Genomic DNA, 144,179 nt, shown 5'->3' on the forward strand with positions numbered 1-144,179 from the left:
GGCTCGCTGTTTGCAACAGGTGAGAGCTGAGGTAATTGTTACAGCAGCCCACACAGAAAGCCTAACAGTAATGGGCTGTCCTTTGACTCTGCCTGAAAGGAGTCATGGCAGGGTTTAATTACATTGGTTAGAAAGTGTTTCATGTTCGAGGTGAAACGCCCGAGCAAGTTTAAACAGTTTGAAGATCTTTGATCAGCATAATTTGCTGAAGTTAAAATGTCACTTGTTTTTGTAAAATTAAACACTGACACACCAGTGCATTGATACACAAACACACTAAACAAACAAACTAACTTCAATACTTTATTTAATGAATGTAACAGCCAAATTAAGTCAAGTGGAGTTTATTGTCATGTGCACAAGTACAGTGAGGTACAGATACAATGACAGCAGCGTCACAGGCACGGAGGTACAGACAGCACACATACTAAACATAAATTATACATGACAGTGAAGAGAGAGAGAGAGCGAGAGAGAGAGAGAAAAAAATGCATAAAATAAGACGGATACAGAGTGATGGAGAGTGGAAGGATACGTGATGAAATCTCCAAGTCTACATTGAGCCAGGGCTGAGTCCTGCTGCGGGGTTTCAACCTGAAAATGTTGACAATTCCTTTCCCCCGACAGATGCTGCTCGACCCGCTGAGTTCCTCCAGCAGATCGTTTGTTACATCCAGCCAGAGTTGACAACACAGGATGGGATCAAGCTAGAGAGGGTGCAGAAAAGATTCACAAAGGTGTCGCCTAGACTGGAGAGCTTGAGTTGTTGAGAGATATGGATAAGGATAAGCTGGGACAGTTTTCCTTGGAGCAAAGAGGTGACTTTTCTAAAACAATGAGGGGCATAGATAGGGCAGTTAGTCACTGTCTTTTTCCCAGGGTAGGGGAGTCTAAAATTTGAGGGCATAGATTTAAGGAGAGAGGGAAAAGAGGGCCAGAAGTGGTAGGGGCAGGTGAATTGCAACATTTAAACGACATGGATAGGAAAAGTTTATTGGCCAAATGCAGGCAAATGGAATTATCTTAGTCGACATGAAGAAGTCACACTGATGGGCCTGTTTCTGTGCTGTATAACTCCATGAATGGATCAATCCCTATGAATAGGAGACACAAGAGACTGCAGATGCTGGAATCAGGAGCAACAAACAATTGAGTTCCTCCAGCAGATTGCTCGTTGCTCTATGAAGAGAGACCCTGGAGATTCCAACCATGTGGGATTGAAAGAGTTCTCAATTACATGGAATAGGATGAGACAAGTGGCATTCAAACAAAAAAACAGATTCAGAGTAAGCTGAGGGTAATGACCAACAACCCTTATTTCTTTGTGATCCATGGGTCATGTTTGCACATTCCAACGCTGATAATTTAACAAGTGCCTTGAGTTTTGCCCAGGCCATTGGAATCAATGAAGTAAAATAACCAACAGATAAAAACTATAAAACTAAATCACTGGAATGTATTTTTAATCCCTGAGGTAGGCAATTGCTGTTCATTGTCAAATCCTTTGGAAGCTTTTGATCTGCTGTTGATTCATGTGAATATTTGCCCAGCCCTTCTTACTTAAGCCTCCAACACCCATGGGTGGGTCGGACATCAGCGGATGCTGCAAATCTGAAATAGCAGCAGAAATGCTGGAAACCCTCAGCAGGTCAGGCAGCGTATGTGGAAAGAGAAGCATGTTTCAGATTCAAAGACTGTTCGTCAGAACTGGGAAATTTCAAGTTGAGGAGGGGGTGGGGGGGGGGAAGGATAGACAAAGTGAATACCTCAGCAGATTGTTCCCATTCAGTGCTCCATCTATTCAGCCATGTTCTCCCACTATTCATGTTATTGGAAGAGAGTGTACGACTGTGGAGAGGTGCTAAATCCCACAGTGTACACACAATAGAATATAGAACAGTACAGCACAGGAACAGGGCCTTTGCGTCTAACACAAGGCCAAATTAAAGTAAATTTCTTCTGCCTGTACATGATCCACATCCCTCCATTCCCTGCACATTCACGCGTCTATCTAACAGCCTCTGAAACCACCACCACTCCGGCAGCCCCTTCCAGGCACCCACCACTCTCCGTGTAAAAAACTTGCTCCACACATCCCCTTTAATCTTTCCCCCTAAAATGCATATCCTTTAGTATTTGACATTTCTACCCCGAGGAAAAAGTATTCACCCTATCTATGCCTCCCGTCATTTTATAAGCTTCTATCAGGTCTCCCCTCAGCCTCCAACACTCCAGAGAAAACAACCCAAGTTTTCAACTTTAAGGTATCATCCTCATGTTCAAATCCCACTCCGGTCATCTGCTCCCTTCTTGCGTCAGCAACCTCTCCCAGCAGTACAACTCTCTGAGATTTCTGCACACACCGTTCCTCCACCACAGGCGGCTGCACGTTCAGCTTCCAGATTCTGAGCTCTGGAATCCTCTCCGAGAGAGTTTCTCCCACTCTTGCTCTGCCTGCAAAATGTTCCTTCAAATTCTTCCTGAGTGTAATGTTCACTTTGACATCAACAAATTGCACACATACAGCATTTAAAGCAGTAAAAAAATGTCCCAAGGTGCTTATCAAGAATATCACCAAATTAAATTTAACAGTGAGCTGCAAAAGAGACACTCAAAGTCAAGTTTATTGTCATGTGCACAAGTCCATGTGTGCACAGGTGCAATGAAAAACTTACTTGCAGCAGCATCACAGGCACATAGCATCAGATACACAACATTCACAAGAACAACATAAACATAAATTATACAAGAAAGGACACAATTAAAAAGCTCCATTGTAGTGTAAAGTGGTCATAGTGTTGCTATACCGAGGTAGTGATGAGGGTTGTGCCGGTTGGTTCATGATTGGGATAAGAGATAGCAGTAACTATAGGGCAGGTACGGTAGCGTAGCGGTTAGCATAACGCTACTACAGCGCCAGTGACCTGGGTTCAATACCGGCTGCTGTCTGTAAGGAGTTTGTATGTTCTCCCTGTGACTGCATGGGTTTCCTCTGGGTGCTCCGGTTTCCTCCCACATTCCAAAGACGTACGGGTTAGGAAGCTGTGGACGTGCTATGTTGGCGCTGGAAGTGTGGCGACACTTGAGGGCTGCCCCCAGAACACTCAACGCACAGGATGCATCTCACTGTGTGTTTCGATGTACATGTGACTAATAAAAATATCTTATTTAAAAGGAGAGACAGGGAGGTTTATTGTGGAGCTGGTGACACCTGGAGGTGTGAAAGAGCCTGAGGGGTGCAGACAGCATGAAAGTGAGTCAGGCTGGAGGAGGTGCTGGAGCCAGGGTGGGGTGAGGCCATGGGGGTGGGATGTGGGTGGTGGGGACCTTGAAGGTGAGTTGTCAACCCAAGTAGATCAGGGAGCCCAGGATGAATGGGACTGGGTGTAAGCCGGGAGGGGAGCAGCAAATGTAGCTTGCTTAAAGGGGGAGGCAGGAGGGAGGGTGGCCAGCTGGAATAGTCGGGTGACAGATTTGGGATGTGCACGTGAGCTGAGGCAGGAGGAAGGATGGGAACGTCACATGGATACCACACCAGAAGGTCCTCTCAGTCAAGTGAGAATGCCAAGACTGGAGCCACTCACGGTTGCCAGGGAGAAAAGGTTGGTATCTAGGGAAGGAATTAGTGGCGGGAAGGAAATGGGTATGAGGTTAAGGATTCTGACACCATTCAGTGTAATGAAGGCAACTCAGGATTTGCACGTGACCAGCTCAGGTTAATGACCACAGACGCCAGCCCATAATAATTGTGTTCAGTGGCTGCTCACTTCGGTATGGGGGGGAGGGGGGGCAATGTGGCAGTAGCAATGCCTGTTAACTGTACAAAGGACAAAATTCTGTGACTGGTGAAAAGCTGAAATAAAATCTGGAAACGTTCAGCAGGTCAGGTGTGGTGAGAGAATCTGAGTTAACACTTCAGGTCAATAACCTTTCGTCAGAACGGTTCTGACGAGAGGGCATCGCTCAAAACACTAGCCATTTGGCAGAGTATTTCCAGCACTTTCGGTTTTGATACCACTTCAAGAAAGCCGTTCCTGCTTGTGTTTCTTAAATGGCAGGGGATGGTGGGGCAGGAAGGGAGTGGGGGCACAGTGTCTGGAGCAAGTGCTGGTGGGGATTCCACAGTCAAAGCTGGTGGGAAACTGCAGAACAGTGTAACGGCATTGCAGAACAGTGTAACAGCATTGCAGCACAGTATAATGGCATTGCAGAACAATGTAACGGCATTGCAGAACAGTGTAATGGCATTGCAGAACAGTATAATGGCATTGCAGAACAATGTAACGGCATTGCAGAACAGTGTAATGGCATTGCAGAACAATGTAACGGCATTGCAGAACAGTGTAATGGCATTGCAGAACAGTGTAATGGCATTGCAGAACAATGTAATGGCATTGCAGAACAGTGTAATGACATTACAGAACAGTATAATGGCTTTGCAGAAAAGTGTAATGGCGTTGCAGAATAATGTAATGGCATTGCAGAACAATGTAACGGCATTGCAGAACAGTGTAACGGCATTGCAGAAGAGTGTAGTGGCCTTAGCAGGGTCCATGCAATATAAGAACAACGTCCCGCTGTGCAGGCGTATGGAAGACTTCTGTGTACTCTGAAAAGGCGGTGGTTAACCCTGGAGCTCAAGGCCAAGAGTCGAGACAAGAGGACCAAGACATAAAGCTACCAGATCATGATGGTCAAGGTCAGTGAATACACTTCCAAATCTTGCACCCTGGCCTGTTCAGTCTGAGCCACCAATCATCTCTTCAGATCAGGACTGCAATGGACATTCACCACAGTGTTGCAACAGGCTGCTCCCCCCTTTTCATCTCCTGAAGGAGCCCATTCGACCTGTTGAGTCCACACCAGCTCTATGGTTGGTCCCACTTTCCTGTCCTATCCCAATGGCCCTGTGAGTTCTGTACTATCAGATAACAATCCAGATCCCTTTCGATTGCTACAGTTGAACTTCAAGTCAAGTTGAGTTTATTGTCATGTGAACAAGTACGGCGAGGTACAGGTCCAATGAAAAACCTGCTTGCAGCAGCATCACAGGCAACTAGGTACAGGCAACACATAGAACGTAAATTATGCATAGATTATACAAGACAATGAAGAAAATCTGCGCAAAACAAGACACTAGTGTGAAAGAATCACAACCAGAGACAAGTCCACAGCAGTGCAAGAGGAGGCCTGTAGTGTTCCATTGCTGAGGTAGGGTTAGGGTTGTGCAAGTCGGTTCAGGAACCTGATGGTCACCTCCACTTCTACCCATGGCAGTGCAGCCCAGTCCCCAAACAATCTCTGTATGCACTATTGTTCTCCTTATTTAAGGAAGGTTGTGAACGTACCGGAGGATTTCAGAGAAGGTTTACTGGATTGACACCTACCATGGATGGGTTGTGGCGGCTCGGTTTGTATCTGCTGGAGTATGACTGAAACGTAAGATTCTCAGGGGTCCTGATGGGATGGCCAATGAACAGCAATCATGCCAGCAACACCCACATTCTTTCTGCAAATTAATAATGAACTTTCTAATTTGCAAACCACTTTAATGTAGCTAGCCCTGTTTTTATGCAAATTTTGAACATTTCCCTGCCATTCAAATTGGCTTCAGCAAACTTATAATCCCCCTTATTTATTTATTTACTAAATATTTATTTATTTATTAGTCACATGTACATCGAAACACACAACTAATTGCGTCTTTTTGCGTTAACAGCCAACACAGTCTGAGAATGTTCTGGGGGCAGCCTGCAAGTGTCGCCACACTTCTGGCACCAACATAGCATGCCCACAACTTCCTAACCCGTACGTCTTTTTTTTGGAATGTGGGAGGAAACTGGAGCACCCGGAGGAAACCCATGCGGTCACAGCGAGAACGTACAAACTCCTTACAGACAGCGGCTGGAATTGAAACCGGGTCGCTGGCGCTGTAATAGCGGTACGCTAACCGCTACACCTGTCAAAGCAAATAGCTTTTCATTGTGAAGCCAATCCTTGTGCTGTGTATCTCACCTCTGATGGTTACTTTCTTTCCTCAGGTTCAAGTTTATTGCCAGAGGCGTACACAGGATAGAAATGCCGTGAAAATGAGCATTTTTACAGCAGCAGCACTGTACATTACAAACATGACAGACACAAGTTAACATAAACTTAGATTAACATAAATGATACATAACTTACACACCAAAATAAATATAAAGACACTAGTCCAAGTTGAGAGAAAGGAAAAGAAATGGTCCAAGGTAGTGTTAGGGTTCTTCAGGTGGGTTCAAGAACCTGATGGCAGTGGGGAAGAAGCTGTTGTTGAACCTTGAGGTGTGGGTCTTTAGGCTCCTGTACCTCCTGCCTGATGGCAGCATCGAGAAGAGGGCACGGCCCAGATGGTGGAGGCCCCCGATGATCGATGTCGCCTTTTTGCAGCAGTGCCTCAGGGAGACGGTTTCAGTGGTGGGGAGGGATGTGCCCATGATGGACTGGCCGGTGTTCATTACTCTCTGCAGCCTCTTGGGTCTAGAGTTTAGAACACAGAACATAGAACACTACAGTACAGTACAAGCCCTTCAGCCCACAATGTTGTGCCAAAATTTTATCCTGCTCTAAGATCTATCTAACCCCTCCCTCCCACATAGCCCCCTATTTTTCTATCATTCATGTGTCTATCTCAGAGTCTCTTAAATGTCCCTAATGTATCTGCCCCCACAACCTCTGCCGGCAGTGTGTTCCACACACCCACCACTCTTACCCTGGTAAGAAAACTTACCCTGACATCCCCCTTATACCTTTCTCCAATCACCTTAAAATTATATCCCCTCGTGTTAGCCATTGTCGCCCTGGGAAAAAGTCTCTGACTGTCCACTCGATCTATGCCTTTTATCATCTTGTACACCTCTATCAAGTCCCCTCTTATCCTCCCTCTCTCGTCCCCTCTTATCCTCCCTCTCTCCAAAGAGAAAAGCCCTAGCTTGCTCATCCTATCCTCATAAGACAGTTTGTTGGAGTATTTGGTAACATGCCAAATCTCCTTAAGCTTTGAAGAAAGTAGAGGTTGCTGGTGCACCTTCTTTGTGATTATATCTACGCACTGGGCCCAGGACAGGTCATCCGAGACATTAACGCCCAGGAATTTGAAGGTGTAATCTCCCTCCACCTCCGACTCACCGATGAGAATTTGCAAGTAGTATCCTGCCTTCCCTTTTCTGAAGCAATGACTAGTTCCTTGGTTTGTTGGTGCTGGGCAAGATGTTGTTGTTGAGGCACCACTCAACCATGTGTTCTACCTCACTGCTGTACGCTGTCTCATCACCTGCTGGTGTTGTCAGCAAATTTGTAGATGGCATTGGAGCTGTGCTTAGCCATGCAGCCATGGGTGTAAAGAGGGTAGAGCAGGGGGCTAAGCATGCAGCCTTGAGGTGCACCTGTATTGATGGTCAATGAGGAGATGTCAGTCCTCGGCCTCCTCCACTGCCAGGAGAATTCCAAGAGCAAACTGGAGGAACAGCACCTCATTTTCCGTCTTGGAACCTTGCAGCCTGACGGCATGAACATTGAATTCTCCCACTTTAAGTAATCCCCACCCACCTTCCCCACAACTCACCCACCCCCCCACCATGCTTCATCTCTTCTTCCCTTTCCTAGCCTCTATTTTTCTACGTTTTTTTCCTTTCTCTCCTTACCTTTGACCCACCTCACAGTGGATCTGCTCTCCCCTCCTCCCCCGCACCTGCCCATCACTCTTACCTGCATCTACCTATCACCACCTTGTGCCCACTCCGCCTCCCCTCTTTTGTCCACCTATCACGGCTCTGCTTTTCCCTCCTATATATTGGGCTTCCGCTTTTCCTATCTTCAGTCCTGAAGAAAGGTCCTGACCCGAAACGTTGACCGCCTGCTTTTCTCCACGGATGCTGCCTGGCCTGCTGAGTTCCTCCAGCATCATCGTGTTTTTCATCCAGATTCCAGCATCTGCAGTCCTTTGTTTCTCTGTTACCAATCTGTACTTATTGAGGTCTGCCGGTGAGGAAGTCAAGGATTCAGTTGCAAAGGAAGGTACAGAGGCCCAGGAGCTTGGTGACGTCTGGAGGGGATGATTGTGTTGAATGCTGAGCTGTAGTCGATGAACTGCCTGACGTTTTCACTACTGTTGCTGTGGTCCAGAACTGAGTGGAGAGCCAGTGTTGTTGACCTGTTGTGGTTGCCTTGTTCTCTCTGGCAGGGTCTACACCTCACCGCTCTCTGGGACAGGGGTAGAGGTAGTGTAGGCGAAAAGCTGATGGGCAACAGGGAATAAGGAAAGCTGAAGCACAGTCAGGAAAGCAGTGAGGGACTGAAAACGAGGAGCAGGGGGAGGGTAATGATTCCGGGATAGGCCTCCTGACTTGTCCGGTGGGGAACTGAAATAGCCAGCTGCAGTTGCTAGAAATTGGAACTAAAACAGTTCTCGATCTAAATCATTAACTCCTTTCTCTCACCCCAGATGCCGTCTGGAGACATCAGGTGCAGGAATCTGGAGCAAATTAAAAATGAGCCTCTGGAGGAACTCAGGGGGTCAGGCGGCATCTGTGGAGGGAAATAGAATTTCGGGTTGATGTGAGAAACGGACAGCTGACATTTCACCTCTGGACTGAAGGGAGTAGAGGGGAGATAGCCGGTAATAGAGGCCTGAGGGGAGGTGGTGGGGCAAGAGGTAGCAAGTGATAGGTGTACCCAAGTGAGGAGAAGGACACGTGGCTGTGGTAGTGAGTCTGGGGTGAGACCGTGGTCGAAGAGCAGGAGAGCAGCAGAAACCCCAAGGGGGAGCGGTGAGGGAGGCCCTTGCAGAACTCCCGGCGAAGAGAGGAGGAAAACCTCTTCAAAGTGGGAATATCTTGAAGAGACTTCAGGGTAGAGTAGCAAACTGGAGACACAAGAGACTGCAGATGCTGGACTGTGGAGTAACAAATGACACAGATACCACCAGATGGGGGGAGCCTAATGTCTGTCTTACATCCCCAGGCAAATTTCTTGCCCTGATGGTAGGACTCTTGGCAGTGTGGAGGATCAGAGGGATCTTGGGGCTCCGAGTCCATAGGACGATCAAAGCGGCTGCGCAGGTTGACTCTGTGGTTAAGAAGGCATATGGTGTATTGTCCTTCATCAATCAGGGAATTGAACTTAGGAGTCGAGAGGTATTGTTGCAGCTATATAGACCCCCCTTGGAGTACTGTGCTCAATTCTGGTCGCCTCACTACAGGAAAGATGTGGAAGCCATAGCGAGGGTACTGAAGAGATTTACAAGGATGCTGCTTGGAATGTGGAGCATGCCTCATGAAAGCAGGCCGAGGGAACTCGGCCATTTCTCCTTGGAGAGACGGAGGATGAGGGGGGACCTGATAGAGGTGTATAAGATGATGAGAGGTATTGATTAGGTAGATAGTCAGAGGCTTTTTCCCAGGGCTGAAATGGTTGCCACAAGAGGACACAGGTTTAAGGTGCTGGGGAGTAGGTACAGGGGAGATGTCAGGGGTAAGTTTTTTACTCAGAGGGTGGTGAGTGCATGGAATGGGCTGCCAGTAACAGTGGTGGAGGCGGATACAATAGGTTCTTTCAAGAGACTGTTAGATAGGTACATGGAGCTGAATAAAATAGAGAGCTATGGGTAAGCCTAGTAATTTCTAGGGTAGGGACATGTTCGGCACAGCTTTGTGGGCTGAAGGGCCTGAACTGTGCTGTAGGTTTTCTATGTTCTATGTTCTATATCTATGCTAGAAATGATGACTGATTAAGTAAATGCAAGATGTGTATAAACAATCAGTTAGCTGATACCATCACCCCGTCTCACCTGGAGCCGGAAGTGGCTGAAATTAAACTCCTCTTTGGCCTTATTTTGCGTTGCAAATCAGAGAACACTCCATGCCAACACTGGGTATCTCTTTCCATCTCTTGAGACCTTTTATCTTCATGAACAAGGAACATTGCATGACTCTGGTTCAAGACTATTCATTTCGACCTAAAATGGAGCTGCATACAGACTGTACAATCAAGTTTATCATCAGCAGTCTGTTTAGAGGGTGGGGTGTTGGAAGAGATAATGTTAAATCCCAATGCTTTGTGTTGTAGGGTGTGGTTCCAAACTAAAACCAGAGGCTGTATAACACCTCATCTATTACCAGCTATCTTTTACTGATGTCAAAATTGGCAGTGGTTTTGCATTTTTGCAAGTTACAATGCATTCTTTGTTAACCGTGAGAGTCTGCCCAAGGTTTGAACCAGTTGAACAAGAAGGTCTTCGATTACATTCCAACTGTGGGTAGATGCAATGCAGTTCAGCACAGGCACCTGGCTGCCCTAAGCAGTCAAACACGAAAAAGTGCTGGAGGAACTCAGCAGGTCAGGCAGCATCCATGGAGGGAAATAGACAGTCTATGTTTTGGGCCGAGACCAGTAAGTTGCAGTAAGGACAAACCAAGACTCTTCTGTTGTGGCTGGGCTTCTGAATGGAAAAAGATTAAACCTGTAATAGAGTGCAGAAAAGATTTCCCAAGAATGTTGCCGGGACTCGAGGGACCAAGTATGGAGAGAGGTTAAGCAGACCAGGACTTTATTCATTGGAAGGTGGGAGGATGAGGGGTGATTTTATGGAGGTGTATAAAATCATGAGGGGCATAGATAGGGTGAATGCGCAGAGACTTTTTCCCAAGGTGGGAATCATGAACTAGCAGGCATGGGTTTAAGGAGAGAGGGAAGAGATTTAATAGGAACCTGAAGGGCAACATTTTCACCCAATCCATATATGGAATGAGCTGCTTGAATGAATCCCATGGTTAAAAAACTGCAATCAATTAGTTAAAAGACCAAAAGAAATAATCCCCCCATTTCTGAGTTACTGCTGACACACAGGAAGCTGGCATTCATGATGTGGAGGAGATCACGGTTGCTCCAGTGACATTCCAGGGCACAGCCTGAACAGTAGCAGGAAAAATCCTCGGGAAAGGTGGAAACCTCAGAACAGGAACCAAGGTCGGGCTGTGCTGAATTGTTTCACACGTGAACTTAGGATTTTCACCATCAGTGGATGTTACTCTACGATCGTTCACTCTATGAAAAGATTTCCTGACATCAGCCCCAACCTTATTTTTGGACAAACTGTCTTAACGATTTACGTCTGTAACCTTTCATTATCTTTCACCACTTCTGCTCATCGATCAAGCATCAATGCTGCTTCTCTACAGATGCTGCCTGACATGCTAAGAGTTCCCAACATTTATTTCAGGTCTCCAGCATCTGCAGGAATTTGGTTTGGCCAAGGTCACCTTGCCCCAGTTTGAATCTGTATCCCCTACTCTGCTCTATCCCTATCCCTTGTCTCTACTCCAACATTGTGCATTTTTGTTACATTCTTGGTTCACCTTTTTTGAAGAGTTTAACAACACCCATGAGACTGGTCCTTAACCGCAGAAAATTATTTTCACTCTGATCCCTGACACATGAGGTCAAGTCTTCACACTGACTTTCAGTTACAAAGCTTCCCTTGTTCGGAGGAATTTTTCTTTATTTACCTCATCAAACTTCTCCATCCAATCTCCCCTCCCTCTCCTACTCAATGAGGAACACCATTGACTTGCAACAAACAATCTGCTGGAGGAACTCAGCAGATCGAGCAGCATCTGTGGGGGGAGAGGAATTGTCGACATTTCGGGTTGAAACCCTGCACAAGGACCTGAAACGTCGACAATTCCTTCCATCCCCCACAGATGCTGCCTGACCCGCTGAGTTCCAGCATCTGCCGTCTCTTGTGCCTCCAACACCACTGACTTGTCTACCTGAGGTTTAAGGTGAGAGGTAGGATCTGAGGGGATCTGAGGTGGAATTTTTTCACTCAGAGAGTGGTTGCAGTCTGGAATGTGCTGCCTAAAGAGGTGGTGGAGGCAGACACTCTCACAATATTTAAGAAACATTGAGACAAGCACTCAAATCGCCAAGACATAGAAGGCTATGCAGCTGATGTGGGTAAATGGGATTTGTGTAGATCGATACAATGGGCACCATAGACATGATGGGTCGAAGGGTCTGTTTCTGTGCTGGCAACTCTATGACTTCCCTTAATATCTCAAGTCTTTCATCTCTTACGACACAATCGAAAATCTCGGCATGCTTCCCTTGCCCTGAATCCTTCCAAAAGTCTGACGTCTAGAATTGCCCATAGCTTGGCTTTTAATCAGAGTTTTATAAAGGTTTAAGTTACACTCTAAGCTAGATATCCAGTAGCTCCTGCTCATGTTAAGGATTCGCTCCGCACCCTCATTCCTCTCTGCTTCCGCACCATTTATCCTATGTTCTGCTTTGTTCCAAAGCATGTACATTTTTGTGTTAAATTTCACCTGCCATTTACCTTTTCATATAACCAACCATATCAGCGTTTTGCAGAAGTCTGTCACTGCCTTCCTCGACCATTATTCACTTGTGAGCTGAACATCACTTGTGAAATTTGAGATGGTGCCCTGCATACACAAAGGAGATGTGATAAGGAGCCTCAGCTGTGGTACAAACTTTGGGTGGTACCTCTACATATTTCCTTTGTCAGACAAATCTTCCTCTCTTTGTTTCTTACATTGGAGCCAGTTTTGTATCCATGCTCCATCTTGGCATCATAGAATCAGAGAGATGTACACTTCTATTAATGTTCATTATTCAATCTCTGGCTCTACTCCTTCCCCATCTCTGTCACTTATTCCAATCTGCCTATTGTAGCATCAACAACTCTCAAGAAACTTGACACCATCCAGGACAAAGCAGCCCACTTAATTAGCACCCTATCAATCACCCTGAACATCCATTTCCTCCACCACCGGTGCACAGAGGCTGCATTATTTACTCAATAAACTGCACTGTGGTTACTCGCCCAAGCTACTCTGACAGCACATCCCAAACCTGTGAACTCTACTACCAAGAAGGACAAGGTACTTTGATGGGTCCCCCAAGTCATACACTATCCCACCTTAAAAATATATCACTGGTCCTGGGTTTCAATTCTCAGTTCAACAGCACCGTAGGAGCACGTTCACCAGAAGGAGCGCAGTGGTTCAAGCAGCTCACCACCACCACCTTCTCAAGGGCAACAAGGGATGGGCAATAAATGCTCCCCTTCTCGACTGGTTCCCAGATCACCACACAAAAAAAAATGAATGAATAAGGGTTCCCGGCACTGTCTGTAAGGAGTTTGGATGTTCTCCCCATGTCTGCATGGGTTTCCTCTGGGTGCTCCGGTTTCCTCCCACATTCCAGAGACGTACGGATTAGGAAGTTGTGGGCATGCTATTTTGGCGCCAGAAGCGTGGCGACACCTGAGGGCTGCCCCCAGAACACTCGACGCAAAAGATGTATTTCACTGTGTGTTTCGATGTACCTGTGACTAATAAAGAAATCTTATCTTAAATTGGTTCTTTATGAAAGAACTTTTAAAAAGCTATATCCATGGCACCCACCATACCATTCACACGTGGGATGGTTTCCTGAGCAGACTGTCAAACTCGTCTGGCAGAATGCCCCATTACCAGAACTCACCAATAAGCACCAATACCTTTTGTGGTTGGCAGTGGCGGGGGTGTGTCCTCCCCGTCAGATCGTTCATCATAGAATCTCACCTCCAACATACTGCCCTTAGGACAACTGTGATCAGAATGAGACAATCACCCACCTCTTTATGTATTTGCAAAGAAAGTCCAGAAAAAGATGCAAAGGTCCTCGCTGAGGTTCATCCCAAGCAGTCATGTAACAGAGGACTCTCTGGTCAATGGGCTGTTCCCAGGGATTCATACCAAGACAAATATCAAGTGCCACTGGAAGATCATCTGTGCCTAAAGGCACTCTCTGGTCTGTCTGAAGCTTGTTGGTCTTCCAGCACAGCGAGATGTCCGTAAAGGAATGCTGCCAAATGGTAGCAGGGCCTTACACTACAGTCCTTTCCCATAGAGTCTTTGCATTGGCTGCACCGAGCTTCAATGCATCCCTCAGCACGTCCTCCTGCAGCCAACGCAAAGACTCTATGGGAAAGGACTGCAGTCTAAGGCCCTGCTACCATTGAACACTGAAGGGCTGGGTCCTGGGTAACAACCATCCCAAACACTTGAAGGGTGTTGGTTCAAAGAGGCCACAGGAGAGAGGCAGGTGCTTTGTACATCTAATGTATTAACGACGACACTATGAATGTATAAACTTGACAAACAATGAATGTAAAGAAAGCCATGTACTGTTTTGTTTTTCTTACATATATATATTATGAATAATATTTATTTCTGAAATATAACAAAAAATGTTAAGGCTCCCATCACCTGCTTTGGGACCAATGGTTTTAGACACGGCTGAAGAGGGTGTCCCCCCAGTAACGTTCAACATCACTCATTATCAGCCCCTTGCTGTCCTTGGGACCTGGTGTGACAACTCATAGAACCTGTAAAACCAGAGAGACTGGTTGGGTGAGAGGAGACAATTCTCATTTCCACCACTGACTGAGAAAAGTGGGGCCACTGTTTTTCATTGGACCAGTTGTTTTCTTCTCTGTGACTCTGGCCCCTAGAATAAGGGTGTGATGTGGGGCTGTGCATCTGCAGAACCTCACTGTGACAGGGCACTGGACAGAGAAAAGTCCTGGGGCAAAACCTTCTGTTGGAGTGGTTTCACACTGCCTGTGCCCCACAACCCTCCTCTCAGATACTTTAAATAACTGAATGTTCAACTTATGGTGTCAGGACAGTCACCAAGGCGCCTCCCAACACCAGCAGCTCTTCCTTTTATTGTGCTGCAGAGTATTCAAAATCCCTGAATTAAAAATTGACAGACTTGGTGTCAATTGGAATTGGTTTATTATTGTCACTTGCACCGAGGAACAGTGAAAAACATATCTTGCATACCATTCATACAGATCAATTCATTACAACAGTGCATTGAGGTAGTACAAGGCAAAACAACACAGGATGCAGAATAATGTGTTACAGTTACAGAGAAAGTGCATTGCAGGTAGACAATAAGGTGCAAGGTCATAACGAGTTAGATTGTGAGGTCAAGAGTCCATTTTATCATACTAGGGAACCATTCAATAGTCTTATAACAGCGGGATAGAAGCTGTCCTTGAGCCTGGTGGTACATGCTTTCAGGCTTTTGTATCTTTTGCCTGATGGGAGGGGGGAAAAGCGAGAATGTCCAGGGTGGGAGGGGTCTTTGATTACGTTGGCTGCTATACTGAGGCAGTGAGAAGTGTAGACAGAGTCCATGGAGGGGAGGTTGGTTTCCATGATGTGCTGAGCTGTGTCCACAACTCTCCGCAGTTTCTTGCGGTCACGGACAGAGCAGTTGCCATACCGTGATGCATCTGGATAGGATACTTTCTATGGTGCATCAATACAAGTTAGTGAGTGTCAAGGCGGACATGCCAAATTTCTTTAGCCTCCTGAAGTGCTGGTGAGCTTTCTTGGCCATGGTGTCTATGTGGTTGGACAATTCCTCCTACAGTTAAACAAACAACCTGCTGGAAGAACTCAGCAGGTCGAGTAGCAGCTGTGGGAGGAAAGGAATTGTCAACGTTTCAAGACAAAACCCTGCATCACTCCTGAAGCGTTTACCAAAATGTATTTTAAAGATATATTCATTTTTCAGGATTTATTAATTGTTCGAGATGCAGGATTTTGACACAAAACATCGTTTCTTCCCTCCACAGATGCTGCTCGACTCGCTGCGTTCCTCCAGCAGATTGTTTGTTGCTCCAGGTTCCAGGATTTTGCGCCTCCTACCATGGTTAACTCACCGTCCCCTCTCTGTAACTCACTCACCCTCCACCGTCCTCCACAAACCCGTCCAGCCCTCGCACTCACTCCTTTATCACCGCTGCATCTAAATCCTGGAACCCACCATGGCCTGACTTTCACCAGAAGGACTGCAGCAGTTTGAAAGGGTGGCTCACACACACCTTCCCTGGGGCAATCAGGGATGGGCAAAAAATGCTGGTCTTGGTGCCAACACCCACATCCCAAAGAAGGAATAAATTAACAACAGACACATTTTGGTAAATGCTTCATGACTGGTGTAAGGTTTCGACCTGAAACATCGACAATGTCTCCCCACCCCCACAGACCCTGCTCAGCCTGATGTTTTTCAAGCAGGTTCTTTGTTGCTCCAGATTCCATTATCTGCAGTTTCTTGTGTTTCCCCCTCTCCGTAACCTCTTCCAGTCCCTACACCCTCCCTCTCTGTAATCTCTCCCTCTCTCTGTAACCTTTTCCAGCCCCTACACCCTTCTGAACCATTTACAGCCTCACAGGCACCCTTATCTATTTCTTGTAGACCACCCCACTCTCCTTCCCCAGACCATTTATGACTGTACTTTTTGTTATCTTAGCCCTAATCAGGCATTTACTTTATAAAGCCCTCTTTCTCTACTTGAAGTCACGCCTTGAAATCTTCTCCCTGACACAGTTTCTAGTCACCTCTCCAGCTTTGGCTCACTGCCAACTTTGGTCTTTCATGTGAAGGGCTGGTGGAAGTTTTGTGGCATTACAGGTAGTATATATATGCAGATACAAATGAGGCAGCTTCAAAGCCTTGAACTTGTTTGGAGTCTTCACTGTGAACGCCACCCTCAGGCAGGTCTGCACTGAATTGTTTAGTGCTCAACGGGGCTGTTGCAACTCACAATATTGCAGACACGAGAGACTGCAGATGCTGCAGTCTGGAGCAACACACAAAATGCTGGAGGAACTCAATGAATCAGGCAGCATCTGTGGAGGGAAATGGACAGTTCAGATCCAGATGAAAGGTCTCGATCTGAAACATTTCCCTCCATAGATGCTGCCCGACCTGTTGATTTCCTCCACCATTTTGTGTGTTGCTCAGAATATTAATAGTTAGTTTATTATTGTCACATGTACTGAGATACAGTAAGAAGATTTAGTTTGTGTGTCATCCAGGCAGATCATAGAACATAACAGCACAGTACAGGCCCTTTGGCCCACAATGTTGTGCCAACATTCTATCCTGCTCCAAGATCTATCTAACCCTTCCCTCCCACATCACTTCCTGCCCCATTGTTTCTCTTTCCACTGATGCTGCCTGACTTGCTGAGCGTTTCCATCATTTTCTGATTTTATTTCAGATTTCCATCATCTGCAGGTTTTTTGCTTTTCATTTATGCTTCAGTTTTGGTCTTCCCTCAGTGTAGATTAAAGGCTGAGACGTTAGAGATTATTATTTTAACAGTGTGCAACATTCCGTACATAATGGATACACAAGAGTCCAGGAGAAGGGTCTGAACCCGAAATGTTGACTGTCCATTTCCCTCCATAGATGCTTTCTGACCCGCTGAGCTCCTCCAGCTTTTTGTGTGTCATTCCATACATAAGTACATCCAGGTAGTACAAAAGGAAAAATAACAGAATGCAGAATATAGTATCTCGGTTACAGAGAAAGTGCAATGCAGACAGACAAATAAAGTGCAAGGGCCACTACAAGGTAGAGTGGAAGATCAAGAATTCACCTTTATTGTCCAAGAGGTCCAGTCAACAGTCTGACAACGGCGGGGATAGAAACTGCTCCTGAGCCTGGTGGTACGTGCTCTCAAGCTTTTGTATCTTCTGCCCGACTGGGGGGGGGGGGGGGGGGAGAAGAGAGAATGAGCGGGGTGAGAGGGGTCCTTGATTACGTTGGCCTTAATGTATGAGATCCATTCAAGAGTCTGATAACAGCGGGATAGAAGCTGTCCTTGATGGATCAGTAATACAATCTCCTTGTGTGGTGCAGCACGTTAATACATCTCAGTCGGAGCCTGAGGGAATTGGACACAAGTGAAGAACAGGTCGTGTATTGTAGGTTGTGGGTGTGCCCCTTAAACTGTGGGTGTGCCTGACGTCTGAGCTAACCCTGCCTTCCTCCCTGCACTGTATAAGAGGGGGCGATCCGAAGACGCCGGTCGCTGAGCTCTCAGAACGAAGCTTAGATCTCGCACCGCACTGCTCTCCTCTCGACAACCGGCTGACCTGTTCCATTCGTTTGCGGCACCATGTCAAACATCCGTAGGTCAGGCTATTCCTTCAGTAGCACCAGCAGCATCGGTGGAGGTTCGGGGCGCTTGGTTGGCAAATCTTTGCAGCGCCCGACCTTCACTAGTCTGTCGATGCAGAGCTACGGCTCCCGGCCACAAGCCAGCATCTCCTCGCTGAGCTATCGGCGAGGGATTTCTGGCCTGGGTTCCGCAGCTGGGATCGGCTCAGGTCTTAGTTCCAGCTCGTTCTCCATCGTGTCTGGTGGCGGTGTGATCAACAATGAGAAAAATACCATGCAGAACCTCAACGACCGTCTCAGCAAGTACCTGGAGAAGGTCCGCTCGCTGGAAGTGTCCAACAAGGAACTAGAGATGCAAATTCGGGAGTTCTCTTCCGCCAAAACCATCGAAGGATTCGACTGGTCCGTTTACAACAGCACAGTCAGGCCTCTACAACAAAAGGTAGGACCGAATTATCACAGAGTGTCTGTTGACACCAGTGTGTCGAACAGGGCGAAGCTTATTATAGTTACATTTAGCCAGATACAGTGAAAATGCATCCAGACGGATCACTCCATACATAAGTACATTAAGGCAGTAAAAAGAGAACAGAATGCAGGACAAAGTGTTACAGTTACAGAGAAAGTGCAGTGCAGGTAGACAAATAAAGTGCAAGGGCCACAACAAGGTAGATTGGGAGATCAAGAGTTCATCTTTTAGATAAGATTTCTTTATTAGTCAAGTGTACATCAAAACACAGTGAAATGCATCTTCTGCATAGAGTGTTCTGGGGGCAGCCCACAAGTGTCGCCATGCTTCCGGCGCCAACATAGCATGCCCACAACTTCCTAATCCGTACGTCTTTGGAATGTGGGTGGAAACCAGAGCACCCAGAGGAAACCCACGCAGACACGTTATGGGAAGTCCATTCAAGAGTCTGATAACAGCAGGATAGAAGCTGTCCTTGAGCCTGGTGGTACGTGCTCTCAAGCTTTTGTATCTTCTGCCCAACTGGAGCGGGGAGAAGAGAGAATGTCGGGGGTGGGAGGGATCCTTGATTATGTTGGCTGCTTTCCCAAGGCAGCGTGTAGTTCTGTTTCCTGTTTCAGTCTGTGCGCATTTCCAAAGGAGCCAGGAGCCAGGCTGCTGGGTCGTGTTATACCCCCACCACTGCAGTCGGTAGATCCACCTGGGCAGCCAGGCACTTTGGGAGGCAGTGCACTCACAGATTTTTCCACTGGAAATGGAGGATTTTCTCTGCAGATGTTCCCCTCAACCTCTCCACCCTCTTGACACTGGTCCTTGCATTTCCCCCAGATTGTTAATGCCATTATGGACAATGCTCGTATCGCCCTGGAGACTGACAATGCCAAGCTGGCTGCTGAAGACTTCAGAAACAAGTAAGTGACCTCATTCCTTTTCTTTCAATCCCAGCCATGGCACTTCATGGACTGGGAATCCTTACGTAGGTCAGGGATAACTCTCGGGAATTCTGCCTCATCTTAACAATGATGGATGTAGCTAAAACACAAACTGCTGGAGGAACTCAGCAGGTCAGGCAGCATCTGTGGGGGGAAATGGACAATTGATGACCCTTCTTACCACCACTGATGCTGTTTGACCCTCTGAGTTCCTCCAGCAGTTTGGTTTTTTGCTCCAGATTCCAGCATCTGTAGCCTCTTGTGTTCCCAACCATAGATGTAGCTGGATTAAGGCAGGGACGGCACGACCAAGAAAGCTCACCAGCTTCTCTACTTCCTCGGGAGGCTAAAGAAATTCAGCATGTCTCCTTTGACCCTCACCAAATTTTATCATTCAACATAGAAAGCATCCTATCCAGATGCATCATCGCAACTGCTTTGCCCGTGACCTCAAGGAACTGCGGAGAGTTGTGGACACAGCTCAGCACATTGCAGAAACCAGCCTCCCCTCCATGGGCTCTGTCTACACTTCTCGCTGCTGTGGTATAGCAGCCAACAAAGACCCCACCCACCCCGGACATTCTCTCTTCTCCCCCCTCCCATCAGGCGGATGATACAAAAGCCTGAAAGCACATACCACCAGGCTCAAGGACAGCTTCTATCCCACTGTTATTAGACCATTGAACGGTTCCCTAGTACGATAAAATGGACTCTTGACCTCACAATCTACCCCATTATGACCTTGCACCTTATTGTCTGCCTGCACCGCACTTTCTCTGTAACTTTATTCTGCACTGTTATTGCTTTAACTTGTACTACCTCAATGCACTGTTGTAATGAAATGATCTGTATGGACAGTATGCAAGACAAGTTTTTCACTGTACCTCGGTACAAGTGACAATAATAAACCAATGTACCAATTTAAGAACATAATCTGGCTCAAGAGAAATTATAGTGAGATGTCCTGTTTGCTTGTCCAGACAGCTGTCATGAGCTATGATTAGAACAGGTGACCCAAAGCTCAGCAAGTATCTTTGAGTTTATTGTCACGGGCTTTCATACCTATGGTATAAATGCCTTGAAAATGAGCTTTTTGCAGCAGCAGCACAGTACGTTACAGACACGAAAAACACAAATTACATAAACTTAACTTAACGTGCATTATACATAACTTACACAACAGAATAAACTAGAATAAACATAAAACATTAGTGCAAGTTGTGGGAAATATCGTCCAATGTAGAATTAGGGTTTTTCAGGTGGGTTCAAGAACCTGACAGCAGTGGGGAAGAAGCTGTTGTTGAACCTTGGGGTGTGGGTCTTCAGGCTCCTGTACCTCCTGCCTGATGGCAGCATCGAGAAGAGGGTGTGGCCTGGATGGGTGGGGATCCCCTATGGTGTATGTCGCCTTCTTGAGACATCACCTCTTGTGGATGTCGTCGGCGGTGGGGAGAGCTGTACCCGTGATGGAACTGGCTGTGTCCACTACTGTCTGTAGCCTCTTGGAGTACCCATACCAGGCCGTGATGCAATTGGTTAGAATGCTTCCCACTCAATCCATGGAGGGAACTCAAGAATTAAAGGCCCAGACAAATTAAGACACAGTCACCAATGAAAGCTATGAAGACTGGGGTAAGCACCAAGCTGAGATCTTGCAGGGTTGTAGGTGAGGAATTGATTCCAGAGGCAAGGATGTCAGGAAAGCTGGGAAGAGAATGTACAATTCTCTGACCTCACGATCTACCTTGTTGTGACCTTGCACCTTATTGCACTACACTTTCTCTGTAGCTGTGACACTTTATTCTGTACTGTTAGTGTTTTTACCTGTACTACCTCAATGCACTCTGTACTAACTCAATGTAACTGCACTGTGTAATGAACTGACCTGTGCGATCGGTATGCAAGACAGGTTTTTCACTGTACCTCAGTACAAGTGACAATAATAAACCAATACCAATACCAATACCGATCAGTGCAATCCAGAGGAACAGAGAGTGGGACTTGCTGCCAATTCAGGATAAGGCAGTAGAGCTCAATGAGCACAGGCTCACTGAGATACCAGCTGGGGATTGGTTCAGAGGAAAGCAAGGGTTTCAGCAGTGGGACTGAGAAGGACTAGAACCATAGAACCATTGAACACTACAGAAAACAGGCCATTCGGCCCTTCTAGTCTGTGCCGAAACTTTATTCCACTAGTCCCATTGACCTGCAACCAGTCCATAACCCTCCAGACCTCTCCCATCCATGTATCTATCCAATATATTCTTAAAACTTGTGAGCCCGCATTTACCACGTCAGATGGCAGCTCATTCTACACTCTCACCACTCTCTGACTGAAGAAGTTACCCCTAATGTTCCCCCTAAATCTTTCCCCTTTCACCCTAAAGCCATGTCCTCTTGTACTTATCTCTCCTAATCTAGGTGGAAAGAGCCTACTCGCATTTACTCTGTCTATACCCCTCATAATTTCATAAACCTCTATCAAATCTCCCCTCATTCTTCTGTGCTCCAAGGAATAAAGTCCAAACCTGTTCAATCCACCTGACTAGGCTGGTCCCTGGTCTTGTGGTGATGTTTGTCCTCTCTGTTCCAGGTGGCAGACAGAACTGATGCTGAGGCAGTCCGTGGAGAATGATATTGATGGGCTTCACCAGCTGAAGGATACCTACCTGCAGCTACAAGGCAACCTGAATAGTGAAATCAGTGGGCTGGAGGACGAGATTTCCTTCCTGAAGAAGAATCACGATGAGGTGGGTGTCCTGTTGTAGCACTCTGGGATTTACAGTCACACCAGGAAGTATCGACCCTGCTGGGAGACCCCTCGCTCTCAGCAAATGAGTGTCTTCCAACCTTCAGAGAGCAGGGATACTGTTTATAACCTGCCCCAGCCAATGGGCAACTGAAGCCATCCAAATGGCTACTTGGTTTTTGCCCATTGTGGGAGTGAATGAAACAAGGAGTGATCCAAACCGGTGGCTGCGTCAGCCCAGAGCGCACGTCCTCGCTTCCAGACCATTCCCACTCCCTCACTCCCAGACCCTACTCCCTCACTCCCAGATCCTGCTCCCTCACTCCCTTACACCCTCACTCCGAGAACCTACTCCCTCACCCCTCGTCCCAACACTCTTCTCACTCACACACACACAGCTTCACTACCCCAGCCCATGCCCACTCCCTCACTCCTGTCCGTTCTCACTCCCTTACACCCTCACTCTGAGACCCTATTCACTCCCTCACCCTCTCACACCCTCACTCTGAGGCCATTCTCACTTCTCTCACTCCAAGCTTGTTCACACAGTTTCTAATATAGAAGCTCTGTCCCTTGTCTCAGACTCCCCGACAAGAAGGAACAGCATCTTTGCTGTCCGCCCCACAAGGTACCATTCACTGTTGAAAGCTTCAGGGAAAAGCCTCATCACTTTCTGCAGCCCGTGGACCGGAATCCCAGTTTGTGTAATCCCTCCCTGTAATGTGGCACTTGATGTGTGACTCCCTCTGTCAATGAACAATGGAACCTCCTGATGCAACAGCAGCACCACAGAAAAAAAGAAATGTTAGGTTGGAGAGTCTCCTCAGAACAAGTGGTCAGGCTGGTCAATGGCAAGGATGGGTCCTTATCCCAATGGGGGGAGGGGTTATACAATGACAGGGGAGGGGCTATACATAGAATATGGAGCATAGAGCATAGAACAGTACAGCACAGGAACAGGCCCTTCAGCTCATGATGTTGTGCCGAACTAATTAAACTAGTAGTTAAAAGCCTACTAAACTAATCCCTTCTGCCTACACAATGTCCATATCCCTCCATTCCCTGCACATTCATGTGCCTATCTCAGAGCCTCTTGAATGCCTCTATTGTATCTGCCTCCACCACCACCCCTGGCAGCGCATTCCAGGCACCCACCACTCTCTGTGTGAAAAAAACTTGCCCCACACATCTCCTTTGAACTTTCCCCCTCTCTCACCTTAAATGTATGGCCTTTAGTATTAAGCATTTCAACCCTGGGAAAAAGATACTACTCTATCTATGCCCCTCATAATCTTATAAACTTCTATCAGGTCTCCCCTCAGCCTCCGCTGCTCCAGAGAAAACAACCCAAGTTTGTCCAACCTCTCCTTATAGCACATGCCTTCTAATCCAGGCAGCATCCTGGTGAACCTCTTCTGTACCCTTTCTAAATCCTCTACATCCTTCCTATAATGGGGTGACCAGAACTGAATGCAATAATCCAGATGCGGCCTAACTAGAGTTTTGGAAAGCTGCAACATAACTTCCTGACTCGTGAACTCAGTGCCTCGACTAATGAAGGCAAGCATGCAATACGCCTTCTTTACCACCCTATCAACCCATGCAGCCATTTTCAGGGAGCTATGGACTTGGAACCCAAGATCCCTCTGTACGTCATCACTGTTAAGGGTCCTGCCATTAACTCTGTACTGTCCCTTTACGTGTGATCTCCTAAAGTGGAACACCTCACACTTGGCCAGGTCTATATCCCACTGTATCCTCTGGCAGTCTTCTACACTATCCCCAACGTCACCGATCTTTGTATTGTCCACCCATCCATATTTTCATCCAAGTCATTTATCTAAAACAGAAACAGCAGAGGTCTCAGTGCGGATCTCTGTGGAATGTCACTCGTCACAGATCTCTGGCCAGAATAAGTCCCGTCGACCACTTTTCTCTATCTTCTATGGGCAAGCTAATTCTGAATGCAAACAGCCAAGTCACCGTGGATCCCATGCATCTCAGTCTTCTGGATGAGCCTACCATGTGGGACCTTGTAAAACACCTTACTAAAGTCCATGTAGACAACATCCACAGCTCTACCTTCATCAATCACCCTCGTCACCTCCTCGAAAAGCTCAGTCAAATTAGTAATACACAACTTGCCCCGCACAAAGCCATGCTGGCTGTCCTGAATTAAGCCATGGCTCTGCAAATGTTCATAAATCCTATCCCTAAGGATCCTCCCTAGTAACTTCCCTACCACTGACGTGAGACTCACCGATCTATAGTTTCAGGATCATTCCTATTTCCCTTCTTGAATAATGGAACAACATTAGCTACTCACCAGTCATCTGGGACTTCACCTGTGGCTAGAGAGGACACGAAGATATTGGTCAAGGCCCCAGCAATCTCATCTCTTGCCTCTCTCAATAACCTGGGATATATCCCATCAGGGCCTGGGGACTTATCCACCTTAATGTTCCTCAAGAGAGCCAACAATATCTCTTCCTTAATCTCAAAATGCCCAAGCATATTAGCATGCTCCACACTGATCTCGTTATTCTCCATGTCCTTCTCCTAGATAAATACTGATGCAAAGTACTCATTTAGGACCTCACCCACATCCTCCTCCAAGCACACGTTCCCTCCTTTATCCTTGAGTGTTCCTACCATCTCCCTACTTATCCTCTTGCTCTTAATGTAGGTGTAGAGTGCCTTGGGATTCCTGGATCTCCTAATTCCCTTCTTGAGTCCTTTTCTAGCTTCTTTATAATCCTCAAATGATTTTTGCTTCCTAAACCTTCCATATACACTTCCTTTTCCTTCTTGACTAAATTCACCACCTCTCTCGTAATCCAAGGATCCCTTACCTTGGCATCCTTGTCCTTCCTCCTTACTGGAACATACCTGTCCTGTACTCTGTGCAGTTGGTCTTTAAACACCCTCCTCATGTCAGATGTGGATTTCCGAAAAAACAACTGTTCCCAATTAACTTTTCCTAGTTCCTGCCTAATGCTCTCATAGTTTGTCCTGCCCCAACTTAATACTCTCCCGCAAGGTCCATGCTTATGCACAGCTATCTTAAAACTTGTGGTCACTGTTTCCTAACTGTTCTCCCACAGAAAGGTCAGTCACCTGGTCAGGGTCATTTCCCAACAAGTCCAGTACGGCCTCTCTTCTAGTTGGACCACCTACAAACTGATTTAAGAAACCGCCTTAAGTGCCGCTACCGAAATCCTGCCTTGTCTAAACCTCTTGTACTAAGGAGGTTGCAGCCTATATCGGGGAAGTTAAAGTCACCCACAACAACCCTGTTCTTTTTGTTGTGACCAGTGTGGTCCCTGGGGCCAATGTTGGGTTTGTACAATGACAGGGTGGTGCCTCCTAGTGCCTGTAGTGAGGTGGTACAAAGACAGGGTGGTGCTCCCTCATATTAATGAAGTGGGGTGGAGTTCAGGCGAGGGGGTTTGTACAAGGGCTAGGTGCTGCCCCTAGTGCTGGGGTTTTATGATAACTGGTGCCAGTGGTGAGGGTTATGCGTGACTTGTGATTCAGGAAGTATGAATGCTGGGGGAGCAGGTTTCACAAGACACCAAGGTTGACCTGGTTCCATCCATTGACTTGACTTTAATCCTGATGTAACTTGTAGACTTCGGCCCCTATTTTTCTTGCAGTATTCAGCACACACAGCACTGTGACACCAATAAGGGTTATGAAACTCCTTTGTGCATTGCCAGTCACCAGTGGGTTGTACTGATCCAGCCTTCTGTTGCCTTGTATTTCAGGAACTGAAGATGTTGCGGCAGCAGAAGACCCAAGAGGTGCAGGTTGAGGTGGACTCAGCTCCAACCCCTGATCTGAATGCAGTCCTAGCAGAACTCAGGGAGAAGTACACTGTTCTTGCTGATCAGAACCAAGCAGAGATGGATAAGTGGTACAAGGAACAGGTAAGGATTGGACTGGCCATTAGCGGCAGCTCAAACCCTAGGACAATATGGGACTGGTTAATCTGAACATCGTTATGTGATACTGCTCGAGGGAGGGCAGTGGGCTGTGGAGGACGTGTTACATTGCTGGCCTATCCACGGTGATAGTTGGAGCTCCCTAACTGGGCAATTCCTCTGCAAACCACAGCATCGCCAATTTCCCCACACTCCCACATCCAGGATATGCTCTGAGTGAACCACAATAAAACCCTCAGAGAAATTCCACCCCAACTTTCTCAGTGGAACAAAACCCATCCAGGAGCCACATGGACCTAGTGTAATCAAGAAAAATATTTCCAACTGATGTGATCTCCACCCCAGGTCCCAGGACTAGACAGGCTCCCCATCAAAAGGAACATCAGCATTCCCAGTAACAGCTGGCAACACATTCTATGGGCATATGACTTTGGGCAAAGATCCAACAGCTCCAGTCTGTCCCCAGTGGTTAGAAACTCCCTTCTGTTGTATTGAACTAGAAAGCAACCCATCTCCATAGGCAGGCTATGCAAGCCTTTAATTACCTGATTCGACGTCTGTTGGGTCTTTCCTGTCCTGACTACTTGGAAGTAAATTGGCCAAAGTCCTTGAATCGTTGAGTAGTTTAAGTTCTTTTAAGTGGGAATCCTTTGTGAAACTCTATGGATGGTTTCTAAGGCCACTGTATCACCCACTCTTCAGGGAGTCTAGGACTGGGCACAGCATACAGTGCATCCAACAAGGGAGCTGTATAGCAACAGAATTGTGTTCTTTGATTTGTCAGCTGGTTCTGTTAATAACATAACACTATCACTTCAGAAAAGTGCTCTCCATTGGTCACCAGCCAGTGATCCATGCACCCTAACACTTGGATCTTTCTCCATCTCATTCAGACCTGTTCCCTACTGACTGTACTTGCATTCAGTGTTGGTCCCACCAATGTGCAGGTCACTGCATCTGCAGTGTGGCCCACTGTCCTAACATGTCAGAATCCTTTCTGCATTTGACTACTCTCTGATTTAGCAAGCTAACTCCCAGCGCTAAGTGAAGTGTAATGACTGATCCCAGAGAGCTCACCAGTAATTCACTGTGGGATTGGAACAAACTCCTACTCCAGAGTATCTGATTCTTCCTGATTCCATCTTGAAGCAGCCCAGTGTTAGTGTTCTCAGTCCTGGTAGACTGTAGACTTCCCTGATTCACTGGCTAAGTGGCTTCCTCAAGGAACTGGATCACGTTGTGTTTTAGGAAGTGGAGTCGAGTCCAATGGCTCCTTCCTTTTCCCAGTGATTAATTCCCTGGCACAGTGAAACCTCAGAAGGGTGGCACTCAGGCTGGAGACCTGTGGGACATCCTGAGGTTGTGGAAGTTACTAGATAAATGCAGTTTATTTTCCTCCAAAGCACTGCAATCCCTCATGGGCTCAGCTTGGACAATGAAGTCATACCAAGGAGTTTCTGCACATCTAGTGGCCCAGTAATTGTTCACTGACCTAACAGCCTCTGTTCTCTCAGACCTGCATGGAATTGAAGGACTCTATGTTTGAATTCTGAGTGTTTCTACAAAGCTCTCAATGAGATGCTTTGACCTCACTGCTGAAGGCAGTCAGTGCCAACAGTCCCATTGTGGATGGGTTTATGTTCTTGGTTACCATCTGGACAGCACCTTGTCAACTTGAGGTCAGCTGCCTCATGTCCATTCCCTCTAATCTCTCGCATTTTCTTTCAGCTGTCAATTAAAGAAGTAGAGATCGCTCAGAATGACCAGGCTATCTCCGGTGCTAAAGCCGAGCTGTCTCAGTATCGTCACCAATTGCAGGGTCTTGAAGCTGAATATAACGGCTTACTTGGAAATGTAAGTGACTTTTGCCAATACACAGTCCGCTTGTTTGAGTTGAATAGTTAACTAGAATTTTACTTTTGCGCTCAGGGTGTGAGCATCACTGATCCCTGCCCTGATGTCCCTTGTACTGAGTGGCTTGATGGGCTATTTCGGGGGCTGTTTGGTGTTGGTCTACTGACTGTGGGTTTGGGGTGATGCATTGTCCAGATTGGCAGATCTCCTTCCTAAAGGGTGTCAGAGAGGGAGGTTTCCCACAGCCTGGTCCATGGTAAGCAATGTTTGGCCCAGATTTAATCAATTCCTCAGCTGAGGTGGTGGGTCATGTGTCCAGGTGAGAATCCAGCATCGTAACCTTCATACTCCTAAAGCCCCTTCAATGTCCTTGCTGCTGAAACCGGTTCTGAGCAGCCCATTCAGACAGGCCATCAGACTGACTGAGGTGACCTTGTACTTTCAGGTGAACGCACTGAACAACACTCTGGATGAAACAGAGGCATCGTATGCCAGGGACCTTCAGAATTTACAGCTCAGAATCAGACAGCTGGAGGGTGAACTAGCAAGTGTCAGGAATGAACTGGTGCGCCACAACAACGAATACGATAGGCTCCTTAACATCAAGATGAAGCTGGAAGCTGAGATCAACCAGTACAAAGTTCTCCTGGCAGGTGGTAATCAAAGGTGAGCACAAGTGGGAGGTGGTCATCAAAGGGAGGCACAAGTGACTGCAGATGGGAGCACGAGGACCATCTAAGCCCTACTTTGTGAGCAAAGCATGTGGGTGAGCAGGACTTTGCTTCTCTCCTGCAGTCCCTACCCAGAACCCCACCCAAAACCTTCCACCTCTCTCAAACTGCCTACATTTGAAAACCGTGAATCTCTCTGGTTCAATATCTGTCGTCGGAGAACGATGTTGCACAATGAAAGTTCACTGACCTGAAATGTTGGCTGTTTCCCTCTCCTCCTTTGCTGAGAATCTCCAGAGGTGTGGATAGCCAGAATCTTTATCCCAGAGGAGAAATACTAGAGGGTGTAGCTTTAAGATGAGAGGGAGAAAGTCTGAAGGGGATGTGCAGGGGCAGATTTTCTGACACTGGTGCCTGGAATACACTGCTAGGGGTATTGGTGGAGGCAGATACGATAGAAGCATTTAAGAGGCTTTTAGAAAGGCACATGAATGTGCAGAAAATGGAGGGATATGGACCATGTGTGGGCAGAAGGGATTAGTTTAATTGGGTATTATTTTCACCAGACATCGTGGGCCTGTTCCTGTGCTGTACTGTTCCATGTTCTATGTAATTCTCTGGTTTTATCCCAACACTCATAACCTGCTGATTAACCTAGACTCCCCACTCCTCTGTGAATTCATAAACATAGTTGGGCCAAATGGCCTATCAGTTGCTGTTATAAATGATTCACTCTTCTGATTCTGTCCCCTTTCTCTTCAGAAATGCCATCATCTCCTCCTCAAAATCGAAACTTCATCTGTTCTGTGTTTGATCATCCTGAATCATGTTGGTGCTTCTCAAACTGATGCCCATTTCCTACCCAACTCTACATAGACTTCACCTTGCAGGACATCTGAGATGTCCTCCTTTTTCAGAAAGCGGGGTATTCCTCCAACTGCTATCGATGGAGCCCTCACCTATATCTCTTCTATTTCCCATTCTCCACAACTTCCACCATCTCCAACAAGATCCCACCACCTGGCACATCTTCCCCTCCCTTCCCCTCTCTGCTTTCTGCAGGGATGGTGCTCTCTATGACTCTCTTGTCCACTGGTCCCTCCCCACCGATGACCCTCCAGGCACTTGTCCCTGCAACTGCTCTAAGTGCTACACCTGTCCCTACACCTCCTCCCTCACCACCATTCAGGGCCCTAGACAACCCTTCCAGGTGAGGCAGTCCTTCATGTGAATCCATCAGTGACATTTATTGCATCCAGTGCTCCCGGTGCAGCCTCCTCTACATCAGGGAGACCCGAGGCAGATTGGGGGACCGCTTCGCCGAGCACCCTCGCTTTGTCTACCATACCAGCTGGGATCTCCCAGTGGCCAGCATTTTAATTCCGCTTCCCATTCCCACACCAACATGTCTGTCCACAGCCCCCTCTACTGCCAAGTTGATGCTAGACGCAGATTAGAAGAACTGCACCTCATATTCTGCCTTGGGAGTCTCCAACCTGACGGTATCAACATCTATTTCTCTAACTTCTGGTAACGACTCCCCTCTGACCCCCTTTTTATTCCTTATCCCACCAGCCTCCATCACCCCTTCTCTTCCCATCTCCTGCCCTCTCGATCTGCCCATCACCCACACACTCCCCCCTCTGGTTCCTCTCCCTGCCTCCTGCCCTTTATTCCATGGTCCACTGTCCTCTCCTATCAGATTCCATCTTCTTCAGTCCTTTGTTACTTCGACCTATCACCTCCCAGCTTCTTACATCATTCACACTCTCCCCCTCCAACATTTGCCTATCAACCCCCCAACCCGGATCCACCTAACACCCGCCAGCTCTTGCTCCATCCCTTCCCCCACCTCTCTATACCAGCTATCTCCCCTTTCTTTCTGGTCCTAATGAAGGGTCTTGACCCGAAATGTCGACTGTCCATTTCCCTCCATAGGTGCTTCCCGACCCACTGAGTTCCTCCAGTGCCCCTGTGTGTCGATCCACATGGAGTTCACCTCTTTCACAGCACCAGCCAATGTTGTGTATGTGTGTCCGCTCTCAATGCCTGCCCTCATTCACCTTAACTTCATTCACCTTAACCTCAGCTTGGTTGGACTATCTGCACACTTACCTCTGGGTTTCCTTGTAGCCTGAGCCTCATTCCCTGCCTCATCCAAAGGCACGGAGTCAGCTTCCATCTGCATTGGAGACACCCAGTCTAATTCACCACACTTCCCAGTCCTCCTGCTGCCTGTGTTACCACACTGGTTGTCCAACGTACAGTCGAGAGTGAGACTCGGTTTCCTCCATCAAACTCAAGGATCAAAGCCATTGACTCTCTGAGCACTTCTCACTCTCACCACCTCCACTGTCTTGCCCTATCACATATCTCTTGGGTCTCGCACACACCATCCCTTTTACATCACACCTTCTCATCTCTCACTCACACACACGGACACACACGGACACATACAGACACACACAATGCCACACAGACTATTACATTCATACAGTAACAACAATCATACACAATTGTACACACAGTCACATGTGAGCACCCACTATTATATGCAGACTCAAACACATAGATTCATACACGCACATACATACACATATACACACACACATATACACACATGCGGACATATACACGTACGTGTACAGACACGTATGTGCATTCGCACACATCCTCACGTCCACACATGAACTCACACCCAGTCTCACACACACTGTTGCATTCATACACAGTCACACATATTTGCATACAATTGTAGTCACACACATTCACACAGTCACACACATACACGGAATCACATACACACACATACATACACACACGTACAACTACAGTCAGCAACATGCACGGATTCGCTCTCTTTCACACACACACACACACACACACAAATACAGTCAGTGACACACACACACTCTTTTACACACATACATACACACACATAAACACACACAATCCATACAGGCAGTGACATACACACACATTCTTTTATATACATACACACACACACACACAAACTATGAAAAATCTGGGAATAAAGCTGCAAACCTGAAAAGATTCACTGGAACAATTCCAGGGATGAAGGACTTCAGCTCCAGGGTTGGCCTGGAGAAAATGGGCTCTTCCCCATGGAGGAAACAAGGTTTGAGAGGAGATCTTATCACGGGGACCACATCACCATGGGTTAAGAAAACGGTTGGAAGCTATTCCCGTTTACAGAGGGTTCAAAACCCAGGGTACTCAGGTTTAAATTTTTCAGCAAAAGATACAAAGGAGACGTGAGGAGAAACCTTTTTAAGTCAGAGAGCGGTGGCTGTGGAACTCACCGTCTGTGCAACAGTGGAAACTGTCTCTGCCCTCAGAGGGGAGTGGTTGGACATTTGTGGGAGAGTAATTTGCAAGGCCATGAGGCAATGGGACATGAGGTTGTTCTACCAGAACCCAGCGGATTTGATGGGCAGATTGGCCTTCTCCTGTGCTGCAACAGTCTGATGATTCTGTGAAATCAAGACCCAAGCTGGAGAATGTTTGGGGGAGGGGAGGGAGGCTATGTGGGCATCTGCTGGGGGAGGGGTGGGGGGGATAGGTGACAGAGGAAGGAGCAGCACAATGCAAGAGATCGACTTTAATGATTATCCTTTTTGTCCTCTAGCTTGACTTCTGGAAGCTCCTCATCAAAAGTTTCACAATCCTACTCCAGTAAGTTACTGAGTGCATTCAGGCTGACTAGTGTGAAGCATATTGTTTAACCCAGACCCAACAAACATCTGCCACGGACTATGGTGACTTGGATTATGGAAACACGAGACGGCAGATGCTGGAATCTGAAGCATCAAACAATCTGCTGGAGGAGCTCAGTGGGTCGAGCAGCATCTGTGGGAGGGAAATGGGCAGTCAACGTTTCGGGTTGAGACCCTTCTTCCGGTCTGAAGGATAGAGGGGAGATAACCAGTATAGAAAGGTGGAGGGAGGGGGGGGGAACAAGAGCTGGCAGGTGATAGATTGATCCTGGTGAGGGGAGTGATGGGCATGAGGTAGGGGGGGTGGTGGTTAAAATGGCTTCAGAAGCTTGGAGGTGATAGGTGGAAGTGACAAAGAGCTAAAGATGTTGGAATCTGATAGGAGAGGAAGGTGGACCATAGAATAAAGGCAGGGAGGTGGGGAGGGGAACCAGTGGGTGGAGTGTGTGGGCAGGTGGAGAGGGGTGGGGGAGGGGAAGGAGGGTGATGGGGGTTGGTGGATCGGGAGGAGAGAGAAAAGGGGACAGAGGGGGAGCAGTTACCAGGAGAATTCAAAGTTCATGCCATCGGGTCGTAGACTACCCAGGCGGAATGCGAGGTACTGTTCCTCTAGTTTGTGTTTGGTGTCCCCCTGGCAGTGGAAGGGACTGACGACAGATGACAGACATGTCCTGATGCAGGGCTCCGACTCCAAATGTCGACAGTTCCCTTACCTCTCCCCCCTACAGATGCTGCTCGACCCGCTGAGTTCCTCCAGCAGATTGTTTGTTGCTCCAGATTGCTTGTGACTTGGACGGCCTGACCTGACACACAAAGCATGAGAGCAGGAGGTGGGCACTGCTGGCCGCAGCTTCCGTGCCCAGCCTCTCTGAGAAGATGGCACTAACCTCTACCACTGGGAGATGATGTGCCCACAGAGGTAGCGGTTCCAGGTCTTTGATGTCATGGCCAGGATACGGCCAATGTCTGACATGTGTGAGTCCTTGGCAGTGATGGCATTGCCAAGCCTTGGTGCCCTTTCTCTGAGCTGGAGGGCTGGGGGGGTGGGAGAGAAGATGCTGTAGTGTTTCACTGGGCGAGAGATCAGTCTGTGATCCCTCTGACCAGGCTTCCTCATCCTTTAAAAGAATGTTATGAAATGTGCCATGGGGCATCTTCACAGTGCCTGGTTCAACCCTGGATTTTTCTCTCTGTTGCAGGCACGAGTCCAGCCTCCTCTGTGAGCACGTGAGTTGATCTGGTTTTATTCTGACTTTGACGCTCGCTTTGAGAGATCACAGTGCTAGGGCCAATACATCTCATCCAGAGAGAGCGAGAAACCCAAGTTGATCCAGTGGCCAATTTACCAATAAACAATCCCAGGGCAGGGAGAGCACAGGGTTGGTTCAGAGTAAAGCTCCCTCCACACTATCCCATCGCACACCTCTGAGGCCGACACAGCACTGAAATCAATGGAATTTTCCACATGAATGGAATCAATGGATGCAGGGAGTGAACAGGAAAGGGATTGAGTATAGCCATAGTTCAGTGAGTATTGGAGGGGTTGTACTGCCCGATCGAGCATTGGTCCTTATCTTCTACATCATACCATGGTGACTATATTTGATGTGGCTGTCTGAAGACAAACACTAACTTATTTTATCTTTTCTCTCTTTCTTACAGAACCAAAGTTGTCACAGGTAAGAAGCTTTGCTTCCTAGTCCCCGATAGCTCTGTTTGAAGGGATTCATGTTGTGAATGCAACTATGTTGAGCCCCGTGACCATTGGTCTGTGCTGAGTTGGGAGTGAATGGGAGATACCACACTGGGCTTTTAAGGTAGTTTCCAGGTTGAAGGTGGATGGAGCAGAACGACTTGCACTGGTGAACAAGTCCGCGGAGGGCATAACCTGAGCAACGAGGGTTTTCAGATGTTGATATTTCGCTTGTGAAACCTACAACATTTTTATATTCTTACTGGACAGTGAGTGGAAAGGTGAAAGTGTGACATCTGAAATCTCCGTTTATTTGGTGTCTTTACAGAACGTGTGACGACTCGGTACTGAAGAGAAAGACTGGCTCCAGGGTTCTCTCCCGAGGTCTGCCCTGGGACCCTGAACCAGTGACCCACACCTCCACTTGCTGCTGGGTCTTCTGTTGGAATCTCTGGGATGTGTGTTCTCTCGCCATGAGCTCCCCCTCTTCACGGCCTCTGCCCTTCGCTCTTCATGTCCTGATGCTCCCGTTGACTGTGGAATGATTCTTCAGCCACTCCCTTGCGACCGAATCGCACCACTTCAGAATGAAACACTCGGGTTGCCATGGAGACTCCCATCAGCTGCTCCACCTTCAGCTGATGCTTGTTACTTTAATGCCCACAACCCTACACACACCAGCACCCTCTCCACCAACCATGGTGGGTGCCAGTCCTTACAATGAGTGTCGACCCTTGTCCTGGGTGCTGGCCCCAGTGCTGGTGATAACCGGTCAGACCATCATCACCCTTGGGGTCAAACCACAGCCCAGACAGCTGGTCTGATCCACCACCTCACTGCTGGACCAACGTCCACAGCCATGGGGTCTCAATGGGTCCCAGAGTCACTCGTCATGGGGATGGGCTTCATGTCAGTGGGTGCCAGGACTTCCTTTCTGGAACCAGCTCTGGTGGGAGCCTCAAGAAGCTCTAATGTTCTTCATCTTTGTGCATGCTTGCTTTCTGTTCAAAGCCATCCAATAAATACTTTTTCTCAGCCCACTGAGTGGTGTGACTCAATTCATTGTCAGAAAGGAAATAGGGACCAAAGCAAATGCATTGAGTTTCAGACACGTCACAGAAGTCTATGCCAGTGCTTATGTCCAACATGTGTTCCCTCCAATTCCATGTTACTGTTGGAGAGGAAGTGATCAAGAGTATTGTTGTGGAATTTGCTAACATTGAGATAGTTGGGGAAGCAATGGTCAAGGAGACAGAAAGAGCCTACAAAGGATGTAGACAACATTGCCATGGGTCACACTGTGATTTCAGAGTCAAGTGAATGGGCAAAGTCTGGCAGAAGGAGTTTGGTGAGGAGACTGTGGGTTCATCCACTTTGGAGGGAAAATTGGAAGAGCATTATTTAAATGGAGAGAGGTTATTGAACTGCGGCCAGAGGGATCTAGAGTTCCTTGTACCTAACAAGCTAGGTAATAAGGAAGTGAAATGGAATGTTGGCCTTTATTGCAAGGGGATGTATAAATTTAGGGAAGGCTTGTTTCAACCATAGGGTGTTGGTGAGACCTCAAATGGAGCACTGTGTATAGTTCTGTATTCTATTGGACAGATATACTTGCAGTTCAGAGAAGGTCCAGTAGGTGGATTCCTAAGATGAATGAGTTGTCCTATGAGGAAAGGATGAGAAGAATGGGCCATTCTCAATGCAGTTTAGAAGGACGATAGGTGACCTTATTGAAACATAAGATCCTGTGGGGGATTGCAGGGTGGATGTTGAGAGGATGGTTCCTCTTGGGTGGTTGTGGTGGAGTCTGAAACTTGTAGGGGAGCATAATTTCAGAGTAAGGCGCAAAATACAAACTGCTGGAGGAACTCAGTGGGTCAGGCAGCATCTGTGGAGGGAAATGGACAGTCGACGTTTCGGGTCGAGACCCTTCATCTGGACTGACAGGGGAGCTAATCAGTATACAGAAGTGAGGGAAAGAGCTGGCAGGTGATGGGTGGATCCAAGTGAGGAGGGGAAATAGATGGAGGAGGGGAGAGTGGGGGTAGTGACAGAGGCTGGGAGGTGGAGGTGACAGAGGGCTGCAGGTGATGGGATCTGACAGGAGAGGAAGGTGGAGCGTGGAACCAAATAAGGGAAGTGGGGAGGGCAGATGGGAACAGTGGGGGAGGGGACTCAGTGGGAGGAGCGTGTTGGTGATGGGCAGATGGTGGGTGGGCGAGGGGGAAGAAACAGAGGCATGGGGTATGGGTGTGTGTAGGAGTTTGGGAGGACTCTTTCAATCCAGATGAAGGGTCTCAACCCGAAACGTCAACTGCCCATCTCCCTCCACAGATGCTGCTCGACCTGCTGAGTTCCTCCAGTGGTTTTTGCTGCAGGTTCCAGCATCTGCAGTCTCTGGCATCTCCTTTCAGAATAAGGTGTTGGCCACGTGAGATGGAGTGAGGGAGAACTTCTCTACCCCAGAAAGTTGTGGAGACCGAGTCATTGAATGTACTCATGGGCAGAGATTGAAAGGGTTTTGGATTTACGGGAGACAAAGGTTGTGGAGAAAAAACAGGAAAGTGGAGCTGAGGCCAAAATCAGAGCAGCCACAATCTTAATGAATAGCAGAGCAGTCTGAGGGGCTGACTCATGTTCTGATATTCTCCAACTCTGTCATGCTCGTCAACATGCCTTCCTTTCTCAAGTCAAGCCGGGTTTATTGTCACGTGCACAAGTACGGTGAGGTACATGTACAATGAAAAACTTGCTTGCAGCAGCATCACAGACGTATAGGTTCAGACAACACCCACAATATAAATTATACATAAATTATACAAGCCAGTGAAGAAGAAAAAAGCTGTACAAAACAAGACATCAGTGCAAAACAAAACCACAATCAGAGACAAGTCCAAGTGAAAGAGGTGGTCTCTGGCATTCCGTTGCTGAGGTAGGGTTAGGGTTGTGCAGGTCGGTTCTAGTACCTGATGTTTTTTCAGAAAGTAGCTGTTCCTGAACCTGGTGATGTGGAACTTCAGGCTTCTGTACCTCCTGTCTGACGGTAGCAGTGAGAAGAGGGCATGGCCCAGATGGTGGGGATCCTTGATGATGGGTGGCTCTTTCTTGAGGCATCACCTCCTGAAGATGATTTCAGTGGTGGGGAGGGCTGTGGCCATGAGGGACTGGGCTGAGTCCACAGCTCTTTGCAGCCTCTTGTGGTCCTGTGCATTGGAATTACTGTACCAGGCCATGGCCATGATGCAACCAGTCAAAATACTTCCAAAAGTACATCTGTAGAAGTTTGTTAGAGTGTTTGGTGACATGCCAAATCTCCTTAAGCTTCTGAGAAGGGTGCTGGCTCACCCTTCTTAGTGATTGCACCAATGTGCTGGGCCTAGGACAGGTCACCTGAGATATTAACGCCCAGGAATTTGAAGCTATTAACTCCCTCCACCCCTGACCCACCAATGACAACTGACACATAGTCTCCCAACTTCCCCTTTCTGAAGTCAATGAGTAGTTCCTTAGTTCCCCTGTATGTATTTAAATTTTATTCATAGAAGCCACCATCAGGCATCAAAAACACAGTGCTTAAAATACCACACAAGTCAATCACACTAGTTTTTGAAATAGCTTTTCATAGTACCTATATCTTAGTCAAATCAGTCAGGACCAACACAATATGTGATGAGGCTCTCCATACAGCAGGGCCACAGTGTTGTTTTGCATGGCAGAGTTTGACAGGTGACAGCAGCTTAGTTAAACAGAGAGGCTTGTATTTCTGTAGCAGCTGTCAGGATGTCCAAAGGACCAAAGCCAATGATGTAACTCCAAACTGACAGTGTGATCCATGGCAATGTTGCAATGAAGATATCACAGCAGTCAATATGTACACAGCCAGCTCACCCTATAGAACGTCATTAGTGACGTTTAAGTCTCTAACTCAATTGCGGTGTTCAAATAATTGCAGCTGAGATGTGGACAAGGACAAAGTTCCAAAATAAGATTTACTTCTATTAATCGCAGTAATTCTGTAGAAGTCTGCAAGTATAAATCACATATGGGGAATAATAAACTATACGAACATATTTTATAGTAAAACTTTGACATCATGATTCACATCAGTAACCATTGTTTTTCATCACATTTCCTTGATACACTGCTGTTCATTGGTCCTATCCCAGATCACGGGGTCTTCTGCAAAAAAGGGTTAATTTAGCTGGGAAGACAGTGAACCCCACAAGAGGCTGAATGGGGGGGGGGGGGGGAAGACAGAGCTCCCAGGAGCCACCAAGGTCAAGGCCGGAGTATGAGCAGGTCAAATAGTCCAAGAGAATGCTGTCAATGTCCAATATTGCTTGGTCAGTAATATCAACATTTAGGAAGGTCACCAGTGGTGACTAAAGGACAATGATGACCTGGAACGCCAGAGAAGATACCTCAGCCTTTCTTCAAAGCTGCAAGATGACATTTTCACCTCCGCCAGACGAGCAGATTCAGTTAAATGTCCAATGTGAAAGACTGAACATCCAACAGTGCAGTATAGCTCAATGTGAATGTTGTGTATCTGATGCTCTGTGCCTGTGACACTGCTGCAAGTAAGTTTTTCATTGCACTTGTGCATATGACAATAAACTTGACTTTGACTACTTCACTGGAAGGTCAGGAACATGATGAAATGCTTCTTGAGTGAGATGTGAATGAAGATCCTTCTGAACCAGATGTGGCTTTGCTGCCAACTGAACCACAATTGTAGCTTTAAAGCTGTTAGCCTATCTCGTATATCCAGGCTCAAGCACTGGCTCTGGCAAAATATGTAGAAATTCATACCCTGTTGGTCCTGCTAATCACACTGTATAGTACCATTAACTTATTGCACTCTCCCAAAAATTTATTCCGTTGTCTATAGTGCAATGATTTCAGAGGTAGAGCACATCGTACTGATAGTAAAATGTAGCTCATTTAGAGGAAGATCAATGCAATCTTCCCCACATATTTCTGAAATGTGTTGATCACTTTAACATATTTCCTTTACTGTTTTACCTCAGTGTTTGTGGATGCATTTACCAGTTTAGCTACATTTGCTCTTTTCTCAGCACTTCAGAATAATCTTCTATTCATAAACTCTTACATTGGTTTGAGCACATTCTGTTACGATCACTATTGTCTGGACGTCCCCCACTTTTGTCGGCTCTAGTTCTTTTCCCATGATGTGGTTGAGCAGTTCTGTTAAAGTTGGTCTACTTACACACAGACATTGTAAAGACTCCCCAGTTTAAGTAACCCAAATCACCCATAATTCTGCACATTTTTTTCTTAGATTCATATGCATTTCTTTGTTCCTTTTGGGAGTTATCATGAACAACAACTGAAACAATGATCTGATAAAGATGCTGTTTCTGCCAGCGATTGCTCTGCCCTGTTACCTCCGACGAATCCCTCCACTCCCTCATTTCTTAAACCCTTACTTTTATATACACACACATACTCTAAGATGCAAGAGTTATCTGTCAGCTCTGCCTTTGTGTCACTGTCACCTGGTTATCACTACTACACCTAATGCCTTGTTACAACTAATGTCACCTGACCTCAGTATTAAGAGCCATGAATGGTTCAAACTGGAAACACCGCTGGGGTGGTTGTTAGAACCCTCTGCCTAGCACACTGGCCACCATCTTCAGCACCAAAGCACGTCAAAGGCTGCTCGAGACCTTGTAGGTCTGGTCCAAGATGGAGTTTTGCTAATGGTGCCATGCAGTGAAACAAACTGGTGTTTTGACTCAGACAGTCCAGGGGCTCTGTCCTAGTAACTACCCCAGCCTACTTCAGCCTGTGGATGGTGATCCAAGCCCAAAGGATTGAGTACCCTTGCAAAAGTCAGTTGTACAGCACAGAAACATGCCCATTGGCCCAACTCATCTATGATAACTAAGATGCCCACCTAGGCTAGCATTTGGCCCATATCCCTCGAAGCCTTTCCTATCCATGTACGCACCCAAGTGCCTTTTAAATGTTATTGTACTTGCCTCAACCACTTCCTCTAGCAGCTCATTCCATAAACCCACCAACCTCTGTGCAAAGTTGCCCCTCAGGTTCCTTTTTAATTCCACCCCACCTTAAGCCTTTACCCTCTAGTTTTTGATTCCCTTTCGTGCAGAAGAGGACTGCATTCACCCAATGACCCTCACGAATTTTTTTTATATACAGTCTGCTACACTCCAATGAATAAAGTCTTAGCCTACCCAACCTCTCCCTATAATTCAGGCCCCTACTCTGGCAACATTCTCTTAAATCTTCTTTGCACTCTTTCCAGCTTAATCTACTTCCCTTAACAGGATGACCAAAACTGTACACAATACTCCAAGTGCAGCCCCAAGATCTTATACAACTGCAACAACCCAGCTCCTATACTCAATGCCCCCACTGATGAAGGCCAGTGTGCCAAATGCCTTCTTCACTACCTTGTATCTGATGGCACTTTCAAGGAATTATGTACTTTATTTCTAGCAGGAGTTGGCCATCTGGCCCATCGAGCCTGCTCCACCATTCAATAAGATCATAGCTGATCTGGCCATGGACTCAGATCCACCTACCTGCCTGCCTTTTCCCTATAACCCTTAATTCCCCTACTATGCAAAAATCTAGCTCGTCTTAAATATATTTAATGAGGTAGCCTCTACTGCTTCCCTTGCAGAGAATTCTACAGCTTCACTACTCTCTGGGAAAAGCAGTTTCTCTTCATCTCTCCTATATCTATTCCCCTGAATCTTGAGGCTATGTGTCCCCTAGTTCTAGTCTCACCTACCAGTGGAAACAACCTTCCTGCCTCTATCTTGTCTATCCCTTTCATAATTATGTTTCTATAAGATCCCCTCTCATTCTTCTGAATTCCAGTGAGCATAGTCCCATACAATCTCTCCTCATAGGTTAACCCCCTCATCTCCAGAATCAACCCGGTGAATCTCCTCTGCACCACCTCCAAAGCCAGTACATCTTCCCTCAAGTAAGGAGACCAGAACTGCAGGCAGTACTCCAGGTGCGGCCTCACCAGTACCCTGTACAGTTGTAGCATAACCTCCCTGCTCTTAAATTCAATCCCTTGAGCAACAAAGGTCAACATTCCATTTGCCTTCTTGATAACCTGTTGCACCTGCAAACCAACCTTTCGCGATTCATGCACAAGCACTCCCAAGTCCCTCTGCACAACAGCGTGCTGCAATCTTTCACCATTTAAATAATGATCTCCTAATTTTCCTTCCAAAGTGAATTACCTCACATTTACCAACATTGTACTCCATCTGCCAGACCATTACCCACTCACTTGATCAATCTCTGCGGACTCTCCGCAATTTGCTTTTCCACTCGTGTCATCAGCAAAATTAGATACGCTACACTCGGTCCCCTCTTCCAAATCATTAATGCATATAGTGAACAGTTGTGGGCCCAGCACCAATCTGTGGCACCCTGCTCACCAACCAGAGAAACACCCATTTATCCCAACTGCCTTCTATTGGTTAACCAATCCTCTGTCCATGCTGATACATTACCCCCAACTCCGTGCATCCTTATCTTGTGGATAAGTCTTACGCAGCACTTTATCGAATGTCTTCTGGAAATCCAAGTAAACAAAATCCGCCTGTTCCCCTCTATCCACTGCTCATTAAGGAAATGCAGTACATTTGTCAAACAGGACCTACCCTTCCTGAATCCGTGCTGTGTCTGCCGGATGGAACCACTTCCATTCAGATGTCTCACTATTTCTTCCTTAATGATGCTTCAAGCATTTTCCTGACTACAGGCATTTAGCTAACTGGCCTATAGTTACCCACCTTTTACCTACATCCTTTTTTTTTTGAAAAAACAGTATTGTGACATTAGCAGTCTTCCAATCTGCTGGAACCTTCCCAGAATCCAGAGAATTTTGGTAAATTATCACATATGCCTCTACTAGCAAACAACCCCCAGGACATCGATCCCAGTCCTGCCCAGGTGTAGACCATCTGGTTTGTATTGGTTCCACCTCCCCCAGAACCAGTTCCAATACCCCAGGAATCTGAAACCCTCCCTCCTGCACCACTGCTCAGGCCACATTCATCTTAACTATGCTGCTATTCCTACTGACTAGCACATGGCACAGGTAGTAATCTTGAGATTACCTTTGAAGTCCTACTTTTTAAAATCTCCCAGTTCCCTAAATTCAGCTTGTAGGACCTCATCCTGCTTCCTTCTTCCCCCACCCCCCCATCATTGGTACCTACATACACCATGACAACTGGCTGTTCACCCTCCCCTTCCAACGGGCCCTGCAGCTGCGGAGACATCCCTGACCCTTGCACCTGGGAGGCAACACACTGACTGGGAATTCTGTTTACATCCACAGAAGCTTCCCATCTCCTCCCCTTACCACAGAATCCCCTGCCACTTCCCTGCCCAGCAGAGCCACTCACTGTGCCACAATCCTGGCTCCTGCTGTCTTCCCCTGATGAGCCCCCTCCCCCCAACAGTATCTAAAGTGGTATATCTGCTTTGGAGGGAGGTGACTCCTGCACTTTCTTCCTACTACTCCGCCTGTTGGTCACCCATTCCCTAGCCACAGTCTGTCCTGTGTCTGCGTGGGTTTCCTCCAAGTGGTCCATTTTCCTTCCACATTCCAAAAAGTGTACAGGTTAGGAAGTTGTGGGCATGCTATGTTGGCGCTGGCCAGAGGTGTGGCAACACTTGCAGGCTGCCCCCAGAACATGACGCAAAAAAGATGCATTTCACTGTTTTCACATACAAGTGACTAATAAAGATATCTTAATCTCATCTTCAAACTGCAGTGTGACCAACTCACTAAACATGCTATCCACAACATTCTCAGCATTGCAGATGCACCAGGGTGAATCCATGTGTAGCTCCAGTGAAAGTCCTACCTTGCTTTGTTTTCCCCAAAGTGCAACACCTTGTACTTCTGGATTGAACACCATTTGCCATTTCTTGGTCCACTTACCTAGCAGATCAAGATCCCCTTGTAATTTTCATGAACTTGTCTACAATACCCATTTTAGTGTGATCCATGGGTTCAATGGAGTAATTACTCAGTTATGGTCAGAGCAGATATCATTTATTGACAGAGTTTGAACAGAAAGCAAGTATAAGAAGTGTGGAACTACAGAATGCCCCACAGCTCCCAGGGACCAACTCCCATGGTCTGGCCCCATGACCAGTCACTCCAGGACCCAGTGAGTCTCCACAGCTGTCAGGCACTGGTCCAGCTGTGAGATGGAGAACATCTGTTAGATCAGGACTGTGGCTGCTCAACTTGTGCTTGAGTGGATGGTGAGGTTAAGCTGTCCTCTGACAACTGAGAGAGGTCTGCTCCACAGGCAGGGCTCTACTTGGGACATGCCTACCATTTGTGGAATGGATGGGAATAGGTTTACCATCTCCATAGTAACAGTGCAATTGTTGGTAGCTCTATGAGCAGACTGACCAGCAACAAGAGCCATCACAGCTTCAGCACCCAGCATGGTCAGGTGGGTGGGACTGTCCCTTTCCCTTTCAATGAAAGGAAGGTGAGGACAGCAGATGAAGGCTAGCTGTCTGTGACAACCATGTTGGAAGCAATGTGATTGAAGGGAGCTGTAGGATAATTCAGTTCTGCCATCCACATTTTTTCCCAGAAGTGCTAGGTGAAGAGCAAAGGGGAGCAGGAAGGCCACATCCCAGGGATTCCAGCAGAAGCCACAGCAGCAAGCACGAGTTGTGGGGCCTTGATCCAGGGTCCCAGGAAGCCCTCAGGTGGAGTCTTCAATTCACAATCCTTTCTAGACAAACCAAACAATCCAGGTTAACTTTGCAGACTGGAGTTTTACAGCCCAGGACACCCCCTCCATTTCCTCCTCTGCCATAGTTCCCCTCCTCCTGGATTCAGACTGGTGACCTCCCAGCCCTCTTTAAATTGACCTCAGGACCAGCATTTATTGTCCCTCCCCAACTGACCCCAAACCAAGTTGTTTGCAGAGGCACCAAGGACAGTTTAGAGTCAACCTCATGGGATGGGTCTGGAGTGTCACAGCAGCTAGACTGGGGCAAGGAAGACCACATTTCTCTGCACAAGGAAATCAGTGAACTGGATGGGGCAAAATTATGCTTCATTTTGGATCACAAAATTAATGTTCCTAATAGTCTTTAGCACAAAGTGCTTTCCCTCCCCATGAAAGGAGTGATATCTGTGAATACAACTGGGTTACTTTAAAATGTGATCAGGATCCAAGTCTGACATTGTTTGGTCACTCCTTCAGATCTGCACTGGAGCCCAGGCATTTGTGCTCATCTCTGCAATGGGACAACATACAGCAGCTGAACCACAGCTTAGATGAATGGCAGAATCAGCACAAGGGGCTGAATGGCCATCTCCTGTTCCCCTGGTATTGCCTACAGACTGGAGCTCACTAAAGCAAATGCTGGATCAGTATGTCAGATGTTCCACCCAGAGTCACTTGGGAACACCTCCACCACCACCACCCCCTCCCACCCCCACACTGATCCATCTTGTTTTGATCAAAGTTGTGGTCAATGGAACAGTATCCACCATTCCTGGACATCACAAATAAAACTTAATATCCTGAAAGTACAAGGATCAAATGCAAGCCCCAACTGTATCCTCAGTGACAGTATATACTGACATCAGAATGAAAGTTTTTACCTCTGGTTTCAGTGGTCCTGAAACAGAACAAAGAATAGCAGAATCAGTAGGGATCTAGCACACAACCAATTAAGCACACATCCCAACACAGCAAACCCTGGAGTAGGCTGTAACCTGCATATCCCACAATCCCAACCCCCAGTGTAGACCTCAAATTTTTTTGGTAGAATGTCTAGAAAGTGGATTTCACCAATGCTTGCCCTAGTGCCAAATTCCAGTAGCCAACCAAAATTGGTCCACCTTTGCTGATGTGCTTGTGTCATTTAGTTGGGGCACAATCTGAGCTGTGTCTACAGGCAGCAGCTGCTTCCACATCCACACCCTCCCACAGGGAAACCAGCCAGGGCTGTTATAGAACTAAGGCAGCCAGGAGCCTGATCAAGTCTAGCAGAGCACTCCCTGACACCCCATGTCCATGCATGGGCACTGCCAGCTTTCAGCACTTCACATCCACAAAAGGGTAGTACTTGGAAATCAGTGTGGGGGGAGGGAAGAAAGAATAGAACTACAGCCACGTGGGAGCCTTTAAACCACTTAACCGTTGGCTGTATGATTTACTGCTACTGGAAAACACAGCTTGTCGGTCATGACTAGAAAGGCCCATCATGTGTTCTAATGATATCACCTAGATGAAATGACAGGGAGATACCAATATTAATACAAAGCATCCAACTTCCCAGTGGCTGGTAGTGGGTGCAAACAAACATTTGCAAAACATTGATTTCTCATATCTAACCCAATTCCTAGGCTTTGTAGTGTCAACCAGACAGTGTCCATGAAATGAAACCATGAAGGCATAAAACATAGCAAACCTCAAATTTAAGCAACTGAATTTAAAATCCATACATCACATTGTCCCCATCTTCAGTACTGGTCTCTTAGATTAGTTTGCAGACAACTTCCTATTGCATAAAATCAGCTTCATTCTGGATTCCATCACATCACCTCCATTAGGTTTGAGAAGATGTCAAGTTAAAGAGCAAATCTCAGACACCTGGTAATTTGTCAGTGCCAAGTAAGCCAATGGTATAGAGCTGCTTCTTGGGCTGGTCTTCACTCCATCCACATCCCTTACCAGCAAGAAACATTCTCCACACCCAGAGACAACTGTAGACTTGCTGGAAGGAACATTGACTGTTGCAGGAGGCAGCTGGCACTGGAGCTCATTCCAACATATCAGGGACAGGCTTTCATCCCCACCTCCCAGGGCCAAGAGCTAATGGCAATAGGTGCAACTTACGTGATGGTTGTCCGACTACCTCCTGTACCTAAAATTGGGCAGGAATAAAGAGACCAGTTAACCTTCAGTGAGTGAACTACAGTTCAAAGTGCAATAAAACTTGGCATCCAACTGATCAAACTAAATCTGCTGGAAGAACAGTGGATTGGGGAAGGGGGGTAGTCAGGGAAAAATGTGTGATGCTTTGGGTTAAAGCCCTGTATCAGGATTGAGTGGAGCGGGAAGATGGCCAGTATACAGAGTGGCGTGACAGGAGGTGGTGACTGGTGGTCTGATACAGGCAGGTTGTGTCAGGGAGAGGAGTGGAGGGTCGAGTTGGAGTCAGGGGCAGGTGGGTGACAGATGCAGAGGGATAAAACAAAGAACAAGGTGGATGGAGCAAGGGGAGGGTGAAGGTGCAGACGGCTGCTGGAACAAAGCTACCAGTGCCAGAATCTAAGGTGATAATGGGAACCATTAGGGAGGGTCAAATGGCAGCTGAACCAAAACCATTTAGGGGAGGGGTGGGTGATTGTGAAGGTGCACAGAGCCAGGAGGGGCTGAAGATAGGTGACAGGGGAAATGGGCAGAAACAGATGTCTGGCTCACTCATTAGTCCAGAATGTGAGGCAGAGGTCCAAGCTAGATGTGCAGGCAGAATTGGGAGGCTCAGACTGTGGCTGGGGTCTAGAAGAGTAGGAGTCCAGAACATGAGTGGGTTTGTAGACCAAGCTGGAGTCCAGTGCATGTACATTTACCACTCCCTTTAAATTTAGCTTCACTGGAAGATTATACAGTGCAACATGCAAAGGTGTTTAGTCATCAATAGAAGTAACATCCAATAGTGAAAAAATCAACTAGTCTGGAACCAAAGTCCAAAGGGTGTTGCACTCAGGGTGCAACACATCCTTCCCCCAAATCCAAGGACAGTCACTCCACAATGAGAAATGAAGGTAAAATGAGAGTCAAAGGTTGACAGTCACAGACAAACAGCAGCAAGACAAGCTGAACAATGAAATAATCCTGATCTCAAACTCAGTGACACTTAGGATAAACAGTATTCAAAGTTGTAAAGAAGTTGGAAAGAACAGCAAGAGGCAGAATCGTTCAGGACACGAGATGAAGAGGGATTCAGTCATGTCATAAGTGGAGGCCAAATTAGAGGTCTAGGGTGTGGGGGTCAAATACCAGGTCACAGAAACAAGGATCAAGGAGAGACAGGCACAAGGGACAGGGGAAGGAATGGTACAGAAGTGGAGCAGGACATTTCTCATCTACTGCTCAAGTGTTGTGCTGGATTGACAGCAAAAATTAATACTCCAATATGAAGCTTCCCCTTCATAACAAGAAAAATATAAATGGAAAACTTACCAGATGAGAAGCCAGAGGAAGATGATCCAATGGTAACCAGGCTGGGGGGGGAGGAAAAGAAAAACAAGTTCTAACAAAAACTGACAAATGGACATTCAGTGCATGTTGCTGAGAGGAGAGTGGGGCAAGATTCTGGCCACCACTATGGGAAGCATGTAATTGCATGGTACAGGATGCAGAGGACATGGGGTTAGGGTAAGGGGCAAGAGGTTGGAGGGGATCTGAGGAAGAAAGCAATTCACCGAGGGTAGTTGGAAATTGAAGTGTGCCTGAGGGGTGTTGGAAGCAGATGTACTCATTTAATTGTCCAAGTGAGGTGGTGAAATGTCAAGGTAATGCTGATTCCCAGTGAATGGAATCAGTACAGATGGGTACATGGTCCAGAACATGTCAACCAAAGGGCTCACTTCTGCACTGTATGACTAGGATTTTAAGAAACCCAAGGTTTCTGACAGGGACTACAACTCTGCCTGAACACTCATTGCTGGAAAGCAGGAATTTAAATCTCTTCATATTGAGGTTTTTAGAACATTGTGCATTTGCTCAAACTCAAGGTATTCTTGAGGTTTTTGGGGGGGGGGGGGGGGGGGGGGGGGGGTAGCAATGTGCCCAAACTGAGGGGTCCAAGGAATGAGAAGCAGCAACAATCTCCATGGTTGCTTATTAATCTTTAAACAGGAATAAAGATCAAGGAACTATGAACATGGATTTGTTGTTAAGGGAAGTTCCTGCCTGACTAAATTGACTGAAAGTTCACCTCAATCTACCTCATTATGCCCCTTGCACTTCATTTTCTAGCACTATTCTGCATTCCATTTTCCTTTTTACCATCTCAATGCACTTCTGTACGAGCTGTCTGGATAGTATGCAAATAAAAGATTGTATTGCAGTACATGGAAGAATTGCTTTATTGTCACAAGTAACAAAGATGGACATTTGGAGTACACATAATAAACCAGGTGCACATTAGCACAGCCTTTGACAAGCACCCACATTGTATGCTGGTCAAAGCAAAACCACAAAGTAACAAATTAGATCTAAAATTACTTTTCCACCACTGTGCCCAAGGTTTGGTTGAGGGGCTTTGTGAACAGAAGGCTGTTATCTAAGGAAAATGAGTCCAGCCAACCCAAGCTCTCCATCACTGTCCTGTTCCTTGCTGCATGTACATTAATGACTTGGATCCAAATATAGGGAATGCAGCAAAGTCTGCAGACAATTGGCTGTGGGATTGACAGTGAGGAGGAAAGTTTTGGACTGCAAGAGGTATGGATTGCCTGCTCAGTTGGACAAAAAGATGGTAGATGGAATTTAATCCGGAGAAAAGCAAGGTTACACAAATCAGAGGAAGCTGGGCGGTGTGCAGGAACAGATGCTTCGTAGTGCATGTCCACCAATCCTAAAAGGGAGCTGGGTACATTAGATAGTTTTTAAAAAATGATATTAGGATGTTCTGTTTATTAACCAAGACAATGCAAGCAGGGAGATTTGCCAGAACTGTGCACATCACTAGTTTAAGCTAGAGCATGAGTACTGTGCACAGCCTGGATCACCATGTTACAGGAAAAATACAGTCACTGGACAGGGGCAGAGATTTACCAGACATTCCCTGGATGGGAAAATAGTAGCCACAAGAGTGAATAGACTGGGTAATTTAAATTGGAACGAAGGGGCCCCAGGAAAAACTTAACAGATCTTTAAACGTGAGGAGCCTAGAACGCAAGTCAGACAGACCCATTGTCATATCTGCCTCCACCACTACCCCTGGCGGCTTGTTCCAGGCACTATCCCTGTTATGTCAGGTGGAAAGAAATGGGGCAAGGGCAGACATGGGAAATAGATGTGGATGAGGGCACCATTGATAAGTGGGGGGAACCCCCATATTCTGAAGGACATCTTGGATGTCCTGGAATGTGAAGTCTACGTAGAGCTGGGTAGGAAATGGGCATTAGTTTGAGAAGAACCAACATGGTTCAGGATGATCGAACAGAACAGATGAAGTTGAGATTGAGATGGTGGTAGTTCTGAAGAGAAAGGGGACAAACTCAAGAGTGAATCATTTATCACAGCAACAGAGGTCATTTCACCCAACTATGTTTATGGATTCAGAGAGCAACGAGTCTAGGTTAACCAGCAGGTTATGAGTGTTGGGTTAATACCAAAGAATTACATAGAACATGAAACAGTACAGCACAGGAACAGGCCCATGATGTCTGGTGAAAATACCCAAATAAACTAATCCCTTCTGCCCACACATGGTCCATATCCCTCCATTTCCTGCATATTCATGTGCCTATCTAAAAGTCTCAAGTGCAACTATCATATCTGCCTCCACCAATACCCCTAGCAGTGTATTCCAGGCACCAGTGTCAGAAAGTCTGCCCCTGCACATCCCATTCAAACTTTCTCCCTCTCATCTTAAAGCTACACCCTCTAGTATCTCTCCTCTGGAATAAAGATTCTGGCTATCCACACCTCTGGAGATTCTTGGCAAAGGAGGAGAGGGAAACAGCTAATGTTTCAGATCAGTGAACTTTCATTGTGCAACATCGTTCTCTTACGACAGATATTGAACCAGAGAGATTCACGGTTTTCAAACGTAGGCAGTTTGAGAGAGGTGGAAGGTTTTGTGTGGGGTTCTGGGTAGGGACTGCAGGAGAGAAGCAAAGTCCTGCTCACCCACACGCTTTGCTCACAAAGTAGGGCTTAGATGGTCCTCGTGCTCCCATCTGCAGTCACTTGTGCCTCCCTTTGATGACCACCTCCCACTTGTGCTCACCTTTGATTACCACCTGCCAGGAGAACTTTGTACTGGTTGATCTCAGCTTCCAGCTTCATCTTGATGTTAAGGAGCCTATCGTATTCGTTGTTGTGGCGCACCAGTTCATTCCTGACACTTGCTAGTTCACCCTCCAGCTGTCTGATTCTGAGCTGTAAATTCTGAAGGTCCCTGGCATACGATGCCTCTGTTTCATCCAGAGTGTTGTTCAGTGCGTTCACCTGAAAGTACAAGGTCACCTCAGTCAGTCTGATGGCCTGTCTGAATGGGCTGCTCAGAACCGGTTTCAGCAGCAAGGACATTGAAGGGGCTTTAGGAGTATGAAGGTTACGATGCTGGATTCTCATCCAGAGATATCACCCACCACCTCAGCTGAGGAATTGATTAAATCTGGGCCAAACATCGCTTACCATGGACCAGGCTGTGGGAAACCTCCCTCTCTGACACCCTTTAGGAAGGAGATCTGCCAATCTGGACAATGCATCACCCCAAACCCACAGTCAGTAGACCAACACCAAACAGCCCCCTGAAATAGCCCATCAAGCCACTCAGTACAAGGGACATCAGAGCAGGGATCAGTGATGCTCACACCCTGAGCGCAAAAGTAAAATTCTAGATAACTATTCAACTCAAACAAGCGAACTGTGTATTGGCAAAAGTCACTTACATTTCCAAGTAAGCCGTTATATTCAGCTTCAAGACCCTGCAATTGGTGACGATACTGAGACAGCTCGGCTTTAGCACCGGAGATAGCCTGGTCATTCTGAGCGATCTCTACTTCTTTAATCGACACCTGAAAGAAAATGAGAGAGATTACAGGGGATGGACACGAGGCAGCTGACCTCAAGTTGACAAGGTGCTGTCCAGATGGTAACCAAGAACATAAACCCATCCACAATGGGACTGTTGGCACTGACTGCCTTCAGCAGTGAGGTCAAAGCATCTCATTGAGAGCTTTGTAGAAACACTCAATTCAAACAGAGTCCTTCAATTCCATGCAGGTCTGAGAGAACAGAGGCTGTTAGGTCAGTGAACAATTACTGGGCCACTAGATGTGCAGAAACTCCTTGGTATGACTTCATTGTCCAAGCTGAGCCCATGAGGGATTGCAGTGCTTTGGAGGAAAATAAACTGCATTTATCTAGTAACTTCCACAACCTCAGGATGTCCCACAGGTCTCCAGCCTGAGTGCCACCCTTCTGAGGTTTCACTGTGCCAGGGAATTAATCACTGGGAAAAGGAAGGAGCCATTGGACTCGACTCCACTTCCTAAAACACAACGTGATCCAGTTCCTTGAGGAAGCCACTTAGCCAGTGAATCAGGGAAGTCTACAGTCTACCAGGACTGAGAACACTAACACTGGGCTGCTTCAAGATGGAATCAGGAAGAATCAGATACTCTGGAGTAGGAGTTTGTTCCAATCCCACAGTGAATTACTGGTGAGCTCTCTGGGATCAGTCATTACACTTCACTTAACACTGGGAGTTAGCTTGCTAAATCAGAGAGTAGTCAAATGCAGAAAGGATTCTGACATGTTAGGACAGTGGGCCACACTGCAGATGCAGTGACCTGCACATTGGTGGGACCAACACTGAATGCAAGTACAGTCAGTAGGGAACAGGACTGAAGGAGATGGAGAAAGATCCAAGTGTTAGGGTGCATGGATCACTGGCTGGTGACCAATGGAGAGCACTTTTCTGAAGTGATAGTGTTGTGTTATTAACAGAAACAGTTGACACAAATCACAGCTCCTTTGTTGGATGCACTGTATGCTGTGCCCAGTCCTAGACTCCCTGAATGGTGGGTGATACAGTGGCCTTAGAAACCATCCAGCAAGCTTCACAAATGAAGCCTGCTTAGAAGAACTTCAACTACTCAACAATTCAAAGATTTTGGCCAATTTACTTCTGAGTAGTCAAGACTTAAAGACCCAACAGCTGTAATCAGATAATTAAAAGTTTGAATAGGTTGACCACTGAGATGGGCTGCTTTCTAGTTTAATACACTGGATGGGAGCAAAGGAAGGGAGTTTCTAACCACTGAGCAGACTGGAGCTGTTGGATCTTTGCCCAAAGTCATATGCCCATAGAATGTGTTGCCAGCTGTTACTGGGAATGCTGATGTTGCTTTTGATGGGAAGCCTGTCTAGTCCTGTGACCTGGGGTGAAGATCACATCAACTGGAAATATTTTTTTTTATTAAAAAGATTGCTTTAGGTCCATGTGGCTCATGGATGGGTTTTGATCACTGAAGGTTGGGACAGAATCTCAGGATGTTTTTATTGTGGTTCACTCAGCGTTTCCTGGATGTGGGAGTGTGGGGAAATTGGCGATGCTGTGGTTTGCAGAGCAATTGTCCAGTTAGGGAGCTCAACTATCATTGGATAGGCCAGCAATGTAACATGTCTGCCACAACCCACTGCCTTCCCTCCAGCAGTATCACATAACGATGTGCAGATTAACCAGTCCTTTATTGCCCTGGAGTTTGAGCTGCTGCTGCTAATGGCTGGTCCAATCCTTACCTGTTCCCTGTACCACTTATCCATCTCTGCTTGGTTCTGATCAGCAAGAGCAGTGTACTTCTCCCTGAGTTCTGCTAGGATTGCAGTCAAGTCAGGGGTTGGAGCCGAGTCCACCTCAACCTGCACCTCTTGGGTCTTCTGCTGCCGCAACATCTTCAGTTCCTGAAACACAAGGCAATAGAAGGCTGGATCAGTACAACCCACTGGTGACTGGCAACGCACAAAGGAGCTCCATAACCCTTATTGGTGTCTCAGTGCTACGTGTGCTGAATACTGCAAGAAAAATAGAGGCCGAAGTCTACAAGTTACATCAGGATTAAAGTCAATGGATGGAACCAGGTCAACCTTGGTGTCTCGTGGAACCTGCTCCCCCAGCATTCATACTTCCTGAATCACAAGTCACGCATAACCCTCACCACTGGCACCAGTCATCATAAAACCCCAGCACTAGGGGCAGCACCTAGCCCTTGGTGACTGGCAATGCACATAGAATTTCCCTAGTCCTTATTGGTGTAATAATGCAGCATGTGCTGAATGCTGCAAGGAAGCTAGAGGCCACAGTATCAGAGGATTGGATGAAATATTCCTCCCTCCCCACCCCAATCTAAAAGTGCAGGTCTAAAACTCTGCCTGACAGGGCAGTTGAAGCAGAAACTCACTATTGCTGAAGTTTCCATGTGCCAGATCTTAATGAACAACATTAAACTGGAGAGGGTGCAAAAAAATTTACAAGGTTGTTACCAGGACTGGAGGGCTTAGATGAGAAGCTGGCACTTTCTCCCCCTGGAGAGTAGGAGAATGAGGGGTGATCTTGTAGGTATATAAAATCTGAGGGGCATGGGCAAGGTGAAGAGCCAAAGTGTTCTCCCTTTCCCACCCCAGGCTGAGGAGTCCAAAAGTAGAGGGAACAAGTTTAAAGTGAGAGGGGAATGTTTTAAATAGGGACCTGCAGGGCAACTTCCTGTGGAGTGGTGAGTATATGGAACAAGCTGCCTGAGGGAGCAGTGGAGGCAGCTAGATAGTGATATAGATTGGAAAGGTTTGGAGGGATATGGGCCAAACACAGGCAAATGGTACCAACTCAACTAGGCAACATGGTCAGCATGGACAAGTTGGGCCAAAAGGCCTGCTTTGTGCTATAGAGCTCTGACTACCTGAAAACACAACAGGGCGAAAGCTGGGAAATAAGAGTGCAAGAGGGCACGAGAATGCTTCATGGAGACAAGACTGCCAATGCTGGAATCTTGAACAATGCACAAGATGCTGGAGAACTCGAGTGGGTCAGGCAGTATCTATGGAGGGAAACAGACAGCATCAGGCTGATAGAGAAAGTGGACCCCACAGGGGAGTCCCCTGCTTGGAATGTGATGAGCTCAGATCATCCCAGTTTTATTTTCCCAGTGATTGAGCTGAAATCAGATGCTACAGTTTCCACAATGGCTGGGACTGTTTATAATCAGTTTCTCTGGTCGCCAAGCAGTGGTCCATTCCCTGGGTCCAAGGGTCTCCCAGCAGATAGATACCTCCCTCTGCTATTGCATGAAAGTGTACAACAGGACACTGGGACACCCACCTCATCATGGTTCTTCTTCAGGAAGGAAATCTCATCCTCCAGCCCAGTGATGTCATTGTTCAGGTTGCCTTGTAGCTGCAGGTACGTCTCCTTCAGCTGGTGAAGCCCATCAATATCATTCTCCACAGACTGCCTCAGCATCAGTTCTGACTGCCACCTGATCAGAGAGGACAGGGAAACAAGACATAACTGAGTGCCAAGCATGGATAATAGGGTAGGATACACTAGGCATTGACCTGGCAGTGGAGGGAGGAAGCTGAAGGGAAATGTGTTACCTACTTGTTTTGAAAGTCCTCAGCTGCCAGCTTGGCATTGTCAATCTCCAGAGCGATGCTGGAGTTCTGCAGGATCGCATCCAGTATCTGGGAGAGATGAAAAGGACCAAGGTCAGAGGAAGGTGGAAACCACCAACGTGCATTTCTATTAACCCTTTAATATAGGAAAACAATGCAAAGCACTCAGGATTGGCATTGAGACAAAGGCAGAAAGTTAGAGGAAGACAGTTTGATAGATCCAATTCCTTCATCCCAGATCCCTGGCCACTACCCTCCCTCACTGGTGCACATCCTCATCCCTCTGAGTGTAGGTGTTGCACTATTCCCTACTTTACAAAGGAGAAGTTCTGCCTCAACCCAACTCACTTTCTCCAAGTCAAAGGTGCAACCTTGTCAACACACATTCAAGTTGTAGGCCACAAAGACAGGTACATGGAACAAGTCTTATTCAGTCCTTCTCCAGCCCCCCCCCCCCCCCACTTCAGGGGATTGACTGCATTGGTGCTGCTTCCAACTTGAGCAGAACTTAAATTTCAATACCTTTCCTACCAATTTCCAATCTGCTCTCCATTCACATGATCCATCTGACTTTGCTCACCCTCTCCTCCATCTCAAGGAATGTTATGACTAATATCCATTAAAGATACCAGCATCTGCAGCCTCTTCTCTATTAAAGGTTAGATTCCACATACCTTGAACTCACCTCCTTCAAGGACTGTTTTCTTTCTGGTTTCTCCATCGTATCTGCTCAGAGGATGATAGTTTGATTTCCTTAACTGTGACTTGTCCTCCATTGTAGCTGACAGAGCTTTTAACCTCAGCTATTCCACATTTTGTTCTCACCTGTGCTCCTCCCAACTAGGAGGAGGTTTGCCTATCCTGCTTTCCATCTCACCAGCCTCCACATTTAAGGCATCATCTTCCATAATTTCCACTGCCAGATGTCTTCACTTCCCCTTTCAGCATTTTGAAGGGGCTGTTCCCTCTGCAATTCCTTGGTTCACTCTACCATTGCCACCAGGCACTCCTCAGTACCTTCAGGTGCAGAAGAGATGCAGCACTTGTCCTCATCCCACCATCCACATGCTAATATTCTCAAGTGGAGCAGTGATTCATTTGCATTTCTTCCAATCCAACATTTGAATTCAGTGCTTATTTCTGCACTGGAGAAGCCAAACAACATGGGTGATTACTATTACCCCCAGTCTACAAGGGCAATACAAACTTCTTGTTGCACACACAAAATGGAGGAACTCAGCACGTCAGGCAGCATCCATGGAGGGAAATGTCTCCATGAACTTCTTGTTGCTCATTATGAGCTCTCCAGACCACTGATCTGTTTTTGATCCCTTGTGTTCTAACAAACTCCAAGAGAAACAAAGGACTGCAGATGCTGGAATCTAGATGAAAAACAGGATGATGCTGGAGGAACTCAGCAGGCCAGGCAGCATCCGTGGAGAAAAGCAGGCGGTCAACGTTTTGGGTCAGGACCCTTCAGGACTGAAGATAGGAAAAGGGAGAGCCCAATATATAAGAGGGAAAAGCAAAGCAGTGATAGGTGGACAAAAGAGGGGAGGTGGGGTGGGCACAAGGTGGTGATAGGTAGATGCAGGTAAGAGTGATAGGCAGGTGGGGGGGGGAGGTGGGTCAAAGGCAAGGAGAGAAAGGGGGGTAGAAAAAAGATAGGCTAGGAAACAGAAGAGGCATGGTTGGGAGTGGTGTGGGTGGGGAGGGGGTGTGGGGATTACTTAAGATGGGAGAATTCAATGTTCATACCATTAGGCTGCAAGGTTCCAAGATGGAAATGAGGAAAATGACAAACTCCAACTTCCTCAGCACAAGTGACAGCACCTCATCTTCCAGCTGGACAACCCACAGAAGTCAAACTTCAGATAACCAGCCTTGCCTTTATCAAGCTGTAACTCAAGTTTCTCTACAGATGCTGCCAGACCTGCTGAGGATTTGCAACATTTTCTCTCATCTGATTTTCAGCAGCTTCAGTGTTTTAGTTTCAGCACTTTTCCCCTTTCTCCCTCACTCATCTCATTCCAGATGCATCCCCAGACATTAACAAGCCATCGCCACCTCTCCTGGCTGGAACCATTGTCTGCAATAGGGTGGGTGACATTCTCATGTTCACACTTCTTCCCTCCCCTTCTCTGCAAATCAAAACTTTGTTATCACAGAATGATATCAGCACAAGTGCTCATTCAACCCACATCATGATTTTAAAGCTCCATCAGATCTCCTTGCAACCTCTAACAGAACCACCGCAGCTATGCACGCAAATCAAGGTCCCTCAACCCTGGAATCATTCCAGCAGATCCCTTCTGCACTCTTGCCAACACCTTCAGATCTTTCCTGAAGTTGTGTCCAAACCAGCATTTCATGAATTCCTTGCTCTTGTACATTGCATCTTATGCAGGTGTCAGGAGGGAATTACCAACACCCATGCAAAAGGGAAGGGCCCAGGGTCATTCTTTTAAACTACTACTTCCCCACCCCATGCAAAATCTGCCCAAGTTTTTTTTAAACCCACACATTTCCTGTACACCACAGAACAGTGTTGTGTTCTCTAGTTTATATTGCCTCTACTCAATCTTCTTCATTTCCCATTTCTTAACATTAAATTTCACTTGCCACCCATTCCATCAGTCCAAGTAACTTTCTCACTCCCCAGAGAGTCTTACTATCCTCACACTCGTATTGCCTTTAAGTTTTGAGACATCAGAAATTTGGAAGTTGTGCCTTGTAACCCAAGTCACATGAAGGCAGTAGTAACAATCCATGGGGAACTCCACTGCACACCCTCCTCTCCAAAGAGTCTCACTACTAATTTATTCCACAGCCTTCAACCTTAATCACAAGCACATCAAATGTCTTTGGAACCAAATCTTATTAAAAGTCAGCTGGCTCCATTTTTCACTCCACAGATTCTGCCCAAGTATGGAGTGTTCTGTTTTTATTTCATATTTCCAGCATCTACAGCAATTTCAGATTTTCATGCCCACCTTTATTTCAGACTTTCAGCATCTGCTTTCCCTCAGTTGCACAGGTACAGATCTAATTCCTTCCTGACCCATGGCCACTGCTGCTTGGCACAGATATTGGGTCGGAGTGTGAAGTAGGACAGTGTAAAGCTACCCATTCAAATTTTATCCTTTCAAAATATTCAAATGGAGAGAAACCACAGGAAGCTGTAGCACAGAGTATGGGTTTCCTGCACAATACACAGGAAGCTACCACATGTGTAGCAGGTAATGGAGAAGGCTAAAAGGGCAATGGCCCTTGTTTCAAGAGGTTTGGAGTATAAAGGTAGGCGAGTGTTACTGCAACTGTACAAGGCCTATTAATGCTATATCTAGAATACTACAAGTAATTTATGTTCTATTAAAGGATGCATTTAATTGGAGGAACTCAGCAGGTTGAGCAGCATCTGTGGGGGAGAAGGAATTGTCAATGTTTCAGGTCAAAACTGATGAGGGGTTTCAATGCAAAATATTAACAATTTCTTCTCCCAACAGATGCTGCTCAACCCAGTTTCTCCAGCTGATTGCATTGCTCCAGATTCCAGCATCTGCAGTCTCATCTTATTTCATCATAAGCAGGTCTGTGAAGATTCAAATTATGGAGGGAAGGTTAAACAGATTGGGACCTTGCTCATTGGCGTTTATAAAGCACCAAGAGGCAATCTGATTCAGAATTTCTGTGGGGGGAATGTTGACAAAATGTTGAGGGGGGATGTCCCCTCATGGGGGGGAGGGGGGGGTCATCCAGAACCAGAGGGCAGGGTCTTAGAACAAGGGGTGTCTCCATTTAAGATCAAGGAAGAGTTTTTTCTTTGAGGGTCCCAAGTCTTTGAAACTTGCATCTGAGAAGTATGGGGAAAGTGTCAGGCTGAGGTAGGTAAGTATCAGATCAGAAGTGGAATTGCAGGTGTCAGGGAAATAGCAGGAAGGTGGACGAGGGAAGTTGGATCAGCCACAAGCCTATAGAATGGCAGAGCAGACTCGTGGTGAATGGCTGACTCCTGTTTCAACAACTTGTGGTCTAATTCCCTCCTGATCTCTCCTCACTGCCCCGCTACAAGGTCCAGTACGTCAGCCTGCCTCCATTACCCAGCCTTTGGATACGTGGATCAGAGAGACTTCAGTCATTGGACTGGCAAACAATTGCAGGGGGCAGAAACCTGTCCCAGATGGCCAGGTGCATCTTCCAGTAGGCAGCTGCAGTCCCTCCAATGCAGAATATCCCAAGGGGTGTCCACCCCAACAGGCACGTCTTTCTGCTCAACCTAGAGATCTCTCCTCCACCCACAGTAATACCACCCCCTCCTCAGAAGAACCTGGCAAGTGGGAGGGAGGGGGACTGGCTCCAGATCAATTGTACAACAAAGCCGCAGGAAGAGGGCAACAGGATGTTATCAGGGCTTCAATTACAAGGAGAGGCTGGGACTGTTTATCCTGGAGTGTAGGAGGCCAAGGGGTGACCTCAGGTTTATAAAATCGTGAGGTACATAGGATGGATGGTCAGTCTTTTTACCCAGGGTAGGAAAGTCCAAAACTAGAGGGCATGGATTTTAAGGAGGGGAAAGATTTAAAGAGGAATCAAGGGGCATCTTGCTTGTTGCACATGGATGGGAAAGGTTTAGATCACTATGGGCCAAACACAGGCAAATGGGTCCAGCTCAGGTGAACATCTTGGAGTTGGGCCATGCTGGACAACTGCATAACTAACAAAAGCCCGTCCAATGCTGCATCTCCTGAACCTCTCACGTCCCCATCTACTGCAGGACGGGCAACACTTCCTGCTCTAATATGGTAACGGGGCGTGAGCAACAAGGGAGTCAACGTTGGAGTCACTCACCTGCTTCTGGAGGGGTCTGACCCTCTGGTCGTATACCGACCAGTCAAAGCCTTTGACGACAGTGGTGGCTCCAAACTCGCGGATCTCCTTCTCCAGGTCCTTGCTGGACTGCTCCAACCGCTGCACCGTCGACAGGTAGTTGGCCAGGCGCTCGTTCAGGTTCTGCATGGTGTTCTTCTCGTCGCCGACCACGCCACCGCCCCTCATCATGAGGGAAGAGGCACTGCCGAAGCTGTAACCACCGCCGCCGCCACCAAAGCTCAAGCCACTGCCAAACCCAGCGGCCGAGCTGCGGCCACCGGAGCGCACGGAGTACGTGGTGCTGATGGACGACTGCCGCGGTGAGAAGTGAAGGCTCTGAGAATACCTAGGAGCCTGGGTAGAATAGCTCACCATACTGCGGGAGGAACGCATGGTGCAGGAGCAGACTTCACCGGAGACTACGAGAAAACTCACCAACTCACCGTCTCAGAACCCAAGCGGCCTCCCCACCCCTCCCTTTATATCATCGCCGGGACCTTGGCTCCTCCTCTCCTGATATCATTGGACCAAGTCCCGCAGGTGGGCGGGGCTCTCATGGCTTGGGGAGGAGTGGGAGGGCGCAGCGGGACCGTGCAGTAAGATCCAGGGATCCTGGTCCATCAAACACGGGAGGTTCCCTTTCGGGTGCAGTCAGTCATGAGGGAGGTTTAGAGGAATGTTGGACTTTATTACAAGGGTTGCGGGGTAAAAGTTTAGGAAGTTTTCATAAAGCGTTGTAGGACGGGGGTGAGACAGCACCTGGAAAACTGCATGAGGTTTTTTTGCCTGCGTGTTTAAGAAAATATGTGCTTGGAGTTACAAAAGCTTGAGAACACGTCCCTTCAGGCTCAAGGACGGCTTCTATCCCACTGTTATCAGACTCTTGAACGGACCTCCCATACTCTAAAAGATGAACTCTTGATCTCCCGATCTATCTCGTCGTGGCCCTTGCACTTTATTTGTCTACCTGCACTGCACTTTCTCTGTAACTGCAACACTATATTCTGCCTTCTGTTTTCTTTTTACTAGCTGGACAGAATGCAAAACAATAGCTTTTCACTGTATCTTGATACTTGTGACAAAAATATACCAATATCAATAAATATTTGCAGAGAAAGTTGGCTGAAGAATATTCAGATTCAGATAAGTTTATTGTCATATACACCAGGGTGCAATGAAGTTCCTTGCTCATGTTCACTGACCAGGGACATTTGGAATTTACAAGAACGAGAGATGATCTTTATTGAAACACATTAGATTTGGAATTAGCATAGTGAATCTCTTTTGGAGTGCTTCCATTGCCAGTATATCCCTTCTGAAATAAGGGGACCAAGCTCATGCATATACTCCAGGTGTGGCCTCACCAGTACCCGGTATAATTGCAACAATACTTCCCTGTTTCTCAACTCCAACCCTCTTACAATAAAGGCCAATATGCTATTTGCTTTCCTAACTACCTGCCAGTTAAGTTTTGCAGATGGTGCACAAGAGCACCTGGATCCCTCTGCACTTCACTCATCTGCAATCTATCTCCATTTAGATAATAGCCTACCTTTATCTTCCTCCTACCAAGGTGCATGACCTCACATTTTCCCACGTTAAACTCCATTTGCCAAGCTTTCACCCACTCACTTAACCTATCTCTACCCAGTTGCAATATCCTTATCACAATATGTTGTTCCGCCTATTGTTGGTGTCAATGTCAAACTTGGATGCCTTACACTCTGTTCCTCCTCCAGGTCATTAATATAAATCATAAAAAAGTTGAGGGACAAGATCTGATGCTTGGGGCACTATTCCTTATACCCTGAGAGAGACCCACTTATTCTTCTTTACATAACCGATCTTCAATACATATGAACACACTACCCCTAACACAATGTAAAAAAGAAATCTCATTCATTCCCTTTATAAAATAGCTATCAAAATTTACCCACATTTCAGATTCAGATTAGTTTATTGTCATGTACACCAGGCTGCTATGAAATTACTTGCATTTACCTGATTTCAGTCTTGTGCAACAAAAGAAGTTAGAACATAGAACATAGAACACAGCACAGTACAGGCTCTTCAGCCCACAATGTTGTGCTGACCTTATATCCTGCTCTAAGATCTATCTAACCCTTCCCTCCCACGTAGCCCTCCCTTTCTCCATCTTCTCTAAGTAATTTCTCTAAGTTGAAATTGTACATTCCATTCATTCTTTGTAAGTTTAATCAAATGTTTATTTAAGGGCAGCAAACAATTTGCTGGAGGAGGATTTGTGGGAGGAAATAAATTGTCGATGTTTATTAAAGGGCATTCTCTCCTCATGAGGTGAGTCCCACTCTGGAGACCTGAACACACATATCACAATTACAACATTTAAGACGATTTAGCCTTATACTTAAATGGGCAATGCATGGAAGGATACAGTCCTAATGCAGGCAAATGGGATGAGTGTAGTCGGGCAAAAAGTTTGGCATGGACGTGATTCTGTTTCTGTGCTGTTCGACTCTGTGACTAAGCTGACACTCCCAGTGCAGTATGTGGAAGTGCTGCACTGTTGGAAGCTCTACCTCTCAGGTGAGATGTTACACCAAGGCCAAACTGCATTCCTGCGTGGACATAAAATTCTCCAGGGTGTCATTTCACAGAACAGCAAGGTGGGTTTCTCTAGTGTCCTGGCCGGTGTTTACTGCCCTCTCAGCATCTCATCATCTGGGCACTGTTAGCTAGCTGTCTGCAGGAGGTGCAGTGCACAGGTTGGCAACATGTTCCTGCTTCTCAACAATGCACCTCAAAGTACGTCATTAGACATATGATCCGTTGGATACTTGGTGAGGTTGTGTGTGCACCTTCACCAAGTACAGACCTTTGGTATTAAATGTACCTGGATGGAGAGATGGATAAAAGACTGTAGGATGAAAGAGGGAGGGTGTGAGTTATGAACAATTGCACAAGCTATTTGGGCCGAATGGTCTGTTTCTGTATATTTCTAGGTTTTAACTTATCTGACTTCAGTTTAAAGAGCCCTGAGGCTGCACAGGTGGCAATTGTTTTAAATGGGTTGGGCGCACATTTCAGGATTGTTTGTACCTGCAGAATTTAGCTTTTTCCTAATGTTTGGGTTCTAGCAGACTGTGTCAGCAGAGTGTCAGTCAGCGAATCCAACACAAGGATTGTTTATCAGGAGGGATTATGTCATTGTGCTGGTGTCTGGTGAAAAACCCAAAGGTTGTGAGTTCAAATCCCACCTGCGGAACTTGAAAAATTAAGACTACATCTCTGTAGGCTCTTTCAGTCTCAGGATATTTACAACTGACAGGGTAGTATTGAGGACTAGACTAATGTCACATGCAAATAAAAACTGCAGTAAAGAGCTGGTGCCGACAATAGATGCCACTTAAAAACTCATCTTGATCAATCAAGAAGGAGGTCTCTTAGCCAGTTTGGCTTACACTCAAGTACCAGAGAAATGTAGCTCTTAACTGCCTTTTGAAATGATCTGGCAAATCACCTAGTCCACTGCTGGTCAGGAGTACACAGTGGACACTGGCTTTACCAGCTGAGGAAAAAGGAATTCTCTAACTTCGATATTGTCCTTAGTGAAAGAGACCTGTCAAGACAGCATGCCATTAATTCTGAAAGCCCTCTACAGTGATCTCGTAAGCCAGACTGCTATATAATCAATCAGAAACAACTAGGAGAGAGGAAGGTCTAAAGCAGAGAGGGAAAGAAGGAAGTGAGGGTGAGATTTGAGACACAGAGTTGGGGAGCTAACTATATAGCAATAGAGTGGAGATAGAAGAGACTGCAGATGCCAGAATCTGGAGCAAGAAACAAACTTCTGGAGGAACTCAGCAGGTCGAGCATCATCTAAATGGACAGTCAACGTTTCAGGTTGAGACCCTTCATCTGGGAAAGATAAGAGGGGAGATAGCCAGTGAGGGGGAGGGGGGGGGCAAGAGCTGGCAGGTGACAGGTGGATCCAGGTGAGGAGGGGAGATAGGCAGATGGAGGAGGGGAGGGTGGAGATAGTGACAGAGGCTTGGAGGTGAGAGGTGGAGGTGGCAAAGGGTTGCAGATGATGGAATCTGATAGGTGGAGCATAGAATCAAAAAAGAGAGGTGGGGTAGGCAAATTGGAACAGTGAGGGGAAGGCACCCAGTGGGAGGAGTTTGTGAGTGACGGGTAGTAAAGGGGAAAGAAACTGGGTGATAGGGGGCTGGTGGTGTGGGTTGGATGTGTGTAGGAGGACCGGTGATAGGGGACTGGGGGTGTGGGTTGGATGTGTGTAGGAGGACTTGAGTCGATCGGAAGGAGAAGGAAAGGGACAGAGGGGGAGCAAATTACCTGAAAGTTGAGAATTCATGGAGCTACAGAGTCTCTGGCACAAGGTGAACCTTGGCTCGGTTAGAAAGCCATGAATCACCAGCTCCTCATTGCTGAGTGTTACTGTTTAACCCCAGCAGCAACCTGAAGACAAGCTGTGTCCAAGCCTGCAGGTTACAGGAATGTGAAGCACAGCCAGCCCCTGAGCTAATGCAAGCACAAACAGAGCCCAGCTGCCCAGGCTCTGTCAGAACTCATGTACGTGTGGCAATCAAACTGTGATGCATTTCAATGTGCTGATTAGGGCTGTTCTACTATTTCATCACTTTCTTTCAGCCCCTGGATTAACGCAGAACAGGCTCCAAGCTAAGGTTTCATATACCATCTGAGCTCCTAATCTCCAGTACTGGAAGCTGAAATACCACACTAACCCTTCAAGGACGCGTCATTCCTCCAGTCTGGTTTAAGGACAGCTTCTGTCCCACTCTTATCAGACTCTTGAATGGACCTTTCATACACTAAAAGATGAACTCTTGATTTCCCAATCTACCTTGTCGTGGCCCTTGCACTTTATTTGTCTCTCTGCACTACACTTTCTCTGTAACTGTAACACTATATTCTGTATTCTGTTTTTCTTTTGTACTACCTCAATGTACTTACGTGTGGCATGATCTGTCTGGATGGCATGCAAACAAAGGCTTTTCACTGTATCTCGGTACATGTGACAATAATAAACCAATTCCCTTGTGCATCCCCACACTTCATTCACCCCTTTATTTAGGGGTTGGGGGGGGGGAGTTGCCTACAGCTGCCAAGACCCTGAGCTCCTGAAGTACCTCACCAAACCTCTCCACATCTTTACCTCACCTTTATGTTCCTTAAGTCTACCAATTTAACCGTACCTTCATGCACCATCACTAATTGGTATTGGTATTGGTTTATTATTGTCACTTGTACCGAGGTACAGTGAAAAACTTGTCTTGCATACCGTTCGTACAGATCAATTCATTACACAGTGCATTGAGGTAGCAGGGTAAAAACAATAACAGAATGCAGAGTAAAGTGTCACAGCTACAGGGAAGTGCATTGCAGGTAGGCAATAAGGTGCAAGGTCATTACAAGGTAGGTTGTGAGGTCAAGAGTCCATCTCATCGTATAAGGGAACCGTTCAATAGTCTTATCACAGTGGGATAGAATCCGTCCTTGAGCCTGGTGGTATGTGCCCTCAGGCTCCTGTATCTTCTGCCTGATGGGAGAGGGGAAAAGAGAGAATTTCCCGGGCGGGTGGGATCTACGATTTTGTTAGCTGCTTTGCCAAGGCAGTGAGAGGTATAGACAGAGTCCATGGAGGGGAGGCTGGTTTCCATGATGTGCTGAGCTGTGTCCACAACTCTCTGCAGTTTCTTGCAGTCCTGGGCAGAGCAGTTGCTATACCAAGCCGTGATGTATCCAGATAGGATGCTTTCTGTGGTGCATCGATAAAAGTCGGTGAGTGTCAAAGGGGACATACCAAATTTCTTTAGCCTCCTGAAGAAGTAGAGGCGCTCGTGAGCTTTCTTGGCCGTGGCATCTATGTAGTTGGACCAGGACAGGCTATTGGTGATGTTTACTCCTAGGAACTTGAAGCTCTCAACCCTCTCGACCTCAGCACCATTAATGTAGACAGGTGCATGTACGCTGCCCCCTTTCCTGAAGTCAATGACCAGCTCTTTTTTTTTGTGACACAGTGCCAAATTTCATCAAACAATGCTCCTATGAGCTGCCTCAAGATGCTTTACCACATTAAAGGTACGATATTAAAGTTATATCTCCAGTTATAACAGGAGATACCAACTTTCTGATGAGGTTACACTGTGACTCTACCCCCTCTCAGAGGTAGACATGAAAGATACAATGGCAAACCACTAAAACTCCAATAATCCACTATCCAATTATTTGGAGATCTCAATGGTTTGGCATCTGGATCACCAGTTTGCCACAATCCCATCCCCCTTACAGGGGCCACCAGTTCCCATGCTCCCTTCCAGTTCTTAGCCTCCTTTTCCAACTCACCAGAGCCTCAATTTCAGGGGTCCCTTTAAACTTACCTGGTTCACTGGAAAAACTATTCTACTATTGTGTAACGTCTAAGAAATGTGAATTAAAAGTATTAAGAGAAATAACATCCAATAGTCCAGAAAATCAAGTACGCCGGATAATCAGAGTTTTACTGCATGGTGAGGAAGAGCAGAGGTGTTCCTATGCTGTCCAAAGCCAGTATTTATCCCACAGACAACATCACTAAACACAGAAGCGCTGCTCTTTGTCACATTGTTGTTTGTGGGATCTTACTATGCATGCATTGGTAACTGCATCTCCTCTGTTGCAGCACTGAATACATTCAAAAGTTCTTTGGCAGCACAGTTCTCACAGCTCCAGAGTCCCAGGTTTGATCCTGACCACGGGTGCTGTCTGTGTAGAATTTCCATGTTCTCCCTGTGACTGTGTGGGTTTCCTCCAGAGTTCCAGTTTCCTCCCACATCCCAAAGATAAGGTTAGATAAGATCTCTTTATTAGTCACATGTACATCGAAACACAAAGTGAAATGCATCTTTTGCATAGAGTGTCCTGGGGGCAGCCCGCAAATGTCACCACGCTTCCGGCGCCAACATAGCATGCCCACAACTTCCTAACCCATACGTCTTTGGAAATGTGGGAGGAAACCGGAGCACCCAGAGGAAACCCACGCAGACACGGGGAGAATGTACAAACTCCTTACAGACAGCGGCCGGAATTGAACCCAGGTCGCTGGCGCTGTAACAGCGTTATGCTAACCGCTACACTACCGTGCCTGCGAGGTGGTGGGATAATTGGCCACTGTAAATTGCCCTAGTGGTAGATGAGTGGTAGAATCTGGGCGGAGTTGATGGGAATGTGGGGAGAATAAAAAAATAGGATTAATGTAGGATTAGTGTAAATGGGTGGTTGATGGTAGATATGGCTTTGATGGGCTGAAAAGCCTCTGAATCTATGACCCTAAATCCTACGAATTTAACCCATCCCAGCTCGATGCTCCTCAACCAAGTACTTGGGGGAGTGTGAGCACTGCCTTCAGTGTGGTCTCTGGTCACAGAGCCAATTGTCTGCACCCACCCCCTTCCCTACCACATGCTAGATCCTGCAGGTGGAGTGAGGCCGGGCAGGGACATCGGGCAGGCTTGTTGGAGATGGAGGGCAAATCATCCATTGCACAAGCCAAGACCCCTCCCACTCTCCTGAATGGAGGCACCGTCCAGCTGTTGAAGATGTTGATTAAGTGGCTGCCTCATGCAAGCCCTAATTGTCAAGTCAGGCAGCTCTCTGTAGCCACAACCAAGGCAATGGGAGAGGAGAAAAATGCACTGGGTGGGGCACGTAATGCTCCAGGACATGTCAGCTCAGGAACCCGCCAGATGGGAAACAGCAAACACTATTGTTCTCATAGAACTAACCAACTGAAAACTGACAGATAATGCATACCTTTTGAATGGGAGCCTCGGGCAGCAAGTCTATTTGAGAAGGATTTTTACCTCTGCTGGATACACACAGGAGACTTTTCAGGGACCTTATATACTTCAGTAATTATTTTATAGAGACTTAACCACTAAAAGAAAACATTATTTGTAGATGAGTTCATGGTAAATAGTAGGAGACCATTTGGCCCATTGAGTCTCTGCCAGCTATTTCCATATTTCCCATTATCCTGATCTGCAATCTGGTAAAATTTCCCAGCCTCTGATGGCCTTTCTGAATTTAAAAATCGATCAAACTCTAGTGAATGATTTTACCTGAGCTTTTGACTGGAATGCTCAGGCACAGTAGTGTAGCGGTTAGCGTAACGCTTTACAATGCCAGCGACCCGGGTTCAATTCTGGCCACTGTCTGTAAGGAGTTTGTATGTTCTCCCCGTGTCTGCGTGGGATTCCTCCAGGTGCCCTGGTTTCCTCCCACCTTCGGTTTAGGAAGCTGTGGGCATGCTATGTTGGTGCTGGAAGCATGGCGACACTTGCAGGCTGCCCCCAGAACACGCTACACAAAAGATGTGTAGTCTCGATGTACATGTGACTAATAAAGAAATCATCTCATCATCATCATCATCATCTCATGTAAGTTTGCTTGTGCATGTGTGTTTTGTGTGGACATTTATGCATGTATTTTTTCACTGTGTAAGTATATGTGTACATGGAGACAGAAGAGACTGCAGATGCTGGAAAATGGAGCAACGTAAGAGATGCTGCAGGAACTCAGTGGTCAGGTAGCATCAATGATGCTGCTACACGTATGTGTGTAAATGAGAAGTCCTGATGCACGGGTTTCGACCGAAAACGTCGACAATTCCTTTCCCCCACAGATGCTGCTCGACCCGCTGAGTTCCTCCGGCAGATTGGTTGTTGCTCCAGATTCCTACAATCTCCCATATCTCTAAATGAGGAGGTGTTGCCTCACACCCCCACTAGGCCTTGCTGGTCTTCTGCTGCCCTTAGTTGGGATTTAAGGAGAGGCTGTGGGATTGGTGGGAGTAGGAAGTGAGTTACAATCCTATTCTTGGACCTACTCTCTATTGCTGCTAAGCAGGGGTCTGAGTAATAAATTAACATGGACAGTGAATTGCTTAGCAAGCAGAAAAAAATCAGTAGAGAGATAACAAGTCATTTTCAAGTTGTCATGGTATAACAGGTGCAATGCCTCAGGTATCAGAGCCTGGATCTCAGCTTGGGGCATTCTGTATCAATGATTTACCTGCAGGAACTGAGTGTAATCTGTCCCAGATGGCAGGTGATGCAAAGATAGGTGGGCGAGCAGGTTTGGACGAAAATATAATGAATCAACCAAACAAAAAGATCAGTAAGTTGCCAAGAAAAGGGAGTGTAACAAGGGGAAATGTGAGGAAGGGGATCTGAGGGGTAAGTTTTTTACACAGAGGATGTTTGATGTCTACAGCGTGCCACCAGAGGAGGTAGTGGAATCACATACAATGACTATGTTTAACAGAAGATTAGATTATATAGAACATAGAACAGTACAGCGCAGGAACAGGCCCGTCGGCCCACGATGTTGTGCCGAACCAATTACATTAGCAATAAAATGCCCAACTAAACTAATCCCTTCTGCCTACACAATGTCTGTATCCTACCATTTCCCTCACATTCATGTGCCTATCTAAGAGCTTCTTGAATGCCCCTATCGTATCTGCCTCCACCACCACCCCAGGCAGCGCATTCCAGGCACCCACCGCTCTCTGTGTAACAAACTTGCCCCGCACATCTCCTTTGAACTTTCCCCCCTCACCTTAAATGCATGCCGTCTGGTATGAGACATTTCAATACCAAGGTATAGAAGGGTACGGGCAAATGGGATTAGTGTAGATGGCCAAAAGATCAGCATGGATGTGTGGGCCGATGGGGCCTATTTCTGTGCTGTACCACTCTGTGACTCTATGTACAGGAGCTCCTTGCGTTACCAATGACCTCACTTATGGAAATCCAACTTTACACAAACACTTTTAAAGCATTTTTTACAAAAGTAACAATAATAATAAAATGTTTCATGGTGTTCATTAATGACTGGATACAGTGTACATTGCATTAGTTTAATTATAGGTGGGGTATGCCACAGTGACATCCAGAGACACGGAGGAGGGGCAGCAATGTCCACATCGGAACGAGTGGGATTCCACACAAGGTGCCGCGGAAAAGGGAAAGTTATTGCCCATCGATGGTTGCCCTGATCCCACTGGGAATCCAGCTTGAGGTATGGTGTCATGTGAAGGCCCAAAACACTGGAGAGGCAGCAGATTCCCTTCATCAGAGCTGCTCAGTGAGACAGCAATTCATGTCAAGTTGGCCAGATTTATTTATCAAAGGTGTAATGTACATGTTTATATGTAAGTATGGGCCTGCATGTTCCTCGGTGTGTGTGTGTGTGGGTGTGTTTGTGTGTGTGCATGCATGTATGTGTGTGTTTGTATGTGTATCTGTGTGTGTGCACATGCATGTGAATGTGCATGTGTGCCCATGTGTGTGCCTGTGTGTGTGTGTGTGTGTGCGTGTGTGTGTGTGTGTGTACATTTGTACAGGTCTCCATACATGGGTGTTAATGTGTGTGTATGTTTATACTTGTACATATCTATGTGTGACTGCTTATGTGTATGTGTGTGTGTTCATATTTGTACATGCATGTATGTGTGGGTGCTTGTGTGTGTGAACTTTTGTGCATGTGTTTGTGTGTATCTGTCTGTATTTGTATGTGTCCATGCTTTTGTGTGTGTGTGTGTGTGTGCGCGTGTGTGTGTATGTATGTGTGTATGAGTGTGTGTGTGTGCGCGCACGCGTTTGTGTATGTATGTGTGTGTGTGTACGAGTGTGTGTGTGTGTCTGTGTGCGTGTACAGGTTTTTCCATGGTGACTGGCAAGCTGTTGGAGTACCACTCCCTCTGCAGAAGTCAACACGTTCAGGAGACAAACACAGAGAAAATTAACAGATTTTTTTCTGATTCTTATCAGCCCATCCTTGTGATGAGCGGATAGAACACACAGACTTGTTTGTGCGCCTTCTGATTCACCATGGGGATTGACTCACATACCAAACACAGGTGTGAAAGCAGCACACACCACCGTCCTGGAACCGAAGCACTGACAAGACAAGACAAGAGGCTCCGAGCAGCTGCACCCCACGTCCCACCCCACCTGGTCAGGCAAACAATCCAGAGATATACCTAAGTAGCACAATTTTGTATCCCCATCTCCATCAGATTCATAAAAGTTATGAATTTAGTAAGTACATCAAAGTTATTCATCAGTTCTTGCTCTAAGAGGCAAAACACTAGGTTGTCATGGCAAAGTTTATTTGCAGTTTTTTTGCCCCAGAGTGTTTCTGCTAAGCCTGTAACTCTGGTATGTGGGTAGGGAAATGTACATTTAGCGAGGGGCAGGGTAGAAGAGAGGGGCAGGGCAATCCATCTGGACATCTCCCCAAGCAGGTACCCCATGCCTTTTAGCAAAAGGTCTCTCCATAGGAACTGACCAATAGGCATCAGGAAGTAGCCAGGACAGTGGTGTCCTGTCTTTCCGATAGACTGGGAGTCTCACCCCACCATGAGCTTCCGTCGAGGGTACAGCAGGTGTGAGACCCTCGAGGGAGTGCACTACTGTGCAGAGGGTGTGGAGAGGAGGGTGGGGAATGAAGAAAGAGAGAGAGAGAGGAGCAAGAGAGAGGGAGGGAAATGAGAAGAGAGAGAGAGAAGGCGAAAGAGTGAGAGAGGGAGAGGGAGGGGAGAGAAGGGAGAGAGAGAAGGGGAGGGAAAGGGGAGAGAGAGAGTGAGGGGGAGAGAGAAAGAGAGAGAAATAGAAAGAGAAACAGAGGGGTGGGGTAAGAGGGAGACAGGGAGAGAGAGGCTTTGGTACCTGACCCGGTTGATCCTTAATAGTTCGATATCACAGGACTCTCTGTTCCAATGGCTACTCTCCAACAATGCAGACTGACTACCAACCAGGTGAGAGACCACAGGTCCACCTGAACCTGCCACCCTTCCAGCGGAAGGGGACCCAATGGCACAGCTGGTAGAGCTGCTGCCTTACAGCCCCAGCAAACCGGGTTCAATCCTGACCCCGGGTGCCATCTGTGTGGAGTTTGCACGTTCTCCCTGTGACCATGTGGGTTTCCTCTGGGTGCTCCAGTTTCCTCCCACACCCCAAAGACATGCAGATTAGATGTTTTAGATATCTTTATTAGTCACATGTACGTTGAAACACACAGTGAAATGCATCTTTTACGTGGAGTGTTCTGGGGGCAGCCCGCAAGTGTCGCCACGATTCGGGTGCCGACATAGCACGCCCACAACTTCCTAACCCGTATGTCTTTGGAATGTGGGAGGAAACCGGAGCACCCGAGGAAACCCACTCAGTCACGAGAAGAACATACAAACTCCTTACAGACAGCAGCCAGAATTGAACCTGGGTCGATGGTGCTGTAAAGTGTTACTCTAACCGCTACACTACTGTGCCTGCACCTCATGATGCACAAGTACATGTATGCACAGATTCAACAAACCAGCAGTTCAGAAGGGTGGCTGATCACCACCTTCCCAAGGGCAATCAGGAATGGACAATAAATGCTGACTTAGCCAGTGGCACCAAGATCCCAAAAGCTGAACAGAAAAATCTACCACCAATTCCAATGTACATTTACCAGTAACAGCTATCTTTGATGTTCTCTCCATCCTCTGTGAGCTTGGAGAAACCTTCCCCTCTCACCTTCCTACCTTCCCTCCCTTACGCTGTTCTTAATTCCAACAAGTCTTAAAGTAAACCTGTTCTGTTGGGTTTCACAAATGCAAATCAATTCTACCTTCCTACTTCCTCCTACCTCCAAATCACTACCAGGGTTACATTCAACAGCAGGCCAGCGTTGGGTCAAAACAGGCTACCTCATGTCCCTGGGGATGTCCTTCCACCTCCTGAAGACACAGTGCGTGTGGATAGAGCTGGAATTTGCTTGAGTATCTAGATTAGGAGACACCGCTCCTAACATTTGTGGACACAGCTCAGCACATCACGGAAACCAACCTCCCCTCCATGGACTCTGTCTACACTTCTCGCTGCCTTTGTAAAGCAGCCAGCATAATCAAAGACCCCACCCACTGTGGACATTCTCTCTTCTCCCCCCTCGCATCGGGCAGAAGATATAAAAACCTGGAAGCACGTACCACCAGGCTCAAGGACAGCTTCAATCCCGCTGTTATAAGACTATTGAATGGTCCCCTTGAACGATGATGGACTCTTGACCTCACAGTCTACCTCATCATAGTCTTGCACCTTATTGTCTGCCTGCACAGCACTTTCTCTGTATTCTGCATTCTGTTATTGCTTTTCCCTTGTACTACCTTAAAGTACTGATGATGAAGTGATCTATACAGATGACATGCAAAACAAAGTTTTTCACTGTACCTCGGTACATGTGACAATAATAAACCAATTTACCAATTTACAAGAGGCTGCAGATGCTGGAATATGTAGCAACAAACAAGATACTGGAGGAACTGAATGCATCAGGCAACATCTGTGGAGGGAAATGGACAGTCAACATTTTGGGTCCAGACACTGAGTCCAGATGAAGGGTCTCGCCCCAAAATGTTGACTGTCCATTTCCCTCCACGGATGCTGCCTGACCCGCTGAGTTCCTCCAACATCTTGGTTTTTGTCTGTGTTAGGAATTGACTATTACCTGGTGTGAACCATCTAGTACAGGCAGTTCTCAGATTAAAAAGGGATTCCTGAGAACTGTCCATCAGTCAGAAGTATCCACTTTCTATGGCTATACATATTGTAAGGCTCTACATTCATTTGCTATAATTCTTTTTTTCACTGAATAATCACCAGAACACTACCCATAATTAAATTAATGGGATATATACTGTATCCAATCATTAACAAATAAGATGAAACATTTTATTACTATTATTACTGACTTGAAAAATGCTTCAAAACAAAATGGAGAATTTGCTTAAACTTGGATTTGCATGAGTTAGGTCATTCATAACCTGGAGAACCTCTGTAAATTGGTTATTTCTTCCAGTCTTTTCTCAGTTAGGTTTACCAGCTTTTACTCCCTAATTTCACCCAGCCTTTTTGAAGGTAAATTGCTCCACCATTTACTTGTGAGTGCTTGCGCAGTGTCTGGACGTTCTGGACAAGTCCCCCGTTCTGCTCTGCATGTTTCTCTGATTGATGGGCCTTACTAAAGGACTACTCCCTGCACTTTAATGTGGTCTCGGCAGCTACGTGGAACGAACCTCGTCTGCATCTGGTGTTTGTAAATTGGAGGGTTATGTCATTATTGGATTTGCAAGCCAAATTACGCCAAGTCGAATCATGTCCTGATTCAATACAGACTGCAACAACAATCAAATGTGCAGAAGCAAAATCTGCAGAAACCCTTTGATTAAATTAAACATTATGTTTTAGCAAGGTCACACAAATAATTCTTCAGCAAGCAAACCACAATTTGAGTTCAGCGTTGAGAGGGTAAGATTATACTGCTGGTGTGAAGTGGTTTTCCTTCTCAGTAATAGAATAATACAGTACTACAATATAGAAGGAGGACATTTGGCCCATCAAGTCCATGCTAATCCCAGCACAGTGCTCCTAATTCCCCTTTCTTTCTTTCTTGTAATCGTACAACTTATGGTCTCTCACATGCCCGTCAATTTGCTTTTAATTCTCCACAATGGGGTCATTTTACAGTTGCCAACTAACCTGTAAGCGGTTTTGGGATGTGGAAGGGAACTGGAGCACCCGGAGGAAACCAATGTGGTCACAGGGAGAATGTGCAAACTTAACGCCCGAGGTCAGGATTGAACCTGGGTCCCTGGGGTTGCAAGGCAGCAGCACTAACTGCTGCGCCACCATGCCAGGCAGCTGGAAGGAGGTCATTTGACCTGTGGAGTCCAACAAGAGCCAACCAGCCAGTCTCATTCAATTCTTTCCCAATTACTTTTCTCTGTCAAGTTTCCGTCGAGTTCCCTCTTGAAAATAATGATGGAATTCCAGTGAATTTTCAGGCTTAATTCCAGGGTAAAGATGGCCTGAATCCGGATTCAATCCAGGACGCACTCCACAGGTGATCCCTCCCGCAAACACAATGGCAACAACTGTGAGGAGTTAATGAAGGTCACCATGGGTCCAACGGCCAATGTGCCAAGGTTTCACACCTCATCTAAAAGGCAGTATCTCTGATAACGGCTCTCCCTTGGTGCTGCATTGGAGGGACAAACCTTGATGGCTCCAGGCCGGCTCTTGAACGTGTCCTGCTGATCAAGAGGTGACAGCACTCCCAGCTAAGCTGCAGCTATAGCTCCCGGCCATTGGGTGGAACATAGAACAATACAGCACAGGTACAGGCCCTTCAACCCACAACGTCTTAGCCCAGCATGATGCAAAACTAAACTAATCCCTTCTGCCTGCACATAATCCATATCCCTCCATTCCTGTTCATTGCAATATTCATGTACCTATTTAAAAGCCTCTTGAACACCACCATCACATCTGCCTCCACCACCACCCCTGGCAGCCAGTTCCAGGCACCCACCATGTAAAAAACTCACCCCACTTCCACCCTCTCCACCCCACCCAACAAAGGCCAAGTTCCACCCGGCACTCGGAAACTGAAGGGTTAATCAGTTCAGTGACAAGTGCCAGTTTGAATGTTTTTTTTATCGTTACAATTCACTACTGTTGCGACTTGTTCAGTTTGATCTTCTGATTTGTGAATACACAGTGTGAATGCTTACACTCTGAATCAGAGGGTCTACACAGCTCATCAGGCCTGTACTGGTTCTTTGAATGAGTCTTGCTAGTGCCACTCCCTCCCTCCTTCCTCTCAGACTCACTGACCTTCCTCCTTTTAAAGTTTTTGTTCAATTCCCTTTTTGAAGATTCCCATTGAGTCTCCATCCGTTGTGGTCTCGTCACTGAGCTAGTACCCAGAGACCTGGACCAGTGGTTTGGAGACATGAGTACAGATCCCACATGGCAGTTGGGGAATTTACATGCAGTTAGTTAATTACATGGAACATGGAACAGTACAGCACAGGAACAGGCCATTCGGCCCACCATGTTGTGCTGAACTAATTAAACATAATTAAATGACTAACTAAACTAATCCCTTCTGTCTACACAGTGTCCATATCCCTCCATTCTCTGCACATTCACATGCCAACCTGAAAGCCTCTTAAGCGCCTCTATCATATCTGCCTCCACCACCACCCCTGGCAGCGCATTCCAGGCACCCACCACTCTCTGTGTAAAAAAACTTGCCCCACACATCTCCTTTGAACTTTCCCCCTCTCTCATCTTCAATGCATGCCCTCTAGTATTAGATATGTCAACCCTGTCAAAAAGATACCGGCTGTCTACTCTATCTACGCTTCTCAGAATTTTATAAACCTCAGTCAGATCTCCCCTCAGCCTCCGGTGCTCCAGTGAAAATGACCTAAGTTTGTCCAACCTCTCATTATAGCACATGCCCTCTAATCTGAGCAGCACCTGGGTGAACCTCTTCTGCATCCTCCCCAAAGCCTCCACATCTTTTCCCCTATTACAGTGCCAGCGATCAGGGTTCGATTCCCGTCGCTGTCTGTAAGGAGTTTGTACGTTCTCCCTTGTCTGCGTGGGTTTCCGCCGGGTGCTCCGGTTTCCTCCCACATTCTAAAGACATATGGGTAGGTTAATTTAGGGTTTAAAATGGGCTGCGTGGACTCGTTGGGCCGGAAGGGCCTGTTACCATGCTGTAAATAAAATTTTTTTAAAAATTAAAATTAAGCAGAGCTGACATTTCAAGTTCAAGTTTATTGTTAAGTTTAAGTGTATTGTCATGAGCATACTACCCAGGGTATAAATGCCATGAAAATTAGCTTTTTGCAGCAGCAGCACAGTACGTTACAAATATAAATTACATTAACTTAACATGAATTATACATAACTTACACGACACAATAAACAAAGATAAACTTAACATTAGTGGAATATAAAATGTAGTATCAGTAATGATGGCCAGAAATCTACTGACTGGGCATAAAACCAACCCAGTTCACTGAAGTACTTCAGGGATGCTGTACTTGCCTATATATACCAGATATATACCAGACCACTGCTCTGTGGCTGACTCTGCAGTGGTAGATAAAGCCACAATGTTGGATCAAACCACCGCGAGGTAGTTCAAGAGACTGGCTACCCACAACACCTCAGGAATAAGTTAGGGATTTGCAATAAATGCTGGTCTCATCAGCAACACCCAGATCCCACCAATAGTTACAACAAAAAGCAAGTTAATTCCTAATCCATGCAATCCACTGCATAAGTAACATCTCCAAACTGCTCCTCCACCTTTGTTTTCAACATGTCCTCTGGTTCTCAACTCTCCAAAGTCTCTTTAATTCTGATTAGCACTTAAAATTTACCCCTTGCATTCCAAGAAGGAGTGAGAGTGACAGAGAAAGACAGAGAGAGGAGAAAAAGAGGGAGGAGGGGGAGAGAGAGGGAGATGGGCAGAGACAAAGGGAAAGCCATAGAGAGACAGGCACACACACACACACACACACACACACACACAAACACACACACACAAACACACAGATACACACACACAAACACACACAAATACAGACATACACACACAGAAAGAGAGAATGAGAGATAAGAGAGGCTGAAAGTTGTGCAAATACAAAGAAAAAAGCAAGAGATGGAGAAAAAAATATCCAGAGATAAAGTGAGTAGAGAGACAGGAGGGACAGGCAGAGAGAGAAAGAAGGTGGTCACAGAAAGGACTGAGACAAAGAGACAAGCAGAGGGCAAGACTGAGAGACTGTGCAGATGTAATAAAACACAAGCAGAATAGTGTCCAATAACAAGGTGCAGTGTTGTATCAAAATTCTAAGATTAATTGTGGGTTTGTACTAAGTGTTTAGTCCAATTATATGCTTCAAGTCAGTAAGAGGGCCCTAGGTTAGTCTGTGCTGATGGAACCCCCTCCCTTGATATCAATTGGTGCCGATCTCGTTAGTTTAATGATATGTGGCTGGATACATTGATGTGTGGGGCATAATTCTAAGGTTGTGGAATTGCCTAAAGTGAAATATTTCAGGGTCCATTAGACACTGTCAATTAACATAATCTGTCAAAAGAGTATTAAACCATGAGCACAACATATAGTTTATCTGAGACACAAGAGATTCTGCAGATGCTGAAATCTGGAGCAACACACACAAAATGCTGGAGGAACTCAGCAGGTCAGGCAGCATCCGTGGAGGGAAATAAGCAGTCAACGTTTCGGGCCAAGACCCTTCATCAGGACTGGAAAGGAAGAGGGGAGAAGCCAGAATAAGGAGGTCGGGGGAGGGGGAGGAGCACACGCAGGCAGGGGATAGGTGAGTTCAGGTGAGAGAGGGAAGGTAGGAGGGTGGAGAGGGGAGATGTGAGGAGCTGAGAGGTGATAGGTAGGAGGCAAAGGGTTGAAGAAGAAGGAATCCGGTAGGAGAGGGCAGTGGTCCATGGAATAAAGGGAAGAAGGTGGGGGATAGATGGGCATGTCATGAGGGTGGGGGAAGGGGGAAAAGATGCGGGGAGGGGGCCATAGGAATGAGGGAAGACAAAGGAGAGGGCGAAAGGGGGGAGAAGAGGGGTGGGGTTACCAGAAGTTAGAGAAATTGATGCTGAGGCCATCAGGTTGGAGACTCCCAAGGTGGAATATGAGGTGTTGCTCCTCCAACCTGTGTCTGACCTCAACGTGGCAGTAGAGGAGGCCGTGGATAGACATGTCGGAATGGGAGTAGGATGTCGAATTGAAGTGGCTAGCCAATGGGAGGTCCTGCGGCAGACGGAGCGAAGGTGCTCGATGAGGCAGTCCCCTAATCTGCATCTTGTCTCACCGATGTACAGGAGGCCGCACCGGGAGCACCGGATGCAATAAATAACACCGACAGATTCACAGGTGAAGTGCTGCCTCACCTGGAAGGACTGTCTGGGGCCCTGAATGGTGGTGAGGGAGGAGGTGTAGGGGCAGGTGTAGGGGCAGTTGCAGGGACAAGTGCTAGGAGGGCCATCAGTGGAGAGGGACGAGTGGACAAGTTTACCTGCACCTGAGTCCCTTTGAGTTAAAGAACTATTCAGTGCACAGAATCCCAGAGCATTGACATGTAACCTCACATGCTGTAGTTTCTGCTCCTATTACAGGGAATCAAATGACAGGGAGAGCATATGTTAGATACAGAGCAAATGTGCCTCTGCACTGCCCCATGAGCTCATCCATGGTGTGACATGGTTTAAATTCAGAACAAAACTTCCACTGTGCCGCAGAGGAGCGTCTAAGGCAGAGTATTTAGTCGTCTCCAATCTGACGGCATGAATATCGATTTCTTTAATTCCGGTAACCACTCCCCTCTGTCTCCCTTTTTCCCCCCTTATTCCACCAACCCCCATCACCCCATCTCTTTCCTCTCCCCCACCCTCCATCTGCCCATCACCCACACATTCCCCCCTCTGGTTCCCGTCCCCACCTCCTCCCCTTTATTCCATGCTCCACTGTCCTCTTCAGCCCTTTGTTACTTCCACCTATCACGTTTTGGCTTCTCACTTCATTCCCAGTCTCCCCCCCACCTCCCCCAAACTGCCTATCACCCACCCACCCCCACCTGGATCCACCTATCACCTGTCAGCTCTTGCTCCACCCCTTCCCCCTACCTTTTCATACTGCCATCCTCCTCTCTTTCTTTCCAGTCCCAACCCGAAACGTTGACTGTCCATTTCCCTTCATAGATGCTCCCTGACCCACTGAGTTTCTCTGGTGCCTTTTGTATGTTGCTTGAGACTTCTACATGAATCACTGGAAGTTAACATACAGATTCAGCAAGAAACTAGAAAGGCAAACGACATGTTGTTCTTTATTGTAAGAGGACTGGAGGACAAGAGTAAAGACTTCTTGCTACAATTACACAGGGTTGTAGCGAGAATCCGACAACAATATTGTGTACAGGTCTGGTGTCCCTAGCTAAGGAAGGCTGTGATTGTGACAGAGGGAGTGCAGTGAAGGTTCACCTGCATGGTTCCTGGATTAGTAGGGCGTATCCTATGAGAAAACATTAAGCAGACCGCACCTATAATTTAAAAGAATGAGATGTAATCTCTTTGACAGGGCTTGACAGGCAAGGCGTACAGAATCAAGGATCACAGTCTCAAGATAAGGTGTCAGCCACTAAAGACTAAAATGAGAAGAAATGTCTTCACACATAGGGTGGGGAATCGTTGGAATTCTGCACCCGAGGCTTAGTTGCTGAGTATATTCAAAGCATTGACTGAAAGGTTTTTAAATATAAATTGAGGCATTTGGGGTTGGTGCAGAAGGTGGTGTTGTGGTAAAATGATCTTACTGAGTGGCAGGGCAGGTGTGAGGGGTCAATCGGCCTTTTGTTCCTTAGGTCTGGGGTGACAAGAGTCTTTGTTCAACATCTCATCCAACTACTGGCACTTTCCACAATACTACATGGGAGGAGGGAGATGGATTTGAAGCAGAGGGATTTGGGAGAGGTTACTGATCATTCAGAACTTTCACTTAGATGGATAAGGTGATTAATTAAACCCAGAGAGCTAAATTGGCTGAGGAAATTGCTACAAATTGAAACAGGCAACTTCCAACTCATTGGAGAAAACCTTATTGTGCAAGAGGCATGAGACTGCAGATGCTGTAACCTGGAGCTGAGTTACTCCAGCAGATTGCTTGTTACTTTTCGTGTAAGAGTTTTGGCATATGATATCTGGCAGGATGCAGAGGGCTGGGGCAGATTCAAAGAGTGATTCAAATGATTGGAAGGTCAACATCAGAAGCTGAACATTAACCTGGTGGAGGAAAGCACATTGAAGAGGATCCAAGATAAGGTCCTCAGCATGATGAAGAACGACAGAGGGTCATCACTGTGGAAGGAGGTGTCTGGTTACTATAGCAATCATAACTCTATGGGTATTATCTTTGAGTTAGAAAGGTGAGGGTTCAAATCTTACTCAGGAACGTTCTCCAGGGTGGTACAAACAGTGCCATACCGAGAGTGGGCTGGACAGTCCCACTGCTGGATTGAAATGTCCAACCAAGACCCTGCTGCTCTTCTAAACATCCCACCAGCAACATTTGGAGGAAGTATGAGGTTTCTCCTGATGTCCTAGCCAACCTTTATCCTACAACCAATGTCACTAAAGTATTACCTGTTTGTGGGAGCTCTCTGTGCATGTGTTGGTTGCTACACTTCCATACTTGTTCAACGTTTCCATTGGCTTTGATGCACTCAGAGATGCCCCGGGCAAAATGTCCCCACCTTTACCATTAGCTTCTCTAGTTAAGCCCTTGGTGCTCTTAGCTGTATCTTCCTTCCACTGCTGGTATCTCCACACTTTTGAGACACAGCTAGAAGCCCTTGGTGCCCTGGTTCAGAGAGCTGAAGGAGGAGCACTTCTTTCTTGGAACTCCAATGTAAGTTCAGATCATCTGGAGATGGTCTGGTGAGCACTGTCTCCTGGTCCAGAGAGTTTCTGGGCTTGGGTTCAAAATGGTCACCAAAACCCTTTCAATTGGAGCCATTCATCCACCATGAGAGCTCCAGATGTCTCAACAGACAGAGCCTGCATTTCATTCCGCCCAATGTGGAAAACCTGATGGTTTACAGAGACAGGGGATCATGGAGAAGATTCCTCCGGGTGCTCCGGTTTCCTCCCACGTTCCAAAGACGTACAGGTTAGGAGCTGTGGGCAATCTACGTTGGCGCCAGAAGAGTGGCCACACTTGCGGGCTGCCCCCAGCACATTCTCAGTACTGCAAAAAGACGCATTTCACTGTGTGTTTCGATGTTCGTGTGACTAATAAAGGTGCCTTATCTTATCTTCTCCCCATAACCCTTAACATCCTTACTAATTGAGAACTTCTGCCTTAAATACACCTAACGACTTGGCCTCCACTGCCCTCGAATTACACACATTCACCACCCTCTGGATGAAGAAATTCCTCCTCATCTTGTGCTTTAATCAATTTTCAGTTGCATAAAATTGAAGAAAACAACCTTATCCAATTGACTTGCCAGGCAGTTTGGTTGAAAAAGGTAAGTGGAGACACGAGAGACTGCAGATGCCAGAATCTGGAGCAACACACAAACTACTGGAGGAACTCAGCAGGTCAGGCAGCATCTGTGGAGGAAAATGGACAGAGTCTCGACCCGATACATCGAGGGGGGCCACACCATCCCCTTTACCTTATGGTCAACCTCAGTCCTAAGATTAACAACCCCCTGTGATCAAGGCATTTTTCTAACAACGAACTTTTGAGCACTAATACACCTGCTCACACTGAGATTTCCCCAGGCCATTCTCATAAGTGCACACGGAGAAGAGGATAATGGAGACACAAGAGACTGCAGATGCACCAGGGGGCAGTATAATTATTTGAATGGCAATACCTTCATGGTTGTGCCTGATGAAGTTGCCGTTGTGACCTGCTGGTGAAGTGAATAGCTGTTGGCTGTTCCTCATCTTGATAAAGTAAGTCAAGTACTTACCTTGGTAAATTGGTTTATTATGGTCACGTGTACTGAGGTACAGTGAAAAACTTTGTTTTGCATGCCATCCACACAGATCATTTCATCACATTGAGGTAGTACAAAGGAAAAGTAATAACACAATGTAGAATAAAGTGTCACAGTCACAGAGCAAGTGCAGTGCAGGCAGACAATAAGGTGCAAGGGCCACGATGAGGTAGATTGTGAGGTCAAGAGTCCATCTTATCGTACTAGGGGACAGTTCAATAGCAAGGTAGAAGCTGTCAGCTTGGTGGTACATTGTTTTTTTAAAAAACACACAAATCGCTGGAGGAACTCAGCGGGTCAGGCAGCATCTACGGAGGGAAATGGAAAGTCGACGTTTCGGGTCGAGACCCTGTCCATTTCCCTCCACAGATGCTGCTTGACCTGCTGAGTTCCACCAGTAGTTTGTGTGTTGCTCCAGATTCTGGTATCTGCAGTCTCTCGTGTCTCCACTTACCTTTTTCAATCAAACTGCCTGGCACGTCAATTGGATAAGGTCGTTTTCTTCAATTTTGTGCAACTGAAAATTGATCGAAGCACTATAATAGCATTGCCTACAAAAGCAGAAAAACGGAAAACACTGGAGATACTCAACAACCAAACAGGAACAACATGCTGGAACTGTGATCTGCAGAGGATTTCCAACGTTCCTTTTGATTTCGGGTTTCCTGTTCTGCATCCTACAGCTCCAACATGTTACTACTGTTGCTTTTGCCCTCCTGAAACCACCTTCTCCCTTCGTTCTCTATCTACATTCCACTTCAACAATGATCCACTGAACAGCATTATTAGTTTCCACAGCAGATGATCAAAGTCAGAATCAGAATCAGGTTTATTATCACTGACAACGTTGGAGGCAGCATAAAGATTAGCATGTATTATTTTATTTCAGAATCATTACAGCTAACAGCAACTGAGAGTCTTGGTGCCCTTTACAATAACTCCTTTGGTTTATAATGCCTCTCTTGGTGTGGTGGCTACAAACTGATTTACTGTCATACATCTCAATAAGGCCACCAGATCACCTCTTGCTCTGAAGTCTCCAGGCATTGAAGTTTATTCTCTAGGGCAGTACTGGACCAACAATCCAGAGTAAACTAACAGGAGCTTTTAAAAAAACTATGCATTTTACATTTTCTGTGAAGACTGTTCTAAAAATACAGGGAGAAAGAGGCTCTTCGACAGTTACCAATTGCTAAGTCGAGTCATGAAGTCATGAGCAATAGGTCAAGGGCGGGAGGTGTGTCATGAAGATGGGCATGTTGAATGGACCAATGATAGGGAGGTGCAGGGCACTTGGAACCGGGATAAAGGTCATGTGACAAAACATCTGGCAACATATGAAATCAGAGTTGGCAACCCCAACAGCTGGAAGTGCAGGAGAACTCGGTGCCTTGAAACAGAAGAACACCAAAATGTAAGTGTAAGAATTTCTCCACAATAAAACACTGATGACAATTATGGAAGTGGTGAGAGATAATTTAATCTTCCATCACCAGGTAGGGTCAGATTGCCTGCACTTCCACAACATATTCACAAATACCCTTGAGGGAGAAGGGCAAGGATTTGGTTAAAATTACCCCCAGCATTTTTCTGTTTTCTACAATGCAGCGGGTGTGGAGCTGAGTCACCTGCACCTCTCAACGTGACAGCTGAACAGTCCACACGCTTGCCTGAGCTAAATAAATTACAGGAGAATGGAAGCTGAGGCAGCAAGCAAACCCTAAGTCACAAAAGCAGCTGACTCAGCGGAATGGAGCAGAAACGAGACGTTTCCCATCAGAAGCAGCCAGTTAGATATACTTAAGCATCGGCAAGAAGAAGTCTGATTTCAGGAACCTGGGAAAGGAATCTTTCTCCATCAAACTATAAATTCTCTCCTGGGCCACCTGGAAGCAGGAACCGGTTGGATCAAACAGGTTCTTGGTAACAATTTCCCTGGTTAGCGAGTCAAGGTTGACCTGAAACAGAGGTGAAGGAAACATCAGAGCAGCTAGTGAGGACATTGCAGGTACTGGAACTTGTCTGGGTGAAAGACTTGAGTATCAGTGAGTGAATTTTAATGTAATGCACACTTAGTTTTTCTAAGATATGGTACCTTTATTAGTCACAAGTACATCGAAACACACAGTGAAATGCATCTTTTTGCGTAGAGTGTTCTGGGGGCAGCCCGCAAGTGTCACCACGCTTCCGGCGCCAACATAGCACGCCCACAACTTCCTAACCCGTACGTCTTTGGAATGTGGGAGGAAACCGGAGCACCCGGAGGAAACCCATGCAGACACGGGGAGAACGTACAAACTCCTTACAGACAACGGCCGGAATTGAACCCAGGTCGCTGGTGCTGTAATAGCATTACACTAACCGCTACACTACCGTACCATGACAGGGATTGAGACTTTTGGCATTGCATACACAAAAGCAGGCTGAAAATCCTGAAGATGGAACCTAGAAGCTGCCTCCAGAAATAGATGTGTTGTTCATCCTTTTGTTTTAGACGCTCTGAAGGCAAATTAACACTAAAGGTAAGGATTCAATTATTAGATATTCATCCAGAAGTGTCATCAACTGCCATTCCAACATTGTCCAAACCCTGGAAGAGTCAGACTCAGATGGACCTGCCCTATACATCCCAGTTTTAAGGTTCATAGAACATAGCACAGTACAGCAAGGGAACAAGCCTTTTGACCCACGATACCTGTGCCAAACACAGTTCCAAAGTAAACTAAATCTCTTCTACCTGTACACGATCCACATCCCTCCATTCCCCACATATTCCTGTGTCTACCTAACAGCCTCTTAAAGGCCACTATCATCTCTGCATCCACCACTGCCCCCTGGCAGCTCGTTCCAGGCACCTACCATTCTCTGTGTAAAAAACTTGCCCTGCCCGTCTCATTTAAACTTGAGAAACAAAGGACTGCAGATGCTGGAATCTAGATGACAAACACGATGATGCTGGAGGAACTCAGCAGGCCAGGCAGCATCTGTGGAGAAAAGCAGGCGGTCAACGTTTCGGGTCAGGACCCTTCTTCAGGACTGAAGATAGGAAAAGGGGAAGCCCAATATCTAGGAGGGAAAAGCAGAGCAGTGATAGGTGGACAAAAGAGGGGAGGCGGGGTGGGTACAAGGTGGTGATAGGTACTCCTCCAGTGCCAGGAGAATTCCAAGCGCAAACTGGAGGAACAGTACTTCATTTTCCGTCTTGGAAACTTGCAGCCTAACGGCAAGATTATTAAATTCTCCCACTTTAGGTAATCCCACCCGGCTTCCCCACAAACCCCACCACCACCATGCTGCTTCTTCCCTTTCCTAGCCCCCTTTTTTCCTCTTTCTTGCCTTTGACCCATCCCCTGGTGGATCTGCTCTCCCCTCCTCCCCCGCACCTGCCTCTCACTATCTCTTACCTGCATCTACCTATCACCACCGTGTCCAGCCGCCTCCCCCCTTTTGTCCACCTATCGCTGCTCTGCTTTTCCCCTTTCCTATTGGGCTTCTCCTTTTTCTATCTCCAGACCTGAAGAAAGGTCCTGACCCGAAACGTTGACCGCCTGCTTTTCTCCACGGATTCTGCCTGGCCTGCTGAGTTCCTCCAGCATCATCGTGTTTTGCATCTCGTTTAAACTTTCCCCCTTTCAATAAAAGGGGGAAACCTCACCTTAAAGCTATGCCTTTTAGTATTTGACATTCCTAACCTGGGACAGGATTCTGACTGTCTACCCTATCTATTCCTCTCTTAATTTTATATACTTCTGTCAGGTCTCCCCTCAGCCTCCGATGCTCCAAAGAAAACAACCTGTTTGTCCAACCTCCCTTTATAGCTCACACCCTCTAATCCAGGCAACATCCTGGTAAACCCCTTCTGCACCCTTTCCAAAGCCTCCACTTCCTCCATGTAATGGGGCAACACAATACTCCAAGTGCAGCCTAACCGAAGCTTTTTTTATTACAAAATAAACTTTATTCATCATAAAAAACAAACTGCATACAACAATAAAGCAGAGCAAACCTTTACATTGGTATACGGATCAGTCATTAGTGTTATTTTTTTAAACCCACAGCACCGATGCCACTTGTATGGCTCCCTGGGGTGACACCCCAATCCCATATTTACAATCTTTAAGGGGCTTCCTCGCCTGACCCCGCCCCTCCCTCTCCAGTGGCAGAAGAACCCTAAACTGTAGTCCTTCCCCACCGAGCCCTTGCACTGGCTGTTCCCAGCTTCAGTGCGTCCCTCAGCACATACTCCTGCAGCCTGGAATGTGCCAGTCGACAGCATTCCCCTACGGACATCTTGCAGTGCTAGGAGACCAACAAGTTTTGGGTCTCCGAGTTGATGACCTTCCAGCAGCAGTTGATGTCTGTCTGTGTGTGTGTCCTCGGGAACAGCCCATAGATCAGAGAATCCTCTGTTACGCAGCTGCTGGGGATGAACTGAAGTTTTATTCCCTCTGACGTTCCGATAAGAGCAGGGAAGCTATGCTGGAACTGCATGCAGCGTGCTGCAGAACTGGTCACCACATTACAATACGGGTAATTGATTTAAGATTTAAGATATCTTTATCAGTCACATGTACATCGAAACACACAGTGAAATGCACCTTTTGCGTAGAGTGTTCTGGGGGCAACCCGCAAGTGTCGCCACGCTTCCGGTGCCAACGTAGCATGCCCAAAACTTCCTAACCTGTACATCTTTGGAATGTGGGAGGAAACCAGAGCACCAGGAGGAAACCCACGCAGATTCAGGGAGAACATACAAACTCCTTACAGACAGCGGCCGAAATTGAACCCAGGTCGCTGGCGCTGTAATCGCGTTACGCTAACTGCTGCAATTGAGCTGAAGAGGGTGCAGAACATGTTGCTAGGAACAGAAATCTGTTGGAAGAGGAAGCATTGGAGAGGCTGGGGTCATTTTCTTTGGCAAAGAGGAAACTGAGGGGGGACTTAATATCATGATGAGGCTGGAGAAAGGAAATAGAAGGAACAGTTTCCCTTCGCAGAGGAGGCCGAGGTTGTAATTACTTGATAGAAAGATATGTACTGGTGGGTTTAGACCGAACTATTTTTCAACTGGCACAGCCACGAAGGGTTAAATGGCCCCATTCTCTGTTGTAAATATTCCAAAACATTCCTCATTCCTCAGTACTGGGAGCCATCAACGTACCTCAGGAATGGTGGTGTGGAAATCCTGAACAAGAGCACCAACAAGCTGAGTGTGAATGGCAGCATAAACTAGTGGGAAAGTGCACAGGGATGAGGTTGGACACAAGTACAAGCACACTGGGGTACAGGTGCACTGTGATTCCTGCATCCTGGAATATTAATGCATCTGAATTTGCAAACCCAAGTTGGAACAAGAGAGCGAGCCAGGGGAAGATTCCCAGGGAAAGGGAATCAAAGGCTTAAGGTGAGAGGGGAAAGATTTGAAAGGGACCCGAGGGGTAACTTGTTCACACAGAGGGTGGTCAGTATATGGAACGAGCTGCCAGAGGAAGTGGTTGAGGCAGGTACAATAACAACATTTAAAAGACACTTGGACAGCTGCGTGGATAGGAAAGGGTTAGACGGATGTGGTCAAACGCTAACAAATGGGAATAGCTTAGATGGGGATCTTGGTCAGTATGGACGAGTTGGGCCGAAGGGCCTGTTTCCGTGCTGTATGGAATTATCTGCCTGGATAGCATACAAACAAAAACTTTTCACTGTAGCAATAACATGTGACAATAATAAACCAATTACAAATGACCAATGACCAATTACTCTGTGAGACTTAGATGGCAATGCAGCAACCATGAGTATTGGTATTGGTATTGGTTTATTATTGTCACTTGGACCGAGGTACAGTGAAAAACTTGTCTTGCATACCGATCGTACAGATCAATTCATTACACAGTGCAGTTACATTGGGTTAGTACAGAGTGCATTGAGGTAGTACAGGTAAAAACAATAACGGTACAGAGTAAAGTGTCACAGCTACAGAGAAAGTGCAGTGCAATAAGGTGCAAGGTCACAACAAGGTAGATCGTGAGATCAGAGTCCATCTCATCGTATAAGGGAACCATTCAATAATCTTATCACAGTGGGATAGAAGCTGTCCTTGAGCCTGGTGGTATGTGCCCTCAGGCTCCTGTATCTGCTACCTGATGGAAGAGGAGAGAAGACAGGATGACCCGGGTGGGTAGGATTAGGGGCAGGCTGTGGGAGAAGATGAAGGCCACACAAAAATACAGAGGGGTCACATGATCACTAGTTCCTTCCCCCCGCCCCGCAGGAGCAGTGCCGATCGAAGTAACCTACCTCCTTCGGAGCCTGGACCTTGATAAATTCCTCATAGATCTTCTGGGCCTTGAGCGTGAGTTTGGGGACGGTCTTCGTGTCCCGGTAGTCCTCACAGGCCAGCCAGAAATTGATGTTCTCCTCACTGAACTCAGACCGCAGGAAGGCACGGAACGCAGACACGCCACCTGTAACGGCGGAACCACTCCTCTGTCAAATCGACCTGTCAGTGGAAGCTCCCCCACCCCCCGCCACCCTCAGCTCTCAATCAGTTGGCTTCACTTTCCTCCCGTGAATATGCTGTCCTCATCCTGGCCTGTGCTCCAGCCAGGCGTTAAGGGATCCCCTGGAGATGCTCCCTCAAACCCTCAAACCCTTCCACGTCATGATACCGTCTTCCCAACTCCACCCAATACGATACTGCTCCAGGTCAACTTCTTTGACCAAGCTGACAGCCATGTGATCTACTGTCCCGTTATATAACTCCCACTCAAGTCTAGCTTGGACGTTGCTGCAGCCTAGCGCCTGGGGACCAATGTGCTGAAGGTGCGAACAGAGACAGAGGGATGCCCCTCCTGCTGTTCAACCATTCAAACACACTGTGGCTGATCTTTTACTTCTGCACTTTCCTGTAGCACGGTAATGTAGCAGTTAGTGTAACGCTTTTACAGAACAAGTGACCCGGGTTCAATTCCGGCCACTGTCTGTAAGGAGTTTGTATGTTCTCTCCGTGTCTGCGTGGGTTTCCTCCGGGTGCTCCGGTTTCCTTCCACATTCCAAAGACGTACAGGTTAGGAAATTGTGGGCATGGCGGAAGCGTGGCGACACTTATGGGCTGCCCCCAGAACACTCTATGCAAAAGGTGCTTTTCACTGTGTGTTTCGATGTACATGTGACTAATAAAGAAATCTTATCTTACCTCTAACCCCCCTACCTCCTGAGTCAACAATAAGTTCCTTTACAGAAAGCATCCTATCTGGGTGCATCACGGCTTGGTACGGCAACTGCTCTGCCCAAGATTGCAAGAAACTGCAGAGAGTTATGAACACAGCCCAGCACATCATGAAAACCAGCCTCCCCTCCATTGACTTTACACTTCCCACTACCTCGGGAAAGCAGCCAACATAATCAAGAACCCCTCCTACCCCGGTCATTCCTTCTCCTCCCTCCTCCCATTGGGCAGATGATACAAAAGCTTGAGAACACATACTACCACACTCAAGGACAGCTTGTTATCAAACTCTTGAATGGACCTCTTATATAATAAAGATGATCCCTTGATCTTCCAATCTATCTCGTCATGACCTTTGCACCTTATAGTCTACCTGCACTGCACTTTCTCTGTAACTGTAACACTTTATTCTGCATTCTCTTTCCTTTGCACTACCCCCGACGTACTTATGTACTGAATGATCTGTCTCAATTACAGCCAAACAAAAGCTTTTCACTGCATGTGACAACAATAAACCAATTGCCAGTTCCTTTCCCAGTCCTCCTTAACCTTTTGTCCTGGAAAGAAAGCCTGACATTCCGTCAACGTCTCTCGGCACCTTCCCACAGTCTGATATCAATTAGCAGCAGGAGTAGGCCACTCGGCCCCTCAACCCTGTTCCGCCATTTAATAAGACCAATGCTGAGCTGATTGCAACCACATTCCCAGCTACTGCAACACCTTTCACCCCCTTCCCTTATCAAAGGACCTACCCAACACTGCCCCTCAGACTCTCACTACTTGGAAAAAGGTGAGGTTGATCCAGGGGATCGGGAAAATTGAAGGTCAGTCATGGGCTTCAGACAATGAGGGAATGATCAAACTGGCTGTACCCCAGGGAGAGTCAAGGGAGGGGGGAGAGGCAGGGGAGGAGGGAGAGAGGGTGTCACCAGGGAGGGTCAGGGGAGGGGTAAGAGGTGACCTCCACGGAAAGGCAGGGGAGGAGGGAGAGGTGTACCCGAGAGTCAGTGCCCTCAGGGGAGCAGACAAGGGTGTACCCCAGAGATGTGAGGGGAGGGGAGAGAGACTGTAGCCCAACTAGAGGCAGGGGAGGGGAGAGGGTGCCCCCCAGGGAGAGTCAGTGCCCTTTGGGGGAGGAGGGGGGCTCCAGAGGGAAGCATCTTTGAGAGGAGAGGGGGAGATCTCTGTGGCAGGGCTGAATGGTATGTGTGGATCATTTGGCAGCACTAGCTGGGGAAGTCAATGGATCGATGCTTACGTTTGGTGGCCAGGAGTTTCTCAAAGCCGATTCCTCCTTTCGATGTCCCCTCGGGGCCGGGTCTGGAGGAGAGCAGACAGCAGAGTGAGAACTGCCTGTGTTACCTTGTGCCACTTCACAGGTCAGAGTCAACGCTGACCAACCATTGGATGGCTCACAGTGCAGCGTCCCACCCTTGGAGTCGCTCTGTGACCAGGTGGCAACTGGGGGTACATCCCGGGCAGTAGGGGGCAGTCTCATCACACTGGGGCTGAATCCAAGAGTGAGTGTGTGTGTGTGAGTGAGTGTGAGGATGTCTGAGTGTGTGAGCAAGTATGCGAGTGTGTGAGTGAGTGTGAGAGTGTGCGCATGAGAGGATGAGAGGAGACATGATAGAGGTATACAAAATATTAAGAGGAATAGATAGAGTAGACAGCCAGTGCCTCTTTCCCAGGGCACCAATGCTCAATACAAGAGGGCATGGCTTTAAATTAATGGGTGGGAAGTTTAAGGGAGATATCAGAGGAAGGTTTTTTACCCAGAGAGTGGTTGGGGCATGGAATGCGCTGCCTGGGGCGGTGGTGGAGGCTGATACATTGATCAAATTCAAGAGATTACTAGATAAGCATATGGAGGAATTTAGAATAGGGGGATATGTGGGAGGAAGGGGTTAGATAGTGTTAGGCGAGGTTTAAAGGTCGGCACAACATTGTGGGCCGAAGGGCCTGTATTGTGCTGTATTGTTCCATGTTCTATGAGTGTGAGTGTGTGAGCGAGTGTGTGAGTGAGTATGAGAGTGTGAATGAGTGTGAGCAAGTGTAAGTTAGTGTGAGAGTGTGTGTGAACGAGTGTGAGTGTGAGAGTGTGTACACAAGTGTGTATGTGAGTGAGTGTGAGTGTGTGAGTGCAGTGTGAGTGCAAGTGTGTGTCAATTTGTGTGTGTAAGGGTGTGGGTGTGAGCAATTCATGGACGCTTTTACTCTCACCTGGTTGTTACGGTAACCTTTCCATGCTTTTCAGGAGAAACACGGTGACAGTCAGCAACAGCTTTCGGCTTGTGCAGGAACTGCCCCAGATGAACCTTCATCTCCTTTGCCCTTTAACAGAGAAGTGAAGAACCACCAGTGCGTTAGTGACCAGAGCACTGAAGTTCACTCAGTGTCCAGGCTCACAGATAACAAACACTCCAGTAGGTGAGGTGCCAGAGGGAGCTGTACCCTAGGGGAGTCCGTGTCTGCCAGCATTGTGGCAACTCCACCCTTTAGGGAGACCATAAGGAATAGAAGCTGGAGTTGACCATTTGTTTACACCATTCAGTAGGATGGTCTTTTAACTTGACACCACTCTCATGCATAAACATCTCTTCATTCCCCAAACATCTAATGCCCTATCACTGCCTCTGAATATTCTCAGCAACTGAACCTCCACAGCCCTCAGGTAGAGGATTCCAAAGATTCACCTTCCTCTAGGTGAAGAAATTTCTTTTCATCTCTGAACTCAATAACCGATTCCTTATTTTGAGATGATAAGACATAAGAGCAGAATTAGGCCATTCGGCCCATCGAGTCCGCTCCACCGTTCAGTCATGGCTGATTTTTTTCAATCCCATTCTCCTGCCTTCTCCCTGTAACCCTTAACCCCTTTACCAATGAAGAAGCTATCAATCTCTGCCTTAAATACACCCAGTGAGTTGGACTCCACAGCCCTCTGTGGCAACGAATAATTCACTACTCTCTGGCTGAAGAAATTCTCCGTTTTAAAAGGACGTCCCTTTATTCTGAGGCTGTGCTCTCGGATCCTAGACTATCCTACTGATGGAAACGTCCTCTCCACGTCTACTCTATCTAGGCCTTTCAGTATCCAAAGGGTTTCAATGGGATCCCCCCCCTCATCCTTCTGAACTTCCCTATTACTTCACCTATCTTTTACAAATACTGTGTGTAAGGAGCCTTTGGTTTTGTCTTTAACCACTTCCCCTGACTCTAATTGGAGGTCTTCTCTGACATTTGTATACACTGTCCCTTTCTGACAGACCCTGGTTTTAATTTCCCATTTCGCTACCCTGCACATTATTGTCCTTCGTCCTTAACTTCCCCTCCGGAAAAACGGCTCCCTTAAAATTTAGTTTAAAGCCTTATCTGCAGCCCGAGTAATTCCACTCGACAGGACACTGGTACCAGCTGGATTCAAATGAAGTCCATCCAAATGGAACAGCTCCCTCGTTCCCCAGTACTAGTGTCAGTGCCCAATGAATTAAAACCCATCTCCCACACTCATCTCTGAGCCACACCTCCTCTCTGATTTTACTGACTTTTTGCTAATTTTCACGGGGCTCAGGTAGTAATCCAGCAGTTATTTCCTTTGTGCTTCTGCTTTGTAATTTGGACTCTGGCTGCTCCTATCCCTTCAGCAGAACCTCCTGCTTTGACCTTTCTGTCATGGATTCTTACAGGGACCATGACAATTGATCTCTGCCCTTTCGCTGCATCCTCTGCCCTGTCCCTAACCTTAGCACCCGACAGTTAATGCATCCTTCAGAATGCACACTTACAGGTGCAGGGAGAAGTATCTGACCCTTCCCAACTGGACTCTATCTTTGCTACATTCCTTTTGCATTCTCACGACTATGCTCATACTTTAGGACAGAGTTCCCTTTTGCTTCCCCGTCAGAGATTATAACAAGGAGAAAAGAACAAGCTTGCAATAAAACAGGGAACCAAAGCAGTGGACAGCAAGATCCCACAATAGCCTATGTGTTAAACAAACAGATCATTTTTTTGAGTGGTACTGATCAAGGGGTAAATGTTGGCCAGGACACTGGAGAGAACAGCACCATGGGATCTTCGACTGAGGGTAAGCAAGCCTTTGACTGAATGCTGCACCTGAAAGATAGAACCACCATCAATGCAGCCTTCCACTAGTGCAGCTTTCCACCAGTGCAGCTCTCCACCAATGCAACCCTCAACCAAGGCAACCCTACACTAGCGCAACCGTCCACCAGTGCAACCCTCTACCAGTGCAGCTTATTCACCAATGCAACCATTCACCAATGCAGCTATCTGCCAGTGCAACACTCCACCAGGGCAACCCTCTACCAATGCAGCTTATCCACCAATGCAACTATTCACCAATGCAGCTATCTGCCAGTGCAACCCTCCACAGTTCAACCCTCTACCAATGCAGATTATTCAGCAATGCAGCTATCCACCAATGCAGCCACCACCAATGCAACCCTCCGTCAATGCAGTTCTGCATCGGCGCAATCTTCCACCAGTGCAGACCTTCGCTTGTGCGGCCCTCCACCAATGCAGCTTTCGCTAGCGCTGTTCTTGTCCAGCACGGCCGTCTGCCATTGCAGCCCACCACTGGACCCTCAGCCTACATTACATCACCAACCACACACCCCTAACTCAGCATCCTGCCGCCGCGTCCAACTGATGCTGTCCGCACTAACTGACCGACCCCAACAACCGCCTGCGCCAATTAATGCAAGGTGACTGAAGAGGTAACAGGGTGAGTCAAGTACCTCTCGAGGCAGGTGCTGGACAAGGCAGCAAAGCCCTTGCACATCTTGGAAAAACAATCAGTGGAAACTGTCTTCAACCTGCGATACTCTGTCAAGCTCTCTGTGTGGCTGGGGATCACTTCTCAGCAGTTAAAGATATATACACAACCCTGCCCTGATGGGGAGGGCAGTGCTCCTTGTTAATCAGTACCTCGACTCTTTCAAAGCAACCTGACATTTAGCAACAAAGCTTTAGCGGAGTGACAGGACCTCGGTGATACTCCCAGTGAAAGATGTCACGGTGTGGAGGCTTGAACGGTCACTGAGCAAGCTGTCATCGGCCCTATTCTCTGGTTTGTCCTCTATCCAACGGTGTCTTTTGTGTTTATTATAAGACTCTCTGTTCAACATCTTCGCAGACTCGTTCAACAACGAGCCCTGCTTTTGTAGAAACAACAGTGCCACGAGTCCTGGCTAATGAGGTTTAAGCCTTAACCCTTCAATGGAAGAAGTGTGAGGACCAAACGCCCGTGAGGGAGGATAGCCCACTGCCCTTAAAGTAGTGAAGCTTCTCAAGATCTTGTTGACAAGTGCCAGCAAAGTTATGTAGACACAAGAGACAGCAGATGCTGGAATCTGGAGCAAGAAAAGAGTGGCTGGAGGAACTCAGCAGGTCGAGCAGCATCTGTTGGGGGAAATGGACAGTCGACATTTCAAATTGAGATCTTGGTTCTGAACTGAAAGATAGCGCGAAGATAGCCAGTGTGTTTGACGGCACAAGATCACTGTTTATCAACACTATGACCGCTTTGATCACTTTGCACCAAAATGGACTTTGTTTTCTTGTAAAAATTGTGTTTAATTTATGTTTTTCTTGTGGATACTGCTTATCTGATGCTATGTGTCTGTGATGCTGCTGCAAGTAAGTTTTTCATTGCATCTGTGCACACATGGACTTGTGCAGATAACAATAAACTCGACTTTGACTTTGACTGTACAGGGACAGAATGAATGCCACCCCAGTGCAATTGGACATCAATGCAAGTTGCTGTTGGTGGGCTCATGTAAGGGGGAGGGTATCGTTATGGTTCCCCCCTACCTCTTGGTCCAAGCTGTCAGCAGCAGCCACCCCTCCAGACCCTTGAGCATTGAGGGACCGGAACAGGAGTACGTCCTCCAACCTGCTCCACTGTTCAACAGGACCATGGCTGATTTACTTCATGCCATTTTCATGCTCTATCCCCTATCGATCTCAGCTTTGACTCCACAGTCTTTCTGTGTAGAGAGTTCCAAAGATTCACTCCCCTCCGTGAAGAAATTTCTCCTCATTTCAGTCTAAATGATGGATTCTGACACTTTGATCCTGGACAGAGGAAACATTCTCCCCAAATTGCCCTGTCAAAACTTCTTGAGAATGTTTTACTTTTCAATAAGGTTACCGCTCATTCTTCTAAACACTAACGAATAAAGGACTGCTCAACCTCTACTCATACACTCGTGATCCCAGGAATCCATCTGGTGGATCTTTCTGTCTGTGGCAAGTATATCCTATCTCAGGTAAGGAAATCAAAATCACCCACTGTACTTACTCCAAGTGTGGTCTTACCAATGTCTTGGTGAGACGTCTTTACTCTTCCACTCAAATCCTCTTGTATTAAGGTGAAAATACCATTTACCTCCCTAATTGTGTGCTGCACCTTGTACGTCAGGTATCAGGAACGTGTATAAGGACAACCAGATCTTAGAGTCATAGAGTAATACAGCATGGAAACAGGCCCTTCGGCCCAGCTCGTCCATGCTAACCATGGTGCCCACCAAGCTAGTCCCATTAGCCCACGTTTGGCCAATATCCAAGGATGGATATCTTTTTGAACATCAACATTTCAGTTGCTCCCTCTCTCTAACCCCCTCCAGCCCACAAACCTCCTTCTCTCAAAAGCCCATCCACCTCTACAACTCCCCCCATTAGAACTCCCTCCAATCATGAACTCTCCCCATCTGTAACTCCCTCTGGCCCCAGAACCCTCCTTCTCTCTGTAACCTTCCAGCCCCACACTCTCCCCACCTGTAACCCCCTCTAGCCCCAGACCACCACTCCTCTCCATCTCCTCTTGACCAGTCTAGATTTTCATGGCTTCACCACCAGAAGCCAGTTATTCTGGTCACAAGACCTATTGAAGGAGTTGGTGGCAAGTCTTAGTTTGGATGAGGTACCGGTTAATCTCGGAAGGTGGAGAGCGAGGTTAATGGGACTGTCCTTGCTGCAGGGATGTGTTCTGGGCTCCGAGCAGTTCATAATAGAAATAAAGATCAAGACGTCATGGGAACTAGTCTATCTAACTTTGCTGACAGCAGTAACTTAGCTGGCTTTGTCAATGGTGTGGATGGGATCTTGGAATTACAAAGAGATGTTGACAGATGCAGTCAATTGATGAATGTTAGTGTTGGAAAATATGAAGCTACTTAGACCTTTCAAAGATCAGAATCAGAGGTTCAGTGAAGCCTGGAGTGGTGAGAATCCTGGCACTAAGATCATTAGTGATTAGCTGTTGAAAACATCCTGACTGGTTGCACCACGGTCTGGTACGGCAATTCAAATATGCAGGAACATAAGAAGCTGCAGAGAGTAGTGGACTCAGCCCAATACATCACGGGCACATCCCTCCCCACCATTGGTAGTGTCTACAGGAGGCGCTGCCTCAAGAAGGCAACATCCATCGTCAAAGATCCCCACCATCCGGGCCATGCCATCTTCTCACAGCTACCATTGGGCAGGAGGTACAGAAGCCTGAAGTCCCACACCACCAGGTTCAGGAACAGCTACTTCCCTTCAACCATTTGGTTCTTGAACCAACCGGCACAACCTGAATCACTAGAGTTTAGCAACACTATGACCACTTTGATCACTTTGTGCTAAACTGGACTTTTTTTTGCTCTAATTGTGTTCTCTTTTGTAAAAATTGTGTTTAATTTGTGCTTTTCTTGTGAGTGCTGCATATATGATACTATGTGCCTGTGATGCTGCCGCAAGTAAGTTTTTCATCGCACCTGTGCACACATGTAAGATAAGATCTCTTTATTAGTGACATGTACATCGAAACACACAGTGAAATGCATCTTTTGCTTAGTGTTCTGGGGGCAGCCCGCAAGTGTCGCCACGCTTCCAGCACCAACATAGCATGCCCACAACTTCCTAACACGTACGTCTTTGGAATGTGGGAGGAAACCGGAGCACCCGGAGGAAACCCACACAGACATGGGGAGAACGCACAAACTCCTTACAGACAGTGGCCAGAATTGAACCCAGGTCGCTGGCGCTGTAAAGTGTTACGCTAACCCCTACACTACCGTGCCTGCCTACCGTGTACTTGTGCACATGACAATAAACTCGACTTTGACTTTGATTTTAAAGAGTTTTTATTTCATTTATTCATCTGAGTGTCACTGGCATGGCCAGCAATTATTACCCATCCCTAAATGCCCTTAAACTGAGTGACTTGTCAAATTTTTCATTTCAGAGAGTCAACAAAAGTGGTGCATCTGTACTGAAATGTAACTATAATGGTGAATTAGATATCGTCCGTTATCTCAAGGAAACTGGACAGATTGCCACCATCTCCAGGTACTTCCTTAATGACTTTCCTTCTCTTATCAAATCAGAAATGGGGATGTTCTCTGATGACTCCCCTGAACTCCATCAGAGGACAGGCTTACAGGACCACGGCTGGCCAGCAGAGAGCGAAATTTTGATGTTCTGACAAAGGGTCTCAGATCTGAAACGTCAACTCTGCTTCTCTCTCCACAGACGCTGACTGACCTGCTGAGTGTTTCCAGCATTTTGTTTGATTTTAAATGTCAGATTTCCAGCATCTGCAGTTTTTTTTTACCTCTCTTATAGATGTCCAACGCTGGGGGAGAGACAAGAGTCAAAGTCAAAGTCAAGTTTATTGTCATATGCACAAGGACCTGTACTTTTTCCAGGGCAACAATGGCTAACACAAGGGGACATAATTTTAAGGTGATTGGAGGAAGGTATAAGGCGGATGTCAGGGGTAATTTTTTTACACAGAGAGTGGAGGGTGCATGGAACGCACTGCCTGCAGAAGTTGTGGGGGCAGAAATATTAGGTACATTTAAGAGACTCTTAAAGAGACACATGAATGATGGAGAAATGGAGGGCTATGTGGGAGGGAAGGTTTAGATAGATCTTAGAGCAGGATAAAATGTTGGCACAACATTGTGGGCTGAAGGGCCTGTATTGTGCTGTAGTGTTCTATGTTCTATGTTCAAGGACACCTTCTATCCTGCTGTTATAAGACTCTCGTACACTAAAAGATGAACTCTTGATCTCCCAATCTACCTCGTTGTGGTCTTTGCACCTTATTTGTCTGCCTGCACTGCACTTTCTCTGTAACCGTAACACTATATTCTGCATTGTTTTCCATTTTACTACCTTAATGTACCTGTATTTGGAATGATCTGTCTGGAAGGCACGCAAACAAAAGCTCTTCTCTGTATCTCGGTACATGTGACAATAATAAACCAATACCAAGCCATTTTTAATGAACTTTTTTAATTAAAACAGTTCCCTGCATCCTGTGTCTAGAATTGAAGGGAACTCGATGGGCTGAAGGGTCTCTTATTTCCTCTTCTTTTGGCTGCAGTCTCATCAAAAAGAACGAATGTGTCACAGAGAGTCACACAGCACGGAAACAGGCCATCTGGCCCACTGTGTCCATGCTGACCGGTGGGCAATCATCTGTACTAATGCGCTCAAACATTTCACTTGCAACCATCTCTCTTGCTACCCCTGGGAGGCGAAATGCAGGCTACAAATTCTCTCCCCCGATATGTGGTTGCTGATGCATAGTTGTAGTTTCCTGAGCGATAACAAAACGCAAGCAGAAAGCAGTCTGAGTGTGGCACCTCCTGCTCTGGATGCAGTCATTTTCCAGCAAACGTACCCCCTGCGGAAGCTCTCTGGAGGGCAGGAGCAGTCAGTGGGAGATGCTTGAGGTGGGGAAATGGCTGCCACGGTAGTCAAAGGCGCTCACTCCCCATTCACACCGTGCCCTGTGCTCTCACTGCCCATGGTTGGTCTGCAGGTCAGCACAAGCCTTGTGCCAAGTTTCTGTAAGTTTCTTGCTTATCTCTTTTCATCATCCTTCTCACAATGTGACCAGTGTTGCAGGGACTCAATTCATCATCCATGTTGGTCAGACTAGGGAGGGACTGCAAACTTCCTTGGTTGAAGGATGTTAAGTATGTTTTCACATTAATCTCTCATTGTTGCAGTCACTTGAGAGCACATACCACCAGGCACAAGGAGGTGATATAAAACTCTTGAACTGACCTCTTATACCATAAAGGTGCTCTCTTGATCTCCCAATCTACCTCGTCGTGGCCCTTGCACTTTATTTGCCCACCTGCACTGCACTTTCTCAGTAAAAATATACTCTGCATTCTGTTTTGAATTAGATCAGAATCAGGTTTATTATCACTGACATATGTCATGAAATTTGTTATTTTGTGGCAGCAGTACAGTCCAGACACAAAGATATAGAAATTACTATAAGTTACCAAAATAAATAAATAATGCAAAAAGGGAATGACAAGGTAGTGTTCATGGGCTCATGGACCATTCAGAAATCTGATGGCGGAGGCTCCTGTACCTCCTCCCCGATGGTAGTAACGTGAAGAAGGCATGTCCCGGGCGGTGAGGGTCCTTAATGATGGATGTCTTCTTTTTGAGCTACCTCAATGTACTTATGTATGGAGTGGTCTGTCTGGATGGCACCAGTCTCTGGGCCAGAAAGTGTTGCAGCTACGTGCTCCCAAGTCCCAGGTTGGTGTCGTTGATCCAACCCCTGACCCCCGACCCGTGGGTCGATGCCGTGTTTCTGCACTGTTCCAGACCAGGTATTCGGGCTGCTGTTGAAATGATGGATGGGACACAGTCCCAAGATGCCCAACAAACACAAGTTTTCTCATCTTTGCCTGAAAACCGCAAGAAAAGTTTAATTTCCTTCCCCTACTGATGAGGTCAGTGTGATGGAGAGATTATACAGAGTATAAAATCTGCCGCTTACAGTGTCAGTCGACACGGGAAAGGGTGAAGTGTGGAGAGAATGGGTCTCGGCAGCATCAGCAGCTGCCTGCCTCTTCTGGGTAAATATTAATTCTGGAATATTTCCCTTCCTGTCCCCGTTCCTCTCTTTTGCCACTGTTTCCCTCCCCTCCCCTCATCACCCACCCATTGCTTGTCTGTCTCTTTCCATCTCCCAGTCCCCTCCCTCTCTTCCCCAATGTATCTCCACCTCCCCCACCCCCTCCCTTCGTCCGTCCCTTTCCCTCCCCTTCCCTGACTCAGGGCCGGGAGGGGAGGTGGGGGCGCACGGCTGGAGGAGAGCGGGCAGCCGTGTCCCAGCTCAGACCCCGTATGAACGAGTACTTCTTGGGCTTTCCGACGGAGTGGGTGGATGAGGATGTGCATCACTCATTGCAGCTCCAGCATTTAAGTTGGCAAACTGATGTTTGATGGGGTCTGGAATCACGTCAGCACTGGGAGCGTTTGGTACCGCAGTCTGGAGTGAACGTTACTCTATATCTGAGCTGTGCTGTCCTTGCTTCGGGAGTGACTGATGGGGAAAGTGAAGAGGGAGCTTTACTCTTGCCCCAACTTGATTCTTAACATATGAGGAACATTTGATGTCTCTAGGCCTGCACTCAGTTCTGGAGGATGAGGGGGATCTCGTTGAAACCTACTGGATACTGAAAGTCCTGGATATAGTGGATGTGGAGAGGATGTTTTCATTAGTATGGGTGATAAACTTAGAGCATGGATCAGTACACGGAACTATGGTGTTGTGGCCATTGTAGAGACTTGGTTGAAAGAGGGACAGGACTGGATGCTTAATGTTCCAGGGTTTCGATGTTTTAGAAAAGATAGAAAGGGAGTAAAAAGATGGGGGGAGTTGCACTAATAATCAGGGGCAATATCACAGCTGCACTGAGAGGGGACATAATGCAGGGCTTGTCCACTGAGTCTGTACGGGTAGAACTCAAGAATAAGATATTTTAAGATATTTAAGGTATTTATTTATTAGTCACATGTACACCGAAACACACATTGAAATGCATCTTTTTGCGTTACTGAGAATGTGCTGGGGGCAGCCCGCAAGTGTCGCCACACTTCTGGCGCCAACATAGCATGCCCACAGCTTCCTAACCCGTACGTCTTTGGAATGTGGGAGAAAACCGGAGCACCCGGCGGAAACCCACGCAGACACGGGGAGAACGTACAAACTCCTTACAGACAGTGGCCGGGAATTGAACCCAGGTCGCTGGTGCTGCAGTGGCGGTACGCTAACCGCTACACTAAGGAAGGTGAAATCACTCTGATGGGATTATACTAAAGCCACCGGGACACAGAGGAACAGATGTGCAGGCAGATTAGGGAAAGGTGTAAAAATAACAGGGTTGTTGTAATGGTTGACTTTGACTTCCCTAAAATAGACTGGGACCTCCTTAGTGCAAGAGGTTTAGACAGGGCAGAAAATTATTAGGTGCATCCAGGAGGATTTTTTAAATCAGTGTGTAGATAGTCCAACGAGAGGAGGGCCCATACGGGACCTGTTGGGAAATGAGCCTGGCCAGGTGACTGACCTTTCAGTGGGAGAACAGTTAGGGAACAGTGACCACGACTCCTTAAGTTTTAAGATAAGGACAAGTATGGACCATGTGGGAGAGTATTACATTGGAACAGGGCAAATTACAAGAGCATTAGGCACAAACTAGGGAGAGTTAATTGGGAACAGCTGTTTTTGGGCAAGTCCACATCTGACATGTGCAGGGTGTTTAAAGACCAACTGCAGAGAGTACAGGAGAGGTATGTTCCAGTAAGAAGGAAGGACAAGGTTGGCAAGGTAAGGGAACCTTGGATGTCAAGAGAGGTGGTGAATTTAGTCAAGAAGAAAAGGTAAAGTTTAGGAAGTTAAAATCAAATGGAGCCCTTGAGGATTATAAAGAAGTTAGAAGAGAACTCAAGAAGGGAATTAGGAAAGTCAGGAGAGGCCATGAAAAGTCCTTGGCAAGTAGGATTAAAGAGAATCCCAAGGCATTCTAGATATACATCAAGAGCAAGTGGATAACTAGGGAGAGGGTAGAACCAGTCAAGTATAAAGGAGAGGATATGTGCTTGGAGGTGGATGATGTGGGCCAGGTCCTAAAGTATTTTACACCAGTTTTACCAAAGAGGACGATGTGGAGGATAGGGAGATCAGTGTGCAGCATGCTAATGTGTTAGGGCATTTCGAGATAGAGGAGGAGGTAGTGTTGGGTCTTTTAAAGAACATTAAGATGGATAAGTCCCCAGGCCCTGATGGGATATACCCCAAGTTCTTGAGAGAGGCAAGAGATGAGGTTGCTGGGGCCTTGACCAGGATCTTCATGCCCTTTCTAGCTGCAGTCGAGGTCCCAGAGGACTGGCGAGTAACTAATGTTGTTCCATTATTCAAGAAGGGAAACAGGGATAATCCTGGTATCTATAGACCGGTGAGTCTTATGTCAGTGGTAGGGAAGTTACAGCAGAGAATTCTTAGGGATAAGATTTATGAGCATTTGGAAAACCATAGCCTAATTAGGTACAGTCAGCATGGCTTTGTGCAGAGCAAGTCATGCCTTTCTAACAATTGAGCTTTTCGAGGAGGTGATGAGGGCGATTGATGAAGGTAGAGCTGTGGATGTTGTCTACATGGATTTTAGTGATGCGTTTGACAAGGTCCCTCATGGGAGGGTCATCCAGAAGATTAAGAAACGTGGGATCCACAGTGAATTGTCCAGTTGGATGGAGAATTGGCTTGCCCATAGAAGACAGAGAGTAGTGGTCGAGAGGACTTATTCTAGCTGGAGATCTGTGACTAGTGGTGTTCCTCAGGGATCTGTACTGGGACCTCTGCTGTTTGTCATGTAAATAAATGATCTGGATGAAAATGTAAATGGGTAAGTTAGTAAGTTCGCAGACGATCCAAAGTTTGGTGGTGTTGTGGATAGTGTAGATTTTCAAAGGATACAGCAGAATATTGATCAGTTGCAGATATGGGCAGCAAAATGGCAGATGGAGTTTAATCCAGCCAAGTGTGAGTTGTAGCACTTTGGGAGATCAAATGTAAAGGGACAGTACACTGTTAATGGCAGGACCCTTAACAGTGTTGATGTACAGAGGGATCTTAGAGTCCAAGTCCATAGCTTCCTGAAAGTGGCTGTACAAGTTGATCGGGTGGTAAACAAAGCATGTGGCATGCTTGCCTTTATTAGTTGATGCGTTGCGTTCAAGAGCCGGGAGGTTATGCTGCAGCTTTATAAATCTCTAATTAGGCTGCATCTGGAGTATTGCATTCAATTCTGGTCACCCCATTATAGGAAGGACGTGGAGGCTTTGAAGAGGGTGCAGAAGAGGTTTACCAGGATACTGCCTGGATTAAAGGGCAGGTACTATAAGGAGAGGTTGGACAAACTTGGGTTGTTTTCTCTGGAGCGGCAGAGGCTGAGGGGAGACCTGATAGTGGTTTATAACATTATGAGAGGCATAAATAGATAGATAGAGTAGGCAGCTGGTATTTTTTCCCCAGGGTCAAAAGGTCTAATACTAGAGGGTATGAGTTTAAGTGAGAGGGGGAATTTTCAAAGGAGATGTGCGGGCCAAGTTTTTTTACACAGAGAGTGGTGGGTGCCTGGAATGCACTGCCAGGGGTGGTGGTGGAGGCAGATACAATAGATGCTTAGATAGGCACATGAATGTGCAGAGAATGGAGGGATGTGGACATCATGTAGGCAGAAGGGATTAGTTTAGTTAGGCATTGAATTACTAGTTTAATTAATTTGGCACAATACTGTGGGCTGAAGGGCCTCCATGTGCTGTACTGTTCTATGTTCTAATAAGAGGGTCTGGGATCCGAGGGCACAGCCTTAGAATAAAGGGATATCTCTTAAAACCGGGACGAGGAGGAATTTCTTCAGCCAGAGGGTGGTGAATCTGTGGAATTCGTTGCCACAGAGGGCTGTGGAGGCCGTCATTGTGTGTATTTAAGGCAGAGATTGATGGGTTTTTGATTGGTATGGAGGTTAAGGGTTTCGGGGAGAATGGGATTAAGAAAATCAGCCATGATTGAATGGCGGAGCAGACTCGATGAGCCAAATGGCCTAACTCTGCTCCTATATCTTATGTTGGTATGGTGTTCTCCCTTTTCCATTTGGACATGCACAGAGTCCAGAAAAGGTGTTCATCATCCACCCTGTCGAGCGCCTTGGGGGAGAGGAAATCAATGGGCCAACTCTCTGGGGACGTTGGACCAGGTCTCAGACAAAATGGACGTTGTCCTGAATGGATCAGCCCTGCACATCCCAAGGATATACAGGGTTAATTCTCCTCTGTAAGTTACCCCTTAGTGGAGGGAAAGAGCAAAATAACCAAAGGGGAGCTGATGGGCATCAGAGGGAGAAAGTTGCCAGGATACTAGGAAATAAGGAGATGGGGCTGCTGGGATTGCTCTGCTGGAGTTGGCATGGACCTGATGGGCCAAATGGCCTCTGACTGGTACACAAGTCAGTAACAGGGCAACGACTGCCCTGTCCTGTGAGAGGGGCATCTTCCCGGTTGCCAGGTTTTCCCACATACTTCCCAGAAAGCCCTGAGGAACTTCAAGGTCAACTCGTCCTGCCCTGGAGACTGACTCCTCAAGAGCTGGTGGAGGACAGTGGTCAGTTCCACCAATGCCAGGGAGCATCCAAGTCAATGTTTGGAGGGTCCTCTCACAACCTGTGTGTGTGCATACTAGCTGGATGGGTCAGGAGAGGTCAGTGCCCATTAAATGTATGGACCAAGCCGCTTCTTCCCTCTGAATCCTTGACCGGACACAAAAGGCATCAAGGGGTATGGAGACACAGCAGGAAAATGGACCGAGATGGAGGATCAGCCCTAATCGTCATGGCTGACAGAGCAGGCTCGAAGGGCTGAATGGTCTCCTCCTATCTTCTATATTTCCATGTGCAGGAGAGGCTGTCATTGATCACATCTCCATGATCTGATGATGAAGCTCCCCATCATTTCTCCATCAGATAGAAGAGCAAGACACAGTCCAAATCATCCGGGACCCTGCAGATGTGTCTCAGGACGTTACGAGCTGCTGGTCCATCAGTGGTCCCTTCGTCTCCTTGTACCTTTGTCCCAGGACAGGCTCCTTTACAGCCCGACCCAGGCCGGACTCTCAATCCATGTCCCTCTCAGGGAATTCCATCCCAGACCCCTGCCTCTTGGGGTCTGGGCAGGGTTAGCCTGAACTGGAAGGGCTGAATGTCCTCATCCCCAGCCCAGGGCTGAGGGACATGAAACTCTGGAGTTTCACACCTTCCCCCAACACAGGGGCACCCTCCCCCTGCACCATGGGAGTGGTTAGGTTTGTCAGGGAGTTCCCAATCCCATGGGACAGGAGGTTCTCCCCCTCCCCTCCTCCACTCCACCGGGCCTTTGGACAAAGGTGACGGGTGGGAACAGGGGGTGGAGGGGCGGGTCACTTCCTCATCATTTGTTTCTGCACATAAATACTGAGATAATGTTGCCGACTCTTTGCAAGATTATTGAAATTCAATTCCAAATCTGCTCCCCGGGTGGTTCTAACTGTGAAGTTGCACCTCCTGCAGGCTGACAAACAAACGGCTGCTCCTTGATTCAGCCCCTGTTGTCCCCGTCCAGGACGTGTTCGATGGGACAGTGAAGAGGGAGCTTTACCTTGTATTGAACCCATGATGTCCCTGCCCAGGATGTGTTTGATGGGAAGGCACAGAGGGAACTATATCTAACCCATTAAATACTCTGTATTGTCACTGCTCAGGAGTTATTTGATGGGATAGTGTAGAGGGGGTTTCACGCTGTATTTAATGCTGCCCTGCTCTGTCTCTCTACACTTGCCTTGTGACACTCTGAATGGGATGATCAAATCTCTGCCCTGACTTAGTCATAGTTTCTGTACCAACTTCCAGAGGAACCTTCATCCGAGTAAATGTCGGGAATGATTATTTTTCTCACTCCGACAATTCCTCGGTTCAGTTAGCTTAGCGTAAAAAGAATTTAAACATCAAAGAGTTGAGGCAAGGACACAAGAATTGGAGGTTGCACGTTCTCCCTGTGACATGTTGGTTTCCTCCGGGTGCTCCAGTTCCGTCCCACATCCCAAAGACATGCCGGTCGGTAGGTTAATTGGCCGCTGTAACTTACCCCGACTGTCGGTATGTGGTAGGACAGAGCATGGGTCATAGGGAAATAGTTGGGATTGATGGGATTGCTCTGAGAGCCAGCACAGACTTGATGGGCTGAATTGCCTCCTTCAATGTCATGGAAAAATAAGAGTGAAGAAATATGAGAAAACTTCTGAATCTAGATCTCTTCCCCAGACTTGTGAAATGATGTTGCTTTGTCAGTGAGCATCGTTCATTGATATGTAGATAGATAACGGCTTCTCCAAGCGATGTTACTTGTGAAAGTGAACCACATATTTGCAAATTGATGCAAAAAGTAACAACATCTTATCTCACACTCTGAATACAGCACGCATCCCGATAAATAGTATTCCATGTAACCTCACTGAACTTCACCTCTTGTTTGACATTTAAGTCCAGGATGGTCTGAAGCAGAAAACGTTGCCTTGAAATTACTCTGTGGGATATTGGGAATGATGGAATTCCTACGCGGCACTTGGATGCACATTGGAAATAAACTGGTTAACAGCTTTGCTAAAATTACTGTCAAATTAATTTACATTTACATTTCATATTTATCAATGCTTTACATTCTCAGTTACTGTCCCAACTCACTGCCTATAAATTGTAACCAACTGTCTCCACCATTAAGGAGAAAGCAGGGGTTGCTATGGGAGCGGTTCCCATGGCAAAGAGGGAACCACAATATGGCGCCACTGGGAATAAATTGGGCTCCGCCAGAATTTGGAAGGAAGGACTTGGATTTCTTTTCACCTGGGAGAGTCACGGACAAGGGACGTAGTTACAAGAGAAATGACCGACAACAATATCCCCTTGTCCACTTCTCTCCCAGGTGAAAAGAATTCCAAGTCTTTCCTTCCAAGTTCCAGGGGAACCAAATTTACCCCCAATGGTGCCATATTGTGATGCACAGAAATTTCTTCTCTAAAGGGAGTTAATCCCTGGAGTTCTCTGCCCCCGAGGATGGTGGTGGTCGGATCATTAGATATATTTAAGGTGGAGCTAAGTAAATATTTGCAAAATCGAGGAATTGAGGGCTTTGGGGAACTGGTGCAGAAGAGGAGTTGAGGCCAGCATAGATCAGCCATGATCGTATTGAATTTTGACCTGGGGTGATTGAGTAAATTGTGATATTGGAAAATTGTCCATTGTGTTCTCTGGCAGGACGGATCATCAGGATCTTCATTGGTAACTCCCATTTTACACCATTGTCCAAGGGTCCGACTAACGTTGAATTTAATCGGGTTTAACTCTGTGACTGGAAGCTTCATCAATGATAATCCCCACCCCTGCTGGTCTCAACTAAGGTGGCAGGGGAGCAACAAGAAGCAGCCTTGGTAAAGCTGGGGGCATGTCACAGAAAATAATTAGTTCCTTTGTTGATGAGAAATAGGAGCAGGAGAAGGCCATCCGGCCCATCGAGCCTGCTCTGCCATTCAATGAGGTCATGGCTGATCTGGCCGTGGACTCTTCTCCACCTACCTGCCTTTTCCCCAGAACCCTTTATTCCCCTACTATGCAAAAAAGTTAGGAGGGTTGATGGTTGAGAGAAAATTGCACTTAAATTTGGAAATCTTAAACAGGTGATGTGGAGTCACCTGAGCTTTGGACGCCAGCGTCGGAAGTCAATAGCGGTGGCTGAATTTTGGTCAGTGAGTACAAAGCACAGACGCTCCTGTGTTCAGTGCCATTGATCCAAAGGCAGGTTTTGCACATCTCAGGAGGGGAGGTTATTGGCTTCAGTCATTCTGCCTCCCATGGTTAACGTCAGCGCTGGCTTTGTGTGGTATTGGGTTGTTGTATTTAGCTTTCAGGAGAGACGGAGAAAAACTGGGGGAACAAAAGTCTAACTGCTTCATTTTCTTTCTTCTAGTTATCTTGTGCTGCAGTGTTTGCAGAGTCGTTCTGTCCCAAAGTAAGAAATGTCCAGCAGGTTTTCAAGTCGATCCAAGTGACAAAAATAAATGTATCGGTGAGTGTTAAATCAGGTTTGGTTGAGGTTAAAGTGGGGGACTTTTCATGAATGTATATGTGTGTGTGTGTGTGTGTGTGTGTGTGTGTGTTTCTGTCTGTTGTGTGCATCTGTGTGGGTGTTTGTGTGTGTGTGTGTGTGTGTGTGTGTGTGTGTGTGTGTGTGTGTGTGTGTGTGTGTGTGTGTGCCTGTGTGTGTTTCTGTCTGTTGTGTGCATCTGTGTGTGTGTGTGTGTGTGTGTGTGCCTGTGTGTGTTTCTGTCTGTTGTGTGCATCTGTGTGTGTGTGTGTGTGTGTGTGTGTGTGTGTGTGTGTGTGTGTGTGTAAATGAGTCTGCATGTATACCTTTATATATGTGGTTTTCGAATGTGTCTGTTCACCTGTGTGTGTCTGTGTATAAATATGTGTACATAGTTTGTATATGAGATGAAGTTAAGAACTTTTCGAGTGGGATGGAGCCAGGGGGAGGGGAGGGTGAAGGTGGAGATGGCTGCTGGAGGGCGATAAGCAAGAACATCACGCTGCCAGTGCTGGATTCTGATGGAAGGACGGTGATAAGGCGGGAGATATGATTGTGAAGACTTTTCCCTCTTTCCACAGATATCGATGAATGTATAAACACTCCGTGTCAATCTCACAAACAGTGTTTCAATGCACTTGGTTCCTACTGGTGTCAATGCAAGAAGGGGTTTAAAACATTAGTCACCTGCTCTGGTCCCAACAGCATGAAAATCTGTGAAGGTAAGGACTTCAAATAATTTTGAAATGAAGAATAAATCTCAAGATCTGAATTATTATTTCTGTATGTATTAGAGACTGGGAAATAGATTTATCGAGCAGGCAGGGACTTAGGAACAGGAGCCTGAGGGATGCAACCTCCAGGAACATGTTCGACCAGAGTTGGACATTACTGTCCCAATTGTAGATCCCAAACTGCCACCTGGTCCAACGTCACATTCCTAGAGCATGTTCGGTGGAGGGACTAACATATCCACCAGGACTGAGATGTGACCAACCCCAGCCTAGGCTCAGAACCACATTAAAGGGTCTGCAGATGTTGATAGGCAGCTTCTGAATCCAATGGGATGGAGTGCAGGCCTCCAATCATCTCTGCTTCTAGCAACTTGGATCTATTTGGCTCCTTGATTAAAGATGATCTGTTCCTTCGTTCCATCCCACTATCTTCCTCAACCCTTAATGCCCTTCCCAAGATGAATGGCACAATACAAGGTTAATGGCAGGACTCTTAGCAGTGTGGAGGAACAGAGGGATCTTGGGGTCCACGTCCATAGATCCCTCAAGATTTCTGCACAGGTCGATAGGGTTGTTAAGAAGGCGTATGGTGTGTTGCCCTTCATTAGTCAGAGTATTGAGTTCAAGAGCCGTGAGATAATGTTGCAGCTCTATAGATCTCTGGTTAGACCACACGGTCAGTTCTGGTCACCTCATTATAGGAAGGATGTGGAAGCTTTAGAGAGGGTGCAGAGGAGATTTACCAGGATGTTGCCTGGATTGGAGAGCATGTCTTATGAGGATAGGTTGAGTGAACTAGGGCTTTTCTCTTTGGAGAGAAAGAGGATGAGAGGTGACTTGATAGAGGTGTACAGGGTGATAGGAGGCATAGATCGAGTGGACAGTCAGAGACCTTTTTCCCAGGGCGCCAATGGCTAACACGAGGGGGCATAATTTTAAGGTGATTGGAAGAAGGTATAGGGGGATGTCAGAGGTAAATTTTTTACACAGAGGGTGGTGGGTGCATGGAACATACTGCTGCCAGAGCTTGTAGGGGCAGATACATTAGGGACATTTAAGAGACGCTTAGATAGCCACATAAATGACAAAGAAACGGGAGAGAAGGGTTAACATTTGGGAGGGAAGGGTTGGATAGATATTAGAGCAGGATAAAATGTTGGCACAACATTGTGGGCCAAAGGGCCTGTACTGTGCTATAGTGTTCTATGTTCTATTAAGAAAAAATCCTTGATTTTAACTTTAATCTTTGCAATTGACCAGCAACCTCAACAGCTTTCTGGGGGAAGCTCCCAATTTCTGAAGTCTATTCAGATCTTTCCATTGCTGCAACCTTTGCACACTGAACTACTTCAATTAGGAGGGAAATAGGTCAAACCAGGGTAAGGGTGGTAGATTTAATTTCCTGCAAATAACAAACCAGGTGGATTTTCACAAGAAGCAAGTAATATCGTCATTACTGTTACTGAGATGATTTATTTTTAATTCCTGATTTATTTAATTACATAAATTTAAACTCCCGAGGTGACATGTTGGGATTTGAACCCATGTGTCTGGATCAACGATCCAGGCTGCCACTGTCCTGCAGAACCACTGAAGGACGTTGATGTTGTAAAGGCTTTTCTCTATTGCACAGATATCGATGAATGTGCTTCCTCTCCATGCGCCCATGAAGCAACTTGTCAGAACACAGACGGTTCCTTCCAGTGTCTCTGCAGTAAAGGCTTTAATTTGTCTGAGACAGCCGGCTCCGATGGCAGGAGGACCTGTGAGGGTAAGGACCTTAAATAACCATGAAACATAGAATAAACCTCAAGTTGCCTTTGTGATGGCCAACTTTGAGAATTGTCCCACAGATTCCTGGAACTAATGAACAAGCTCGTGTGTGTTGCTCTGAGAAAAGTCCATAGAAATGTCATGGGTGGGGCAGAGGTTGAAAAATAGTGGGTTATGTATCTTTTGACAAATATGGTTATTCATGCTGAAATGAAAAAGCAAAACACAGCAAACGGTGGAAATTGGAAACACAAGTAAGAGGGTGGAGAGATCAGACAGCATCTATGGAGAGAGAAACAGGGTCGATGTTTTAGCTCAAAGACCTTTCCTTTGGAGTGGCGAAGTGAGAAAACAAAGCAAGAGGGAGTGTCTGTGATAGGGTGGAGACCAAGGTTCTGACCCAATCACCACTTTCACATCCCCTTCCTGGCGGTGCTGCCATGTTCTTGAACCCTTTAATTCTACCTCTGCCGTTATTGTCACTTGAGCATTTCTTTCTGCACTACATCAGTTTGCACGCCGATAATTGCACCATTGTGTTCTTTATTTATTGTATTTATTTTGACCATATATACCGTTTACTCTTTGCAAGCGAAGAATTTCTTTGCACCCTGGTGAAAATGACAAGAAACTAATATGAAGCTGAAGGTTGTCCAGGTGACACAATGCAGTGGATGTTGTCTACATGGACTTTAGTAAGGCATTTGAAGAGATCCCTCATGGTAGGCTGATACAGAAGATGTATGTGATCCAAGATGACTTGGATTCAAAATTGGCTTGGCTGTAGAAGACAGGGGGTAGTGGTGTCATTCTGACTGGACGTCTGTGACCAGTGGTGTTCCACAGGGATCAATGCTGGGACTTCCTGTTGTTAGTGATATATATATGGATGGGCTGATTAGTAAGCTAGCAGATAACAGAAAAAATTTGTGGAGTTGGGGATAGTGAAGAAGTTTGTTAAAGGATACAGCAGGATAGAGCTCAGTCGCAGATATGGGTGGAGAAATGGCGGATGAAGTTTAATCCAGGCATTGCACTTTGGGAGGGCAAACAGAAGGGGAAAGTAAATGGCAGGACCCTTCAGAGCATTAATGTACAGAGGGATCTTGGGCTCTAAGTCCATAGCTACCTAAGTCGCAACACAGTAAGGTGGCAAGGAAGGCGTATGGTATGAGTCAGGGCATTGAGTATGAGAGTCAGGAAGTCATGTTGCAGCTGTATAAAGCTTTGGTTAGGCTGCACCTGGCGTATTGCATGCAGTTCTGGTCGCCCCATTACAGGAAGGGTGCGGAGGCTTTAGAGATGGTGTAGAAGAGGTTCACCAGGATGCTGCCTAGATTAGAGAGTATAAGCTATAAGGAGAAGTTGGACGAACTTAGATTGTTTTCTCTGGAGCGTCAGAGCCGAAGTGAAACCTAACAGAAGTTTATATCATTATGAGAGCCATAGATAGGGTAGAAACTCGGAGTTTGTTCCCAGGTGGAAAGGTCAAATAGAGGACGTAGCTTTAAGGTGAGAAGGGGAAGGTTTACGGGAGGTGTGCGAGATAAGTTTTTTTACACAGAGTGGTGGGTGCCTGAAACAGACGGCCGGGGGTGGTGGTGGAAGCAGACACAATAGTGGCATTTAAGAGGCATTTAGACAGGCACATGAACAGGCAGGGAACAGAGCGATATGGATCATGTGCAGACAGACTAATTTGGCATTGTAGTCAACACAGACATCGTGGTCCGAAGGGTCTGTTCCTGTTCTATGTTCTACGTTACTTTCAGTGCTTCGTTCAAGTGACGGTCAACATAGAGCGCTGCTCCATCAGCTCAGGATGAATGCTAGGTGGTAATCAGGAAGAGATGTCCTTGCCCATGTGTGACATCATCTCGTAAGACTTGATGGGGACTATGGTCAATATGGAGTTATCCCAGCACTACTCTGTCCCCCATGTCTATCAGTGTACTGCCACTTCTCTGAGGACCAGATATATGCAAGAATTGAGATGGAAAAAGTTACATAGTCTGTAAGTTATGATTAGGTGTGCCCATCCGTTGTACTAGTCTGTGGGAAACCTCTTCCCATCTGGGCATGAATCTCGTCACATTTCTTGAGAAATCACCTGGGCCAAACTCAAAGCAGGTGCTCTGTCCGTGTCAGCACGGCAGTAATGGAACAACTGAGTGGCTGGGGAGCCCATTTCAGGGGGCATTTAGGGGGTCAATACATTAATAATATTACAAGCGTACCCCAGAACCACCATGACCTCACCAGGACACACAGAGTCCTCGTGTAACAGGGAGAAAACAGGTTTAGAATTTTGAAGGATTTTCCCTGTTCACATAGATATCGACGAGTGTGAATCCTCTCCATGTCACCATCACGCAACTTGTAAAAACACGGTGGGTTCCTACCAGTGCAACTGCATTGCGGGGTTTCAGGCATCTCCTGCGACTGCCACCGTCACTGCAGGGAAGGTCTGTGAAGGTAAGGACTTTAAGAGTCAACCACATTGATAGGTCTGGTCTCATAGGTCAGACCTGGTAATGACACTGGATTTCCACCCCTGGTAAATATTAGAGAACCAGATGGGTTTTATGACAACTTGTTCATTTCTGTGAGCACAGATACTAACGTACCACCAGGCTCAAGGACAGCTTCTATCCCACTGTTATAAGACTATTGAACAGACCTCTTGCACAATAAGATGGAATCTTGACCTCACAATCTACCTCGTCATGAACTTGCACCTTATTGTCTACCTCCACTGCACTTTCTCTGTAACTGTAACACTTTATTCTGCATTGTGTTATTGATTTTCCCTTGTACTACCTCAATGTACAGATGTGATGAAATGATCTGTATACATGGCATGCAAAACAAAGTTTTTTGCTGTATCTTGGTACATGTGACAATAATAAACTAATTCCCAATTCCCAATTCCAAATTCCAGCTCTGTTGGTGGGATTTAAATTCAGTTTGTTATTACTATTCCGTTAATTTTATCACCGCACTGTCAACTCTCACCAGATACCACAAAGTCCACATGTAACAGAGATGTTTACTATTGTGAAGGATTTGCCCTGTTCACACAGATATCGATGAGTGCAAATCCTCTCCGTGTCACCATCACGCAACTTGTAACAACATATTGGGTTCCTACCAGTGCAACTGCATCGCAGGGTTTCAGGCATCTCCTGCGACCGCCACCCTCACTGCAGGGAAGGTCTGTGAAGGTAAGGACTTTGTTGGGGTTGTCAGCCATCCAGGATTGGGGTGCAGGAGGTTCAAGCATGGATTTCTTTTCTTTTATTTTTTTCACAGATCTGAACAACATTTGCAGATACCTTAGAGATTGGGAAATGAATTTATTGTCCAAGCAGATATTTTGGAAACAGGGGGCCAAGTAATGCATCGTCCATGATCGGGTCTGACCAGTGTTGGCACCTCCAGTCGGCGTGTTGCAATCCTCAATCCCAAACTCTCACATGGTCCAACATCACACTCTCGGAGCATGTTCAGTCAGGGGCTGGATTATCCATGGGGATACAGGTGTGATCCAGAGAGGAAAGGGAAGAGTCAGCGATGGACCGTGTAAAGATGAGGTGTTACTCTTTAGGAGGTTTATTGTTAAGCAGAAAGTATACAGCTGATGGTAGGAGCCTTAACAGCATCGATGCACAGTGGGACCTCAGGGTCCAAGTCCATAGCACACTGAAAGTGGCCACGCAAGCAGATAGGGTGGTAAAGAAGGCATATGGCATGCTTATTTTCATTGGTCAGGGCATTAAGTATAAGAGTCAGGAAGTCATATTGCAACTGTGTAATATTTTGGTTAGACCACATTTAGAGTACATAGAACATAAAACACAGAACATTACAGCACAGTACAGGCCCTTCAGCCCACAATGTTGTGCCGACATTTTATCCTGCTCTAAGATCTATCTAACTGTTCCCTCCCACATAGCCCTCCATCATTCATGTGTCTATCTAAGAGTCTCTTAAATGTCCCTCATGTACCTGCTCCCACAACCTCTGCAGGTAGTGCGTTCCACGCACCCACCACCCTCTGTGTAAAAAAACTTACCTCTGACATCCCCCTTATATCTTCCTCCAATCACCTTAAAACTGTGTCCCCTCATGTTAGCCTTTGTCACCCTGGGGAAAAGTCTCTGACTGTCCACTCGATCTATGCCTCTTATCATCTTGTACACCTCTATCAAGTCACTTCTCATCCTCCTTCTCTCCAAAGGGAAAAGCCCGAGCTCGCTCAACCTATCCTCATAAGACATGCTCTCCAATCCAGGCAAAATCCTGGTAAATCTCCCCTGCACCCTCTCTAAACCTTCCACATCCTTCCTATAATATTGTGTGCAATTCTGATTGCCCCATTACAGGAAGGGTGTGGAGGCTTTAGAAAGGGCGCAGAAGAGGTTTACTCTGCCTGGATTAGAGAGCATAAGCTTTAAGGACAGGTTGGACAAACTTGGATTGTTTTCTCTGGAGCAGCGATGGCTGAGAGGAGAACTGACAAGAGAACTGATATAAGATTAGGAGATAGGGGAGAGAGTCAGAATCTTTCTCCCAGGGTAGAACTGTCAAGAACTAGAGGACGTGCATATAAGGTGAGCGGGGGAAAGTTCAAAGGAGATGTGCGGGGCAAGTTTTTTACACAGTGAGTGGTGGGTGCCTGGAGTGAGCTGAGGAAGGGAAGTAGCTGAGAAGCAGATACAATAGTGGCATTTAAGAGGCTGTTAGATAGACACATGACTATGCAGCGAATGGAGGGATGAGAGAATTAATTTATTTCCGCATAGTGTTCAGCGCAGACGTTGTGGGCCGGGGGCCTGTACCTATGTTCTGCTGTACTGTTCTGTGTTCTGTTCTGTGAGAGCAGCGTGGAAACTGGCAGCAAAAATGAGAACGTTTCCAGGTTCTGTCTGAGTGCAGGAAGCAGCAACAATGCAGTCGTCGATGGACTGGAGAGAGGGAGGCGGTCTGGACGGGACTGAAGCCAGGTCTGTGCCTCATGTCCCACTAATAGACAGGTCCACGTGAATTCCCACAACTACACCTCTGTCCTGGACAAAGTGAGTGGAGTTGCAGGACACATTGTTCAAAGTGAGAACGAGTTCACTCAAGACATATGAACGTGTTGGTGGAGGGGAACTAGTTGGGCCTCAGTTCAAGAAACAGAACATTTGTTGCTCACGGTGTGGCTTCTCCTACACTGGAGAGACCAAATGCAGAGGGTGAGCACTTTGTGATGCACCTGCTTCTGTCAGCAGGAGACAGCCCTGAGCTCCCAGTTGCCTGTCACTACAATTCTCTACCCTGCTCTCACTCGGATCTGTCTGTGCCCTCCTGCTCTGTTCTAAGGAGGTGCAACGTAAGCTACAGCAACAGCACCTCATCTTCCGCTTGAGCACGTGACAGCATTTTGATACTGAATCCAATAATTACAGGTAACTTGCTTTTCTGGTGGGCATCAGAATTAGCCAGTTCTGCTGTAAGTTAAACGTGTGTAATTCCTCAGATTTTCTCTCCACTGACACTGCCTGATCTGATGGGCTTGAGTTGTACTTCAGTCTCAAGGAGTTGGTAGTGAGCTGCCTTCTTGAACTGCTGCAGTCCCTCTGGTGAAGATGCTGTTGGGGAGGGAGTTCCAGAATTTCTACCCAGTAATAAAGAAGGAATAGCAAACTACTTCCAAACCAGTGTGTGTTTGATGTGCGGGGGAAGCTGTAGATTGTGGTGTTCCCACCTGCCTGAAGCCCTTGTCCTTGGTGATAGAAGCCGTAGGTTTGGAATATGCTGTTGGGTCGGCAAAGGCAAGTACTTGGGTGACTTCCTTCGAGCATTTCACAGGGCATTTGAGAGTCACCACATTGGTGGGTCTCATCATGTAGGTCAGACCGAGCAAACTTGTCAGATTTCATTCCCTGGAGGACATTACAGATGTTGTGTGAAAACATACTCCTTTCTCTGAGTACTGTCATTTTCTGAATTCCAGCTGTTGTCGTAGGATTTGAATTCCAGTTTGTAGATTAATTATTTTATCACTATATCACGATGTTCTCCCCCAGACTTATCACGTAACAGAGAGTAAACAGTGTTCACTATTATGAAGGATTTTTCCTGTTGACACAGATATCGACGAGTGTGAATCCTCTCCGTGTCACCATCACGCAACTTGTAACAACACAGTGGGTTCCTACCAGTGCAACTGCATCACAGGGTTTCAGGCATCTCCTGCGACCGCCACCCTCACCACAGGGAAGGTCTGTGAAGGTAAGGATTTTATATCACCATGAAATGGAGAATAAACCCCAAGGTGGTGTAGATGTGGTCAATCTGCCAGGATTGTCCTGAAGGTTCCTGGAATTCAAGAATAATCACATTGGCACTTCCCTGAGTAAATCCCACTGAGAAATCATGGGTGGATGGGACTTTCCAATAATGGTGGGGTTTTCTCTTATTGCTTTTAACAGACCTGATTGTTAGTTCTGAATATTTTAGAGTTTGGGAAATGAATTTATTGAACATGCAGGTGCCTTGGAAACAGGAGACCGTGAAACGCAACCGTCAGGAACACGTCCAAACTAGTTGACAGCTCCAGCTTCCGTAGTCATTAATGTCCCAGTCCTGGATCTCAAATTCCCACATGGTCCAACATCACACTCTCAGGGCACGTTCAGTGGAGGGGCTGGACAATCCACCAGGACCGAGATGTGACCAGCCCCAGCCTAGTCTCAGAGCCACATTACAGATCAACGGAGACACGGGCATCCAGTACACCTCCCCATCCCCCACTCTCCCACAGCAACACGTATCCATTAAACAACAACCCCAACGGAGAAGGCAGGGCTACTGCTCACCTTCTCCACTGGGATCTGTAGGTGTTTACAGGCAGCTTCTTCATTGAATGGGATGGAGGGCAGGCTACCAACTATCTCAGCTTCTAGCAGGTGGGAGGCCATTTGGTTCCTCCATTCAATTCAATCCAGGATGGTCTGTTCCTGAACTACATCCACCTGTATTTATTCCTCAACCTTTTAGCCCATTCCCAGGAAAGGTCCATTAATCCTTTGTCCAGCGAGGGTCTGCTCTGAGTTTAATCAACACACCGGTAAGTTCTTTCATTCACACCCACAGAGTCCCCGTGTAACAGGGACACAAACAGTGTTTAATATTGTGAAGTATTTTCCCTGTTGACACAGATATCGACGAGTGTGAATCCTCTCCGTGTCACCATCACGCAACTTGTACCAACACAGTGGGTTCCTACCAGTGCAACTGCATCGCAGGGTTTCTGGCATCTCCTGCAACTGCCACCCTCATTGCAGGGAAGGTCTGTGAAGGTAAGGATTTTATATCACCATGAAATGGAGAATAAGGCCCAAGATGGTGTTGATGTGGTCAATCAGTCAGGATTGTCCTGCAGATTCCTGGAATTAAAGAATAGTCTCATGGGCACTTCCCTCAGTAAAACCCACTGAGAAATCATGGGTGGATGGGACTTTCGAATAATGGTGGAGTCTTCCCTTATTGTTTTTGACAGACCTGATCGTTAGTTTTGAATATTTTAGAGCTTGGGAAATGGATTTATTGACCAAGCAGGTGCCTTGGAAACAGGAGACCGTGAAACACAACCTTCAGGAACACGTCCAAACTCATTGACAGCTCCAGCTGCCGTGGTCATTAATGTCCCAGTCCTGGATCCCAAATTCCCACATGGTCCAACATTACACTCTCAAAGCACGTTCAGTGGAGGGGCTGGGTAATCCACCAGGACCGAGATGTGACCAACACCCGCCTAGGCTCAGAGCCACATTACAGATCAACGGAGCCATGGGCATCCTGTACACCTCCCCAACCCCCACTCTCCCCCAGCAACACCCATCAATTAAACAACAGCTCCAACAGAGAAGGCGGGGCTACTGCTGACCTCCTCCACTGGGATCTGTAGGTGTTGACAGACAGCTTCCTGAGGAGGGAGGGCTACCAACCATCTCAGCTTCTCGCACATGGGTGGCCATTTTGTTCCTCGATTCTTTGATCCAGCATCTTTTCACGCAGGTATAGACGAATGCAAATCTTTGCCCTGTGACTATCACGCAATTTGTACCAACACATTGGGTTCCTACCAGTGCAACTGCATCACAGGGTTTCAGGCATCACCTGCAACTGCCACCCTCACTGCAGGGAAGGTCTGTGAAGGTGAGGACTTTATATAACCATGGAATGGAGAATAAACCCCAAGGTGGTGTTGGTTTTGTCTGTCCTCCAGGATTGGGGTGGGGTGTTGGTTTATACATGGGGGATTTACTTTTATTTCTTGCTACAGATCTGATACTTATTTCCGAATATCTTAGAGTTTTGGAAATGAATTTTATGACCAGGCAGGTCACTTGGAAACAGGAGATCATGTAATGCATCGTTCAGGAACAAGTCTGACCACAGTTGACAGCTCGAGCTGGCATGCTGGTTACTATTCCAGTCCTGGATCCCAAACTCTAACACTGTCCAACCTCACACTCTCGGAGCACGTTCAGTGAGGAACTGGGCAATTTATGGGGACACAAATGTGATCCAGAGAGGGAAGGGAAGAGTCAGAGTTGGTCCGTGTAAAGATGAGAGCAGTATGGAAACTGGCAGCAAAAATGAGAACGTTTCCAGGTTCTGTCTGAGTGCAGGAAGCAGCACCAATGCAGTTGTCGATGGACTGGAGAGAGGGAGGCGGTCTGGACAGGTCTGTTCCTCATGTCCTACCAAAAGACAGGTCCATGTGAATTCTCACAGCTACACCTCTGTCCTGGAGAAAGTGAGTGGAGTTGCAGGACATGTTGTTCAAAGTGAGAATGAATCCACTCAAGACGTATGAATGTGTTGGTGGAGGGGAACTGGTTGGGCCTCAGTTCAAGAAACAGAACATTTTTTGCTCACAGTGTGGTTTTCCCTACGCTGGAGAGACAAAATGCAGAGGGTGAGCACTTTATGTTGCACCTGCTTCTGTCAGCAGGGGGCAGCCCTGAGCTCCCAGTTGCCTGTCCGCAATTCTCTACCCTGCTCTCACTCGGATCTATCTGTCTGTGCCCTCCTGCACTGTTCTAAGGAGGCACAACGTAAGCTTGAGCAACAGCACCTCATCTTCCATCTCAGTACATTGCAGCATTTTCATATTGAATTCAATAATTACAGGTAACTTGCTTTTCCTGTGGATATCAGAACTAGCCAGTTCTGCTGCAAGTTAACCATGTGCAATTCCTCAGATTTTCTCTCCTCTGACAATGCCTGATCTAATTGCTTGATTTGTACTTCACTCTCGAGAAGTTGGTAGTGAGCTGCCTTCTTGAACCGCTGCAGTCCCTCTGGTGAAGATGCTCCTGCAGTACAGTTGGGGAGGGTTCCAGGAATCGGAATTGGAATTGGTTTATTATGGTCACATGTACCGAGGTACAGTGAAAAACTTGTCTTGCATACCATCCATACAGATGAATTCATTGCACAGTGCGTTGAGGTAGTACAAGGTAAAACAATAACAGAATGCAAAATAGTGTAACAGCTACAGAGAAAGTGCAGTGCAGGCAGACAATAAGGTGCAAGGTCATAACGAGGTAGATTGTGAGGTCAAGAGTCCTATAATGAGGAAGGAATGGAAAAGTATTTGCAAATCTGGGTGGTGAACACCTTGGAGGGGAACCTACAGATGGTGTTCCCACCTGCCTGAAGCCCTTGTTCTTGGTGATAGAGGTCACGGGTTTGGAAGGTGCTGTTGGATCAGCAAAGGCAAGGAATTGGGTGACTTCCAAGGCCACTTCGTGGGGCATTTTAGAGTCACTCACATTGGTCGGTCTGATCGGATAAGTTAGACTTAGCAACCTCGCCAGATTTCATTTCATAACAAATGAGTTTCTAATGACAACTTGTTCTTTTTTGTGAGCATTGCTTCTAATAGGTTCTTGAACCAACCTGCACATCCCTAATCACTACCCCAATATAGCAACACTATCAACAATTTGATCACTTTACCCTGCAATGGACTCTGACTTTTTATGTTCGAATTGTCTTCTTTCTTGTGAAAATTGAGTATAATTTATGCTTAATTTGTTTTCCTTGTGAATGCTGCTTATCTGATGCTATGTGCCTGTGATGTTGCTGCAAATAAGTTTTTCACTGCACCTGTGCACACATGGACTTGTGCAGATGACAATAAACTCAACTTTTACTTTGACTTTGATGACAAATTGTTTTCTACCTTGTAAATTACTACTTTATTTATCACTAAACCACCAATATCTCTCTCAGACCCTCAGAGTCCACATGCAACAGGGAGCAAACAATGTTTACTATTTTGAAGGATTTTCCATGTTCACACAGATATTGATGAATGCAAATCCTCGCCTTGTGAACAACATGCAACGTGTAACAACACATTGGGTTCCTACCAGTGTAACTGCATCGCAGGGTTTCAGGCATCTCCTGCGACCGCCAATCTCACTGCAGGGAAGGTCTGTGAAGGTAAGGACTTTATGTCACCATGAAATGGAGAATAAAGCCCAAGGTTGTGATGGTGTTGTCAATCCTCCAGGATTATCCTGCAGATTCCTGGAATTAAAGAATAATCACATGGGCACTTCCGTGAGCAAATCCCATCGAGAAATGGGACAGGGTGTTCGAAAAACAGTGGGGTTTTCTTTCATTTCTGTTGACAGATCTGACCGTTAGTTCTGCATATTTTAGAGTTTGGGAAATGAATTTATTGACCAGGCAGGTCCTTTGGAAACAGGAGACCGTGAAACACAACCTTCAGGAACACTGGGCAATTTCACTGATGGTTGGTCACCACTAGTGACCAACCCCAGCCTAGACTCAGATCAACAGAGCTACAGAGTCCACATATAACAGGGAGCAAACAATGTCTACCATTGTGAAGGATTTTCCCTGTTCACACAGATATCGATGAGTGTGAATCCTCTCCGTGTCACCGTCGTGCAACCTGTATCAACACAGTGGGTTCCTACCAGTGCAGCTGCATCGCAGGGTTTCGAGCATCTTCTGCTACTGCCACCCTCACTGCAGGGAAGGTCTGTGAAGGTAAGGATTAAGAGTCAATCCTGTTGGTGTGTCTAGTGTTGGAGGTCAGTCCAGGTAATGACACTTTCTTCCCTGGAGAACATTAGAGAACCAGATGGGTTTTATCAAAATTTGTTCATTGTTGTGAGCACTGTTACTAATGACTGGTTGTTTTCTCAGTTTGCAATCACAATTCTAATTTTTTATCATGACTCCACCAATATTCTCCCCCAGATTCCATTGAGTCCTCATGTAACGGGAAGGAAGAAACACTGGGACCAGTTACCACAATTCTTTTAGTTTTAAAATAGTTATGGGAAAAGGCAGGACTGGTCCACAAATTAAAATCCTAAATTGGGGCAAGGCAAATTTTAAAGGCAGGAACTTGCAAAGGTTGATTGGGAGAGGCAGTTTGCAGGGAAAGGGACATCAGGCAAGTGGGAGGATTTTAAAAGTGAGATAGGGAGAGTTCAGAGACAGCACACTCCTGTTAGAGTCAAGGGCAAGGTAGGATTAGGGATCCCTGGTCGATGAGGGATATTGAGGCACTGGTCAGGAAAAAGGAGGGGGTGTACGTCAGTTATCTGCAGCTGGGATCAAACAAATCCATTGAGGATGTTGGATTCAGCTGTTTTAATTAGTTTTTTTAACATGTCTAGTGTTTAATACACCTCAAGTGGCTGTACAAGGAATAGCCGCTTCCTAGCTTATTGGTTTGTCCATCAGGTGAATATGTGTTTTTTCATTGGTTAGTTTGGCCACAGGTATCTAATAGGTTCCCTGATTGGACTATCTTATCTCAGATATAAAAGGTGTCATTTCTGGTTAATCTCTCTCTTGCTCTCTTCCCCCAGCTCACTTTTCAGTTCCTTTTGTCTCGGCTCATCTCCCAGTAGTAAAGCTAGTGCCATGTGCTCTGCGACTGTTTCTTTGTTTTAAACTTTTCCAGTAAAACTTTGTGAAGCACCAAGTTGTTTTCAACTCATTCTCGGACTCCTGAAAGAACCTGCGGATTTGAAAATCACCGGATCCAAAAAGGAGTACAAGGGATGTAGAAGTACCCCTAAGAGGGTAATCAGGAGGGCAAAAAGAGGACATGAGATAGCTTTGGCAGATAAGCTAAAGGAGAATCCTAAGAGATTCTACAAGTAAATTAAGAGCCAAAGGGTAACTAGGGAAAGAATAGACCCTCTTATGTGGTTATCTATGTGTGGAGCCCCAGAAGATGGACCAGGTGATAAATGAATATTTCTTGTCTACAACAAGAATATTTCTTGTCTGTAAGGTCGTGGAAGCCAAGGAATTAAGGAACTGAATAGTGATGTATTGGAACATGGCCACATTACAACAGAAATAGTACTGGTGGTCTTAAAGCATATTAAGATGGATAAATCACTCAGGCCTGATGAAGTGTATCCTTGGGGCTTGTGGGAAACTAGGGAAGAAATTGCAGGGGCTCTGGCAGAGATATTTGCACCTTCTTTAGCCATGGGTGAGGTATTGGAGGGTGGCTGAGGTTGTGCCTTTATTTAAGAAGGACTGCAAGGACAAGCCAGGGAACAACTGGCTGGTGAGCCTAACATCAGTGGTGGGATTCTGAGGGACAGGATCTACCAGCGCTTGGAAAGGCAAGGACTGATAAGGGATAGCCAGCGTGGCCTTGTGCGTGGTAAATCGTGCCTTACAGATTTCATTGTGTGCTTTGAAGAGGTGACCAAGATGATTGATGAGGGCAGGGTATAGATGTTGTCTACATGGACTCCAGCAAGGCCTTTGACAAGAACCTGCATGGGAGGCTGATATGGAAGGTTAAATCACATGGGATCCAGGGTGAGCTAGCCAGTTGCTGCAAACTTGGTTTGGTGGAAGGAGTCAGAGGGTGGTAGTGGAGGGTTGTTAGCCAGATTGAAGAACTGTGACCAGTGATGTGTCACAGGGATCGGTGCTGGGTCCACTGTTGTTTGTCATCTATATTAACGATTTGGATGACAATGTGTCAACATGGTTAGTAAGTTTGCAGATGACACCAAGACTGTTGGTGGAGTGGACAGTGAAGAAGGTTATCTAAGGTTATAACATTGTCTAGTTGAACTAGGAAAGTGGGCAAGGAAATACGGATGGATGTCAACGGGAATAATTGTTAAGATAAGATATCTTTGTTAGTCACATGTACATCAAAACACACAGCGAAATGCACCTTTTGCGTTGAGTGTTCTGGGGGCAGCCCGCAAGTGTCGCCACGCTTCCGGAGCCAACGTAGCATGCCCACAACTTCCTAACCCGTACATCTTTGGAATGTGGGAGAAAACCGGAGGAAACCCACACAGACACGGGGAGAACGTACAAACTCCTTACAGACAGCGGCCGGAATTGAACCCGGGTCACTGGCGCTGTGAAGCGTTATGCTAACTGCTGCACTACCGTGCCTACCTTGCTAAGATACACCAGGGCAGGACGACACAGTAAATGGTAGGGCCCCTGAAAGTGTTGTAGAACACAGAGACCTATAGGTACAGGAACATATTTCCCTGAAAGCGGCTGCAGAGGTAGACAGGGTGGTGAAGAAGGCGTTTGGCACACTGGCCTTCATCAGTCAGGGCACTGAGTACAGGAGGTGGGACGTCAGTTGCAAATGCACAAGATGTTGATGAGACCACAGTTGGAGTACTGTGTGCAGCTCTGGTCGCCCATCTATAGGAAGGACGTGATTAAGATGGACAGGGTGAAGAACTGGAGGGCTTGAGTTACAAGGAGAGGCTGGATAGGCTGGGACTATTTTCCCTGGAGCGTAGCAGGCTGAGGGGTGACCTTATAGAGGTGAATAAAATTATGAACTGTGGATAGCCAGTCTTTTTCCCAGGGTAGGAGAGTCTAAAACTAAAATTAATCTAAAAGATTCAGAGGGAACTGGGCCAAACACAAATGGGACGAGAACGGAGAGATGTCTTGGTCGGCAGGGACCAGTTGGGTCAAAGGGCCTGATTCCATGCTGTATAACCCTATGACTCTATTACTCCATGATTGTGAAAGAATTTTCCTGTCACACAGATATCGACGAGTGTGAATCCTCTCCGTGTCTCCATCGTGCAACTTGTAACAACACAGTGGGTTCCTACCAGTGCAACTGCAATGCAGGGTTTCAGGCATCTCCTGCGACCGCTACCCTCACTGCAGGGAAGGTCTGTGAAGGTAAGGACTTTATATCACCAGAAAATGGAGAATAAATCTCAAGGTGGTGATGGCGTTGTCAATCCTCCAGGATTGTCCTGCAGATTCCTGGAATTAAAGAATAATCACAGAGGCACTTCCCTGAGGATATTCCACAGAAAAAACATGGATGGGATGTGTTGTCAGTCTTCCAGGACTGGAGTTGAAGAAGGTTCAAACATGACATTTTCCTTTTATTTCTTTTGATAGATCTGATCATTAGTTCTGAATACTTTAGAGCTTGGGAAATGAATTTATTGACCAAGCAGGTCCCATGAAAACAGGAGACCGTGAAACGCAACTTCAGGAACATGTCCAACCTAGTCAATAGCTCCAGCTGCCGTGGTCATCACGGTCCCAATTCAGGATCCCAAATTCCCACATGGACCAACATCACACTCTCAGAGCACGTTCAGTGGAGGGGCTGGGCAATCCACCGGGACTGAGATGTGACCAACCCCAGCCTAGGCTCAGAGCCACATTACAGATCAACGGAGCCATGGGCATCCTGTACACATCCCCAACCCCAACTCTCCCCCAGCAACACCCATCCATTAAACAACAGCTCCAACGGGGAAGGCAGGGCTACTGCTCACCTTCTCCACTGGGATCTGTAGTGTTGACAGACAGTTTCTTGACCCAATGGGATGGAGGGCAAGCTACCAACCATCTCAGCTTCTAGCAGGTGGGCGGCCATTTGGTTTCCTGATTCAATTCAATCCAGGACAGTCTGTTCCTTAATTCCATCCACCTGTCTTTCTTCCTCAACCCTTAAGGCCCTTCCCAATAAAAGTCACTCGGTCCTTTGTTCCAGCAATGGTCTGCTCTGTGTTTAAGCAGCACACTGGTGTGTTGGTTCATCCAGACCCACAGAGTCCACGTGTCACAGGGAACAAACAGTGTGCACTATTGTGAAGGATGTTCCCTGTTCACACAGATATCGACGAGTGTGAATCCTCTCCGTGTCTCCATCACGCAAATTGTACCAACACAGTGGGTTCCTACCAGTGCAACTGCATCGCAGGGTTTCAGGCATCACCTGCGACTGCTAACCTCACTGCAGGGAAGGTCTGTGAAGGTAAGGACTTGATATCACCATGAAATGGAGAATAAACCCCAAGGTGGTGTTGGTGTTGTCTGTCCTCCTGGAATGGAGTGGTGGGAACTTCAAACATGAGGAGGTTCAAACACGTGAAGCTTCAAACATGAAGTTATTGAAAAGATGAGATAAGATATCTTTATTAGTCACATGTACATTGGAACACACAGTAAAATACATCTTTTGCGTAGAGTGTTCTGGGGTCAGCCCGCAAATGTCGCCATGCTTCCGGTGCCAGCATAGCAGGCCCACGACTTCCTAACCCATACATCTTTAGAGCGTGGGAGGAAACCGGAGCACCCGGACGAAACTCACACAGTCACGGGGAGAACGTGATTTATACTCATTTAGTATCTCGCCCACACCCTCTGACCTCAAGCTTAAATTCCCTCCTTTATCCTTGAGTGATCCTCCCCTCCTGTTTTCAATGCAAGTATAAATGCCTTGGGATCCTCTTTAATCCTACTTGCCAAGGACATTTCATGGCCCTCTTTGGCCCTTCTAATCCCCTGCTTGAGTTCTTTCCTGCTTCCCTTATATTCCTCAGGAGCTTCCTAGATCTTACATAGGCTTCATTTTTCTTTTTAACTAAATTCACAACCTCTCTCATCATTCAAGATTCCTTTACCTTGCCATCCTTGTCCTTCCTCCTTACTAGACCATACCAGCCCTGAACTCTAATCAGTTGGTCTTTAAACAGCTCCCACATGTCAGATGTGGACCTGCCCAATAACAGCTGCTCCCAATTAACTCCTCCCAGCTCCTGACTCATAAAGTAATTTGCCCTACCTCAAATTTCGTACTTTCCTGCAAGGTCCAGACTTGTCCTTATTCATATCTATCGTAACCTAAGCAGTTGTGATCACTGTTGCCAAAATTCTCTCCCTCTGAAAGGCCAGTCCCCTGGCCAGGCTCATTTCCCAAAACAAGCTCCAGTATGGTCCCTCCTCTGGGCTGACTATCCACGTACTATTTCAAGACACTCTCTTGGATGCACCTAAGAAATTTGACCCATGTCTGCCTCTTGCACTAAGGAATTCCCAGTCACTATTGGGGAAGTTGAAATCACCCACCAAGACAACTCTGTTGTTTTTACATCTTTGCATAATCTGCCTACATATCTGTTCCTCTATCTCCCACTGGCTATTGGAAGACCTATAGTATAGCCCCATCAGAGTGATTGCACCTTTCTTAGTTTTGAGTTCTCCCCATATTGCCTCAGTGGATGAGCCCTCCAGTGTGTCCTCTCTGAGTGCAGCTGTGATATCCTCCCTGATTAGTAGTGCAACTCCTCCACCTCTTTTACCTCCTTACAACACCTGAAACATCAAAACCCAGGAACATTTGAGCTGACAGTCCTGCCCTTCTCACAACCAAGTCTCTGCAATGGTCACAACATCATAGTTCCATGTACTGATCCAGGCTCTGAGTTCATCTCATAATACTCCTTGCATTGAAGTGAAGACACGTCAGCCCATCAGTGCCACCATGTTCATTAACCTGTCCCTGCCTGTCCTTCCTTTCAGACTTACTGGTCCTAACATCCACCTTCCCCCTAATCCCTCCACACACCACTCTGGCAAACCTCCCTGCGAGGATCACGAAGGTCAGAGCTGGCAGACGCACCAGATTTCCTTTCCTGGAGGGCATTACAAATGAGACTTTATGACAGTTTGTTCACTTTTGTGAGCACCATTACTAATGATGAGTTGTTTTCTAAATTCCAGCTGCAGAGGTGGGATTTGAATTCCACGATGTAGATTATTACTCTGGTAATTTTATCAATGCAACATCAACATTCTCTCACTGACACCAGAGAGTCCGTGTACAACAGAAAGCAAACAACGTTAACAATTGTGACAGAATTTCCATGTTCACACAGATATCGACGAGTGTGAATCCTCTCCGTGTGACCCTCAAGCAAGTTGTACCAACACATTCGGTTCCTACCAGTGCAGCTGTATCGCAGGGTTTCAGGCATCACCTGCGACCGCCAACCTCAGTACAGGGAAGGTCTGTGAAGGTAAGGATTTTATATCACCAGAAAATGGAGAATAAAGCCCAAGGTGGTGTTGGTACTGTCAATCTTCCAAGATGGTCCTACAGATTCCTGGAATTAAAGAATAATCACGAGGGCACTTCCCTGAGCAAATCCCTGATTTGCTTCCCTGAGAAATCATGGGTGGGATGAGGTGTTTGAATAACGGTGGGGTTTTCTTTTATTTCTTTTGACAGACCTGATTGTTAGTTCTGAATATTTTAGAGCTTGGGACATGAATTTATTGACCAAGCAGGTGCCTTGGAAACAGGAGACCGTGAAACGCAACCATCAGGAACACGTCCGATCTAGTTGACAGCTCCAGCTGCCGTGGTCATTACGGTCCCAATCCTGGATCCCAAATTCCCACATGGACCAACATCACACTCTCAGAGCACGTTCAGTGGAGGGGCTGGGCAATCCACTGGGTCCAATATGTGACTAACCCCAGCCTAGGCTCAGAGCCACATTACAGATCAACGGAGCCATGGGCATCCTGTACACCTCCCCAACCCCAGCTCTCCCTCAGCAACACCCATCCATTAAACAACAGCTCCAACGGAGAAGGCAGGGCTACTGCTGACCTCCTCCACTGGGATCTGCAGCCAGTGACAGGCAGCTTCTTGATCCAATGGGACGGAGGGCAAGCTACCAACCATCTCAGCTTCTAGCAGGTGGGCGGCCATTTGGTTTCCTGATTCAATTCAATCCAGGACAGTCTGTTCCTTAATTCCATCCACCTGTCTTTCTTCCTCAACCCTTAAGGCCCTTCCCAATAAAAGTCACTCGGTCCTTTGTTCCAGCAATGGTCTGCTCTGTGTTTAAGCAGCACTCTGGTGTGTTGGTTCATCCAGACCCACAGAGTCCACGTGTCACAGGGAACAAACAGTGTTCACTATTGTGAAGGATGTTCCCTGTTCACACAGATATCGACGAGTGTGAATCCTCTCCGTGTCTCCATCACGCAAATTGTACCAACACAGTGGGTTCCTACCAGTGCAACTGCATCGCAGGGTTTCAGGCATCGCCTGCGACTGCTAACCTCACTGCAGGGAAGGTCTGTGAAGGTAAGGACTTGATATCACCATGAAATGGAGAATAAACCCCAAGGTGGTGTTGGTGTTGTCTGTCCTCCTGGAATGGAGTGGTGGGAACTTCAAACATGAGGAGGTTCAAACACGTGAAGCTTCAAACATGAAGTTATTGAAAAGATGAGATAAGATATCTTTATTAGTCACATGTACATTGGAACACACAGTAAAATACATCTTTTGCGTAGAGTGTTCTGGGGTCAGCCCGCAAATGTCGCCATGCTTCCGGTGCCAGCATAGCAGGCCCACGACTTCCTAACCCATACATCTTTAGAGCGTGGGAGGAAACCGGAGCACCCGGACGAAACTCACACAGTCACGGGGAGAACGTGATTTATACTCATTTAGTATCTCGCCCACACCCTCTGACCTCAAGCTTAAATTCCCTCCTTTATCCTTGAGTGATCCTCCCCTCCTGTTTTCAATGCAAGTATAAATGCCTTGGGATCCTCTTTAATCCTACTTGCCAAGGACATTTCATGGCCCTCTTTGGCCCTTCTAATCCCCTGCTTGAGTTCTTTCCTGCTTCCCTTATATTCCTCAGGAGCTTCCTAGATCTTACATAGGCTTCATTTTTCTTTTTAACTAAATTCACAACCTCTCTCATCATTCAAGATTCCTTTACCTTGCCATCCTTGTCCTTCCTCCTTACTAGACCATACCAGCCCTGAACTCTAATCAGTTGGTCTTTAAACAGCTCCCACATGTCAGATGTGGACCTGCCCAATAACAGCTGCTCCCAATTAACTCCTCCCAGCTCCTGACTCATAAAGTAATTTGCCCTACCTCAAATTTCGTACTTTCCTGCAAGGTCCAGACTTGTCCTTATTCATATCTATCGTAACCTAAGCAGTTGTGATCACTGTTGCCAAAATTCTCTCCCTCTGAAAGGCCAGTCCCCTGGCCAGGCTCATTTCCCAAAACAAGCTCCAGTATGGTCCCTCCTCTGGGCTGACTATCCACGTACTATTTCAAGACACTCTCTTGGATGCACCTAAGAAATTTGACCCATGTCTGCCTCTTGCACTAAGGAATTCCCAGTCACTATTGGGGAAGTTGAAATCACCCACCAAGACAACTCTGTTGTTTTTACATCTTTGCATAATCTGCCTACATATCTGTTCCTCTATCTCCCACTGGCTATTGGAAGACCTATAGTATAGCCCCATCAGAGTGATTGCACCTTTCTTAGTTTTGAGTTCTCCCCATATTGCCTCAGTGGATGAGCCCTCCAGTGTGTCCTCTCTGAGTGCAGCTGTGATATCCTCCCTGATTAGTAGTGCAACTCCTCCACCTCTTTTACCTCCTTACAACACCTGAAACATCAAAACCCAGGAACATTTGAGCTGACAGTCCTGCCCTTCTCACAACCAAGTCTCTGCAATGGTCACAACATCATAGTTCCATGTACTGATCCAGGCTCTGAGTTCATCTCATAATACTCCTTGCATTGAAGTGAAGACACGTCAGCCCATCAGTGCCACCATGTTCATTAACCTGTCCCTGCCTGTCCTTCCTTTCAGACTTACTGGTCCTAACATCCACCTTCCCCCTAATCCCTCCACACACCACTCTGGCAAACCTCCCTGCGAGGATCACGAAGGTCAGAGCTGGCAGACGCACCAGATTTCCTTTCCTGGAGGGCATTACAAATGAGACTTTATGACAGTTTGTTCACTTTTGTGAGCACCATTACTAATGATGAGTTGTTTTCTAAATTCCAGCTGCAGAGGTGGGATTTGAATTCCACGATGTAGATTATTACTCTGGTAATTTTATCAATGCAACATCAACATTCTCTCACTGACACCAGAGAGTCCGTGTACAACAGAAAGCAAACAACGTTAACAATTGTGACAGAATTTCCATGTTCACACAGATATCGACGAGTGTGAATCCTCTCCGTGTGACCCTCAAGCAAGTTGTACCAACACATTCGGTTCCTACCAGTGCAGCTGTATCGCAGGGTTTCAGGCATCACCTGCGACCGCCAACCTCAGTACAGGAAAGGTCTGTGAAGGTAAGGATTTTATATCACCAGAAAATGGAGAATAAAGCCCAAGGTGGTGTTGGTACTGTCAATCTTCCAAGATGGTCCTACAGATTCCCGGAATTAAAGAATAATCACGAGGGCACTTCCCTGAGGAAATCCCTGATTTGCTTCCCTGAGAAATCATGGGTGGGATGAGGTGTTTGAATAACGGTGGGGTTTTCTTTTATTTCTTTTGACAGACCTGATTGTTAGTTCTGAATATTTTAGAGCTTGGGACATGAATTTATTGACCAAGCAGGTGCCTTGGAAACAGGAGACCGTGAAACGCAACCATCAGGAACACGTCCGATCTAGTTGACAGCTCCAGCTGCCGTGGTCATTACGGTCCCAGTCCTGGATCCCAAATTCCCACATGGACCAACATCACACTCTCAGGGCACGTTCAGTGGAGGGGCTGGGCAATCCACTGGGTCCGAGATGTGACCAACCCCAGCCTAGGCTCAGAGCCACATTACAGATCAACGGAGCCATGGGCATCCTGTACACCTCCCCAACCCCAGCTCTCCCTCAGCAACACCCATCCATTAAACAACAGCTCCAACGGAGAAGGCAGGGCTACTGCTGACCTCCTCCACTGGGATCTGCAGCCAGTGACAGGCAGCTTCTTGATCCAATGGGACGGAGGGCAGGCTACCAACCATCTCAGCTTCTAGCAGGTGGTAGGCCATTTGGTTCCCTGATTCAATTTGATCCAGGGTGGTCTGTTCCTCAACTCCATCCACCTGTCTTTCTTCCTCAACCCTTAATGCCCTTCCTAAGAAAAGTCCTTTGTTCCAATGAGGGTCTGCTCTGTGTTTAAACAACACACTGGTGTGTTGCTTCATCCAGACCCACAGAGTCCACATGTAACAGGGGAGCAAACAGTGTTCACTATTGTGAAGGATGTTCCCTGTTCACACAGATATCGACGAGTGTGAATCCTCTCCCTGTGACCATCGTGCAACTTGTAACAATACATTCGGTTCCTACCAGTGTATCTGCAACGTGGGATTGAAGCTATCATCTGAGATTAGCTCCACTGGCAAGAGAACCTGTGAGGGTAAGGACCTTAAATAAGCATGAAATGGAAATTAAATCTCACTCAGAGTTGGGGTTGCCAAATCTCCAAATTGTCCAAAATGTTGGGGTTTTCTTGGAATTTGTGGTTAACTTTGATTTAAAATTAAAATGTGATTAGAGCCCAACCTGGTCCTGAGACCCACAGGCAGTTGGATCCAGTTGGAGTTGAGTCAAGTCAGATGGTTCTACTTTGGGCACATCTGCTCTGAAGTACTGGGATTGGGAACTGAAGCTGTGGGCCATGCTGTGTCCTCAGAAGCAGAGGTCGTGTGGTAACCTCCAGAAAGGCTTTATAAGGTCTGGATGCTGAAGAAGGTCTGACATTTCTCCAAGATGGTGCCATGAGATCTTTCCCTTCCATCTGAGAGGACCATATAGGAGCATAGTTTAAATCTCATTCAAAGGTTGGCCCCTCTTGCAGTGCAGCTCTGTATAAATGTCCCACTCTGGCCTTAAGCTGTGTTTTCAAAGTTCCCTGGACTTGTTTCAATCTGACAAAGGGTCTTGGGCCTGAAACATTAACTCTGTTTCTCTCTCCACAGGCGCTGCCTGACCTGCTGAGTGTTTCCGTCATTTTTTTTTCTTTTCATATCAGATTTCCAGCATCTGTTTTTATTTATTTTCATTTACCAGTTTACTCATTGATCAACTACCAGTTCTCTGCACTCTTACCAGTTCACACCCCATTGTTACTCAGACAGAACGCACCACCCCAGCGCGCTTTTCTGAACTGCATCATCACTGCACTCAATTTTCTCTCTGCTCTCCTGATTATGTCCCATTTGGAGGCATGAGGTCCTCTGATCCTTCCTCCACGCTGCCTGGGCACTGAAACAACAAGTATATTGATCAAACCATTTCTGAGCCTCAATATAACAGAGGGTGCTATAACTTGGCAAAACGTTCCCCAAGAGTTTCCTGCTCAACTCTGCAAATACTGACATGGACCAATGTTCTCTTTTACTTACCATTGTCCCAGTTACATTGGCAGGAGGAGACCTCTTTACCGTGCACTTTGTCCCAACAGCTCTCCTTATTTTAATGTCACCAACAAGTCCAGTCGTGATAATCCTGGCACCCAAGAGATTATCATGGTCAGGGAAAGATTGGATGGGCTGGGCATTTTTCTCCAGAAAAGGGAAGCTTGAGAGTTGTCCTGATAGAGGTGTTGGGAATTATGAAATGTTTCGTCATATTCAATGCAGGGGGAGACCTTCTACTTGAGGAGGAATCCAAAGTGCGGACTAGAAATTAACAAGGAGTTCCATATTGCCTTACAGTATAAAAGGCCATTCAGCTCATCGAGTCACTGCTGGCTCACAGAACAATCCTATTCCCGACTAATTTTCCCTGTGACCAATTATTACTACGTTCCCATCAACTCCACACTGATTCTACCTCTCACCTACACTGGGTCGATTTACAGCAGTCAGTTAACCCACCAGCCACCAAGTCTTTGGGATGTGGGAGGAAACCGGAGCACCCAGGGAAACCCACGTGGTCCCAAAGAGAACATGCAAATTCCTGAGAGCACCAGAGATCAGGTCGAACCTGGGGTGCTGGTGCTGTGAGGCAGCAGCTCTACCAGATTCACCACTGTGCCTCCCTGGTGCCAAGTCCGGGGGAGTCCACACAGACATTGGCTAATAACCTGGGGTAAGATAATGGGAGGCAGATGTAGATTCTGAGCAACAGGGGTCCAAGTGTAAGCCCCTGTGGGACTCCATGCACCACTCACTTTCCAGTCGCAGTCTGTCGCTCCTTGTCATCCGCGCTGTTAATATTTGTACCTCTGTTCCTCTCTGCGACAGATGTGGATGAATGTGTGAATGAAACCGCGTGCCCCATCGACACGACTTGTCGCAACACCTTTGGGAGTTTTTACTGTGTCTGTGAAGCAGGACATCCCCCAGCGCCAGGAGACACTCACCAGGCCTGTAGAGGTAAAAGCAGAATTAGCACTGAGAGCTGCTGTTGAGGGAATATAAACAGAAGATGCTGGAAACACTAAACAAGTCAGGCAGAACCCGTGGAAAGAAAAAGAGTTGGTGTTTTAAGTTTTATTGAAGGGTCTTCAACGTAAAACATCAACTCTGCTTCTCTCTCCACAGTTGCTGCCTGACCTGCTGAGTGTTTCCAGCATTTTCTGTCTCGGTTTCAGATTTCCAGCATCTGCAGGTTTTGATTTTAATTGACTGTTAAGATAAGATCTTTATTAGTCGCATGTACATTGAAACACACAGTGAAATGCATCTTTTGCGTAGAGTGTTTTGGGGGCAGCCCGCAAGTGTTGCCACGCTTCCGGTGCCAAAATAGCATGCCCACAACTTCCTAATCCATACACCTTTGGAATGTGGGAGGAAACCGGAGCACCCGGAGGAGACCCACGCAGACACGGGGAGAACGTACAAACTCCTTATAGACAGCGGCCAGAATTGAACCCAGGTTGCTGGCTCTGTAATAGCGTTACGCTAACCGCTACACTACTGTGCCACCCCACAACGCTGTTTTTGTCATTTCATTGACTTTTTTTCATTGACTGTTAAGGGAATACCTTGGGGTGTGGACGGCCCAGTGGGGGTGAGGTTGGGGCTGGGTTGTGGCGAGGGACTGAACTACACTTAGCAGAAGGAACATGTTAGGTCGGTGCCTGGGAGCTGTGGAGGGGTGAGCAGGGAGCAAACAGCAGGATTGCAGAGATGGAGGAGGACAGACAACTGACTATTTAATTTATAAAAGAGAGAACTAAATTAAACTCCTTGTCAGTTGTGGCGCTGAAGGATCCCACAGCAGCCCTTTCAAATAACTTTACATCAAGGGTGCTTCCTGATGTACTTGTTCATTAACATATTTATGTAGTTTTATGGCTGTGGAGATGTCTACAAGTTGTCCCTCCCAAACCAACAGCGAGGCCCATTGCCAACGTTGCCCCATTAGTGTGGGTCGTGCCAACATTACATCTGAGGAGCCATCGCAATGCCCACCATGATACCGGCTCCTTCAGGTGCCAGTGGATGTGGGCTTGGGTGAGGTATTCCCAGTTTCTCCTGTGGGTCAGGGAATTGTGGCGTCAAGTCACAGGCACGGTGTATCCGAGTCTGACGCTCCACTCTGTGGGAGTGCATCAGCTTGGAGTTATGGATGAGGTGCAAAGGTCAGATCTTCCCTGCCTGATCAGTGGACATCAGGTCGGCGGCTGGTGGAGTTTACAAGGTGGGCACACACGTTGCTTTTAATGTCATTTTTATTCCAGTGGATCCGCTTGACTGTCCCGGCTCTGAAAAGCAGAATTCCACAATGTTGCAGTGCGATCCGAATCATTCATGGAACTCACAGCAGGTATGTGAACTGCCTCTGATGTTCACCCACTCGGTCTCTCCAAGACACAAACTTAACTTCCTTTTTCCCCAGATGTGGATCTATTGGACTGTATTCCTGCAAGCAGACTCCTCACTCGATGGTCCCACTCTCCCTGTTTCAGTCCTCTCACCCTCTTCTACATTTGTGTCTTCTCCTCACCCACCATATTAACCACGTTGTCTCCTCGCCATTGGTGAGGACGTTCTGCCCAACATCAGCCTGCTGTTGTTTACATTGGAGCAATGACCGCAGGTTCAGAGTGCTCAACTTCAGTCTCCACATGTGGGTGTCTCCTTGGCTCTGCACTAGCTTGGAGTCAACCATGGTGCTTGGGTGCTTAGGTCCTGAGTCAATGTGAGTCAGAATGACTCAGACTTACTTCCTCAAGGAGTGAGTAGCAGTTTGGATAGGCTTGTGAAGTGTTTCAAACAGTAACAATAAAATAATCTGAAGCCGTTGAGACTTTGGTAGTGCCCAACTGGCAGATTTTCTGGACTATTGGATGTTACCCATTTAACACCCAAACACATGTTTATTTCATTTTTTCCACAATAGTATAATAGATTTTCCAGTGAACACCGTGAGATAACAGGGAGTGGGAAATATACAAACACTCCTGACTCTGCCTCCGGCCACAATTGGTAAAGCTGCTGCCTCATACCTCTGGTGACCCGGGTTCGATCCCGACCTCCAGCACTGTCTGTGTGGAGTCGGCACATTTTCTCTGTGACCATCTGAATTTCCCCCGAGTGCTCTAGTTTCCTCCCACATCCCAAAGACGTGCAGGTCAGCAGGTTAATTGCCTGCGGTTAATTGCCCCTAGTCCGTAAGTGAGGAGTAGAATCTGAGGTAAATTGATAGGAATGTAGAGGGAATGAAAAAGAATGAGTCTAGGATTAGTATAAATGGGTGTTCGATGGTCGGCACGGACTCAGTGGGCTGAAGGGCCTGTTTCCATACTGTGTGACTTTATGACTCAATTTGAACTTGATCAGCTGATTACTAGTCCAGGCCTCCGGATTATCAGGCCAAGAACTGTACCACAGTTCTACTGGACACTATAAAGCACATTGGAATGCTCTGAGACCATAAAAGGCATTGGATGCAAAGGCAAGCCTTATTTGAGGAAATTCCTTCCTGCCTTTCCATGCTCAGAGGTGTCCTCTCATTGACCCCATGAGCTCCAGTAGGAGTTGCTACTGGACATCTATAAAGCCCAAGAGCTTTAGAACCTTTACTTTCAGGTAATAAAAAGTTGATTCTTTTTTTTTGTTTACAGCGTGGTAACAGGCCCTTCCGGCCCAACGAGTCCGCGCCGCCCATTTTAAACCCAAATTAACCTCCCCTACGTCTTTGGAATGTGGGAGAAAACCAGAGCACCCGGAGGAAACCCACACAGACACTGAGAGAACGTACAAACTCCTTACAGACAGCGACGGGAATCGAAGCCCGATCGCTGGTGCTGTAATAGCGTTGCGCTAACTTTTTTTGCAGATTGCTTGTTACTTTTGAATATTTCACTGGTTGGTTAGTCCAGTATACTTAACTGTTGTCTTGTTCCACTGTCCAGTTAAACTCTGCAAAGGATATGGTGAAGTTAGCTGATTGCTACCGTGATAAAGTCTGTCAGAATTTCAGTGGGACAAACGATACAAAGGTAAGGAAATACAAGTGCCGCAATTTTATCTTGGGGTAAAAGTGATGTGCATCTGAGGTGTAGAGAGTAAACCAGCAGTTTCTGTATTTATTTCAGACTTCCAGCATCCACAGTGTTCTGCTTTGCAGTTTATGAAGTGTTCCTTTTCACCTGTAGGAAATGACGGCGTTTGTAAACAACATTCTTAATAGTTCGCGGGTGGACACCATGCAGACCGCTCAAAGGCTGGAGGTAGCGACGGCCACGTTGGATCTCCTGGAGAACGTGGCAATGGCGATTGCTCTGACTCTACCCAATTCTGAAGCAAAGACTGTAGAAACAGACTCTTTCGGTAAAGTACGACACACTGAAAGCATTCACCGCCGGAGCAAAGGTCCTTGTTGCTAGTTACCAAGTCTGTGAACGGGTTTCAAGTTAAGGAAAGGCAACATGGAGTTTACTTTCTTAACAATCTGCTTTGAGCCTGAAGTTCCAGTGCATCATTTGCTGTTGAATATCAGCAGATAAATTGATTAAGGTGTGAAAGAGGTTCTTGCTCACCTGTGTGGTTCCAACACCCCCAAAAACTGACTGTACCCCCATTCTCCCTGTTCTCACTCACACTGCTGTCTGTTGAGTACAACGTCTAGGCTCCCATCCAGTGCAGTGCTGAGGGAGTGCTGCACTGTCAGAGGTGCCTCGTTTCGCATGCGACATTATGTCGTCTGCCCTGTCAGTGGGAATACAAGAGACAAATGGCACTACGTCAGAGAAGAGCAGGTGAATCACACCGAGTGTCCTGGACAAAATTTATCCCCAAACCCTAACCCAGATTATATAATCATTTATTTAACTTCTGTGTGTGTGACCTCACTCTCTGCAAATGTCCTTCTCTGAGGTAGTCACTAGAACTGTAGTATCATAGAAGCATAGAAAGAGGCCATTCAGCCCATCAGACTCATGCCAGCTCTCCACAAGGACAATCCAGTCTGTTCATCCCCTGTGTTTCCCGATAGCCCTGTACTTATTTTCTCTCTCAGCTCTTTGTGCAGTTTCCTGTTTGAAAGCTTGGGATGAAATGCTTCCACCGCCCGTCAACGTACTGAGTTCCGTGATCACTCACTGTGTGAAGAGGCTTTTCCTCATGGCACCCCTAGTTCTGTAGCAGTCACCTTTCAATCTGTGTTTGTTGGTTCTCAACCCTTCTTACAATGGAAATACTTTCTCTTCAGTAACTCTGTCCAGACCATTGATAATCTTGAAGACTTTTAGTAACTATCTCTCAACCTTCCCTGCTAAAGAACAATGCCACCTTCTCTGGTCTGTCCATGGAACCGATGTTCCTCATCGACTGGATCCTACCACTAAATTGCTTTTGCGCTCTCCCTAAGCCACAGCTTTCCTATAACATGGTATCCAAACGTATCTTTTATAGAAATACAAATACACTTCAAAATAACATCTATCAGCACATTCTGAAGTTGAGAAAAACACAGGAGTGTTTTGAAGAAGTAACCAAGAAGGTCGATTAGGGCAGGGCAGTAGACATGGTCTATGTGGACTTCAGTAAAGCCTTTGATAATGTTCCACATGGTAGGTTGCTATGGAAAGTTCGATCGCATGGGATCCAGGGAGAGCTAACTAATTTGATACACAATTGGCTTAATGGTAGGAAGCAGACAGTAATGGTAGAAGTTTGTTTCTCGGACTGGAGGCCCATGACTAGTGGTGTTCCCCAGGGCACGATGCTGGGCCCATTGTTGTTTGGATGAGAATGTACAAGGCATGGTTAGTAAGTTTGCAGATGACACTACAATAGGTGGTGTCGTTGACAGTGAAGATGGTTTTCGGGATTTACAGAGGGATCTTGATCAGCTGGGTAAGTGGGCCGAGGAATGGCAAATGGAGTTTAATTCAGATAAGTGTGAGATGTTGCATTTTGGGAAGACAAATGAGGGTAGGACTTTCACAGTGAACGGTAGGGCCCTGCGGAGTGTTGTAGAACGGAGGGACATAGGAGTATAGGTACATGGTTCCCTGAAAGTGGCGCCGCAGGTAGACAGGGTGGTGAAGGCAGCTTTTGGCACGCTGGCCTTCATCAGTCAGGGCATTGAGTACAGAAGTTGGGATGTTATGTTGCAGTTGTACAAGACGTTGGTAAGGCTGTATTTGGAATATTGTGTTCAGTTTTGGTCAACCCGCCATAGGAAAGATGTCATTAAGCTAGAAAGAGTGCAGAGGAGATTTACGAGGATGTTGCCGGGACTCGAGGAAGGGAGTTATGGACAGTGGTTAAGTAGGTTGGGACTTGTTTCATTGGAGTGTTGGAGAATGAGGGGTGATCTTATAGAGGTGTATAAAGTTATGAGGGACATAGATAGGGTGAATGTGCACTGTCTTTTTCCCAAGGTTGGGGAATCAAGAGCCTAGGGCATAGGTTTAAGGTGAGATGGGAGATATAATAGGAACCTGAGGGGCAACTTTTTCACCCAGAGAATGGTCAGTATATGAAATGAGCTGCCAGAGTAAGTAGTTGAGACAGATACATTAACAACGTTTAAAAGGTACTCGGACAGGTACATGGTTAGGGAAGGTTTAGAGGGATATGGGTCAAACACAGACAAATGGCACTGGTATAGATGGGGATCTTGGTCAGCAGGGATCAGTTGGGCTAAAGGGCCTGTTTCCATGCTGTATGACTCTATGACAGGAGTCAGGAAAATTCAGTTTTGGTTCTGTGCTCAGGATATGGAAGTGGGACTCCTCACTACCTTCTGGCTCAGAGGCAAGATCACGACCTGAGTCATGGCTAACAAGTGCTGGTCAGCTACTAGACCTGGGGAACTATCACCCTTTGACATATTTTTGATCAGAGCCACCAGACAGTAAAGAGCAAGTACGTGTTTTTTCTCCCAGTTACACAGGTGCTGAGCTAATTAGGTTCTCTTGCCACAATTAGCTAACTCAACCCAACAAAGCTCATTCACAAATTCTATCAATCAGATAGAATTCCCAGAACGCTTGAACAAGACTGTAAAGAGAACCATCGACCAAAAGATTATCAGCAGAGGCAGGGAGAGAGAGGACATTCATTTTGCCACTGAATGCTTCACAGCGTCTTCCCTTTCCTCATAGTTCTTAAGGTCCAGGTGCCTGGAGGGGAAAATATGAGTGCGAACGAGTTGGTGAAAGTAGAAGCTCGGAATAATTCCATGGAGACCTACTGGAGAACAATTGCTGGAGAAGATAACACCGGTAAATTTCCTGTCCCTTTTCCGTCCCTGCGTACACTCTGTGGACTTTGCTTAGGAGTTCTTAGTACACCTGTGAAAAGGCGTTAGTTTTTGTTGATGATAGTGAGATATAAGTGTCAAAGAAAAATTGCTTGTGCACCCCCAGCAGATGAAGGTGTGAAGAGACAAGTCTCATAGTCCCAAAACCCTTTCTTCCCAGAAGAGGTTCCTTCAATCCCACCTCTTTGACCAAGCTTTTGGTCACCCGTCCCATATTTCAAGTTGCTTGGAGTCAAATTTTGTTTGCCAACGCTCCTCTGGGGTACATTGAGACACATGTTCCTTTATTGTTGACAATGCAAGGCCAGCATTTTGTGGTTTCTTGGCTAACATTATTGAAAGTAATTTTTTTACATTCCAGGTTCATGTAACTACTCAAAGGGGATGTGAGGGGCACGTTTTTTTTATACAGAGAGCGGTAGGTGCCCAGAACTTCCACTGCCACGGGTGGTAGTGGAAGCAGATATGATAGTAGCATTCAAGAGGCTTTTAGATAGGCACATGAATATGCAAGAATTGTAGTGATATGCATCATGTGCAGGCAGAAGGGATTAGTTTAATTTGGCATCATGCTTGGCACAGACATCCTGGGCCAGCCTGTTCCTGTGCCATACTCTTCTATGTTCTACTGACATCCAAGCTTCTGTAGAAATGGAATGTCTTGTTGCTATTAATGGACAGGAATCATCCCTTGGCCTCGCGATAACCAGTGCAAGGCTCTCTTCTCTGTGAGCAGTCAGTGAACCAATTGAGTTTTACAACAATCCAACAGGTTTTATGGTCATTTGACTTGGTGCAAAATGACCAGACCTTCCAACATGTCCTGGTGGGCATCACCTCTGGCACCATGGATACTACTTGGTAGATGGCGGATAGAGCAAGTGAGCTTGGAGAAGACATACTTACCAGTCCCTTGTTATCTCCAGGCCAGAATCTTTCACAAAACAGGATCTACTGTTATATTCAGGAGTCATTCCACAATCCTCCACCCCACTTTTAACGGATGGTCACTTACTTCCCTGTGATACTCCGTTCCGTGTCCACAGCCGTTGGTGCAAAGAAACTGACATCGATGTTGACACCTTTAGTGATAGAACCACATCCCAGGACAACCTCCATTTCAACAGAGCCTGGTGTTACTGGCCAGACCTGAAGTTAACCTGTGGTGACCAAACCCCAGTCAGGCTCACATTGCTGTTTGTGCAACTTGCCCAATCTCACAATAAAGCAGTGACTATGCTTCAAAAGTCCAACTGGGTGCTTACTAAAGGGGGGAATGATCAGTGAGGACTTTTGCTCCCTGTCACTGACTGTAAGATTTATGCTGGAAGTGTGTTTTATACAAATGCAAGTCTTTATTTCTCCAACAAGCATGTGCCCAGCTATACCGATTCCTTAAGCCATGCTTTACTGGTGGCACCCTGCTGGAGTACGTTGTAACAACCTTTGTTTTTATTATGAGTATTGACTGGCCTTAGTCAAGGCTCTTTCATCTTGAGGGAATTTGAAGAGCCAGGCCATTTGGGAGGGAAATGAGGAAGTTATCTTTCGCCCAAGGGGAGTAAACATCTAAAGTTGTCTCCCAGAAAAAGGCTGTGGGTGCTGGGACACTTGGACCTTTCAAGAATGACATTGATACTTTTCTTAAGAGTATCAATGGATCGACAGAATAAGAGTGTATCTTCAAAGGAGGCAATTCTACCTTGAATAGAAGCCAAACGAATGAGCGGTGCTTGACCACAGTTTTTACTCCACATGTATTCAACGTCAAGGTCCAATTTATGGTACTGAACCGACTCAGTTCTGTATTAATCTGAGAGATCTGAGTGTGTGATTTGCAGATTTCATACTGACTGCTAAATTCAGAATATCTGGTCATTACCTCCTAGTGCAGAAAGGCACCATCTTCTGCGAATCTCCAAATTTTTAACCATCCACAAGACAGAGTCAGGAATGTGATAGGTTACCCTCCACTTGTCTGGATCAATGCAGCTCCAACAACACTCAGAGTAACTTGGCACCATCGAGGACAGAGCAGCCCGCTGGATGATATTCCAATCTACTGCCACTTATAGCTGGTTTCAATGTTCAGAGCCACCCTACAAAGCCCCACGGAATTGGGTGTTACGTGGTGCAGACCTGCCTTTATGTCCACTTGCTGGAGTGTTTCAGATGATGTTTCTCTATATTCACCAACGGTTGAACTATTATCTCCACAGAATTTGTGGCTGTTTCCTTACTCGTATTCAACGATATGGAATCCCTGTTGAACAAAGAGATTGAAGGAGACCAGCAGAAAACTGTCCCATTAAACTCCAAGGTGGTCTCTGCCACGATCGGCAACAAAGCAGTCAGCTCAAAGCTGAAGGAAATGGTCAATGTCACTCTGAAATTCAACCAGGTTTGTACATAAGACGTGTGGTGTTTCCTGAAGGAAAATAAGGTCCCCCCCCCCCCCCAAAAGGTACAAATGGGAAATAGCTTCTGAACTCGGAATTAGACACCTTGTGCCCACATTTGGAAACCCTAGACCGAAACTGGATCCAGGAAATTGCCTGGTGCCATCCAGAACTAACTGGGCAACTCGATGAAAGAAAAACAAACTGTGCAGATGCTGAAATGACAACAGAAAATGCTAGAAACACTCAGCAGGTCAGGCTGCATCTGTGGGCCGAGGAACAAAGTTAACTTTTCATCTCTACAGATCCTGCCGGTGAAAGGATCAGTTCTGATTCCACTCTTGACTGAAGAGTGTAGGAAGTATTGCTCTGCACCGGGCACGTTTGAAGGGATATTGTAGAAGGAACTTCACTCTCCATCTACCCTGACTGTCCCTCCCCAGGACTGTTTCATGGGACAATGTAGAGGGAGCTTCACTCTGTATCTAACCAATGTCACCTGTCCTGGGGCTGTTTGATGGGACAGTGTCGTGGGATTGGTTGGAATGGTATTCCCTCTGTTGTGTTAAATGTGATTCTGTGACTCATTTCCCACCTACAGGTGATAATCCTGAATTGCTGTAACCATGGGATTGGGACAGATCCAATGTTTTCTGTGTTAACACTACTTGGGGAAGTGTAAGTGTTCAACTTGCTATAAGAAGGTTTTCAATGATGGTTCAAAGAACTTGTTCTTCTCTGGAACAGGAAATGGAAGATGACAAAAAACCAAAATGTGTCTATTGGAAGAAAACCAAAAAGGGAAGTGTCTGGTCCCCTGATGGTTGTGAACCGATTGTTTACAATCAGACCCACGTAACCTGCCAATGTAACCATCTGACAAGCTTCGCTGTGTTAATGGCACCAGTTGAGATCAAGGTAGGAGGTCGTTCAATAGAAAAACCGTGGTCAGATAAAAAGAGGTAAATGCAGAGAGACAGAGTGAAAGAGACACACAGTACGGAAACAGACCCTTCAGCCCACCATGTCCCTGCTGACCATTAGGTATATGTCTATACTACTCCCATTAACCAGCACTACATTGGTAACCAATTAACTTGGCAATTCATGCCCTCCTCTAGATATTTCTTAATATGTTGTGAGGTACCTGCTTATCCAGACAAGTGTGAGCTGTTGCACATTGGGAGATCAAATGTAAGAGGAAATTGTACAATAAATGACAGGGCCTTTAGAAGCACTGAAATACAGAGGGATCTTGAGGTGCAAGTCCATAGCTCCCTGAAAGTGGCAACATGTGGACAGGGTGATTACAGAAAGCACACGGCATT

General features: G+C 46.7%; 3 protein-coding genes across 3 annotated transcripts; 1 reads left to right on the plus strand and 2 right to left on the minus strand.

Moving 5' to 3' along the window:
• Nucleotides 1-17,926: 17,926 nt before the first annotated feature.
• Nucleotides 17,927-35,116, plus strand: LOC127584977 (keratin, type I cytoskeletal 18-like). The gene is made up of 10 exons (XM_052042061.1): nucleotides 17,927-18,469; nucleotides 19,325-19,407; nucleotides 22,022-22,178; nucleotides 25,945-26,106; nucleotides 27,850-27,975; nucleotides 28,421-28,641; nucleotides 32,296-32,342; nucleotides 33,583-33,610; nucleotides 34,046-34,062; nucleotides 34,405-35,116. The coding sequence occupies exons 1-10, from the start codon at nucleotides 18,026-18,028 to the stop codon at nucleotides 34,425-34,427; spliced, it is 1,308 nt and encodes a 435-aa protein (XP_051898021.1). The 5' UTR covers nucleotides 17,927-18,025; the 3' UTR covers nucleotides 34,428-35,116.
• Nucleotides 35,117-43,139: 8,023 nt separating this feature from the next.
• Nucleotides 43,140-59,823, minus strand: LOC127584979 (keratin, type I cytoskeletal 18-like). Its single transcript, XM_052042066.1, has 10 exons — nucleotides 59,351-59,823; nucleotides 54,489-54,571; nucleotides 54,210-54,366; nucleotides 52,637-52,798; nucleotides 50,782-50,907; nucleotides 50,115-50,335; nucleotides 47,336-47,376; nucleotides 45,986-46,013; nucleotides 44,746-44,762; nucleotides 43,140-43,864 (listed from the first exon to the last, which is right to left on the minus strand). The coding sequence occupies exons 1-10, from the start codon at nucleotides 59,762-59,764 to the stop codon at nucleotides 43,848-43,850; spliced, it is 1,266 nt and encodes a 421-aa protein (XP_051898026.1). The 5' UTR covers nucleotides 59,765-59,823; the 3' UTR covers nucleotides 43,140-43,847.
• An 18,892-nt stretch (nucleotides 59,824-78,715) lies between these two features.
• On the minus strand, nucleotides 78,716-93,847 carry LOC127584863 (regulator of G-protein signaling 5-like). Its single transcript, XM_052041831.1, has 6 exons — nucleotides 93,804-93,847; nucleotides 91,264-91,374; nucleotides 90,299-90,360; nucleotides 88,110-88,276; nucleotides 83,616-83,773; nucleotides 78,716-78,782 (listed from the first exon to the last, which is right to left on the minus strand). The coding sequence occupies exons 1-6, from the start codon at nucleotides 93,845-93,847 to the stop codon at nucleotides 78,716-78,718; spliced, it is 609 nt and encodes a 202-aa protein (XP_051897791.1).
• Between the last annotated feature and the right edge of the window lie 50,332 nt (nucleotides 93,848-144,179).

This window comes from Pristis pectinata, chromosome 31 (genome assembly GCF_009764475.1).
Source record: "Pristis pectinata isolate sPriPec2 chromosome 31, sPriPec2.1.pri, whole genome shotgun sequence".
NCBI lineage: Eukaryota > Metazoa > Chordata > Chondrichthyes > Rhinopristiformes > Pristidae > Pristis > Pristis pectinata.

Coding starts and splice junctions, on each gene's coding strand:
- LOC127584977 (XM_052042061.1), top strand. CDS start 18,026: ATGTCAAACATCCGTAGGTCAGGCTATTCCTTCAGTAGCACCAGCAGC. Junction 18,470..19,324: donor TCAGGCCTCTACAACAAAAG/GTAGGACCGAAT, acceptor CATTTCCCCCAG/ATTGTTAATGCCATTATGGA. Junction 22,179..25,944: donor TGAAGAAGAATCACGATGAG/GTGGGTGTCCTG, acceptor CTTGTATTTCAG/GAACTGAAGATGTTGCGGCA.
- LOC127584979 (XM_052042066.1), bottom strand. CDS start 59,764: ATGCGTTCCTCCCGCAGTATGGTGAGCTATTCTACCCAGGCTCCTAGG. Junction 52,799..54,209: donor TGAAGAAGAACCATGATGAG/GTGGGTGTCCCA, acceptor CTTGTGTTTCAG/GAACTGAAGATGTTGCGGCA. Junction 50,908..52,636: donor ATAAGTGGTACAGGGAACAG/GTAAGGATTGGA, acceptor ATTTTCTTTCAG/GTGTCGATTAAAGAAGTAGA.
- LOC127584863 (XM_052041831.1), bottom strand. CDS start 93,847: ATGTGCAAGGGCTTTGCTGCCTTGTCCAGCACCTGCCTCGAGAG. Junction 91,375..93,803: donor TCCAGCACCTGCCTCGAGAG/GTACTTGACTCA, acceptor TCTCTGTTAAAG/GGCAAAGGAGATGAAGGTTC. Junction 90,361..91,263: donor AAGGTTACCGTAACAACCAG/GTGAGAGTAAAA, acceptor GCTCTCCTCCAG/ACCCGGCCCCGAGGGGACAT.